The 121896-nt window shown below is 42.8% G+C and overlaps 2 protein-coding genes across 3 annotated transcripts; both read right to left on the bottom strand.

Moving 5' to 3' along the window:
• Positions 1-18334: 18334 nt before the first annotated feature.
• Positions 18335-58488, bottom strand: SMC3 (structural maintenance of chromosomes 3). 2 transcript variants are annotated; one of them, XM_055300109.1, is made up of 29 exons: positions 58350-58488; positions 57167-57242; positions 50801-50839; positions 48181-48248; positions 46190-46261; positions 45753-45832; positions 45410-45488; positions 41782-41899; positions 40153-40328; positions 39293-39373; positions 38900-39064; positions 38475-38596; positions 36925-37138; positions 34465-34568; positions 33710-33809; positions 33142-33302; positions 32636-32777; positions 29343-29493; positions 27191-27343; positions 25064-25215; positions 24456-24614; positions 23574-23681; positions 22629-22737; positions 21806-22053; positions 21511-21723; positions 20818-21009; positions 20481-20658; positions 19322-19428; positions 18335-18742 (listed from the first exon to the last, which is right to left on the bottom strand). In XM_055300109.1, exons 1-29 carry the CDS (start codon positions 58362-58364, stop codon positions 18671-18673), a joined length of 3654 nt encoding a protein of 1217 aa, XP_055156084.1. In that variant the 5' UTR covers positions 58365-58488; the 3' UTR covers positions 18335-18670. The 2 variants fall into 2 exon arrangements, with proteins under 2 accessions (XP_055156084.1, XP_055156085.1); XM_055300110.1 differs by lacking the exons at positions 48181-48248; positions 50801-50839; positions 58350-58488 and having other exon boundaries at positions 57167-57190.
• Positions 58489-100030: 41542 nt separating this feature from the next.
• Positions 100031-112767, bottom strand: DUSP5 (dual specificity phosphatase 5). Its single transcript, XM_055299884.1, has 4 exons — positions 112183-112767; positions 107692-107840; positions 104244-104463; positions 100031-101526 (listed from the first exon to the last, which is right to left on the bottom strand). Exons 1-4 carry the CDS (start codon positions 112559-112561, stop codon positions 101126-101128), a joined length of 1149 nt encoding a protein of 382 aa, XP_055155859.1. The 5' UTR covers positions 112562-112767; the 3' UTR covers positions 100031-101125.
• Positions 112768-121896: the final 9129 nt, after the last annotated feature.

Genomic DNA, 121896 nt, shown 5'->3' with positions numbered 1-121896 from the left:
TTGGCACCACTGAAATCCACTGGCCATAGATGTACGGGCCTATTTCATCACTTAACAGTAGCTCTTGAAATCTAGCGTGCTGGTCCTCCAAATGTGTTCCTTTGCCAGAATTGTTTTTGTCTATTTTGTCTCAAGATACCAAGACTCCGGGGAGGAGGAGTAGGGTCTGGTTTAGAAAAGGCCAGAAAGGCATGTTCTCTAATAGGAATGATAAGCCAAGTGGTTCTGCACCACCACCATCACCCCATTGGCCAAAGTACAGAGAGAGGAGGGGGGGGCGTGGAAAGACCCTCCAGGCAGAGACAGACACCCCAGGAAGCACCAGATCAGATAAACACAGGAGCGACCTGGTCTGGCGTTGAAACCGAGGACCTCGCATTCAGTTAAGTCCCTGACAGTGCCCCAGCTCTGGACTTGACTGTCCCAATTGTAGGGACAGCACATGGTTTCCAGAGCTTGGTAACCCCGGGCCAGGCCTGAGCATGGCATATTCTGTGTGCTGCAAAATTAGGAAGCCACAAAGGATCCCAGGAGCCCCCGCCTGGAAGGCAACAGAGCAGGTTTCCTAAAACCTCTGGCACCTTGGCAGGGTAGTGGCAGATTCCCGGCCCCTGGCGCCCGGGCCAGGCCCGGAGGACTCCGGGGCACAGAGCATGCATTCTGGAAGCCAGGAAAGGCACAGCGTCCTGGGATCCGGAATGTCGGGGTTCCGAGAGCCGGGCCAGAGGGGCTGGAGTGCATGGGAGCGGGCGGGGCTGCGGCCCCAGGAGGGGTTAGGAACCGCACCGCGCCGCGCGGGAGTGAGGCGCCCGGGACTCAGCTGCGCCCCTCGGCCAGGGCGCTGGCGGGGCTGAGGGCCGAGCTGGGAGCCCTGAGCGAGCCGAGGGCGCGTGTGCACGAGCCTCCTCGTCCTCACTCCGTGCGGGCTCCAGTGGCGCGACAGCGAGGGCGAGGGTCGCGTCCGCCCCGTGGGGCTCATAGGTGAAGTGTTCTGGAAAGGCCTTGGCCAGCGCCATGTGGTGTGCAGACATATAGTCTATATATGAAAATTAAAGGACTCACGCCTGGGTGGCTCAGCGGTTGAGCATCTGCCTTCAGTTTAGAGCGTGATCCCGGGGTCCCAGGATCGAGTCCCGCATCAGGCTCCCTGCAGGGAGCCTGCTTCTCCCTCTGCCTGTGTCTCTGCCTGTCCCTCTGTGTCTCTCATGAATAAATAAATAAAATCTTAAAAAAAAAAAATAAAAGGACTCAGAATAGACAAAAACAATTTTTGACAAAGGAACACATTTGGAGGACCAGCACGCTAGATTTCAAGAGCTACTGTTAAGTGATGAAATAGGCCCGTACATCTATGGCCAGTGGATTTCAGTGGTGCCAAGATAATTCAATGCATGGAAAATACAGTATTTTTAAGATTTTTTTTTAATTTATTTATGATAGTCACACAGGGAGAGAGAGAGAGAGGCAGAGACATAGGCAGAGGGAGAAGCAGGCTCCATGCACCGGGAGCCCGATGTGGGATTCGATCCCGGGTCTCCAGGATCGCGCCCTGGGCCAAAGGCAGGCGCCAAACCACTGCGCCACCCAGGGATCCCGAAAATACAGTATTTTTAGCAAATGGTTCTGGATCAACTGGATGGCTGTATGAAAATAATAAACCTTGAATTACACTCCATACTGTATGCAAAGATTAACTCAAAATCAGTCCCATACTCAAATGTGACTGCTGACAACAAAACTTCAAATGGAAAACACAGAAAGGCACCTGGGTGGCTTAGTCGGTCAAGGGTCCAACCCTTGGTTTTGGGTCAGGTCATGATCTCAGGGCTATGAGACTAAGCCCTGCCCCAGGATCTGTGCTGAGCTTGGAGCTTGCTTAAGATTCTCTCTCCCTTGGTCCCTGCCCCTCTCCCCACTCTCCCTTAAAAAAAAAAAAAAAAAAAGAACAGGAAAAGTCAGTACAAATTTTAAAAGCTGGTAAATTAGACTTCGTCAAAGTACCTGCTGAAGTCTTTTCCTATTTTAAAAATTAAAATTGGGTAGTCTTTTTACTGATTATATTGTATGATTTCTTTGTGTGTTGGAATTGGGTCAATTGTTATACAGAAATGTCAGTGTAGGGCAGCCCCGGTGGCGCAGCGGTTTAGCGCCGCCTGCAGACCAGGGCGTGATCCTGGAGACCCGGGATCGAGTCCCGCGTTGGGCTCTCTGCGTGGAGCCTGCTTCTCACTCTGCCTGTGCCCCTCTCTCTCTCTCTGTGTGTGTCTCTATGAATAAATAAATAAAATCTTGAAAAAAGAAATGTCAGTGTGTCTTAAGTTCATAGTATTCTTTCTATAAGTGAGGTTAAGCATCTTTTCATATGCCTAGGATCCATTTGTATTTCTTTTTTCTTTTTTAAATAATATTTTATTTATTTATTCATGAGAATACACAGAGAGGAGAGAGAGGGGCATAGACACAGGCAGAGGGAGAAGCAGGCTCTATGCAGGGAGCCTGAGTGGGACTCGATCCTGGGTCTCCAGGATCACACCTGGGCTGCAGGCAGTGCTAAATCGCTGAGCCACTGGGGTTGCCCTGTATTTCTTTTTTCTGAGAATAACCTTTATTATTAGCCCATTTTAAAATTAGGTTTTGGGGGCACCTGGGTGGTACAGTTGGTTAAGCATCTGACTCAGTTTTGGCTCAGGTAATGATCTCAAAGTAGTGAGATTAAGTCCCAAGTTAGGCTCCAGCTCAGTGTAGAGTCTTCTTGAGAGTCTCTCTCCCTCTCCCTCTGCCCGCCCTGCTCATGCACTCACTCTCTCACTCTCAAATAAATAAATAAATCTTTAAAAAAAAAAAGACTTTGAGGGCAGCCCAGGTGGCTCAGCAGTTCAGCGCTGCCTTCAGCCCAGGGCCTGATCCTGGAGACCTGGATCAAGTCCCATGTCGGGCTCCCTGCATGGAGCCTACTTCTCCCTCTGCCTGTGTCTCTGCCTCTCTCTCTCTGAAAAATATTTTGATAAATGACTCAGAAATTTTTACATTATGGAGATTAGCCTTTTGCCTTAATATCAATAGCAATGGTTCCCATAGCTCGCCATTTTCTTTGGCTTCGTCTATGGTGTATTTTTTGACTATGCAGGCTTTTATTATTATTTTTAATGCAATTGAATTTATCAGTCTTGTTGTGATGTAGAGTCATTTTTCAGTCCAATTTCCCCATTAGATACCAGAAAAAGATGATTTCCAACAAGGTCTAGCCACGTAGGACTGAGCGTGGGAAGGGCCTGAGCTAGTGGTGAGGAGACAGGGGGAAGCCGTTTGCTGCTGAGTAGCTGTGGATCCTGAGGCCAGTTATCTTACTCACCCTGGCTCAGTCAATTCCCTTGGCTGCAAACTGGGGATAATGAGGTTCCATTTAAAGAGTTGTCAGGATTTTGTGAGATAGTATAGGAAAAGCACCTGGTACATGCCCAGCACAAGCCTTCTATACAAGGTACTTCTTCTGTCTCTCCAAATGATGTGTACAGGTGTGTGTGTGTGTGTATATATATGCATGTGGAACAGGTGTAAATGCGTGTGTGTTTGTGAGTGGGAAGAGGCAGGGCCGGCTGTGGGATACCGCACAGTTGGCTCAATTACTCATGGTCTCAAAATAAAAAAGCTGCTCCAAGGCCCCAGGATGACTGTAAATCCCACAGCCCTGGCCCTGGGCCAGAACACTCCTTGCCCACCCTCCCTGACTGCCTCCATGGATGAGCAGAGCCCTGTTGCCTGACTCTTTCCCCAGGATGGCCAGGCCCGTGGACGCCACAGAGCATCCAGGGCTCCAGAATGGTCCTGAAGGGTCCGGGGCAGAGGCTGAGCTCTGCTTTCTGCTGGCCTTTTGGAGACCACCCCCTTCTGGCCTGCTTGGCCACTCTGGGGATCTTCTAGGTAAGGAGACTGGTTTAGAACAGTAAGTGGAGGGATTCGCAGCCGGGCTCTCAGTCAGGGATGCATATCTCAGGTCCCTGCCCCTCTGGAGCTCACAGAGCAGGTGAGTACACTTCAGGCCTCAGCTTTCCTGAGGAGAGTCCGGGAATCCCAATCCCCGTGTTTGTACACCCATTCCTGTTCTTATGCCTTGGGAATCCATCTTTATGAATCCATTTTTAAATAGACCAGCCACGTCCTTCCTGTTGAACTGTGTAAAGCCGGTTTTCTATGGCTTGGCTAAAGGTGAGAGGCACACAGACCCCTCTGGAAGCCAGCATGAAGCCAGGCTGCTCCCAGTTTCCCCAGCAGCGCCAGCTAGCCCCTCAGGGGTTTGATCCCTGGGAAAGATTCCATGGCACCAAGTGCAACCTCTTTCTCACTCCACTGACCAGGAAGTGGGATTCTGGGAAGGGAGAGGACTTGCCTGATGTCACCAGCATGAGAAGCAGGTCAGGCTGAAGTCCAAAACCCAGAAATACTCTCTTCCTCTCTCTAGTTTCCTGGCATCAGATCTAAGGCCTTGAGAGGAACAGGGACTCAAAGGATGGTGGGCTCAACTGAAACCCAGGCTTCCTGGTGGCTGGCCATGGACTCTCCCCACTCCCCCAACACGCCACTGAAAGAGTTCTAAATAAACACTTTGTAAGGGCCTATATGAGGGTGTCTGTGGTAGATTAAAGATCTGCAAAATCATGGCCAGTTCCCCTCACCCTGGACCTGTGCTGGGCTTCTGACTTGCTCGACAAATTGAATAATGCGGAAGTCCTGTCCACTCATGGCTGGTTCCCCTAGCATCACACAGATCCAGGAGCGAAGCCACCTCGTGCCCTCCAGGTCAGCCCATCCGCCAGGCAAATCTCACTCGGGTGACTGCCAGTGATACCACGTGGAGCAGAGTCACCTCGCTGAGTCCTGCCCGAATTCCTGACCCATAAAACCATGACATAGAATAAAATGGCAATGGTTTCAATCTACTGAGTTTGGGTGGCACTTGTTACACAGTAATAGACACCTGTGCACTGATGTTCCATCTTCAATGCACCAGAAACTATTGCAGCTGGCTATCGAGTCCTTGCTAAAGTGAGTCCACACCCCTCTTTTTTTTTTAATTTTTTAATTTTTTTTAATTTTTATTTATTTATGATAGTCACACACAGAGAGAGAGAGACGCAGAGACACAGGCAGAGGGAGAAGCAGGCTCCATGCACCGGGAGCCCGACGTGGGATTCGATCCTGGGTCTCCGGGATCGCGCCCTGGGCCAAAGGCAGGCGCCAAACCACTGCGCCACCCAGGGATCCCGACACCCCTCTTTTTAAGATGGTCCCGCAGTGTTTCCATTTGGCAGAGAGGAAGTAGAGGCAGGAGGTAACCTTGGCCCTGACCACACAACCAGCGAACGGCGGGGCTGGGATTCACAAACCCTGCTTTTTTCCAGAACCTACAAGTACTGCCTCCTTCATGGATCGAGCTTCCCTGGGACCCTTCCCATGTAGGAGACAACATGCCTGGACAGGCGGCATTGGTGGCACTGGGTGCTGGGGACGCGATGCTGAGTGAGGGTCCCGGCGGCCTGGAGAGCTGCCTCCAGGATGATGGATGAGCACAAACCCCGCGCCCAGCTTTCCCCATCTGCCCAAGAGCCCCTTCCTCAGGCCCCTGGCGCCGCAGCTGTCACCGTCACAGCCTCCGATCCGATTACAGACCCCAGAGCCCCCCGGCTGCCCCCTCCTCCTGCCACTGCGTGCAATGGCAGAAACCCTTCCTGCCTGGGAACAGCGCTGAAGTCAGAAGACGAATCTGTCAAAGGCCATGCCAGCTGCAGTCACCCCGGTGCCCCCGCCCTCTGAGCTCATTCCCAGAGGTCTTAGGAGGCAGTGCTCGAGAGGGACAGGAACGAGGGCCCTGCAGCGGGGCCGGGCGGATTCCTGCACTTGGCTTTGTTTAGACGTGTATGGCCGCACCAGGCCTGGGCTCCGCACCTGCAGCTAAAGGAAGTCACCTCCTCCCCGCCACCCCGCAGGCACACATGTGCACACGCACATGCACACACACAGAGGAGGTCACCTCCTCTCTCCCACCCAGCAGGCACACGTGTGCATGTGCACAAGTCACTTCTACCTCCCACACGCTTATGGCTCAGGAGACCCAGGCACGGATTAACTCTGGGCTTCACCAGTTACTAACCTGGTACCTTGGGGCCATTCCCAACCTGAGCTTCAGTTTCCTCATCTGTGAAATGTTTCTTCACAGCACCCAGGGTTTTTATGTACCAGGCCCTTACCCAATGCTGGTTGTGTAACGCTGTCATCCACCGAATCCATCCACTCATTCCCACTGGTGCAAGCCCTGACTCTTGCTCTCCTCCACGCTTCCTTTCCTCCCCACCTCCCCAGCAGAGACATAGCAGGGCTTGCCCACAGCTACCTTCTGTTACTCCTCTGGTAACCCTGAGACCCTGTGAGCTACCTTCCTCAAGGTCATGCTTTTGAGGACTGGAGTGGGTATTCAGAGATGCTTCAGGTGTTTAGAAAATGCTTCTGATACTGGGAAAGAAGACAACAAACCTATTGGATGCTCTTGCAGAGCCACACTAGAGCAGTGTCCAACAGACCCCCCGGGGTCCTCTGACTCTCTAGGGGAAGGTCACCCACTCTTTTCTACTGATTAGGGCCCAGACTTCATCAAATTAGGTGTTAGCTTACAAAAAAAATCAAGGATTGGGAAATTGGAAATGATCCTGTGGGCTAGAAAGGTACCCCAAAGATTATGGTTTACTTGACCTATAACCTTGTCCGGTTGTCCTGCTGTTTCCCTCATTAATGAGACAAATCAATCTCCAGGGATCCCCGGGTGGTGCAGCAGTTTGGCGCCTGCCTTTGGCCCAGGGCGCGATCCTGGAGACCCAGGATCGAATCCCACGTCAGGCTCCCGGTGCATGGAGACTGCTTCTCCCTCTGCCTGTGTCTCTGCCTCTCTCTCTCTCTCTCTGTGTGACTATCATAAATAAATAAAAATTAAAAACAAAAAAACAAATCAATCTCCAATACATCCTTCTATACTGTGCATGAGAATCTTGTTCTAACTTTTCAAAATGTATGCTTCCACGCAGATCTCATGTGTTAGGGATGACGCCAGAGGTGGGAGGGAGGACCCCTGAGGGTGGACACTGGGAAGGAGGGGAGAGTCCCTGTGGATGATGACAGTTCATAGAATGGAGAGGAAGGCTGAGCTAAAGGCAATGTGCACCGTGTCTTGAGTACGAGGAGTGATTTTGCTGAACAACAGTGGGGAGGCCAGGAGTTCAGTGGTTCCTCTTCCTAAGCCCGAGAGAAGCAGTAGGTGAGAAGATGTGGTCTTCATCAAAAAGAGTGTCAAGGATGAGAGATCTCAGAGGAAATCAGGGGGCAAAAGGAAGTTTCCGGTGTTTTAATTGAAGCCAAAGTTTCTGGAAGGCTTAGTGATAGAAGAGGTTTTTGGAAGAGGTGGGGCAAGCATGGAAGATGGGTGCAGGAGTGAGAGCAGCAGGGAGAGCAGGAGATGGGAAGCCCTCTGGACAGGACATTGAGTTGGAATGAAGTCTGTGACAGACTGGCCTACCTACCAGAACAGGGCCTGGTGTGGATTCAGAGTCAGGGAGGCTCAGGTCTGGATTCTGGCTGCCAGATATGAGCCATGCGGGTGTGTGGGGGGGGTGGTGGGCAGGAGGCTTCTTGGTGGCCAGACTCACACTGGCTGGGCAAGAGACAACCACCAAGCTGGTCCTTGCCCGCTCATCCTAGGTCCTGGCTCTCAGCTTCCAACAATGCTCCCTCAGAACTACTGGTGTAGGGGCGCCTGGGTGACTCAGTCAGCTAACTGTCTGCGTTCAGCTCAGGTCATGATCCTGGGTCCTGGGATCAAGCCCCAAGTCAGGTTCCCTCCTCAGTGGGGAGTCTGCTTCCCCCTTTGCCTCTGCTATTCCCCCTCCTTGTCCTTGCTCTCTCTCTTTCTCTCTCAAATAAATAATTAAAAAAAGAACAACCCACTGGTGAACAGGGTGGCGGGGAGCTGTAAGGTCCTCCAGCTACACCTGGGCTGCCATTATCCCCCAAATCCCACCTCAAACTGCTAGCAGGCCTGGACTCTCAGCTGGGAGCTTCCAGGTCCCTTCTATTAAGGAGGCTTATGAGTCAAGCTGCTAAGTTTAAACCAAAATCTCCCCTCAAGATAGGAATTCGCTTAAGCCCCCAAGTGAAATGGGGCAGGTGGCACACACCACGGGGGGCCAGGGTGGAGGCGACTCTGGTTGATTGTCTCTGTTGCCTCCCGCTCTAGCTTGGAGGCCTTTGTTAAGCCAGTTTCAGGGACCCCAAGCTCCCACAACCAGAGGCTGCATACTGTTTACCTTAGTACAGATGTGAGTTTCATTTCCCGATTCAGATAAAAATAAAACAAACAAAAAAATCTGGCACTTTCCTTTGCGTAGATGCCTCAGGCAGGACAGCTCCCAGATTCACAGACCACCCTTTGTCCCAGAGGTCAGAGCTCTCAAAGGGCCTGACCTTGAGGCCGGTTGAGTTCCCTGGTTAACAGGCATAGCCTGTGGCCCTCCTGGGCCTGGCCCCAGATCTGGGGTTCAGAATCTCCTCCGGGGCGGTGGGGGGAAGGAGTAAAAGCTGGAGAAGCTGCCTCTGGCACCCCAAGGGAAACTGAGGTAACTTAGATTAGCTCAGATTAGATGAGAACTGTTCCAGTGTGCTAATGAGCTGGTATATAGGGTCCCACATACATGTCTAGACAAAGCTCTAGTGAAATTATTCTAGATTCTTCCCTAGTCATCAGGTTTATCTCTAGGATGGGGCGATGCAGACCCCACAGAGCACAGCTTCTCTGGAACACCCACTCCTTCTCTATGGGGAGAAGCTCATCAGAGAGAACCATGATGAAGATAGAAATAGAGTCTGTGGGAGAAGTCACTGAGAGGCAGTGTGGGGGTGACAGGAAACGGCCCACTGGCAGGTGGAAGGCTTACTGACCATGACGCAGGGGACCTGAGAGGAGGACAGGCCTGCTGGGCCCGGCGGCCACCACTCAGAGCTGCATGGCTGTGGGTGGGGAAATAGCCTCTTTGAGTGGCTTTCTTTGGAAAACAAGAACAACAGTTTCTCTGTCAAGGTTATAAGGCTCAGCTGCCATAATTAAGCTAAATCACTCAGCGCAGAGCCCGGCATATAGTCCGTGCTCAGCAAGTGCCAGCTGCGCTATCAATCATTCATTCGACAAATGCTCACTGGATAAAAATGACAAAAAACAAACAATAAAACAAGAAACAGATGGATGTGGTCTCAAGCCTCATGGCGCTTGTAGGTAAAGGCTTTATTTATTCATGAGAGACACACAGAGAGAGGCAGAGACACAGGCAGAGGGAGAAGCAGGCTCCCTACAGGGAGCCTGATGCAGGATTTGATCCCAGGACACCGGGATCATGCCCTGAGCCAAAGGCAGACGCTCACCCACTGAACCACCCAGGTGCTTGCAGGATAAAGGGTCTTAAAGAGATTTTATTTTAACGAAGGTGAATAAAAGAAGATGAAGGTTTTTGCTTTTAAAGCGGCAGGGTGGGGATTATGGGGCAAGAATAACGGTTTGATTCAGGAAATCAGAGTTCTGTCCTTGCCCCTGCTTTACATTCAGTCTGTTGGAGCGAGAATAGACTCGGGAGGTCCCAAAAAGGGGATATGACTTGTGGAGACCCCAGAGCCTCAGAACAAATCACCCCCCCCCACCATCTGCCTCTGCACTACTGCATTTAATAGCTTGGTGACCTGGAACTATTCTTAGTTTTATCAACTTCCATATCCTTCTCTACCTCAAATGTCTCAACTCTCTGCTTATAAACCTTCTGACATCTGCAAACTACAAAGCGAGGAATAATTAAATGGATTTGAGGACCAAAAGAGAAAGGGAACGGTGTGGCAAGGGGAGGGGGGACCAATATCACAGGCCTGCTCTTCTGACCTGGAAGATAAATGAGAGATGAACCCAGGCTCCCCTCCAGGAAAGCTGCCCTCCAAGCAGCGTGGTCAGAGAAGAGGGGTGGGGTCACAGCAGGGCTCAATGTGCAGTCTTGTCCTTTTTAAAATTGGGGGCAGTGGATAGGGTTGGTGGAGGTGAGAAAAGCTGAAGGTTACCTCTAGAGAATTCCAGAATCAAAGCCCTCAACTGGCCCTCTCCTCTGCAAAGGTGTATGTGAGTTGCGCAGTGTGAGAAGAAGGGCCCCTGGTTTAGGATGGGCAGCCCCTTCTTGGGCACCATCTGGGAGAGCCCGCATAGCCCAGGATCTCGTTATGACGAAGCCTTCTGCTTCTGCAGCCTGGCATCTCTGGGGGGCAGAGTGGGACGAAGCGGGGAGGCTGCAGGAGAGAATAGAGCTCCACAAATACTCCCCAGATTTGTCGACAGCTCTGAAAGCATCTGCTTCAGAGGTGCCTCTCACTCTATATTATGGCTGGCTGAGCTGCAAATATTGGCACCAACTTAATTCGGAGTTTTTTTTTTTTTTAAGTAGGCTCCACGCCCAACGTGGGGTTTGAATTCACGACACCCCGAGGTCAAGAGCCATATGCTCTACTGACTGAACCAGCTAGACACCCGCCCCCCCCCCCCATTTTGAGTTTTATAAAGGAAGCCAGAGAGGTCTGGTCGGCTCTGGAGAGACTAAGATTCTATTCTCAGCTCCACCACTTTCTAATGGGAATTTTTAGGCAAGTTACTTCACCCTCGTGGAAGCTCAATTTCATCTTCTGGAGGTTGGGGTTAAATCTACTCACCTCTGTCCTTAAGTGAGATGATAAAAGGGCCTGTCTGGGACTTAGTAGGTAATTAATGACTATTAAGTCACATACACCAGGTTAGCCTGTATAAATCAATACACAGCAAAGGCACAGTTTCTAAAGGCTAATCCTCATGCCTCTGCCCCAAGGGATGAAGATAACCACCTGAGATCAAACATCTCTTTCTACTACTCAGCTAAAGGCAGAGGTTAGACACCCCAGGGGCATGTCCACAGGAAAAAGAAAACAAAGGGGTCCTAGAAAAGACCTCTTTGGCAACCACTTCAGTAGTCTCACTTTCTAGGAGGTTCCTCAGAGCTTTAATCTCACAAGTGAGATGAAAGATAGAAGCTCTCCTTCTCAGAATTGAAACACCATGTTGTGTATTTATCTACTTGTACCTTTTTTTTTTTTTTAATTTATGATAGTCACAGAGAGAGAGAGAGAGGCAGAGACAGAAGCAGGCTCCATGCATCGGGAGCCCGACGTAGGATTCGATCCCGGGTTTCCAGGATCACGCCCTGGGCCAAAGGCAGGCGCCAAACCGCTGTGCCACCCAGGGATCCCTATCTACTTGTACCTTAAACTCCTGTCCATCATGAGACCATCCATGCTCCGTGCCAGCATTCACAGCAGGGTCATAAAGTTAGCATCGTGAAGGATAAAACTTAGGCCTGCGCGCAACCACACCTGGGGAACAGAAAGCAGGGCTATATGCACACATGCTCCTACACACCTGCTCACCAACGGAGATGAACACGGTTCCTAAGTAGTATAGAAACTAGACTGGGATCCCTGGGTGGCTCAGCGGTTAAGCGTCTGCCTTCGGCCCAGGTGTGATCCTGGAGTCCCGGGATCGTGTCCCACATCCGGCTCCCTGCATGGAGCCTGCTTCTCCCTCTGCCTATATCTCTGCCTCTCTCTCTGTGGGTCTCTCATGAATGAATAAATTAAATCTTTTTTAAAAAGAAAAAAAAAGAATCTGGACTTCTGGAACAATCCTAAAGATAGGATTTTCTCCAAGGCTACAGGGGTTCTAATATGCTTCCTAATAAGAAAACAAATCAGCAAGTATTCCCGTCATTCTGAGACCAAATTAACAGATCCTAATTCGGACTCAGTCTTGTGGGGAAGATGACCTAGAAATGGTCAAATGAAAAGCAACAAAATGGGTGAAGTTGTTTCAGTTAAGGGATGCTGGGTTAGGGTCAGAAATAGTATGTAAGAAATACTAAGGCAATCTCTCTGGGTGTGTATGAGACTCAGAAGGCACAGGCAGAGAAAAGTACTGCTCTGAGAAACAAGTAGGACTTCGGAAAAAAGGGCTGCCATTTTGTTAACAAGGTCTCATTAAAGGGCTGCTGCACAGCTTTCTAAATAGCAATACACCTGCTGCAAGCACTAGGTAGCTTGGCTGAAACATCCACTTATGACTGAGCTGCAAGCAGTTATCACTTAGCTCATAAACTCCTGTAACAGATAAATCTCAAGAATATCACACCTCGACCTTCTCATCGCTCCTGGAACTCAACTAATGAGGAATCAGAGAGGAAAGGAGTTTGTAAAATGGACTGAGAAAGGCCAAGGAGGGATTGGCATGTGTCAAGGGCCCCCTCTAGCGGTCCTGGAATTAAATGCAGGAATTTAGGATTTAGAGAAAAATTAGCAATAGCAATTCATAAAGTAGACCAAAGCCTCAATCTTACCAACATTTGAGACATCATTCTGAGGTGGTATGATAGATTCCTGTTGGAAAAAAGCTCTCCTAGCCAAGGCTTCTGCCTTAGAAGTGGCATTGGTTTTTTTACTATATGTTACGTATGGTCTCTGACCTTAGTTCCAAATGATTTGGTCTTAAGGTTTTTCAAATTCAATTTTCTTTCTTCTCTTTCACCTGTATGTACATGTCTATGTTACCAGTTTTTAAAACCATCATTTTTGATGGCTGAACAATTTCAGACTTAAATTATGAAGCTCATGGCTGGACTTGGTATATCACTCCACACTTGAAAGCTTGTGTGTTATGTAATCAACATACCACGCGCCGGTCTGAAACCACAGGGAATCCATAAAAGAGAACACTCAAATGCTAATGTTCTCTTTGCAATAGACTTCAACCAGCCAATGCGATGACTTAAGAGAGTAAATATATCCATGTTCTCTTTGCAAATCTAATCTCTGTGCTGCCTCATATCCCTGCGCAGCTACTGGCTGCCACAAGGGCTCTTACACCCAGGAGACTCTTCGTCTCTAGGAAGGGGAGATGGAGTGCCACGCGGTGGCAGATTTATGGAGCAACACTGGCATCTTCCACACAGAAGACTGGCAGCCAGGAGTAATCCAGTCCCCCTAGGATATTGAGACAAGCAATCAGACTCCACCTAAATAGGTGAAGTCTAAAGAAAAAGGGAGGGAAAGGATGAAGAAAACAAAAAGAAGGTGGTAACTCACCCTTAAAATCTGTTACTCTGTGTAACAGCATCAATCAGGACAGTATAAATAGGATAGATCTTCATTTTCACGGTTAAGTAACAGGAACAAAGTACTCAGGTATTGGAAAGTAGGCTCTACTTAGGGACGTCAGCTGTGTGTGCTCATTAACCTGGGCGTTAACCTGGGCTTCAAATTTCCTCATCTATAAAAAGTATTAGACTAAAAAAAAACTTGTATCTTTAGATCTAAATATATCCTATGTGCAAGGTCCTGGTATTTTTAGCTTAGAGAAAGTGTTGAACAAAAAAAGCTGTATTTAAGAGCAAATGCTTTACAAAATCTTGAGCTCCTGCCATATTTAATATTCCTCCTAGAGATATAACTAAATCAATCTACTTTGTTGAAAATTAGTTACTGTGACCAAAACAAAGGCTATATAACATACTTCTAGAAACTTCTGGAAATAGATTCCATCATTTTTCCCAGAAGTGAAGGAAAAGAGCTACTTGTTTCTCCCAAAAAAGTATGAAGCCTAGGGATCAACGTTTTCACTATTGCTGAATCTTCACACAAAAGTAGAGGATAATTTCTACCTAATTCCATACAGAAAAATCCTCAAGCAGGAAAAACCTATTTTCTAGGTATTTCTAGGATTAACACTGTGCTGTCACCAATTTTAACTGCATTAATATGTATGTTTTCTACTTACTCTTCCCCTGTTTAACATAGCAGACTCAGCATAAATATGCAAACTTGGGTTAGTTTTCCAGGATAAGGATTTAACCCTGAGTAAAAGGTAAAGAGGAAGAATGAATACTATTTCTAAAATTGTAAAGATCCTTAAGACAGAACATACTTTCTGCACCTCTGTGGCAAGCATCCCAGCAACGCAATGCTGCTCCTTATTTAAGGAGACCATCTGCTGGATGACGACAGAATCCTAATACGGTTCTCTTTTCTTCAACACTGGTATTCTCCCTTTGTGGGAAGCCAAATGAAAGGGATAGTCCTCTATCCAGAGCTAGGAGGGAAATTCTTTTTAAGAACTAAATGTTTTCTGTTACTGTTTTTTGTTTCAAGTTTTTACTTAAATTCCAGTTAACATATAGTGTAATATTAGGATAATTAACCAAATGTTTTTAAAAAGGGTTATCTCTTGTTTAAAAAAAAAATCTTCCAAAATTCATCTTTCATCTTTTCTATACTTCTATTATAAAACACTATTCAGAGTAAACTCAAGTTTCTAAAAATTGCATCATTTTTTCAAAAGTTGGTATTTCTCCACATTTTTCTATTCGTAGAATAATTTCTATTCATTAGAATTAATAACCTTATGTCATCACTAGGATATAGCAAAGAATATGGGTTTTATTGTCTTTTAAGTAGGCTCCATGCCCAGCATGGAGCTCAATGTGGGGCTTTGAATCACAACCCTGAAATCAAGACCTGAGCTGAAATGAAGAGTCAGGTGGTTTACCAATTGAGCCACCGGATGCCCCAAGAATATGGGTTTTATTTTATTCTTTTAAAGATTTTATTTACTTATTCATAAGAGAGAGAGGCAGAGACACAGGCAGAGGGAGAGCCAGGGTCCTTGGGGAGTCTGATGCAGGACTCAATCCCAGGACTCCGAGATCATGCCGAGCCAAAGGCAGACGCTCAACCGCTGAGCCACCCAGGCGTCCCAGAATATGGGTTTTAAAAACATTTGCGGGCAGCCCCGAATGGACTATACACAGTGACTCATAAGGACTATTTATAGGGAGACACCTAAGAATCATTTTAGGAATATTAGAAAGATACTCTGCTTATATAACCCTTTGAATGGGGACTACTTAGAATATATCTTACACTAAATTCTATCAGGGAAGATTAATCATAAACACACACACACACACACACACACACACACACAAAGATATGAGAGACAGAATGTAGGGGTGAATCTGACTCTCCACTGAACGTGGAGCAAGATGCAGGACTCCATCTCATAGCCCTGAGATCATAACCTGAGCCAAAATCAAGTCAGACTCTTAACCAACTGAGCCACCCAGGTGCCCCTGGGAAGATCAATCATATTCTAGCAAATTACAATATAAGCAATATACTAAACATTTAAATTCTATCAATTCAGCAAGTCAAAATGGAAGTGAATGTACATTTTTAAAAAGATTTATTTATTTATGATAGAGAGAGAGGCAGAGAGACACAGGAGGAGGGACAAGCAGGCTCCATGCCAGGAGCCTGACGTGGGACTCGATCCCAGGACTCCAGGATCATGCCCTGGGCCAAAGGTAGGGGCTAAACCGCTGAGCCACCCAGGGATCCCCCTGAATGTACATTTTTAATTTACACAAAACTACTTCCTTTTAAAAATGCCTCAGTAGGGATTTCTGGCTTTCACTAATAGAGTAGCTAACAAACCAACTCTCCTGTTACCTAAGCAACTATAAACTCTAGGGAGAGAAATCAGGGGAAAAAAAAAGATATTGAAAAGGAAGAAAATAAACAGTCTCTATGAAGCACCTGGGTGGCTCAGTCAATTAAGCATCTGCCTTCAGCTCAGTTCGATACCAGATCTTGGGATTGAGCCCCACATCCAGTCCCCTGCTCAGTGGGGAGTCTGCTATCTCTGCTTCCACCCCCATTGCCCCTGCCTGTGCACGAGCTCTGAATAATTTATTAAAATTAATAAAATAGTCTCTATTTATGGAGACATGATTTGTCAATGTAGAAAACCCTAAAGAATCTACAAAACCTACTAGAATAAAGATTTCCAAGGTCATAGGAGTATCCCAATGTGGCCTGCACTTAATCACTTGCTTCCAAAGAATGGAGTTAAAAAAAAAGTTAATTTTACAGGGAAGAAACTGGCAAATGATCTTAGGCAGGTGATTAAGGTAAGACATGTTAATAACCGGTTCCACTGATATGTGATGGGAACATTTCATCGCTGTGGTATTATTTAACACCAGTCTATGGAAAAAAATCAGGGAAACCCAAAATGAGAGATACTCTACAAAACACTCCTATCAAAACAAAATACTCTACAAAGTACTCCTCAAAACTGCAAGATAGGAAAAAACAGACTGAGAAACTATCACAGACCAGAGGAGCTATGACAACCAAATATAATGTACTAGAAATCCCCTTGTGGGATCTGAGAAAAAAGTTTTCCACTATATTAGTGGAAAAACTGCAATCTGAATATAATCTGGAGTTTAGCTGATAAACTAAATGTACCCATGTTGAGTGACAAATATACCATGGCAATTGTTATGGGCTGGTCTCCTCCCACCCTCCCCCAAATCCGTGTGTTCAAGTCTCAACTCCCAGTACTGCTCTATGACAGTACTTGGAGAACAGGCCTTTAAAGAGATGATTAATTGAATCTGATTAGTGTCCTTATTTGAAGAACTAGGACTGTATAAGTTTTGTTTTTTTAAGATTTTATTTATTTATTCATGAGAAACAGAGAGAGGCAGAGACAAAGGCAGAGGGAGAAGCAGGCTCCATGCAGGGAGCCCGATGTGGGACTCGATCTCGGGTCTCTAGGATCACGCTCTGGGCTGAAGGCGGCACTAAATCCCCTGAGCCACCCAGGCTGCCCAGTTTATTATTATTTTTTAAATGTTACCTTTCAAAAGACACCATTTGGAAAGCAAAGAGATAATTCACAGGCTGGGAGAAAGTATTAGCAAGTTATACCTGACAAGGACTTGTATCCAGAATATTAAGAACTCTTAATAGAACTCTTTAGGGCAGTCCTGGTAGCTCAGCAGTTTAGCGTCGCTTTCACCTGGGGTGTGATCTTTGAGACCTGGGATCGAGTCCCACGTTGGGCTCCCTGCATGGAGCCTGCTTCTCTCTCTGCCTCTCATGAATAAATAAAATAAAATCTTTAAAAATAAATAAATAAAACTCTTTATGTTCTATAGTAATTCTAAAATGTGCAAAAAATATGAATAAGTATCTCACCAAAGAAGATACACAGATGACCAATAAGTACATGAAAAGATGCTTAACATTAGTTAACAGGAAAATACAAACTAAGATCATGAGATACCAATCCAAATCACAATGGCTGGCTATCATAACAAGTGTTGGTGACAATGTGGAAAACCCATAACCCTCATACATTATTGGTGGAGATGTAAAATGGTACAACTGCTATGGAAAAGTTTTAGCAGTTCCTGAGGTGCCTGCCTAACTCAGTTGCAAGAGTCTGAGAAACTCTTGTTCTTGTAGTCATGAGTTTGAGAGCCCCATGTTGGGTGTAGAAATTAAGTTAACTTTTTAAAAAAATTAAAAATCTGGCAGTTCCTGAAAATGTGAAAAAGTTACTGAATGACCAATTCCAATCCAAGAAAAATGAAAACACATATCCACACAAAAACTTGTTCATGAATGTTCATAGCAGTGTTATTTATAATAGCCAAAATGAGAACAAGCCAAGTGTCTAATTAATGGATGGATAAACAATGGTATATATTCCTACAATGGGATATCACTCAGAAATAATGAATTTTGGGTATGTGCTGCAATATGGATGAACCTTAAAAACATGCTGAGATAAGTCGGTCACAAAAGGCCCCGACCTCATCTGAGGGAGGGAAAAAAGTTTCAATAAAATTTTCCAAATTTTTACTTAATCAGAAAAAGAAGGTAATTTTATGACTCCGTTTTTTGGCTTAAGTGTTCTTAGCTACTCTTACCTATCTTCCCAAATTCTAATAAATATACTGCCCTCTTAAATTAAAAATTATTCTAAAAAAAACAACAGTGAGTTAAAGCAAGGGTTCTAATCCTCACCAAGGGTCATAATCCCCTGACAGAACTTTAGAACTAGTAGGAACCAGGACCTATTCTATAAAGACTGACTCACTCAGTCTAGGGAAATAGGCCAGCAGTGTTACTCCAGTAGTTTAAAGCTACCCCCATGGGGATTTAAGCATACAGCCAGGACTGGGAATTGATGATGTATTTCAACAGAATATAAACATTAAAAAAAAAATTCTTCTTTTAGGTGAAGGCAGATCTTTTCTTAGGCAAAACAAAAAGCAGGCAGATATTTAAGAAAAAATTGTTTCTAATCATACAACTATAAATAAAAAGCCACATAAAATAAGTTAGTCATAAAACATTTAATTGAAGCTATAAAAAACGAGGCAATTGATAAAATAATTAGGAAAGAATATTTAGCACATTTCAAAAAATTTAAAACAGGAGCTGGACACTTTACAAAAAGTTGTGTGAAATAAAACTCTTAAACTATAAGTAGAAATGTAACATTACAGAGTATCTTATAAAATACAATGACAGAAATATAAAAGGACTATGTATGCTTTAAGTCTGAAAACTTTTAGTAGTGACTGGATATTTAGCTTTAAATGTACAATTCCTGGGTATGAGAATCATATTACTATACACATCTTCCAAATCAGTGGACAATTTTTTCCAATTAACCATGAGTGGTATCATCTTCTACAAAGTCTTTAGCCATCTCTGCTGTGATCACGTCAATATGACTAACCTGAAGAAAAAATGTAAAAACAGTGTTAAATCTAAAAAAAAAATCAAGTGTTCTCACTGTATAGAATAGTATTTAAAACATAAGGCTTATCACCTATAAGTTTTGCCTATCAAGTCAAAGGAATCTAAAACACTAAGACCTTTCTAATGGTGTTTGCTGAAAGCCTGAGTTTAAAAAATATTCATTTTAGAACTCTGAAGATCCGGGTAAGTACTAACATCTAAATTTCAAATGTTTTTTTCAATTTTTATTATGTTGCTATTTCAAAGAATCTTACGGCTGAAAACATCAGGAAGAGCTGTGTGGCCCAGCCAAATATAAATGACTGTATGTAGCTGTTAAGGACTGTGCACTGAACAGGCAAGACAAGAAGATAATGTCTCTTAATACCAATGAAAATAAAATCAATGCAATGAATGCCACAAAAAAAATTACTAAACTTCACAGGCATTTGAAAGAAAGTTCTTTCTCTACAAACTCATCAACATAAGCAACAAATTTCTAGGTTTTCCTTAATGGTTTAAGTAACATAAAATAAAAATTTGACAAATACAAACTCAAATGTGAAAAAAAATTTACCTTGTTTCTAAACTTCACACCATAGAATTTGTCAGCTGACTCAAGCAGTTCAGGCCTAAAAGTAGTTGTAATAAATTGTGCATGTACAGCAAGTTCCATAATCATATCTATAAAAAGAAATAATTTAATAAAACCTTTTTTAAGTAGATATGAACATTTAAAAAGCATCTATTTTTACTCTTACCTAAAATTCAAAACAGCTTGTAATTTTATTTTTCATGCATACATCTCTAAAAATTACCCACTCTCTTACATATTAGGGATAGATTTTTTACCTAGTGTTTTAAAGTTACATAATATGAAGCAGTAGCTACTTATAACACAGGATTAAAATTGTCAAAGTTTTCTCACACATAAAAAACTAGAATCACCTTCCCTTGCTACCCATGTCCCCAAAGATCTTTTGAATTTACTGAAGATCAAATATAGGTTCTTTAAATACAGAATCAACATTTTAGGTCCAAAGCTATCCAAACAAGGTGAGAAAAACAAGGTTTAAAATGACAGACCTGTGTAAAAGTTTAACTGAAGTAGGATTTTTTTTTTAAAGATTTTATTTATTTATTCATGATGGGGGGGGGGTGTGCAGAGACACAGGCAGAGGGAGAAGCAGGCTCCATCGCTGGAGCCCAACGCGGGACTCGATCCCGGGACTACAGGATCACACCCTGGGTCAAAGGCAGGTACTAAACTGCTGTGCCACCCAGGGATCTCCGAAGTAGGATTTCTTTCTTTTTCTTTTCTTTTTTTTTTTTTTAAGATTGTATTTATTTATTCATGAAAGACACAGAGAGAAAGAGGCTGAGACACAGGTAGAGGGAGAAGCAGGCTCCATGCAGAGAGCCCGACGCGGGACTCGATCTCGGGACTCCAGGATCATGCCCGGGGCCGAAAGCAGGCGCTAAACCGCTGAGCCACCCTGGGATTCCCCGAAGTAGGATTTTCAATTGACAAACACATCAATTGTACTCACAGAACTAAGATTTGTAGTCCACTAATTTTGAAAAACGTACTAGAAGAAATTTTACTTACAGAATATATACCCTCTCTAGCCCCCCCTCCCCGCCCCAATATCTTAGGCAATAAGAAATCTCTCGTAAAGAGGCAAGCTATCATTTTTTTAAGTAAGTTCTCATTGTTAAGTACAAACCCAAACTACCTGACACAGCTTTTCTGTGCTGGGCATCCAGAGCCTGGTCAATCTCATCAAATAGGTAAAAAGGAGCTGGATCACATTTCTGAATAGCAAAAATCAGAGCAAGAGCTACCAAGGACTTCTGTCCACCAGAAAGCTGTTGCATTTCTCTCATTTCACCTTGTTTCCCTGTAAATGACACCTAAGAAAACATTTAAATGACTCAATACCCAAAAGGGGTAGAATCAACATCATCTCAAAATTAAATTACATGCAATGCAACAATTTAATTTGTAAAATATTCCACAAATCTCATTATACGGTAATACTGGGAAAAACTGGATATTAAAATGTATTTTACCCTAATTCCAACTCCAGTGAACTGGTCAACTGATGGGACACTGCTTTGTGACCCAGAACCCCTTTCACTTTCACCACTTCCTTCTCCTTCATCCTGAGACTGACTGCCCTCCACATCTCCTTTCTTCATCACCAAAGTAGCTTTGCCACCAGGTACCAACTTCTGGAATACTTCACTGAAGTTCTTGGATACCTTAAAATGAATGAATGAACAAATGAGTAAGTCAGGTGTCACTTCAAATAGAAATTTTAATTAGGTGGCACTGCATGTATTTTTTAAAGCAAAGAAATACTTAAAACAACCACAAATATTTTTTTTTAAGACTTTATTTATCCATTTGAGAGAGAGACAGAGGGCAAGGGCAGAGGGAGAGGAAAAAGCAGACTCCCCACTGAGCAGGAAACCTGACACAGAGCTCAATAACAGGACCATTACCTGAGCCGCAGATGCTTAAGCAACTGAGCTGCCCAGGCACCCCACTAATCACAGATAAATACTTTAACAAGAGTAACAGATTGAATCCTTTTAAGAGCTGTGTAGCATATTCTAATTACTATATGCTGGATTTTTTTTACTTGTATTAGATCGAACTATCAGTAGGGAAAAAGCTTTATAAACGCTTACCAACTGAGTAATAAACTGAATTATAGCCTAAGCTTTTGTCCAGTGTATTAACTACAAATAGATACATACCTGTTTGAAAGTTAACTGAATAGCTTCGTATTTTCGAAGTTCAAGTACATTCATCAGTTCCATGATTGATTTGTATCCCCTATCCAACTCTTCTTGTCTTTTTATTAACTTTTCTTTCTGCTCAGAGAAATTTACAAACTGATCTAAAGCTTTTTTGTTAACATGGCTGTACTTCTTCAATTCTGTGTTGCACTGTTCAAGTTTTCGAAACAACTACAAAGAGAAAAAAGATGTATAAATTCACATGCAGAGAAAATCTGCAACATCGTTTCAAATTTAAAACTACAGGATCTACCTGTTTGAGGCTCAGTGTCTGGTACTTTTCAAATGCTTCCTGGGGAAGTGATCCAAGTTCTCGAATTTTTTTCATACACTCTTCTTTTTTCTTTAGTAGCATGCCTTGTCGATTTGTCATCTTTTCTAGTTCTTTAGTATCATGATTTATAGCATCCATATGTTCTTTTTCCATATTTTTCCATCGTTCCATACTTTTCTGAAGCTCCTTAATTCCAGCTTCTGTTTTATCAATGGAATTGTCCAAATCTAAAAATGGGGGGGGGAATCAAATTAAACCATTAATACCCATTTTAAAGCTAGAGTGCTATCTGACCAGATTTTAATGGCCAAATCTATAAAAATAAATAGGTTTTTGGTTTTGATAATGTTTGTTTAAACTTTACTGTGTAAACCCATGAAATAATTCAGGACAAAATTAGGAGTGTACATTAGTCACTCAGGTATATATTTCTCATTAGTGAATGTTTATAAAAGATTAAAATAATTTTCTTCTCACAGCAACTAGGTGATAAGAAACTTAATTCAGCAAAAAAAAAAAAAAAAAACAAAAGAAACTTAATTCAGCGATTTCACACTTTTGGCAACAAAATTAGTGATTAAATTTGTCACAAATATTTCAACAAAACAAAGGTTACTATTTATAATCAACCCACTAAACTCCATTCACTATAAATTATTTATGTAATAGAAACCACACAAAATCATTAGTGCATACTTTTGCTTATTTGGGAGTTTCATTTTGTAGCAAACAATTTTTTCAAACAAATAAGCTAACTTTTAAGAAAATACCAATTTTTTTTTTTTACTAAATCAAAATTCACCTTCTGATCGTGCCATAGTATCTTTTACTCTTTTATTGATTGCTTCAAGTTCTGAGGTTGTAGCAGTGAGAACAGTACCCCCTTCTGTCTCTCGCAGTTCATTAAGTTCCTGCAAGATAAAGATCATTAAATCACAAAATCTGAGTTTTGCAACCTTCAAAACATTAAGACTTCAATGGTTTCCAATAGCTATTACCTTTCTATGCATTAATATATAAAAATTTGTCTAATCATTGAATTGTTGATATACATTTGTGTTTTTAGTTTCTACTATAAAAAAATGCTATGAACATTGTTTTTTAATCAAAGCTTAATTTACACCCAATAAAATGAGCCAATTTTAAGTGCAGAGCTCAGTGAGTTATGACAATGTACATACCCATGTACTACCACAATGAAGATACAGATTTTTTCATTAAACCAAGAAGTTCCCTTGTGACTCTCTGTAATCAGTTCCCTCTACTCATGCCTCCAGAAAACTATCATTCTGCTTCCTATTGCTATAGATTAGTTTCCCCAACAGCTGTTATTTTGATAAGCATTCAAAAGAGTAGAAAGTACACTTTGTATAATTACAAATATTTAAAGTATCCACTAAAGGGGGAAAAAAGTAATGATACAGTAACTAGAAAATTTCTCAGCGTGACTACTGAGAAAACATTAATAACCAACTTAATAAACTTACAGAGTACCTAGAATATGCCAGGATAATCATACGAAACAGGTATTACTGTTATGCTCCCTTTTCATAAGAGGAAACTGAGGCTTGGGAATATTAAATTATTTGCACAGGATCGTACACTAGATGACAGTGCTAGAACTCCAACCCACGGTAGTAAGGTGCTTTCTGTCCCCAAAGCCCAAGCTCTCAATCAAAGCCACTCATGTATAAGTTCTTTCAAAAGGTTATAAGGTCATCAACAAATCCACAAAAAAAGAACACACCTGTTCTACTTGGTCCAAGCGTTTCCTCAAATTTTCATTTAGGTATGTCTCCACTCGAGTAATAATACCTTCTAATTTAATTCTTTCATTCAGCAACTGTCTGTTTTCCTAGAAAAAAAGAAAATTATTTGTCTACATAGGCATGCACATTCTACACACAGGAATGCTGTTAATCTATCCATCTTCTCTACTACTTGTGTTCAAACGAGCTGCAATGGGAACTTTATATTCTTCCAAAAAGCCCTATATTTTCTTCATTTTCTGTCTTAACTATTCAGAATGCTAAGTTTGTGCACTTGATTCTTTTTATAAGACACAATGCCAAATATATTTTTTAATCCACTTTTCATTTCTTGGACTTAGTGTTTGCATCTCTATATTCAAAAATCAAAAGTTATATGAAGGGGTGCCTGGGTGGCTCAGTCTGTTAAGCATCCTACTCTTGATTTCGGCTCGTGTCATGATCTCAGGGTCCTGGGATCAAGCCCGAGGTTGAGCTCTGTGCTCAGCACGGAGTCTGTCTGTCCCTCTCCCTCTGCTCCTCCCCACGCTTGTGCTCTAATAAGCAAATAAAGAAAATCTTTAACAAAAATGTTTAATCAAAATATTAATTATGTAAAGTTAGATCAATAGATCCAGCAAAGCTAACAAGCTCAATCTTACTAATGATAAATGTGCATTAAATAAGATGAAAAAATGAAGACTTCTTGTATAATCCTCACATACCCAGAATGGTTTAGAAAAATTTTACTCTTAACGGGTATTAGAATTCCGAGTTTCATTCTTCTATTTTCTCACAGTTCCCTTCTTTTGCATTCCCTTAGTAGCGAGAAAACTTCACAAAAGCTAATTACCAATAAAAATTTTGTCAATTGTACTTGCCTGCTGAAGTTGACGAATTTCATCATTTAGTGCATCTACTCTCTTCTGATCTTCCAGACTAAGTTGTGAAAGCAAATCAGTTCCCAGTTCTGCTTTCAATGATTCTCTGGTGGACTCCATAGCATGCAAACTTGCCTCCAAACTTTGTAAGCTACGTTGCTATGTGACAGATCATCCATTTATTAATAAAAGGTATTAGTCACTGTATTATTTGTAATATTAAAAAATTGAGAACGATCTATATTTGATATTAAAGCAAACTAAATCATATCAACTCAAGTAACTATTAGGTATCTGTTTAATTTGATAATTAGAAGTAAATAAAAAGATAGAGAGAGAACTAAGTAGCAGTAAGAAAAATATTTACAATACAATACTATCAGGGTATGTGGGACCGGTCATATTCCATGACCAAATCATATAAAAATCCTCTTGCATAATAAAAGAACACAAAGAAAAGACTGCTAGCATGTGTTAGGGTGGTACTGTTAGACAATTAAGAGTCTACAAAAAAAGGAACATATGAACTCCAAAGGGTAACATATAAAATATGGTCCATCCCAATTCTAAATAATTAAATCCATAACAAAAGGGACATACTTACGAACCTTTGGCATAAAAGTTTTTTCTGACTGCTGTCTCTTCTCTTTTAGCATCTTCATTTCTGATAATATGCTATCTCGAGAAGCTTTAAATTTCCTTTGCTGGGTCTCTATCTGCTGCATTTGGTTCATCAACTGATCAATTTCATTATTAATCCATATACAAGGCTAAGGAAAACGGTCTTTAGTTTTAAAAAGTGTGTATCTCCTTCCTTTTCTTTACCTCCAAATAAAAGTTATTTCATTAAATTTATGGACCATAATAATGCTAAATTAAATACTACTCCACATGTGTTCAATCATAAGCTAAGACATTTTACTCCTACCATTTCTTTCTCAAAATAACATATATTTTACTTAAAGCTATATAAAAACAAAATTCTTGGGAAACCCTAAGAGGATCTAAATGAAGTGTGTGTGTGTGTGTGTGTATTTTTTAAGATTTTATTTATTCATGAGAGACACAGAGAGACAAGAGAAAGAGACAGGCAGAGGGAGAAGCAGGCTCCATGCAGGGAGCCCAACGTGGGACTCGATCCCAGGTCTCCAGGATCATGCTCTGGGCTGAAGGCAGTGCTCAACTGCTAAGCCAAACCGCTAAGCCACCTAGGCTGCCCTGAAGTATATATTTTATGTATCTTTTCACTCAAGCAATATTTACTATGTAATCTATTATGCTTAAAGTACCATATAAGGTAAATACTTAGGAAGAGGAGGCCTTGCCCAACAGAGAAAAATACCACCTAGCTGGATTATCAAATACAAGAAGGTAGTTGATGTATGCCATCACCATTCTCCTCTCTTTTGGTGTCTCCCCACATTTTCTTTGCACCAACATCTTGCCAAATTTGGGCAGTTCTAAATATGCTCTATGGCTCCCTCCAAATTCAAAACTAACATGCTTATTTATCTTTTGCTCTGTGCTGTTGCTTGCACTGATGGCACAGAAGCTAATTTTTAATTGTCAGTTTAAATTAAGAATATCTCAATGATGCAGTAAAAATGATTGTTCTTGATGCCTGAGTACCTATATATGTATTTTTAAGTAATCTATGCACCCAATGTGGGGCTTAAACTCATGACCCAGAGATCAAGAATTGGATGCTCTACTGACTAATCAAGCCAGGTGCCCTGAAAGTACTTGTATTTTTTAAATTGTATGACATATTGTGAAGTACACTTAAAGCACTTTTGCCTTATACCAAAGTACTGTAGTTATTTTAAGAAAATGCATAGTACAACATTTCTGCTGTGAGTTAAACTAGACACTCTTCATGGAACACCAGTTTTATTTGTAAGAATTGAGAGTACTATTAAGACTTGATTTTGACAGCAATTTCCTCCATTAATACTATATCTGTACCAAATGACCTTGAAATAAAAATCTAATGTACATTTTTCATTAGGAATGTGCAGGAAAGGCAGGTGGTTTTAAGAGTATCTCAGGTGCCAGAGACAGCTCAAGGAAAGGATGTGTGCCCCCGTGATGGTGGAGCTGGAGGGGGAGACAGATCCCTTGGCTCATCGCCATGAAAGAGCTCAAGGCTTGAAAGATCCCCATTATCATTCACCGCTACCTGCCAGATAGGAGCTATGAAGACTGGGGAGTAGATGAGCTCATCATCACCGACTGAGATGGAATCATCTTCCTGACTCTGCCTCATCCTAGTTTCTATGTTCAATTCTTTATACATGTAAAATAATAAACTGTTCAACCTTTCAAAAAAAAAAAAAAACCCTATGTTTAATTTCTATGCAGTATGTGGCATCACAGAGGCCCTCCTCAACCCTTCTTTGAAACACTAACCTCTTTTTCTTTCTACAATTCTGACCAATCCTCCTCAGTTCCCTAATATTAAATTTTAGTGCACCTCAGGTTCTTTGCTCTCTGAAATAGACTGACTCACTGCTATTGGCTATTTAACAGCTAAGGAAAGAATCAATACTACAAGAGTTTTTTTCCCCTGTCTTCAGAAGTTAAGCTTTGACATATATAAGTTCCCATGCTTAAATTAAAGTCAAATGTCGATTTCCCCCCCCAATGTATATATAAGAAAACATACCTTACATGCAAAAGATTACATATTTCTACCCAAACACAGTTCTCCACTGTTGCACAAGACAAAAGGATATTTTCAATATTTCTGCGCAGGTTTTCATTGAGCTTTGCTTCAAGCTCACCTAGTTCTTCTTCTGCTTTTCTAACATCTTTCTGCAATTCAAGTCTAGACTTTCTTGTGTCATAATAACCTCCAGTTAGAGCACCGCGATGACTAACTTGGTCACCTATAAAAACAAAGCACAAGGAAGATAGAAATTCTGGGTAACAATTTCTTTATTCAATGATAAACGGACTTACAATCAAACTAATCTAAAGGCTTTACCTATCTAGCGAGAATTTAGAAGATTTAAGCTACTCTGAAAAACTTTTGCTTTCCAACTGTTAAAATTTGCATTTAGGAAATATCCCTTCTAGGTGAGCCTGAACATCTGCCAGAGAAAGAGAAAGTGCTAAAGACCAATGGAGAAAGGTCAAGAAAACACAGGACTTGGGAGTTTGGAATTCCACTAGCCATATTTGGGAAAATGTGAACATCAAAGATAATAATAATGGCAATGCTGTAACACAATCAATTAAAAAAAAAAGTGAAAAAAAAAAGTGGTAACTCACAATGATACTTAAAAAAAAAAAGGAGGGGGCTCTTTTTACAGAGGAGTGACAGCTAATAAATACAGAATCTATGGGGCACCTGGGTGGCTCAGTTGATTAAGCATCTGACTCTTGATTTCAGCTCAGGGTTGGTAAGATTGAGTCCCGTATCAGGCTCTGCACTGAGCCTGAAATCAGCTTCAGATTCTCTTCCCGCACCCCAGTGAATGCACCTACCCTTTCTCTTTCTCTCTTAAAAGAGAGAGAGAGAGAGAGAGAGAGAGAGAGAGAGAGAGAGAAGCCTTGATAGAATTTAAGAAATACCATCTGGAAACCCCCAGGGTATTAACTGAGTCAAACCATTAGTAAAAATGTTGTCGGGGAATCTGATATTTATGTTTTCTTAATGGATAGTTCCATTAATTACAAAGAGAAAGGGCACTTTTACACTGTGCCATCATTAGCATCACCGACAGTGTGACACATTGTGTGATGCAGTTAAGTACACAGCACTCGTGTCAAGAATGTTTAAACTAATCTAATATTATGGTGAGGAAGTAGTTAAGACAAATCCAGAAAATGACACATTCTATGAAAAAGTAAACTTCCTAAGGGTGGGAAGGAAAAGGAGCTGTCTTATATTGAAAGAATCCGGAGAGGACACTGCATGTGCATCCTTGATTGGATCCTGAATAGAAAATATTTTGGGACAATGTAGATACTTTTTAGATGACATTATTCAGTTATGTTAAATTTCATAGGTGTTTACATTGATACCTATGGTTAAGGAGTGTCCTTACTCTTTTATGAGATATACATGCTCAACTTTTAGAAATAATGTATCACAATTTTTATAACTCATTGAAAGGCAGTTCAACAACAAAAAAAAATTATCTATAGAGATAAACCTAGGCTGGGTGTTACCTTCTGTCATCAGCAAATAAAATATAAACAAAATGAAAAAATGAAAAAAATGAGGGCAGATGAACTTATATTACCAAAGGTTCTTAACCTAGACTCCATGGATAAAATTCAGGAGATCCATGACTTAGGTAGGAAAAAAAATTCACATCTTTATTTTTATACGAACTTCAAAATGAAACCGCAAAATTCCTTCTAACAAGTAAGAACCCAGTGGTATTATCAGTACTTGTAACTGTTACCATGAAAAATAACAGCTATTTTCTATCAGATTATACTTGCTCCAAATCTCAAAATATTGTTTACCTATATCAGTACTTCAAAATTATATTAGACCCACTGCTAAATCTTGTTTTTGAATATCTTAAAGAATTACTGTCATATTTAAAAAATACTGTGATTACAATGTCAATCTAATTGGTTTCTTTTGTGATCCAAAGTATTTTATCTTATGCACTTAAAAACATTTTGAAAAAGGGTTCATAGGCTTTACCAAAGAGCCAAAGGAGTCCACAGTGCAAAAAAGGCTAAGAACCCCTACTATACAGACCAGATGATTATACTTAAGAGACATCAACTAAATACAAAGTGTGGATGCCGTCTGTACTCAAACAAACCAACTGCTTAAAAATGACAAATAACTGGACATGAATTTTGAAATACTCTTAAACCCAAAACAGAATTTGTTCAAAGCTAAGAATTACTATTACAAACCTTCCAGGGTAATGCAGTCCATAGTGAAAGCACGGGCTAGCTGGGTTGAAACTTCCATGCTACGACAAATAAGTGTTTTCCCAAACACATGTTTGAAAGCCTTGTCAAATCTGGGATTGTACCTCAACTTACTTATCATAGGAATTGCATCCTAAAAATGAATATTTTGTCAACAAAGAGATGACAACAGTTAATGAAAACATGTTAGAATTATGAATTACATCTTTATGAAAATAAAGACAAATAAACACAAATGCCTTCACATTTCAAAACTACTATCTTTTTATTCTTAAGAAGCCAGAAAAATCACTCTACTCAATTATCCTTGAACTTGTGTTCATGTAATCATCTAGGTTTCCAAGAGCAGAGCAAAGTGACAAAGAGTTTAGTGGCTCTGGAGTCAGACAGCTCAGGCTCAAATCCAAGTTTTTTTTTTTTTTTTCAAATCCAAGTTTGAACATGCATCAGATGTATGCTCGGGGGATGCCCAGGTGGCTCAGCAGTTGAGCGTCTGTCACCTTTCTTTGGCTCAGGGCGTGATCCTGGAGCCCTGGGATTGAGTCCCGTATCAGGCTCTCTGCATGGAGCCTGCTTCTCCTCCCTCTTCCTATGTCTCTGCCTCTCTCTCTGTGTGTCTCTCATGAATAAATAACTAAAATCTTTTATATAAACACACACACACACGCATGCTCTGGACAAATTGCTTAACTTCTCCATTTAATAGTTACTTCATCCACAAAACTATAACAGTACCTTCCTGAGAAAGCTGTTAAGATTAAATAAACCAATAATATGCGAAACACATAGGATAGCATCTGTCACACAGAAGGGCTACACAGGGGGACCTATATGGTTCAGTTAGTTAAGCATCTGACTATTGGTTTTGGCTCAGGTCATGATCTCAAGGTTAGGAGATCAAGCTCTGTGTAAGACCGCATGCTGGGCATGGAGCCTACTTAAGGTTTGTAGATTGGTTCTTCCCACCCCTCCCACTCCTTGCTGGCTTTCACATGCATGCCTTTTCTCTTAAAAAAAAAAAAAAGGCTAAACAAACATTAACTAATAGTATTTCCTCAAATGTTTTCATTTTATTGTATGCATGTCTTAGATATTCAAGAAAATATTTTTCCTAGGGCAGCCCGGGTGGCTCAGCAGTTTAGCACGGCCTTCAGCTCAGGGTATGATCCTGGAGACCCAGGATGAAGTCCTGCGTCAGGCTCCCGACATGTAGCCTGCTTCTCCCTCTGCCTGTGTCTCTGCCTCTCTCTGTCCGTGCCTCTCTCTGTCTCTCATGAATGAATAAAATCTTAAAAAAAAAGAAAGAAAATATTTTTCCTATAAAATTTTCTTTTTACATTCTTCTAAACTGTTAGGAATTTTTCTAATTCAAATTTTCAAATTAGGAAATACAACCCACATACAAAACAATGCAACAAATATGTTAAGCTTAAATCAATTACAAAGAGAACACCAATGTAACTGCCATGGAGAATATGAAATAACACTGCTTACACTGAGAAGTCGTGTGTGTCCCTTTCCTAATTATATAGCAGTTAGCTGTTGGAGATGACCAATATTATAACTTTTGTGACAACCATTTCCTTGTACTTCTAATCTATCATCTTTTTAATACTTTATTATTTGACACAGAGAGAGAGAACCCAAGCAGGGAGAGCAGTGGACAGGAGAGGGAGAAGTAGGCTTCTCACAAGAGCAGGAAGCCCAATGCAGAGCTCAATCCCAGGACCCTGGGATCATGACCTGAGCTGAAGGCAGAGGCTTAACCGACTAAGCCACCCAGGTGACCCCTAATTCTATAATCTAAATTTAGTTTTATGTGTTTATTTGTAAGATTTTATTTATTTTGAGAAAGAGGTTAAGAGGCAGAGGGAGAGAGAGAATCTCAAACAGACTCTGCTGAGCATGGAGCCTGACGTGGGGCTAAATCTGAGCTGAAATCAACAGTTGGACACTTAACTGACTGAGCCACCCAAGCACACACACCTATTTGTGTTTTTGTTTTTTTTCAAAGATTTTATTTATTTATGACACACACACATACACACAGAGGCAGAGACACAGGCAGAGAAAGAAGCAGGCTCCATTCAGGGAGCCCCATGTGGGACTCAATCCCAGGACTCCAGGATCACACCCTGGGCAAAAGGCAGACACTCAACCGCTAAGCCACCCAGGCACCCCAACACCTGTTTGTGTTTAAAGGGAGCCATACTACATGCATTCTTAAGTCTTGCTTTTTCACAGTATCACATTTGTAACTAAATTTTTCTTCCCCAAAACTTCAAAGATAATTTATAGATTTTTTTTTTTTTTAAGATTTCATTTATTTTTTTTTGGAGAGAGAGAGAAGAGAGAGAGAGAGAGAGAGACATAGGCAGAGGGAGAAGCAGGCTCTATGCAGGGTGCCTGATGCGGGACTCGATCCTGGGACTCTGGGATCACGCCCTGACCTGAAGGCAGATGCTCAACCACTGAGCAACCCAGGTGTCCCAAAAACTTATAGATTTAAAAGAAAAGGCTAGACTTGAAGTAACTTAAGATTCTCACTGTTCCAGGGGCACTTGGGTGGCTGAGTTGGTTAAGCATCTATCTTCCACTCAGGTCATGATCCTAGAGTCCTGTGATCAAGCCTACCTCCAGCTCCCTGCTCAAGCCATGAATTTGTTTCTCCTCTTCCCTCTATCCCTCCTCCCTCTCATATTCTCTTTAGATAAAATAAAGATTCTCACTGTTCCACTTAAGTTATCATTATAGATTTCCAGCTTTAACCATGGAGGATAGTAAAATAGTTACTATCAACATTCTGAAATCAAACACCTCAAAGAAATTAGTTTTCTCAAGAATAGTGTCTGAGGACCATTTTAATCTATTTAAATATATACCAGCAAATAACAAAAACATTATGTTTTCAGGGTCTATCATCTTTGCTAGACATTTTAATTTATAAGCCATTTAAAACGTATATTCAGAAAACTTAAAAATATTCACAAATTCTCAGGGATTTCTCCTCCTTAATTTTGAGACCCTGGAATAATCTCCCAAAGTATCCCATACTTTTGGATTTTAACACTTTACACATTTGCAACGATTTCATGTCTTGTCTGTGACCTGTCTTCTTTTCCATCCCTACCCAGTATCGACTATGCTGTAAAGGAAGAAAGCAAGTTTATCTCACAGACCAGTGAATCCTAATACACAGTGCCTGTGCACTAGCATGTGTTAACCACGAGAAAAATTAACTTTTGAAAGACAGATATTCACACACACTGACTCACATTGGTTTCAGGATAGGCAGTATCCCTGACATCTAACTTGTTAAGAGGTAGAAAAGTGACCTCTCCAGGAAGATTCATTTTATTAAACTCCATCAAAATCTTTGTGCTGACTTCATCTGAATCAACAATATGATAAAATAACCTGCATGTAAACAAAACAAGACACATCTTTATTGCTTGACTTTAAAGTGCTATATGAAAAAAAAAAGTGCTATGAATATATAGGCAAATAACTCACTTTTTTTTCTATGCAACCCAATTTGTACTGGGATAGGGTAGGAGGGAAACTACTTAGAAAATTCCAATGGAGGGAGGAAAAGGAAGCCCCAAAAGGGATAGTTCTAGCTTCTACAATTAGAAATACTTGATATGACATGTGTATCTTTATAAAATTAAAAAGGCAAGTTGTATAAAAGAAGGTAATGAAAGATATACTGTATTAAAACTCCAAAAAACTGCTTATTCCTTTCCTTTAAAAATTCAAAAAAAAAAATAAAAAACTTCACCTGTTACCAGCAGTAACCTCCACGCACGTGTAGAAAGCAGGCTCACATTCGAAGTTATTCATCACGATGCCGTGATAGCCGTTTTGAACATGCTGGTTTATTCCTTTCCTACGGAAGTGGTCCAGTACTTTGTTTATGCTGTCTATTCCATTTAAAATAGCCTGTTAAATTGTGAGGAGTGAAAAATATTAAAATGGTATTTCCAAATGGCACTTTCTGCTGGCAAGAAACAAACCCATTACTCTATACATTAAAAAAATATTTCAGAGATTAAACACCTTCCCCAACAACAAACACATCACCCCCTTCAAAAATGCCAACTACATGAAACTATTTTTATTGGTTCTCTTCTGACAATAGCATTAAAAATTGACTCCATCTAAAAATCAGAAGCGCTATCATTAATACGTCATTTCAAATTTATAGGACAGGTGATTTGCTCTTGTCACCTGGAACCAAGGACTTACAGCTTGGAAACAATTTCTTTTTCTTTTTTTTTTTTGGAAACAATTTCTTGTGTAATAATTGTCTCAATGGTAAACTGAAGTAATGAAAAGAATCTGCCCACCTTTCCTGTTGCTGCTCTAAGAAGTTGCTGTTTCTTTTCAAGATCTTCTCTTTTAGCAGCAAGTGCTTGTTGTTCTGCATTCTCCTCTCTCCACAAGTAACTAATCAATAAAAATTAGACTGTCTTTAATTTAAAAGCATTAAGATGCACCAATAGTATGTAATTTGGGATAAAATACTGAAAAAAATTAAACTTGAACAGTTCATTTACAATTTTAAGGATTTTTTTGAATGATTTGAGAGACCAAGTGAGGGAGCGAGAGCACGCACAAGCAGGGAGAGGGAGAAGTAGACTCCCTGCCGAGCAGGGAACCTGATTCAGGGCTCAGTCCCAGGACCTGAACCAAAGGCCGACGCTTAACAGAGCCATGCGGGCACCTCAAGATTTTTAAGTAGTTACTCTCTATATTCAAAGTGGGTCTCAAATTCAAAGCCCCTAAGATTGAGTCACACATGCTCTACCAACTGAGCCAGTCAGGCACCCCTAGTTCATTTATAATTTTTTTTAAGATTTTATTTATTTATGAGAGACACAGAGAGAGAGGCAGAGACATAGGCAGAGGGAGAAGCAGGCTCCATGCAGGGAGCCTGATGTGGGACTCGATCCTAGGACTCCAGGATCATGCCCTGAGCTGAGAGGCGGACGCTTACCTACTGAGCCACCCAGGAGTCCCTCATTTATAACTTAAAGACCATTTAACAGTCAGTAAGCAGTGCTACTCAAAAAAATTATGGCATATTTTAGTCTATACTAACTTTCTTTCACTTTGTAATTCATCTTTCTTATTTTTTACTTCGTAGTATTTTCTGTCCAGTTCTTCTACTCGAGCTTTGACTTCATTAAGGTCTTGATCCAGTTTCTATGGAGATAAAAATAATTCAAACTTAAAATCCAATTTCATGCAAACTAATCCATAGTGACAGCAAAATTAGTAGTTGCTAGGGGACAGCAAGGGAAGGAGGAATTGGAAATGTTTTAGGGTGATGAATGGGTTTGTTATGTTAACTGTAGTGATGATTTCACAGAGGTATTCATATGTCAAAACTTATCAAATGATGCATTTTAAATACAGGCAATGTACTGTATGTCAATTGTACCTTAATGAAACTGTTAAAAAAAAATCCAATTCTAACTTTTAAAAAATGCCTGTAGGCAAAGAGCACATCAAGAAAAACCAACCATAAAATCAATTACTCTACAAAATATTGCTAAAATAAAATTAATTTGCTCATTAATGATCTAAACCTTACTAGAATTCTAGGAGAAAAAATACATTCACAAATGCTCAAAATACTGTAGTCACACTTTTCACACTACACACATACAACTGAACATAAGAGATTGAGGATTACACTAAGCAAAAACCTACTCTACATAATGCAATCAACACCAGAAAATCATCTCTATCCAGAATAAAAGACTTCACCAGTGAAAGGTTAGCTGAAATACTGCAAAATATAATGAAGTTCAAGCCTAAGAAAGAATGAATAAAAACTCTATTGAAAAATCTTGGTTCATCACTTGGCTGTTTCAAAAAGAGTATTTGTTGAGGTTGTCTCCATGAACTCAAGACAAACACATTTTCTTTATTTCAGGAAAGGACATGCAGCCATCACAGCTGAAACTAGATGAATCAATTTCCAAGTAACTAAACTATCTGGATCAACCTGTTTTTTCCATTCCCTCCATAAAACATCCTGACCAAAGCACACTGGACTCTTGAAGCTAGAAGACTATTGTCTATTACTCCTGGTCACTCTTCTACCAGTTATTTACGATTACAGAGCAAATTGTGTTTGCTCACCATTGTTTTTGTTTTTTGTTTATGATGTGATTGTGTTAAATATTAAACAGACTATGAAGACAAAGCAAAGAGCGGTTTCTCTAAAAACTTGATTTAGTTTTGCACACGCAAAGGTGACTCACTAAAAACTGAATAGGGAAATCAACTCTAAAAGACTCGAGAGAAATAACATAATACATAAAAACACGTATTAATATGTAATATGTACTTTATTAACAAAATACAGTAATTCAAAATGTCAAATCACAAAGTTAGACTAGGGAACTGATCCAGATTACAAAAGATAACAGAAATATGACAACTAAATGCAATATATGACCCTAGATTGAATCTTGGAAGTTTCATTCAGCTCTAAGGAGAACTATACTTACATGCGTGGCTCATAACAAAAAAGTCCCCTGGAAACTACTCATACTCAAAAGAAACATCTTGGGCTCTACATGAAAAGACTGGTGTGAATTCTGGTGGGGGTTACTGATAACGGGGGAAGCTATGCATTTGTGGGAGTACAAGATATATAGGAAACTTCTGTATCTTCCTCCCAATTTTGCTGTGAACCCAAAACTGCTCTTAAAAAATGAAAAGCCCAGTCCATGAGCATACCTTTATCTTTGTAAGCAAAATAAGATATGTTTACATGTATATAAATAATATTTACTATTATACGTAAAATTTTAATATACATCCTACATATGTCAAGATTTTATGCATTTAGTGGCTTTTTGATAAACCAATAACCCAACTGGTACAGATCTCATAAGTTAACAGGGTTCCTCTGTGTAGATACATATAGAACATCCTCACCCTACACTTGTCCTACACACTCCCTTTCTCATCATTTCTATAGGCCTTCAATCACCTATATACAGCCACACATAACACTTACCATTTTCCCTCTTCCTCATTTTAAATAATGTGAGATCTTTCTTATTCTGGATGGGATTTTATCTTCTACTTCAATTTTTTAGAAAATGCTACCAAACATGCATAGTAGCTAATGTTTAATTCATTTAGAAAATCTTATAAAATCACCACTGCCTTAACAAAAAATATATTCTGCATAAGTTATTGACAGAGAACTGTGAAAGATTGTAAAAATGGAAAAAAATTTAAGTTACTCTGAAGTTATATTTTAGATTTATCATGTTAAAATTAAAGGTACTTCAGGAACATTCCACCAATTTATAAAAATATATTTTAAGATATACTCAATGTATACGAACTCTTATAGAGCTGGAAAAAAACTACCATATAGATATTAAATTGGGCTAATCTTTTCTAAGTACCTGTTTTCTGTATATTAAGAGTAGTAATGTAACTGTTCAACAAAGTAAAACTTAATGAAATAGATAACATGTACATGTTTATGTCTTCTGAAAGGTTTTCACAAAGTAGCTATAAAAGCTCTTACATTATACTGCTCCAGGTTTTTCTCTTTATTTGCCTCAGTGTCCTCCAAATCCTTGTGGATAGCCGCAATCTGTCTTTTCTTGTCATTAATAGCCTGATCTAAAGACTTCAGTTCCTTTTTAATCCACTTATCTCTTTCTTCTTTTGATGTAAACTGGCTTCCTCGACCCTGCTTTGCATAAAGATCTGTTCTTTCCTGGGTAGCTTGGGCCAATCTATACAAGACAGAAGAAAAGAATGATTAAAAAAGAGACGAGAAAGTAATTTTTTTTTTTTGAGAAAATAAGTTTAAACTGCAATTGATATGTCAAGAGCACACAGAAAAACAATAGTTATTTTTAAAATTCCATTAAAAAAAAAACAAAAGCAACTGGTATCTAATAGAGCTCCTTGGACTAGTACTATATAATATAAATTTCATTTTATTTTTAAAAAATATTTTATTTATTCACAAGAGACAGAAAGAGAGGCAGAGACACAGGCAGAGGGAGAAGCAGGCTCCATGCAGGGAGCCCAATGCAGGACTCGATCCCGGAACTCTGGGATCATGCCCTGAGCCAAAGGCTCAACCGCTGAGCCACCCAGGCGTCCCTATAAATTTTATTTTGAAAAGTCACATTTAAAGTCATGTAAAATAGCCCATATCCTAAGGATTTCAGGCACATAATGTCTTTATTTCTACTCCAGGTCTGGGTTAGTCAGTAAAGCTACAGACAGTTCTAATATCCTACTCTCAGGAATTTTCAAAATGCATTTAACTATATAGACATTTCTAACTCCTTACAATAAATGATACTACCAAGATTAAAAGCCAAGAGAAAGGGCAGCCCAGGTGGCACAGCGGTTTAAGCACTGCCTTTGACCCAGGGCGTGATCCTGGAGACCCGGGACTGAGTCCCGCATTGGGCTTCTCCCTCTGTGTCTCTGCCTCTCTCTCTCTCTCATGAATAAATAAAGTCTTTAAAAAAAAAAAAAGGCAAGAGAAAGACAAAACATTTACAATATATAGAATACTAGAATATAGATTACAAACAACCCTATCAAACAATAGGAAAAGTATCAGAAAAAAATGGGCAAAGGAAATAATTTACTAAAACAGATACTGGTAGCATAAAAACATAATGCACTAAACCATGAAATCAGCAAAGTTGACATGTTGAATTTACAGACACTAAAATGTCCAGATGTTGAAACAACAATGAAAAAAGGAAAAAGGGTGAAACAGAGCAAGATGTTATGTTGGTTAAAAAAAAAAAAAAAAAAGGAACAACAAATCCATGTTTTTAAAAGCCCAACATCTAGGCAAGTTATTTAACGTACCAGAGCCTTGAGTTTGTTGAACTTACACTGAGGATGTGAATCTCAGGGCTTGAGTGAAAAAAATGTATATGATGTATATATAGTAATGCTTGGCTCAGAGTAGCTGTTTAACATAGACTATTACTTTGAAACTGGATTTAACTTTTGCCCTGTGTCTTCTTAATTCATAACTATTTAGCTTTCACAGAGAAACTACGTAGAAAGTTAGAAATGGTGAAAGAAATCCCAGACCTAGCAATTCCTCGCTCTTCTTTTTCTTTCACACTGTTGAATTTAGGTTCTGTTTCTGCCAGTTCTTTCTGCTTCTCTTCTATTTTTTCAAGTAGCTTCTGCCTCTCTTTTAATAAGCGTTTCTGTAAATAAAGCAGGGTAAGTAAAAATGCAATCTTAAAAATTTCTGCTTAAGTCTAGCATAAAATATTTTCTCATGAAAAAAAGTTGATGAGAAAACTGATATTGCAACACAAAACTAACTTTTAAATGAAAGAAACAAGGACACAGTACTGAGCTGCTACATGAGTAAAAATTATTTTAATGTGCCAGATCTTTTTCAAAAGTTTAAAATCATGTACCCCCATGACAGAAAGCATGGTCTTTTGCAATTCCTATTCAGCTTGAACATTTATAAGTCTTTCATTTTTAGCATTTTAACTTACCCTTTGTTCACTATTGCCTGCCAGTTCATCTTGTAAATCTTTGGCTTTAAGCTCCAACTTAGTCCTCTGTTTAATTTGTTCTTGCCTTTCAGCGCTGAGCTGCTCCTTTTCTTCTTTCATAGCTGAAATTTTTGTTTTCAATTCTCTAACTTGGCGCTCAATATCCTAGTGAAGTATCAAACAGAAATGAATCAAACAATTAGAAGTGGAACAGCAGAGTTTCTATTAGTTCTGTCCTTTTTTCCCTTCATTTACAAGTTCAGTACTATTCTGTCTTTCTAATACTCAATCCCAGTAACACCTGTTTGAAGTTTCCACTCCCTAATTCTGGTACAAAAGGATTTACTGTGGTCAAAAAATATAAGTCAACATAAGCCTCGTTTATAATCTTACCTCCATCTTATCTCTTGCATCCTGCTGGGCATCTCTTAATTGTCTGGATTTTTCTCCACTAGTCTCTCGCTTAGCAGAAAGCTGAGGGGGACAAAAAGCTGTAAGTTCTAACTCACTTTGTATTTAATATGTCATAACGTAGTAGAATTTTAAAATATCTGCTAAAATAAAATAATTCACTTGAAGATGCTTCTTTTTTTTTTTAAGAAGTTTTAAATGGAAAGCTCCTTTAGTTTTAAATATTACCTAAAACAAATTAACAAATTTTTGGACAAAAGGTCGGCAATACCAAAAAAAAAAAAAAAAAAAAAAAAAAAAATCAGCAATACAAATACAAAATGTACAAAATACATTTTTTTAAAGATTTTATTTATTCATGAGAGACACAGAGAGGCATAGGCAGAGGGAGAAACAACAAAAATACATATTAAAAAGCCAAAAAAAAAATCATGACGCTTTTTTTTTTTAATAAAGTAAACTCCACCCCCAACATGGGGCTTAAACTCATGACCCTAGTATCAAGAGTCCTATATTCCACTGACTGAGCCAGCCAGGCACCCCTTCATGAAGCTTTTATTTTTTTTCCATGAAGCTTTTAAAGGTGGCTTCCCTCATCTTGGTTTGCAGTGCACCACAACCTGATTATATTTCAGACACAACTATAGCAAGGACCATACAGGTCTAAGGATTTTCCTTGGAATAAACTGAATGAACAATTTTACCGACCAATGATTTCACTAAGAGGTTTAAAATTCTTTAAGTTTCTATTTAAAAATCATTGAAAAATAGAAATATAAAATGAGCTTAACATATAAAACAAACTAAAATCACTCTGAATTTAAGTGACAAAGTTCTTTTACCTCATCAAGTTTAGCACGAGTCTCGTTAAGTTCCTGGTTGTAAATGGTATATTCCAAGGCTCGTCTCATTTTGTCCCACTTCTGATACTGAGCTAGTTCTTCCTTTTCTTCCTCTAAGGTATGTAATCTCTCTTCAATGTATTTTAACAACTCATTGATTTTTTCCCGTTTACCCTCTTAAAAAGAAATGAGAGAGGGGCAAAGAAGTTGAATAAAACTTTTATGTAAATAATAACTTTCTTCAAATATGCTAGTAGTTAAAATTAATCTTAAGAACTACAGCTTATATGATAGTATGTGACAACCAAATCTAAGATACTAAAATGACAAGATCCACCACCCTGACAACCACCAGTTTGTTCTCTATATTTTTTTTTTAAAGATTTTACTTATTCATAGAGACAGAGAGAGAGAGGCAGAGACACAGGCAGAGGGAGAAGCAGGCACCATACAGAGAGCCTGACATGGGACTTGATCCAGGGTCTCCAGGATCATGCCCTGGGCTGCAGGCGGCGCTAAACCGCTGCGCTACTGGGGCTGCCCTGTTCTCTGTATTTATGAGTCCGTTTCTGTTTTGTTTGTTTGCTTGGTTTTTTTAAGATTCCAAATATAAGTGGAATCCTGTATTTGCCGTTCTCTGATTTATTTTACTCAGCACAATACCCCTCTAGATTCATCCAGGTTGTCACAAATGGCAGTATCTCATTTTTTAAAAAGTGAGTAATATTCCACTGTATACATATACCATATCTTCTTTATCCATTCATCTGTTGATGGAAACTTAAGTTGCGTCTACCTCTTGGCTATTGTTAAGTAATACTACAAGGAACATATGGTCCCATATGTATCTTTTCGAATCAGTACTTACTAGCTCTTATAATGCTACATTTGCTTAAGGGCCTCAGTTTAAACTTCCTTTAAAGGCAACTGTGCCTTCCCACATCATTAAAAAAAACCTCCAAAAACCCTACTAACATCATTAATGTCATGGATTTTTCAACTTTTATAGTTAACAGCATTATCTGTAACTGCCATATACTGAACAAACACCCCCTATATTCCAATCATGAAGCTACTTTGCTCCTCTACTCACCACCATGAACTATGAAAAAGAATTTTACATATGGAGAGGTTTTAGATCAGAAAGATCAAGTCTAAGGTCACAATATCAGTTAATTATTATTAGTCAGATTTTTGAACTCAGGACTGACTCTAAAATGTGACAGAACACAGCACTTGAACAACAAAGTAGGGTTTTTATAATACATGTACTAAAGGAAAATTCTAAGTTCAAAGTGTTCCATTTACTTGCTCCTAAACAACTTAAAACCTAATGCCAACTGATACTCCCAGCAATTTTTCTTGAGGATTGCATCCAAATCTGTTACCTTACTAACAATGAGGATGGTAAAAAAATAGTTGACCTACAAAGGCATTACTAACAGCAATTCTTTATTTAAAGAGAGAAATTACTGGAAATCTCAAACCTTAAAGTGTAACAAACTAATTATCTCTCCATTCAGTGCAAAGGCAAATTATCAAACTGTATACTCCTGAGAATAGAACTCCTTTCAATATAATAACACAACAAAGTAATTTATAATAAAGAGCAGAATCACATTTCTTTACCTGTTTCTTTCATTAGAGATATGCTTTCTTCTTTTCGTTCATCATATACTCTAGTACCAGCTACTTCTCTTAATAGTTTTAGTCTCTGAGAATCCGGTGCTGTGGCCATCTGGTTGATCTAAAAATTTTAGAAAAATAATTATGATGTAGCTACACACTGTTCTTTAAGAATGCTACCTTTATTTTTTTTAGAACACTACCTTTAAAGAGTATCCACATGCTGAGTTTTAAGTACCACTTCAAGAATTTAATTTGTACAGTGCTTATACCCACATACCTACATCCTTTATTAAACGAAATTTATCAAATGAAAATCCAAATAGAATTGATCCATTCATAAGTCGAATTTATGAATAAAACTATAAATTAAAAATGAAGAACATTCCATTACCATATTTTTTCTCAGTCAACATGATAAGGTATAAAAGATGAACTCCACTCTAAAAGAACAAAGTATTTTTACAAGCGGGAAGCTATTATGCTACATTAAAAAACTATAATGGTATTATCAAAAAATAACAGGGACATCTCGGTAGCTCAGTTGGTTGAGCATCCAACCCTTGGTTTTAGCTCAAGTCATGATCTCAGGGTTGTGAAATCAAACCCTGCATCTGTCTCCCCACTCAGTGTCGAGCTGGCTTAAGATTCTCTTTCTTGGGGATCCCTGGGTGGTGCAGCGGTTTGGCGCCTGCCTTTGGCCCAGGGCGCGATCCTGGAGACCCGGGATCGAATCCCACGTCGGGCTCCCGGTGCATGGAGCCTGCTTCTCCCTCTGCCTATGTCTCTGCCTCTCTCTCTCTCTCTCATGTGACTATCATAAATAAATAAATAAAATTAAAAAAAAAAAAAAAAGATTCTCTTTCTTGGGGCAGCCCTGGTGGCTCAGCGGTTTAGCGCCACCTTCAGCCCAGGGCCTGATCCTGGAGACCCGGGATCGAGTCCCACATCAGGCTCCCTGCATGGAGCCTGCTTCTCCCTCTGCCTGTGTCTCCGCCTTTCTCTGTCTCTCATGAATAAATAAATAAAATCTTTAAAAAAAAAAAAAAAAAAGATTCTCTCCTTCCCCCTCTGCTCCTGCCCCCACTTGTGTGCACTCACTCTTTATAAATAAAATAAAATCTTTTAAAATATATATTATCAAAAATGGTATGATTGTTATTTTTTAAGTCAAGTCTACATCTGACAGGGGTTTTAAACTCAAAACCCTAAGAGTCATATGCTCTACTAACTGAACTAGCCAGGCACCTAAAAATGGTATGTTTTAAACAAATAATTGTGACGGGGGTAGTGACTCTTAAGTAAAATAAGCAAAAGCATCTTTAAAATCGTATTTAAAAATATATGGCAGGGCATTTGGGTGTCTCAGTCAGTTGAGTGTCCAACTCTTGGTTTTGGCTCTAGTATTGGTCTCAAGATCGTGAGACTGAACCTCACATTGGCCTCCACACTTGGCATAGTCTGTTTGAGATTCTCTCTCTGCTCCTTCCCCTGCTCACCCACACCAGCAGTATCTCTAAAACAAATAAATACAATCTTAAGATATATAAGTTAAAACAAACAAAAAAACCCAGAAAGTGGTACAAAATAAGTGCCATGCCACTTTAAACAAGCAGGAGTTTACCATATTCATAAAAATACAGCTAACCACTAAAGGCAAAAAAATGCTCACTGCATTAAAAAGGGAAGTGGAAAAAAAAAGTTATTCTAACACTTTTATATAAAAAGAGAATCAGCTGAGCCAAGAAAATATGATCAGAAGTATATACAAAGAATCCCCCTTCAGATCTTTTTTTTTTTTTTAAAGATTCATTCATTTGAGAGCAAGTGAGTGCACTCAAGCAGGGGGAGGGGCCAGGGAAGAGGGAGAAAATCCCCAGACTCCCCAGCAGAACAGAGCTAAGATCTGAAGATCAAGACCCAATCTGAAATCAAGAGTCAGCCACTCAACTGAGCTATCCATGCATCCCCCTCTTCAGATCCTTATCACTCATTACCCCAATTATGCTTGTTCAAATTATTCACTTAAAAAATATTTAGTAAATGCTTACAACACATATGCCACTCTGCTGGACATTGGGAAAAGAGCAATGAACAAAACAGAAAAGGTCTTTCCTTCATGAAACTTACATTCTATCTAGTGGAAGAAGACAGGAAACAGTATAACTGTTATGAAAAAAACCAAAACAGAATAAAGCAAGTATGTAGGGCTGGGGCGAAGGCAATGCTTTTTTGGATGAGGAAAACTCACAGACGGCTTATATGAAATGACATATAAGCAGAAACTGAAATGAAGTATAGGGGCCTATGTTGTTTGTGAGTAGAGAAGACTCAGACTGGGGATCCCTGGGTGGCTTAGCAATTTAGCACCTGCCTTTGGCCCAGGGTCTGATCCTGGAGTCACGGGATCAAGTCCCACATCAGGTTCCCTGCATGGTGCCTGCTTCTCCCTCTGCCCGTGTCTCTGCCTCTCTCTCTCTGTGTCTCTCATGAATAAATAAATAAAATCTTAAAGAGAAGACTCAGATAAATGATCTTTCACAATCAGCCTTTTGTAGAAATTTCTTGCTTATAAAGATGGTCTTTTCAAAAACTTGTTCTGCATTTCCCAAATGTGAAACACCACACTCTTCCTAATCACTTCTCCTGAATTCTACCTTTCCAACACATATCTTAAAAATCCTTCAATATGAAATAAGTGGACATTTAAAAAGAACTTTCCTGGGACACCTGGGTGGCTCTGGTTCAGCAGCTGAGTATCTGCCTTTGGCTGAGGGTGTGATCCCGGGTCAGGGGATCGAGTCCCACATCGGGCTCCTTCTGAAGAGCCTGCTTCTCCCTCTGCCTGTGTCTCTGCCTCTCTCTCTCATGAATAAATAAAATCTTAAAAAATAAAATAAAAATAAAAAGAACTTTCCTTTAGTCCAAAAAACTACTATAACAAACTATGAGAACACTGCAGGGTATGTTTTTAAAAAAGAAATCAGCTACAGTTTAAAGTATGTGAGGAGACAGTAGAAAGTATATTACTAAAAACTATAAAAAATATAACTCTACAAGAAAAAATAATATGTGGCATTATGGTAGATTTCTGGAAATGGAAGCTTTTTACCATTTCAGTTCTGTGATATGTTAAGCAACAGAGTTATTAATTTTAGGAAGTAATTTTTTAATGTTATTTTTAAAGGATTTCTATAGTATATATTTTTTAAAGCAGGCTCCATGCCCAGCATGCAGAGCTTGTATTCACAATCCTGAGATCAAGACCTGACCTAACATCAAGAGTCAGATGCTTAGCCAACTGATCTACCCAGGTGCTCCTCTATAATATTCTTAAAAATGATCATTTTGACTTTCACAAATCAAAAATGCCTTCCAGTACAACTTATTAAGAGATATAGGCAAAGAAAACAAGATCCAACTGCTGAAATGATTCTATCCTACTACACAACAGATGTACTTTGCAGTCACATAAAAGGTAATACATCAATATAAAATAAATCAATGAAAACAAGACAGTAAGGTCCATTTTTCATTCAACTTAATCCCTAAAAATAAGCCAAGTTCATCATTCAAGTGAATACACTCAAGAGAACAAATTCTATAAAACAAGGACATACAATTTTTTTACCTTTCCTTGTTTTACAATATAATAAGGATTGCTTCGAGAAAAACCAGCACTTTCCAGGAGATTCATCACATCATTTTTCCTATAATAAACATTGAAAAAAAAATTCAGATAAATAACCCAACAATAAGCAAAAACATAAAGGCAGACTCTTGAGTTAAGGGGCATGAGGGAGTATAGTCATTAAATAAATCATCTATTCTATCAAGCCTCAGATAATCCTGATTCTTAAGTTAATGCTCTAAATACTGCTTTGTTGAACATGAGGCATATAACCCATATAACGCGGCAAATAAAATACTTTTACTCCTGTGAAAGGCATTAAAACAGAAAAAAAAATGCTTACGTGACCATTTTCTTGTCTAGGAAATACTGATCCTTTTTGGCACCAATAACTCTTCTAAGTGAAACTTCTTCTTTATCGATCTAAGAAAAAATGTAAAAGCCTGAAGTTAATCTCACAGTAAAACTGGAGAACTTTTTATTTAATAAGGTCATTTTAGAGTCCCTAGTAATTATTTTGAAACTTATTTCTCAGTAAAGATATGCTATGAATATCAATTCTATGACAGACATTTTCTCACAATAGCTTACACACTCCCATCAGTTTACTAGAATGTTCATTATAATTTTAAGACAAAATTAGTATGTAAACTGTATAGCTATTTTAGCATAAACTATAAGAGTTTAAGTACAGTTATAAATGTTTCAAAGCTTGTAAGAAAATTAGTTGCATCAATAAAATTCTCAACATTATTACTGGGGGAAAAAGCCATTACTCACAGGCAACCGGTTGTCTGAATTATCAAAAATAATCTCCACAAAAGCAGAAATGACACGAGGACCAGTACCCTCCTAAAACATGCAAAAAATTTTTTGTCATTTATGTGATATTTTCACAACCTTTATCTTTTTCTTCTCTAAATACTTTTTAAAGTTTAGCGCATGATAACAAGCCTAATTCAATAGAGAAAAATTTCTAACAGACAGGTATTTATCCTTCTTGTCAAAAGAGCAAAGATACTGGATTAGGATAACACCACTTTTCAACCAAATGGTTAGATTCTAACTAAAAACATGAGAACTATGCAAGAGATATCAAAGTCAGATATATTTAGGTCTTGTTTTTTTTTTTTAGGTCTTGTTCTGAAGACCACTTTATTAGAACATACATGCCCATGTAATTCCACTTATTTGCTAGTATCTACAACACTTTGAGGTTTTTCTCTTACAGACTCAATGCTGGAAAGGAACCCTAATAAAGTATATAATTATTAGAACTCGGCTTTCTTAAACACTTAATTTGCAATACACTGCATAATTTTAAATCTGCCATGAAGAGACACACATTTAACATGTGTCACATATAGATCAATTTATGACCCAGGCACTTCGATACCAAGTCCAGATAATTTCCAGATTTTATTAAAATTCTTTTAAAGATTTTTTTAAAGATTTTATTTATTCATAGAGACACAGCCAGAGAGAGAGGCAGAGACACAAGCAGAGGGAGAAGCAGGCTCCATGCAGAGAGCCTGACGTGGGACTCGATCCAGGGTCTCTAGGATCACGCCCTGGGCTGCAGGCATCGGGGCTGCCCCCTTTTTAAAGATTTTATTCATTTATTCATGGGAGACACACAGAGAGAGGCAGAGACATAAGCAGAGGGAGAAGCAGGCTCCATGCAGGGAGCCTGATGCAGGACTTAATCTTGGGACTCCAGGATCATGCCCTAAGCCACCCAGGCATCCCAATTTCCAGATTTTAGAAACTGTTACTATGCAGTGACTAAACACACTAAAGAATGATACTTAAAGAGGTTACTCTTTCAATGTCAATCTTAGAAACCTAAATATATATCTATCTACAAGGTAACCAACTCTGGTTACTAGGCTAAAAATTCAAATTTAAGAGGGAAAATAAAAGATAATGGTTAAAAAACAAACACCTTCCTGTGAGAGACTCTGTTGAGGTATATTAAGGAATTTCACTTTCTGCTCTTATAACTAATTATAAACCATATTAAAACCAAAAAGAGGGATCCCTGGGTGGCGCAGCGGTTTGGCGCCTGCCTTTGGCCCAGGGCGCGATCCTGGAGACCCGGGATCGAATCCCACATCAGGCTCCCGGTGCATGGAGCCTGCTTCTCCCTCTGCCTGTGTCTCTGCCTCTCTCTCTCTGTGACTATCATAAATAAAATAAAAAAAATTTAAAAAAAAAAAAAACCAAAAAGAAATTTTATCATTAGTATAGCTTTTGTAATTTTTTAATCCTGAAATTTTAGTTCTTATTCATAATTATCCAATGAAAAATTCTAACAATTTTCTTTACTATAATTATGCTTAACTTCCATATTGGAAAATCCTCTTACCATTTAACTTAAAAATATGGCCCAAAATAAAACAAGTATGTTGCTTAGTTTGCAATGGTCGTTTCTCTAATGTTCCCAATTCTGGTTCTAAGTCTCAAAGTTCTTAATTCCCAATCTCAAACTCTTTTCTCCTCAGCAAACCTGCTTCTCAGCATTACCAGACCATACTCCCTAATATAGGGAAGACATACCCATCTATAGAAAATTTCCTATTATAAAAAAAAAATTAGACCTTTATCATGCACTAACATAGCAAATTCCACAGAATACATACCCTTAAGAGACACTGTATCATATTTACAAAGGATCTGAAAGCTTGAACAAATGATTTTATTTACCAGAATTGATAATATAGTTTAAAAAATACATACTATCAATAACATCTCAAAGCAATTTCACTCACATGCAACAAAGCCAATCGCTGTTCTGGACGAAGATGACTGAACTCATCACTAAGAACAAACTGAATTGCTACAAATAGAAAAACATAACTATTAGTACAGTCTAAAAGAAAGATTTATGCCTTATTTATAACTCCCCATAACTTCTATCATGTAATGAACAGGGCAGATAAAGCAGATTATCTCTTCTATATATGCAGAAAATTTGCCTGTACTTCAGACTAATTAGCTTGGAAATGACAAAATACTAAGGAGTTCCCACTGAACACTAAAGAAAGAAAAAGGGAACACTGAGATAACAAAAAGAGAGAAGCAAACCAGAGTCTCTTAAAGTATACACTGAGTGGTTTTAAAACTGTTTTTAACCCACCAGATATAAATAATATACGTCAAAATATTTTTTCTTCTTTTTCGTCAAAATATTTATTAACAAGACAGGATATATTCCTACAATATCCTTAACCGTATACTTTTTTTTGTCAAAAGAAATAGAACTAAGTGGGAAATACGGGGAAATATTTCAGATTCCCACCTTCTACTGCACTGCTTGCACTGCCCTTATCTTCTGTATGAAGAAGCCATTCCTGCCTCTATACAGAGTACCTAACTGGACCACCCTGCCCTAGAAATGAAACTCTACTCAGCTGTCCTATTTCCAGTCCACCCAGGAGACCTTTGACATTCTCTAAGAGTTGAGTATACATTTATGAATGTGTATACTGAGGGTGGAGGTGGACTGGTTATCTTTTATAACCACCTCGGGAGGATACATTCAAATTGCCTTCACTCCCCTAGATATTACAAAATACTTCTACTCCAATCCCACTCTCTTACCATCACTAAATTACAACAACTGAAGGGCTATTGATTTGTGAGCACAGAAAGGATAGAACCTTTGTTCTTAAGCTCCCCACTTTTCCTCAAGGACTACTCAACTAAGAGGTTCAAGTTCAAATTTTTCAACTTACTTCTTCTATAATCCAAAACTGTTAAAATGTTTTTTTTCTCTCTCTGAAAGATTTGCTAACAGAGGCACTATGATACTTAAATTCAGTTTTTTAAAGATTTGAGAGAGAGAGAAACAGAGAAAGCATGGGTGGGGAAGGGCAGACAGAGTCTCAAGTGGACTCCCCACTGAGTGTAGAGGCTGACACAGGGTTTGATCCCATGACCTGACCTGAAACCAAGAGTTGGATAATTAACCAACTGAGCCACCCAAGTGCCCCACTTAAATGTATTTTATCTTTAGAATTTTCAAAGCTATTTAACTATCATCAAATTAGCAATCCTTGTTGAGTCTGTAATTTTTTATACCCCATCATTCGTAAGAATGATTTAGAGAACATTTTTTTAGAAGATGAAACTTGACTGGCTCAGTCAATAGAGCATGTGACTCTTCATCCTGGAAAATGAGTTCAAGCCCTATAATGGGTATAAAGCTTCCTTACTTAGTAAATAAATAAATGAAACAGAAAAATGAAACATTTTCTAAATCAATATTAACTATTCTACTGTATTTTATTTATTTATTTATATGTGCTTTGCAACATTTAGTGAACTCATGTTTTTTTTTTAATTTTTTTTATTTATGATAGTCACACACACACACACACACACACAGAGAGAGAGAGAGAGAGAGAGAGAGAGAGAGAGAGGCAGAGACATAGGCAGAGGGAGAAGCAGGCTCCATGCACCAGGAGCCTGACGTGGGATTTGATCCCAGGTCTCTAGGATCACGCCCTGGGCCAAAGGCAGGCACCAAACCACTGCACTACCCAGGGATCCCTGAACTCAAGTTTAAAAAGTACTTCCATTGGTATTATTTCAGGACTCTCACAACCCATCAAAGTAGGCAGGTCTAACACCTGTTGGATTTTTTTTTAATTATTTATTTATTTATTCATGAGAAACAGAGAGAAGCAGAGACACAGACAGAGGGAGAAGCAGGCTCCATGTGTAGGGAGCCCGATGCAGGATTTGATCCCGGCGCCCTGGGCTGAAGGCGGTGCTAAACCGCTGAGCCACCCAGGCTGCCTTCTAACACCTGTTTTTTTTTTTGTTTTCTTTTTTAAATTTTATTTATTTATTCATAGAGACAGAGAGAGAGAAAGAGAGGCAGAGACACAGGCAGAGGGAGAAGCAGGCTCCATGCAGGGAACCCAACATGAGACTCGATCTCGGGTCTCCAGGATCACACCCCAGGCTGCAGGTGGCGCTAAACCGCTGCGCCACGGGGGCTGCCCTAACACTTGTTTTTAAAGTGCAAAGAGTACCTTAGATTGTTTTGCCCAGTCTCTCAGCTAATTAATCAGTGGTTATAGAGTAGAACTCAGATCATTATATTCACCCTATACACTAAGCTACTACTCTATATGAAGCATTTCTTGAGTTTCATGCAGACATAACCTCAGAAAATCAATTTTTCCAAGTACCACACTCAGCATGGAGCCCAATGAGGAGCTTGAACTGATGACCCTGAGCTCAAGACCTGAGCTAAGATCAAGAACTGGATGCTTAACTAACTGGGCCACCCAGACGACCCTCAGAAAACCAATTTTTAAAATAAACTACCTGAAGATGCCCAGGTCTTAACATATTCAGAATTTAAAAAACAATACCTACCATAAAAAAAGTTACTCTTTCCAGATCCATTTCTGCCCACTATAAAATGTCAAAAAATACATGTTACATTGCATATAAACCAGTAAAATTAAAATTGTACTAAAGTTTTAAAGTATTAAGAGATTTATATTCAATTTTCTAACTTAACATCTTAATATATGAAATTAAAAACAAGAGTGAACAAAAGAAATCAATAAATAAAACAGCTTTAATCAACAAATGAGTACAAGTTTTATATAGACATCAGATGTTTTTTTCCCTTAAATTTATTTCATTGACTCTTTTGCTCTTTCTAATAGTTTAAAATTAAAAGGAATAACCAAAGACATTACCAGGTTTTCACAACTTACATAGACATGTAATTCTATTTTAATTACATATAATGGAGGGTTTTTTTTTAATATTGTATTTATTTATTCATGAGAAAGAGAGAGAGAGAAGAGAGAGAGAGAGAGAGAGAGAGAGAGAGGCAGAGACACAGGCAGAGGGAGAAGCAGGCTCCATGCAGGGAGCCTGACGTGAGACTCAATCCTGGGTCTCCAGGATCAGGCCCTGGGCTGAAGGCGGCGCTAAACCGCTGAGCCACCCGGGGTGCCCTATAATGGAGTATTTTTAACATTCTAAAGATTCACATGTTGCTGAAATTTTTTAATACCTAAATAATTTCAAATTCTCAAACTATATGCATATTTACGTACTTATGACCAGCCCTGTATATCATGTATAATCTCAGAATCATAAAACTACAAAAGTATAAGGCATTTAACTACCTGAATTCAGAATTAAACAATTCTATACCTAAAAAGATACCAAATGTTTCAGATTTAATGAATTCACTTGAATTTTGCTGTTCAGTAAAATTCTCATTGAGTCAAACTATCCCAATCTCTCTCATCTTGACCAAAATACCCTACAACAAATTAGCCCTTACAGTTACCACCTTTAACGCAAAATAAAGTCTTAAAAAATCATTTCTGTTATGCAAGAAAGTAATGAACTGCTTTTAAAAAAAGACATGACAGAGAGGCCAGCTTAAAAAAGATTTCCACTGGCTTAATCTAGGACCATTTCAGCATCAAAATAATTAGATGAATTATAATAAATTTGTACTGGAGGGAAATCATCCATGATTCGATGCTGATAATAAAATGACAAATAGCCAAGAAAGGAGAACTGCTCACAGAACACCACACAGTAAATGTGAAAGGAGTGCTAGAAATGGAAAATCATTTTGTAACCATCAGAATAAAGGCAATTATTATCAATGAATGCTATATCTAGGGAGAAATTTTGATAAGGAGCACAATATTTCCAAGTGTTTCTCATTCTTATACTATTTATTAGTTGCAAGGGAAAAAACACTATACAGTAGAAAAACTAGATAACTACCTAGACTGGGTGATCAAAAGTAACACAACTTAAAAAGAAGCAGAATGTCTTCACCTACAGATGTAAAATCCTCAGAACACATCATTTATGTAGTTTTTTTTTTTAAAAAGGTTTTATTTTTATTTATTCATGAGAGACACAGAGAGGCAGAGACATAGAGGGAGCCAGATGCGAGACTTGATCCCAGGATCACAATCTGAACCAAAGGCAGATGCTCAATCACTGAGACACCCAGGTGCCTTTATGTAGTAGTTTTTAAAAAACAATGTTATAAAAAACAGAGAAAGGCTGTGGATATGATCCAGATTAAAGGAGACTGAAGAGATATGACAACTGAATGCCATACCTGACCCTAAAGTAGATCTTGTACTGGAGGAGGAAAAAATATAAAGAACGTTTTTGGGTCAATCAGTATTACTGGAAAATGAAGAGATTATTTTATTAATGACAAATTTACTGAAGTTGATAACTGTACTGTGTTTATGCAAGAAAATATCCCTATTCTTATAAAGTATACATTGAAATCAAAGGTAAAGGACCTACGTAACTTTAAGAAAAAAAGAGTGTGAGAGGGAGTGCAAATGATAAAGTAAGGAAAATGTTAACAGGAAGATTTAGGGTAAAGGAGGCAGGGATATTATCTGTACTGTTCCTATTTATACAACTTTTCTGTAAATGTGAAATTCTCTAAATAGAAGTTTAAAGTTAATTTATCATTAAAAGAATTACATACAGTTCAAACCATAACCTACTCACAAATAACTTAAAATTTTTAAACTTCCCTTTAAGAATTACTCCTACCCAGGGATCCCTGGGTGGCGCAGCGGTTTGGCGCCTGCCTTTGGCCCAGGGCGTGATCCTGGAGACCCCGGATCAAATCCCACGTCGGGCTCCCGGTGCATGGAGCCTGCTTCTCCCTCTGCCTATGTCTCTGCCTCTCTCTCTCTCTCTCTGTGACTATCATAAATAAATAAAAAATTTAAAAAAATTAAAAAAAAAAAAGAATTACTCCTACCCAGAGTGGAAGACTAGGATGTTTAATATTCAGGACTCATTCTTAAAAGATATTCAAGACTTAAATAGAAAAAAATAGATGACTGACATATTACACCACAGGCTCATTTTTATTTAAAAAGATTTATGAAGACGTACACAAAGACTGAAGGGCTACTGAGATAGGTCTAGTTTATATATGCCCCAGATTCACCTGCCCCAATCCAAGTCTTGGCTGCCTGTCAATGGAGAGGCTCAGTATTCCACTACCTTAGGTTGTTTCAGCCTGCCCTGGGTACTTAGATCAGATTTGCGAAAACCCAAAGGAGGCTATAGTTCCCTGACTACTTCAGGGACATTAGTTCCCAGAGTAACACAACCCAAAAGCATGGGGGTTAAATGCCCTGTGTGGTAAACTTTGACGAATCAGAGACAAGAACTAGAAGACAAAACCCTCTCCATTATTTTCCCATATGATCTTTCCCACACACAGTAGGTTCACAAAGTCTATCTGGAAGTTACCTAATTTGACCACACACCAGCTGTGCCTTTTTTATAAAGCCGTAAACCAGCTTTGCCCCTCTCTCATGCCCTAAGACTGCATTCCTATTAAAGCCTTATTAATAGCTGAGTGGGCCTTGGACTGAGGACTACAGTTTATAGCTTTTTCCCATTTAGCTTTTAAGCTCTTCTGTAATATTCTATAATTAATATGTATTTCTTTTGTTAAAAAGCTACAGAAAAGGTAACTTTAAAAAGGTACATGCTTGATACATTCACACATTTATTCAAGGGATTCAAACATCAAACATCAACATAAGAGGTATCTGCCTTCCAATCTTTCTTAAGGTCAAAATCATTAATCAAAGTAGTAATGCTTTCACAGGATATTTTTCATGTTAATCTCAGTCTATACTACTTCAGGTCTTTCTTACATTATCAAGGTACTGGTTGTTCTAAATTTATTTATTTGTTTGTTTGTTTATTTATGACAAAGAAAGAGGCAGAGACACAGGCAGAAGGGACTCAATCCCAAGATCCTGCAATCAAGACCTGAGCTGAAGGCAGACGCTCAACCACTGAGCCACCCAGGTGTACCAAGATCCTTTTTTTTTTTTTAAGTTTTGTTTTGTTTTTTAAAGATTTTATATATTCATGAGAGACACAGAGAGAGAAGCAGAAACACAGGGAGAGGGAGCCTGATGTGGGACTCCATCCCAGGACTCCAGGAACATGCCCTGGGCTAAAGGCAGGCACTAAACCACAGACCCACCCAGGCATCCCTCAAGGTACTGTGTTTTTGTTTGCTTTTTTTTTTTAAGATTTTATTTATTTATTCATAGAGAGAGAGAGAGAGGCAGAGACACAGGCAGAGGGAGAAGCAGGCTCCATACAGGGAGCCTGACCTGGGACTCGATCCAGGGACTCCAGGATCACGCCCTGGGCCAAAGGCGGCGCTAAATCACTGAGCCCCCGGGGCTGCCCAAGGTATTGTTTTTTAAACACGTTTAAGGGGGATCCCTCGGTGGCTCAGCTGTTTAGCACCTGCCTTTGGCCCAGGTGTGATCCTGGAGTCCCGGGATCGAGTCCCACGTGAGGCTCCCTGCATGGAGCCTGCTTCTTCCTCTGCCTGGGTCTCTGCTTCTATGTCACATAAAATAAAAAATAAAAAAAAACTTTAAATTAAAAAACAAAACAAAAAGAAAAACACGTTTAAGCAGTAAAAGACTTGTTAAAATCAAAGAAATAAACTTAGACAATTTCCTCTGTAACTATTAGCAATCTAATAGCTAAAATAAAAATACTTGATAGGGATCCCTGGGTGGCGCAGCGGTTTGGCGCCTGCCTTTGGCCCAGGGCGCGATCCTGGAGACCCGGGATCGAATCCCACATCAGGCTCCCGGTGCATGGAGCCTGCTTCTCCCTCTGCCTGTGTCTCTGCCTCCCTCTCTCTCTCTCTGTATGACTATCATAAATAAATAAAAATTTAAAAAAAAAATACTTGATAGATCCTACAGATATAATCATAGGTAATAATGGTGATTTTATAGGACTATCTTAATAATAAAATTATACCATTTTTTTAAAATAAATTTTTATTTATTTATGATAGTCCCAGAGAAAGAGAGAGAGAGAGAGACAGACAGACAGACAGACGGGCAGAGACACAGGCAGAAGGAGAAGCAGGCTCCACGCACCGGGAGTCCGACGTGGGATTCGATCCTGGGTCTTCAGGATCGTGCCCTGGGCCAAAGGCAGGCGCCAAACCGCTGCACCACCCAGGGATCCCAAAATTATACCATTGATATAATTAAGATATTCATCTACTTTTAGCCTATAAGTTAAAGAAAAAACATTGACTTTTCCGTTTCTAAAGATTTTCTGATAAAATCAGAAGGCATTTGTAATCAAAATATAGTAAAGCACTGGATCGAGCTATCCTTATGGCACACCAATTAAATTAACTATTCAATAGGTACAAGGGGGGGGAATGTTTTCTTTATTCCCAACTATAAGCTACAAGTCATGTGCTGATGGTAGGTTTTTTCTTGCCCTCAATTTTTTTTAACTGAAGTATAGTTAACATTCTTGCCCTCAATTTTTAAGATTATTTCTAAATGATATTCTCCCTTTACTGATCTGTATATGAACCTCACTTATGTTATAGACTGAATTGTGTCACCTCCCTCTCCCCCCACTCCCATTCATATGCTGGAATCCTAATTCCAAATGTGACGGTATTTAGATAGGAGCCTTTGGGAGATAATGAGGTGTGAGGGTGGGGCCTTCATGATGGAATTAGTGTTCTAAAGAGGAAGAGGTAAAGAGAACCAAAGAGGTCATGTGAGCACAGATGATGAAGATGCTGACTCCCAGAATGTGACTATGCTGGCACCCTGATCTTGGGATTTGAGTTTCCAAAACAGAAAATAAAATACTGTTACTTAAGTCACCCAGTCTATATAAAATGGTAGGCCTAGCAATCTGATATACCAATATATATCCCACAAGGACAACGTATACAAGTCTGTTTATTCATCTAGCCTTTAAAAATTCAGGAGAACGTCAGAAAACACTTTTGCTGGCTGTATCAGCAAAAAATGGACACTACCATCCTTAGAGTCTTCTTTTTTTTTTTTTTTAAGATTTTATTTATTTATTCATGAGAGACAGAGGGGCAGAGACACAGGCAGAGGGAGAAGCAGGCTCCACGCAGGGAGCCCAAAATGGGAGTGGATCACAGGTCTCCAAGATCATGCCTCAGGCTGAAGGCGGTGCCAAACTGCTGAGCCACTCAGGCTGCCCTCATCCTTAGTCTTTAGACTAAATACTGTATTGTAGAACAATAATCATTTTAGCCCTTTACCCTCTTACATTTACTTCATTTAATTTTCCCAATACCCCTATAAGATGGGGTATCATTAGCTCCACTTTACAAATGAGAAAACTAAAGTCCCTCAGGGAGTCAAGAATGAAAAAGACTGCGCCAGAACTGGGATTTGAAACCTATTCTGTTATGCTCCAAAGTTTATCCTCTTCCCACCAAGCTGGATTGTGGGACCTTAACAATATGACAGAAAAAAAAAAAAAATCTGAGATCTGATTTGTGAATAAATAATGGGTATCTTTGAAATAAGGCAACAGTGGCCTAAATTTTAACTAGGAAATGACATATCAAGAACAGAAAACCTCAAAAGCTAAATTTAGTGTCATTTGCTATAAACAAAGCTCTAACACACACTTTCACACAACCTACAAGGCTACCCAAATAAGAATGAATAACTAGTGATTATCTTATGCAAATATTTTAATGTATAAAATAAGCAATTCATCAGTGCCGATAGACATGTCATACCATATACAAAAAACATGTATTCACTCATGTCATACTCCAAGCCAATTCCTCTTTTCTTAAACCTAAAAGGACAGAATTTAAATGGTTCTACACCTATAAATCTGATGTTGTAAGCCATGGATACTTACCAATGACATTATGTTTTGAGCTGAAGGGATCTACAATTGTTTGATCTCTGTAACTCCGAAAACCCTGGATGATAACCTGATAAATAAAAAAGGCACTTTTCAGGGAACATATACTAAAAGAAGTAACTCCTAAACTACCGTTTCTCCTCGGCACTTCTCTTTCTGGCTTCTCCTCTAATGCAAGATAGAAAACTTTCAATTTCATGTAAGAGAAACTCATTCTGGAAAGTGGGGATTAAAAATCTTACCAAAAAAAAAAAAAAAAAACCAAAAAAACAAAAACACCTGCCGGTTTACTAGTAACCACTGGCACTGTTGGTTTTTTAGTAGTTATAATTAAACCCTCAAAATCAAGTACGTTGTACTTAAGGTTCGCTGGAATGCTGAAGATCACGTTGCTGTAACAAAACTGTGTCAAGCAGGAGCGCTGGGCTGGCCCCACTTTTCTTACCCAAAGCGTTTCCCTCAGTCAGACCCACTAGCCAAGAAAAAAAAAGAAAAAAAGAAAAAAAGCAGACGTTCCAAGAAAGGGATGCTTGAGAGTCCAACACATCCCACAGAGAAACTTCTCCAAGAGCGTGAATGGGCTCGTCTCCGCGGTGGACTGCAGCGCGGGAAGACCACATCCTGACAGAAGTAAACGAGCGGACGAGGTGGCGCTACACCTTCCGCGAGGGGGGGCGTCCCTTTCGCGTCTCCCGCAATTCGAGGACAAAGACCCGCGGCTAGGCTGACGCCCCAACCTGAGCCGCCCCCGCCCCCCCCACCCCCACCCACCCCCGGCCGAGCAGCGCCGCCGGGCTGAGGAGCCCGCCGCTTCACGCACCCCACGCGAACGGCCCGCGCCCGCGCGCGCCCGCCCCCGCCGCGGCCCCCAGCCGGCTCGGCGCCCTCGCAGCCCGCCCCCGGCCCGCCCGGGAAGGCCCGCTCGCCCTCCAATCCTCTTGGAGCGCCTGCCTCCTCAGGGGAGCGCCCCGCGAGGCGGCCCGCGCTGCAGACCGGCGCCCCAGTTCTCAGGGCCCCGCGTCGCGGGGCGGGGCCTCTCCCCTCCCCCGCAGCCCGCGTTCAGCCCGGGGTCCGCCCTGCCGGGAGGCGGGAGGCCCCGGTCGCCCCGCGACACCCCCGCCTCACGGAGCGGCCCTCAGAGGCCCGTGGCGGGGCGGGCGGGACGCACGGGCCTCACCTGCTTTATGTACATGATTCCGCGCCCCTGGCCGGGGAGGACTCCTGCGGAGAAGCGACAGCGCGGTCGTGGGGGCCAGTGAGGCGCCTACGAGACCCCTCCCCCAAGGCGCCGCTCGCCCCGCTCCAGCCAAACAAAATGGCGGCGCCCGCGGAGGCGGAGTCCGCGCCTTGGGCGGAACCATTCTCTCGGCGCCGACAGAGCGTAGGGGCCGTCGGGGTCTGGTCTTCTCTTTCCTTTTGTCCAAAGGAGCCTTCCACGGCGTCCCTAAGTGGATCTCATTTGATTGTTGAGTCTGTAGCTGAACTTCTCCTGAGAATTAGTCGGTAGCTTCGTTCGGAAAAGCCTTGTGCGTGAGGTTGGCCCGTGTTCCCTCCGAGCGCGGAGCCAATGGTTGCGTCCACAAGGGGCGAAAGGTTCGGCGCCAAAGGCAAGAGTGAGAGCCCGAGAGCCAATCGCGGGGCTTGCCGGTGGCCACGTGACCTCGGGCTGTTTAAAAACGCGCACCCGGCGCGGCTCCTGCCACCTGCTGGGTCTGGTAGACCCGGGGCGAGGGGCGTGCGCGGTCCCTGTGGCTCCGTTAAGCTCGCCCCGCGCTCTCTGGGGGTTTGTGTGAACCTAGAATGGCCTCCCCGGCTCGGAGCGCGCTCGCAGCACAGCCCGGAAGGGACGTGACGCTCGAAAATGTGTTGTAATACTGTGAAAATTAATACCCTGGGACTTCTTCCTTTCGTCTGCTGAAAATCTAGGCAGATTTGGACAATTGCAACAAAAAGATTTAGATAAGAATAAAAGCTTTTTTATTTTCTTTAACAGCCTGAAAGATATTAGGTGCTAGCAGCGCCGTTTAGACGTATCTAATCTGATCACTTTTAGGAAGGAAAAAACTTTAGTTAGAAATTGGATCTCTGGGCCGCTGTAAAATTACCTGCCCCTCAAGTCAGCCGATCCTTGCTGCCCCTCCCGCTGCTGTGAGCTGTTCCAGCCCTAATTATTTCTAGATTGAACTGTTTTTAATGACCTGCTAACTTCATCCTTTTCACCCCTGGGGCTGGCAAGGTCAAATCCTTTGCAGCTCTTGGAGTTTAAAAAAAAAAAAAAAAATCCCTCAAACATTTCTCTAGGATTAGTGTCTCTACAGTGTCAATTTCTGTGGGATTGGAGGCATATTAATAATTAAAGTTGAAAGCCTCCATTTCCTATTCCATAACATAAGGATGATAAAAATCACTTCATCTTTAGAATTAAAAATGGGACATATAAAATAATTCTTATTTACTCAAATTATAGAGATGTATGCCCCTGAGACTTCTATGAAATTGCAGTCTGGCTGACACCTTGTAATGAGACCTGGGGAGAGGACCCAGTTATGCTGTACCCAGGCTTCTGACCCTGCTTCAAAATATTCTGAGGCTGTGGACCTTTCAGAAAAATTCAACCTGGTTTACAGTATCTGGAGCAATAAAGACTCCAAGGACAGTGAAGGTGAAGTATAGGGCAAGGACTAAGTACACATATGACAAAGACCCTGGAGGTCATAGTTTCTCATTCTCCTCCTGATACTCCTTCCATTGTTAAGACAGTCCAAAATAAAGCCCTATCTCTAAGCTATTTTCAGTTCACAATCTTTTATCATCCCTGGAAGGGATCACAAATGATTTTATCTCTAAGTTACTTCTCCCGACCTCTTAAAAAAGACTTTTTTAAAAATGTGTGCCCTGGGATCCCTGAGTGGCGCAGCGGTTTGGCGCCTGCCTTTGGCTCAGGGCGCGATCCTGGAGACCTGGGATCGAATCCCACGTCAGGCTCCCGGTGCATGGAGCCTGCTTCTCCCTCTGCCTGTGTCTCTGCTCTCCTCTCTCTCTCTCTCTCTCTGTGACTATCATAAATAAATAAATTTAAAAAAATTTAAAAAAAAATAAAAATGTGTACCCTATCTTCATTCTTAGGGTGGACAGATTTTCCATGGGTACCTCCTAGTCCAGTGATCAGGAAGGAGATATCTCATTATCACTCAGTTTATATTCAATTCTTATGGTCCCCAAGAGATAGAACTGGCACAGCAGACGTGATCCCAAAGTATAGTTTTCTCTTGGTGACTCCTGGTACCATCAGGTCCCAAATCACCTAAGAGAAAACCTAGAAAATTCTCATCCATGCAAGATAGAACTATACCATTTGTGGGAAGAGGAGACTCACAAAAGAAATACAAAAATTTTTATTACTTCCTTCATAGATATATAGGAGATATTGCAAACCTTTTTGGGGGAAGCTTAGGGGAACTTCGGAGGAAGCCTTTTCAGATACAAGTCCCAAAAACCAAGATTAAGCCCTTATACCTCATAGGAAGTAAGGATCTTCATCCCTCTACTGGATGATGTTGGGGAAATTGTCATTATTGGAAAAACTCATTCAAAAACAACTGCCTGAAAAATCGCCAATAACCTTTACTTTGCTTCCCTATGTGTGTATCTTTACGCCATGGTAATCTCCATGTTTTTATTTTTTAAAAACTCAATCTCACATAAGCATGTGTCAACATTCTACTTAATTCATTAATGAGAGACTCAGGAAGATGACAAATCTGGTTTAAATTTAGATAGTCATTGAGAGAAAAAAGAATGCTAAAATATTATTCCTAAATCAGTCACAAAACTGGTAAATGGACACCTCGGTGGCTCAGTGGTTGAGCATCTGCCTTTGGCTCAGAGCGTGATCCTGGAATCCCAGGATCAAGTTCCACATTGGGCTCCCCGCATAGAGCCTGCTTCTCCCTCTGCTGTGTCTCTGCCTCTCTCTCTCTCTCATGAATAAATAAATACATTCTTTAAAAAAAAATTCATGTTCAAGTTTTTGTGTGGAAATATGTTCCATTCTTCTGAGTATGTCCCCAGATGTGGAAAGGCTGGGTCACATGGTAACTGTCCATTTAATTTTTTGAAGAAATGTCAAACTAATACCCAAAGGGGCTGTGCCTTTTTATATTCACACCAGCAATGTGTGATGGTTCCAGTTCTCCTTTTCAAAATTTGTTATTGTCTTTTTGTTTAGCAATCCTAATGGATGTGAAGGATTTCACTGTGGTTTTGGTTTTCATTTCCCTAACGACCAATGATGTTGAGCATCTTTTCATGTCCTTCATGTTAAATTATATATTTGATTTGGAGAAATACTTGGTCCATTTTAGAATTTGCCTTATTTTTGCATTGTGAAAGTTCTTTGTATGTTCCAGACACTAGACCTTTAGATCAGATACAAAATTTCCAAATATTTTCTATTTGTTTGGGTTGTCTTTTCACTTTCTGGATAATCTCCTTTAAAGTACATAAGTTTTACATTTTAATGTCATCTGATTAATCTATTTTTTCTTTGGTTGCTTGTAGTATTGGTGTCATATGTAAGAAATCATTGCCTAACTTTTAGTCCAAAATTGATAACTAAAATCTGTGAAAGGAGTCACTTCACTACTTCATACTGCCTGGAAAACATTTCTACTAGAAATCTCCAACACTCACCCCTCACCTCATTTAGGCCTTCACTCAATTGTCAACTTTTCAGGAAGATCTCCTTTGACCATCTTATCTAAAGTAACACTTGGTCACTCACCATATTTGATACTGCTCATTTTCCCTAAAACGCTCTGTATGACATTCCCTCAGTCTCTGTCTCTCCTCTTTTTCATTTCCATTTATTATATACCCCACTCTCACACTGGAATGTATGCTCTTGGAAAGAAGGAATTTTTGTTTACTTTGTCAACTGAGTAACTGTTGGTTACTCAGGGTCCAGCATAGACTAATAAGAGGTGATCAATAATACTTTGTTAAGTAATGATTCTCCAAATCTCCAGTGCAGTGTTAACAAACTTTTTCATCTTTGCCAACCTGAAATGTGAAAAATGGTATTTTAACATCTTTCAAATCTGCAATTCTATTTCTGTGAGTGAGGTTTAGCACGTTCTCATATATTAAAAAATAATTGGGGCACCTGGCCAGCTCAGTGTGTAGAACATGTGACTCGATCTCATGGTCATGAGTTTAAGGCTCACATTGAGGGCAGAGATTACTTAAAAATAAATAAATAAAATGATTTTTTAAAATTAATCTTTATTTCGTTCTGTATAAATATCATTTTCAATAGATTCTATTGTAATAAATGAAGTAAATACATTTCTTGAAAAGGGTTATAGATGTTGTAGTAGAGTTTGGTCTTTCTGTCATTCATCAGAGTTTGAAATGGTGCTTGTTGAATGAATGAAAAATGACTATCAAAGAGACAAGAACGAGAAGGTAAACACAGGCTCCGTGAAACTTTTTGAGTCCTCCTAATTGAAGAGGATCCTCTAAGCTAAAATATGAAGAAGAAATGGTTAGCTTACTTGGCAGCTGCTCATGGACCTTATTTTAGTTTCCCCACTAGCAGAGCCTGAGAGTAGGATTTGGGGGCAGAGAGTGATCCCAGGGAGCAGAAGAGATAGAGTAGAAAGTGACAAAATAAGAAGGGAGAAAAGTAAGCCTGGGTGGCTCAGCGATTTAGCACCTGCCTTTGGCCCAGGGTGGGATCCTGGAGTCCCGGGATCCAGTCCCACATCGGGCTCCCTGCATGGAGCCTGCTTCTCCCTCTGCCTGTGTCTCTGCCTCTCTTTCTCTGTGTCTCTCATGAATAAATAAAATCTTTAAAAGAAAAAAAAAAAGAATGGAGGAAAGTGGATAATGTGTGCAACAGTGAAATTTTTGCTCATATAGGCACAATCAATCCCACTGGGAAACTCCTGAGGAAATATGTACAACATGCCTCAGGATTGTCACACCAAAGGACAGGGAGACTGAAGCATTCATCTGCCAGTTCCCATCTCCCATTGATTGAAAGTCACCCTTGGAAGCATAACTCCCCCATGCTTGGGAACTGTACTTAGCTGTGCAGGCTTTCCCAGCTTCCTAGATAGAATGAAGGCAGGAAACCAGATAACTGTACTGGCACACCATTGAGGAGGGAGTGTGTTAACTGGAATCTCTAGTCTCCTGCACTGAGAGCATGTGTATGGCCTTTGTGTTGTTATTCTTTAGTCTTCTATTGGCTTTGAGCATTTCCACATGCTTTTGTCTTATTTCATCATCTGTTTTTCACACTCTTTAAAGGCTAGACTATTGGCCACTCCAAGGTGTATCATAGAGTCCCTTGGAATTATATAATGATACATGCATTTGTTGATTGTTTTTTATTCATTCATTCATTTGTCACAAAATGTGATGATCGTGGTTCTGCAAAAAAGGAAGGAAAATACACACTTACGATTTTATACCTAGCTATCTTGCCTTTTGTTGTCCAGGGTCCTGGATTTGCCTTCATCCCTACATTTGTGCATCCCAGAGAAGGAAACTAGATAGTCATCAGCCCTAGACCAGATATCCAGGTAAACATTAGCTACAGGGTGTATTGAACCAAAGAATTAGAAGTCAGGAAATAAAATCTCTGCTGTCTACAGATAATGTCTGATATATGTTACCTTCTGAACTGATTTATTAAAAGGAGAAAGAGGGGATGCCTGGGTGGCTCAGTGGTTTAGCGCCTGCCTTCGGCCCAGGGCGTGATCCTGGAGTCCCGGGACCCTGGGACTGGACAAATTTATCAACCAGCTAATGACATGGCAGATTAATTCACAGAAGAAATACAGCTAGTAAAGTATTTTTCATTCCAAGTTGTTGAATGCACACATATGCTAACATGATAATTACTTTGGTATGTAGGCAATTTGAACATGATGGAGATATGAGGGAGAATTTTTTTTTTCAGCTTCATTGATGACAAACACAACTAGCAGTGAGTGGTATAAAATTATGAAGAATTACATTGTTAATGAATGTGGTTTGAGTTTAAGTTCAGTGTAGGAATATGCTGAACTGTAGGAATAATGGTGCAGCTGCAGTGACAGAAAAACATCCTGAAATTATTACCCAAATTAAATAGCTTACATGAGAATGTAAATCAAATGCTTCATTCATCAAGAAACTTTTGCAATAATGGGGGTGCCTGGGTGGCTCAGTGGTTGGGCGTCTGCCTTTGGCTTTGGTCATGATCCTGGGGCCCTGGGATTGAGTTCCTAGTTGGGCTCCCTGCGGGGAGCCTATTTCTCCCTCTGCCTGTGTCTCTGCCTCTCTTTCTCTGTGTCGCTCATGAATAAATAAATAAATAAATAAATAAATAAATAAATAAATAAAATATTTTTTAAAAGGGTTTTGCAATAAAAACAATTCAGTTGAATTAAACAGTATCTAGCTCATAGTAAAAAAGTATGAATACACAAAAGCTAATGTATTAAATTTGAGATTATTCTCTTTATTATGTGATAACATGGAAGCTGATCAACAATCGTTGTTGCATAGTGAGATATGGTGCTTTCTAAAGAGGAAAGTCCTATTAGGAATGTTTGAATATAAAAGAAACATTTGGTGTTTCTAGAAAGTAAAAAGCATCCACCTTTATAAGGGCCCAATCTTTTGGAAATGTGTTTTGAACAAAGACTTGTTTATTTATGTGATATTTTTGGCATCTTTGATGATGTTACTACCTCTAAGCAAGGAAAGACTACAATATGATTTTCAGTGGCAGATAAGATCAAAGAATAAAAATAAAAGCAGCTTGGAAGAATGGAGTTTCCACGGACTGTTACACCACTCTTCATCATGTAGCAGCAATTGCCAAAAATGTAGATGATGATCTTGATAATGCACATCTGTAAAATGATTAAGTCATAAGACTTACAGATTTGACAAAATTGTTTAAATTTTATTTCCACCAAACCATTGCTTTCATTGGCACTAATAACAATAGCCAAACTATGGAAAGAGCCCAAATCCCCATCAAATGATGACCGGATAAAGAAGATGTATGTATATTTACACACACACACACATATGTACACACATACCCACATACAATGGAATACTACTCAGCCATCAAAAAGAATGAAATTTTGCCACTTGCAATGATGTGGTTGGACCTAGAGTATATTATGCTAAGCAAAATAAGCCAGAGAAAGATACCATATGATTTAATTCAGATGTGGAATTTAAGAAACAAAACAGATGAACAGGGGATCCCTGGGTGGCTCAGCGGTTTAGCGCCTGCCTTTGGCCCAGGGTGTGATCCTGGAGGCCTGGGATCGAGTCCCACATCGGGCTCCCGGCATGGAGCCTGCTTCTCCCTCCTCCTGTGTCTCTGCCTCTCTCTCTCTCTCTCTCTCTCTCTCTCTCTCTCTCTCTCTGATAAATAAATAAATAAATCTTTTAAAAAAAAAACAGATGAACATTCGGGAGGTAGGATAAAAGGAGAGAGGGAAACAAATCACGAGAGATTTTTTTTAAAGATTTTATTTATTTATTCATGAGAGACACAGAGAGAGAGAGAAGAGGCAGAGACACAGGCAGAGGGAGAACCAAGCTCCATGCAGGGAGCCCGACGTGGAACTTGATCCCGGGTCTCCAGGATCAGGCCCTGGGCCAAAGGTGACGCTAAACTGCTGAGCCACTCAGGCTGCCCAGATTTTTTTTTTTAAGATTTATTTATTTTAGGGTATGGAAGGGCAGAGGGAGAGGGAAAGAGAATAGCTAGCAGACTCCTGGTGAGTACAGAGCCCAATGCAAGGCACCATCTCATGACCTGAGCCAAAAATCAAGATTTGGATGCTTAGGGACTCCTGGGTGGCTCAGCTGTTGACTGTCTGCCTTTGGCTCAGGGTGTGATCCCAGAGTTCCAGGATCTAGTCCCGCATTGGGCTCCCTGCATGGAGTCTGCTTAAAAAAAAATAAAATCTTAAAAATCTTTTAAAAAATCTTTTTAAAAATAACCTTAAAAAAAAAAGGATTGGATGCTTAATTGACTGAGCCACCCAGGTACACCAAGAGAGACTCTTAACTACAGAGAATAAACTGAGGGTTGATGGAGGGAAGTGTGTGGGAGAAAAGATAGATGGGTGATAGGTATTAAGGAGGGTACTTCTTATGATGAACACTTAGTGTTCCATGTAAATGATGAACCACTGAACTCTACTACTGAACCAATATTGAACTGTATGTCAACTAATCAATTTTTAAAAAGATTTTATTTATTTATTCATGAGAGACACAAAGAGAGAGGCAGAGACACAGGCAGAGGGAGAAGCAGGCTCCATGCAGGGAGCCCAATGTGGGACTCTATCCTGGGACTCCAGGATCATGCCCTGGGCAGAAGGCAGGCGCTAAACCGCTGAGCCACCCAGGTGTCCCCTAATCAGAATTTTTAAAAAAGATAAGTTAAGTGTCCAATTGACCCTTGAACAATAAAGGTTCGAACTGTGCAGGTCCACTTATATGCAGTTTTTTCAGTAAATACAGTACTGTCAATGTATTTTCTCTTCCTTATGATTTTCTTAACATTTTCTTTTCTCTAGCTTCCTTTATTGTAAAAACACGGTACATAATACATATACAAAATATATGTTAATTGACTGTTTATGCAATCAGTAAGCCTTCTGGTGGACAGTAAGCTATGATTAGTAGTTAAGTTTTTGGGAAAGTCAAAGTGATTTTCAACATCATGCAGTTCAGTGTCTCCAAACCCCATGTTGTTCAAGGGTCAGCTGTGTAACTTTACAGGATAAATTGATGGAACTGGCAATGGATGGAGAAGTGAAGATGGATTTTGAAAATCAGAATCATTTGCTTCATTTTGAATAATAGTAAAAGATGAAAATCCTGAGCTTCATGAAATTGCTTTAAAATTTCTTCTTCCAGGGATCCCTGGGTGGCTCAGTGGTTTAGCGCCGCCTTCAGCCCAGGGTGTGATCCTGGAGACCTGGGATCGAGTCCTACGTCAGGCTCCTTGCATGGAGCCTGCTTCTCCCTCTGCCTGTGTCTCTGCCTCTCTCTCTCTCTCTCTCTCTCTCTCTCTCTCTCTCTGTCTATCATGAATAAATAAATAAATAAATCTTAAAAAAAAGTTTCTTCTTCCAGAGGCACCCAGATGGTTCAGTTGGTTGAGCAACTGACTCCTGATTTCAGCTCAGGTCATGATCTCGAAGTTATGAGATAGAATTCCAAGTTGGGCTCTGTGCTCAGCAGGGAGTCTGCTTGAAATTCTCTCTCTCTCTCTCTCTCTCTCTCTCTCTCTTCTCCTCCTCCAGCATAATTAAGGGCTCTCTCTCTCCCTCTCTCCAAAATAAATAAATAATCTTTTTTTTTTTTTAAGATTTTGCTTATCCATTCATGAAAGACACACAGAGAGAAAGGCAGAGACACAGGCAGCAAGCAGCTCCATGCAGGGAGCCCGATGCGGAACTCAATCCCGGGACCCTAGGATCATGCCCTGGGCGGAAGGCAGACACTCAACCGCTGAGCCACCCAGGTGTCCCAATAAATAATCTTTAAAAAAATTTTCTTCTTCCTCCTATCAACAAAGCTCTGTGAGACTGGTTTCTCCACTAAAGGTCTTACTGAGACAAAACATAAAAGCAGTTTCAACAGCCATTATGCCTTGCGAGTAACATTATATTCCATTCTGTCTGGATTAAATAGGCTAACAAGGTATTAGCATGTGTACTTGTCCATTAAAAACCCATAATTATTGATATGCTATTTATTTATTTGAAGTAGGGAATCACTATATTTCACTTATAATTTTTTTGTTTAATTGATTGCAGAGCAACAAGTTATTAGGGCAATAGCAATTCTCTGTTAATCTGTAATATACATATTGAATGGACATATATAGATTTTGCATTTATTTTACTTTTTTCCTATGTTATGTTTTGATTATATTTATTGAAATGTAATTTTGTCTGTTGCATCTAATAATAAAAATTAGGTTTTTACAAATTTTGTATGTAATATATCTAGTAATCTATTCTTTTTTTAATTTTTATTTATTTATGATAGTCACAGAGAGAGAGAGAGGCAGAGACACAGGCAGAGGGAGAAGCAGGCTCCATGCACCGGGAGCCCAACGTGGGATTCGATTCCGGGTCTCCAGGATCGCGCCCTGGGCCAAAGGCAGGCGCCAAACCGCTGCGCCACCCAGGGATCCCTAATCTATTCTTTTGAATTTTACAAATGGATCGATTTGCAACAGATAATATTTTTAAACACTAATTTTTCACCATAGTTTGAGAAGCTCTACGTGTCACCTTTATCTGTAAGGTGAGGATAAACTTCCTACTTGGATCCATCACAATTTTGGATGGTGTAAAGTGCAATGAGTTAGGAAAAAAAAAAAAACCACTCTGTCTACAACCATACCTTCCTGAATGTGTCCGATCTCGTCTAATCTGGAAGCTAAGAGTATCAGGCCTGGTTAGTACTTGGATGATGGAACTCTGCCTGGGAATACTAGGTGACTTAGGCTTTTTTTTTTTTTTTTAAAGGAGCACTTCCTCTCTGCAGAAAAGATAAGCAGTTTGGAGTTTCACTTTTTCATTTTTCCCACTAGGGGGCAGTCAAGAAGTACTTATAATTGTCAGATCACCATAAGCCAAAATTGCTCTTAAATCAAGACACTGAAGCATGTAGGAAAGAATACAACAGACCAAGAGCAATTACCCAGTGACCATTCATTAAGTGTAGTTAGCCTTATTGAACTATGTAGTTAGCACTATTGAACTGGACTTTTAAAAATGCTTAAGATGGTAACATTTGTATTATGTGTATTTCACCACAGTTGAGAGAGAGAGAGAGAGAGAGAGAGAGAGAGATTGAGAGAGAGGAGCCTGGAGTAGGCAGGAGCCGTCCACACAGACAGTTCCAGCTCTCAAGATGTGGAGAGAAGTGGAGGGACACAGGCTGGCGCATCACAGGGGTTGTTGAGCATCTTCTCTGGGACACATACATACACACACACACACGTACTTTTATTCTGGTATTGCTCTACCGCAGTTTTCCAAACCCAACTACTTTAGCACCTCTCTTCCCATAATTAGTTCTTTCAACATTTGCTGACTACCGCCTTGTTCCAGCCACTTTGGAAGGGTCTGGAGTATAGCTGTGAAGGAGCTTCAGCTCTCAAGGGGTTTAGAGAAGATAGCTCGGCCTCAAAGGTCCTGCATCTCTTTCAATCATTGGGAAGTGGGCTACTTGGAGCTATTTCTCAAACATTCTCTTGAAAAGGTGAAAAGACAAGGAAGCAAGAGTAAGAAGAGTCAAAGAACTAGAGCGATCTAGAGTTGCCTTGACAACAGTATCAGAGGAAATGGCCAAGCCCTTGAGGTGCCAGGGCTGGACTTGGCCAACTCTCTGTGGAAGGATATCACCTTTTGACTCTAGCAGAACTTCACTGAAGTGAGTCTTTGAAATCCAAAGGAAGTGGGGCCCACGCTTTGAGGAACTCATCCCACATCTACTCCAGCCTTGTTCCGATTCTGTAGGAACACAGGATGTCCTCATTAAAGGCTGGCTGAGACCTTTGGAGGCAGTGTAGGGTACGGCTTATGAATCAAACAAGACTTAGTTAAACCTCAAGCTGTGCCTCATGGTAGCTCTGTAACTTGGCACAATATCTGTATCTCTGAGCCCCAGCATCTTCATTTTAAAAGTAGAAACAATAATATTAGTAGCACCTCAAAGGGCATTGTAAGGATGACATTATAAAATGTATGTGGGGATGCCTGGGTGGCTCAGCAGTTGAGTGTCTACCTTTTGCTCAGGGTGTGATCCTGGGGTTCGGGATCGAGTCTCGCATCGGGCTCCCTGTGAGGAGCCTGCTTCTCCCTCGGCTTATGTCTCTGCCTCTCTCTGTGTGTCTCTCATGAATATATAAATAAAATCTTTTTAAAAAATATATAAAATGTGTGTGAAGTTCTCAGCACAGTGCATGCAGTAAGCAAATGATAATGCTGTCTTAAAAAATAGAAGCTGAACTAAAGTTCAGAGTGCATTCTATCCAACTCCATTCTATGGATGGGAGAACCGAGGCCTGGTAGCCTAGTAATGGTGTGGAAAGATTATAGATTTTGGAGTTAGACTTGGTTTGAATCCTGGCTCTATCACTGGACTTTAGGAAGTTCCCTTAATCTCTCCTAAATCTTAGTTTCCTCATCTTTGCAAAGGGACAATCAGGTTGTTCTGAGAACTAAATTGGAGATATCCTGTAAAGTACCTGGTACTTGGGCCTGGCATATAGTACTTGCCCAATAAAATGTTCCTTTGTGTCCTTTCTTTGGTTGTCCAGCATCATATTTGGTCCTGACTTTTTCTTTCTTCCTTTCTCTCTCTTCTTTCTTTCTTTCTTTCTTTCTTTCTTTCTTTCTTTCTTTCTTTCTTCTTTCCTTTCTTTCTTTCTTCTTTCTTTCTCTTTCTTCATTTTAAGTAGAATCCAAGTCCAGGATGGAGCCCAACATGAGGCTTGAAGTCATGACTCCGAGATCAAGACACAAGCTGAGATCAAGAGCTGGATGCTCAACCAACTGAACTATCCAGGTGCTCTGGTTCAACTTTAAAAATGCAGGCCTTCAGGGAGTTCATGGTGACATTCATGATGCAAAAGTGAAAGTCAAGCATATCTCAACTCCGATCCAATTCCAGACCTTGGACAAGTTACTGATCCTTTTTCTGCTGTATTTAACTTATCTGTAAGATGAAGATAATTATAATACCTCGCTGCTGGTGCTGGTATGAGGATCAAGCTCTTTTGAAGTGTCCCATTAATGTTTATTATCATGTCCTACAACTATATCTCTGATCCATAAGACACTCTCAGATAGATAACTAGTAATGCCTATAGTCAATCATTCATTCATTCATCTTTTGATCATTGGTATGCCAGGCTATTATCAGATCTGGGATTCACATAATTAGACAAGATGCCCTGCTCTTGAGTTGCTCACAATCTACAAAACTGAAACAATGGCTACCTGATTGTGTGTCAAGAGCTCTGAGGAGATACCGGATCACAAACAGTTGAGAGTATAGACTCTATGGTCAGACTTCAGCCCTGCCACTCTGTGATCTTACCAGAGTTACTTAACCTCTCTTGTGCCTCTATAAAATAACATAAAATAAGAATTACCAGTCCATTTCATTCATGGGGTTGTTACGCATGTTGAATGATTCCGTGGCTGCAAAGAACTTGGAGCAGAGAGAACAAGTGAGAGATTGGCACACTGTGAGAACACGACGTGGGCTCTTCAATCAATAGAAGCATAAGCAGAAAAGACATCGGCAACATTCAGGGGAGAGGGTAGAGTCCTAGGGGAAGAAACAGGGAAACCCAGAAGAAATTCAGTGCACTTTCTACACTTCAGCTCCCCTTTATTTCATATCAAAATATTCTCACTAGCCAAAACTGGAAGGGACCCTGGAGAGTGTTTTGTCAGACTCACAGTTTACAGATGAGAAAACTCAGGTCAGGTGAGGTGAACAGAATAATGGACCCCCAAATATGTTCAAGTCCTAATCCCCAGAACCTATGATTATGTGACCTTACATGGCAAAAAGGAACTTTGCTTTTGTGATTAAATCAAGCATTTTGGGTTGGGGAGATTATCCTGGATTATCTGGGTGGGCCCAGCCTAATCACAAGGGTCCTTGTAAGAGAAAGAAGGAAACAGGAAAATCAGAGAACTCAATGTAATGACAGAAATAGAGATTGGATGATGTGGGGCCAATGAGTCAAGGAACCCATGCATATATGAACACGAACTTCTGCTTTCCCCAGGCTCCTTTCCCCCATGGGTGCCCTTCCATTGATCTGAGCCTTCATTCCTGGTGATATTTCCAGGAACCAAATTTGCTACTTTCAGGTTCGATAAAGTGCCCTCTCCCCATTCTTGCCTTTAGAGAAAAAACCAGAACTTTTACTCTCAGAAGTGGAAACTAGGAGTGCCGACAGGAAATGAGTGATATTAGCTATCTGGAAATCTTTTCAGGAAAGAAGTCACCGTAGATGAGATTTGTGAAGAAAGCGGAGGAGATTTGGGAAATGTAGCCAATAGCAGATAAACTATTGCCTAACTGTCATGGGTCCTTCGTGAGAAAGACGTGGTGGCTGAAATGGAAAATTGGTGGGAAACAGTAGTCAGAGCTTGTGCCTCCAGAACTAGACACAGCAGAGGAGGCCTTGAGAGACTGGGAAACCAAATTTATACCATTGGACAGGAATATCCCTGGAGCGGAGAAGAGAAAGTAGTCAGGCTACTGCTGCTGGTTCACCAGTGATCCAGAAAGCAGGTGCTACTGGATGTGGTAGGTGGGAACATAAATCGACATCAAGTTTTTCAAAGGCTCTTTGTTAGTATCCACCAACCCTCCTTTAGGAACCTCATCATAGGAGGCTAATAAAGACGTTCAGCTGCTAAGATGTTCATTTTAGCTTTGTTTATCGTGGTGAAAATGCTCAACAGTAAGGAACTGGTTAAATAAATGATGGTATGGCCATATATAGTAGGATACTATGCAAAACATTTTTAAAAAATGGTGGTGTCAAAGACTATTTCAAGACATGAGATGTTAATACACACTCATAATTGCAAAGAATGGGTTTGGGACCCCTGGATGGCTCAGCAGTTAAGCTCTGCTTTCAGCTCAGGGCATGATCCTGGAGTTCAGGGATCAAGTCCCACATCGGGCTCCCTAAGGGGAGTCTGCTTCTCCCTCTGCCTCTGTCTCTGCTTCTTGCCCTCTCTGTGTCTCTCATGAATAAATAAAATCTTAAAAAAAAAAAAAAAAGAAAAGAGTGGGTTATAAGATGGCATGGGAGTAGGATCCCATCTTTGTTTTGTTGTTGTTTCAAGCACGCAAAGCCTGGAAGGGCACATATTAAGATGTTACCAATAGTAACATTATGGGATGTTTTAGTGTTTTACCTTTTCTCTTATAGAATATTTTCGATATCCAGTAATTAACGTGAATTACCTTTGCAAATGAGTTATCTATAAAAAATAATTAACAGGAAGTGACCACTTGGTTATATTTACTTTGTGCCTGGGTCTTCCCATATGTTCTGTCACTTATACTTTATTTTATTATTTTTTAAAGATTTTATTTATTTATTTATTTATTTGAGAGAGCACAAGAGGGAAGAGGGTCAGAGGGAGAAGCAGACTCCCTGCTGATGTGGGGCTCTACCCCATGACACCAGGACCATGACCTGAGCAGATGTTTAATGGACTGAGCCACCCAGGTACCCCTCTCACTTACACTTTAACACAGTATGTTAGGTGTTATTGTACCCATTTTATTTACAGGGAAACTGACACAAAGATTTTAGGCAACTTGCTCAAGGTCGCACAGTTAAATAAGCGCCAGAGTCACATTTTCAAACCAGTTCCTTTGCGCGGTAAGGCCACCTTCTTTCTATGACACATGTCCATTTGCGTCCCTATAAAGAATTGCCAGGTCGCTCTGTGCTCTTTCTGTGTTCTGAGTTACCTTCTGCTTATGTGGTAGCCTTAGCTTGCCTTATCCTCAGGAGGGAGAACAATACTGCTGTTGTTGGGCAGCCCGGGTGGCTCAGCAGTTTAGCGCCACCTTCAGCCGAGGGCGTGATCCTGGAGACCCGGGATTGAGTCCCACATCAGGTCCCACTTCGGGATCCCTGCAAGGAGCCTGCTTCTCCCTCTGCCTGTGTGTCTCTGTCTCTCTCTCTCTCTCTCTCTCTGTGTGTGTGTGTGTCTCTCATGAATAAATAAATAAAAATCTAAAAAAACAAAAAACAAAAACAAAACCGCTGCTGTTGGACTCAAGGAATTGCCTTATATAAATGAATACCTTCATTTCCTATTTCATTATTCCCACTCTTGTTATGCTTTAGGGTAAATTAGTCCCTCCAGGCCTGATTAGGGCTGGGGGAATTGGTGGGTCAAGGCCCAGGGTCCATGCTAGCAGGATCTGCTACACTGACTGCTCTCTTCCTCAGTCTCCTTCACTCTAGCTCCTAATGGGTCATTTGAAATAAGCTATGGCTTCTCTAAGTACCAGAAGTTGGGTGACCCCCCCCCCCACATGTGTTAACCCAGGGCATTGAGATAAATGCTCAGTCTCCATTGTGCAAGTTGACCTGGGGAGGGATGTATCTGAATGGACTCAGTATCCACACCACTTAGCACAGCGCTTGGCATGGAGAAGACACTCTGTCACCATAAAATGTATCCATGGCTACGGGAAATCAGCCAGGTCACTCTCCTTGCCAGTAGCTGCCTCTTCTCTCTCCTTAGGTCAAACACTGTCCAAGTGGCAGAGAACTGAGCAAGACCTTAGTATTTTCTGAAGACCTCCAGTATGTCCTACTATCCAAAATGACTAAAGGGAGGGTGACAGAATTGAACTATCGAGTGTCTGCCTGGGACCAGCATACCGCTCTTTCCAGTATTCATTCATTCAACAAATATTCAACTTGTTGAATGTCTGTGAGCTAAGCCTTGTACTGAATGCCACAGAAAATAAACAGGGATATATAAGGAGCTTCTTACTTGAAGCATAGGATTTTTTTAAAAATTATTTTAAAATTATTATACACTAAAATTGACTTCTTTTCTTCCGATGTATGGTCCACGCATCACTTGGATTCATGTAACTGGCATCACAATCAGGATGCAGAACAATGTGTAGGAAGTTTAATTTCCATTTGGCTATTGAGGAAATTGAGGTCCAGAGAGCCTGAGCAACGCTCCAAGGACAAGCACCCTGGTGTTAACACAGATGACAGAAAGAAATAGCGATTTTGCTGTGGAGTCTGAGAGAGGCTAAGTAAGGGATCTGGTTCCAGTACTGGTCCTTGAAGTGGAAATTTACACTTTGTCAGGGATGATTGCAAACGTCAGTGAAGTCTATTCTCAAAACTTTGAGAAAGCCATCTGGGAATTTAGAATTTAGCTGGGTCCAGTGATTTCCTCTCTGATTACCTGCCTTAAGGTAATCAGAGCTTGTCTGGAATAGCTGATTTTAATTATGAAACATTTTGACTCATTTTCTTTAAAAAATATGGATACATAGAAATCTTTTGCCAATAACTCCTGGTCATGTCCTTAACTGTCACTTGATGTACCCAAAATGAAACAATTGTTTTTTTGACTCCTCTCTTGGCGAAAGTGTACTTACCTGCCCTCATCACAAGCCCACTTTTAACTTGATGTGTTTAATGAGTGCCATACTGGAAAATAAACATATCACTGTTGTGAAAATTGTAAATTAAAAGTCAATAAAGTTGATTAAAAGGTCGAGTCTCTTCTAAGGAGTGTCATGCACTCACAACATCTAATACTTCTATTCCACCTCTCAAATCACCCCCTATGGTTGCTGAAAGCACTTTGGAAGTTTTTTCACCCAGTGTCTTTTTTTTTTTCACCCAGGGTCTTAATTTTAGTTTATGTAATTAATAAATACACATGGTCACAAATGATATTAAGTGAAAAATAATCTCCCTCCCAGCGCCCGATCCTCATCCGTTGGCCTCCCTTTCCAGAGGCCAACATGATGACTGGTTAACTGTGTATCCTCTTGAAAAGTCACTAAGCAATCAAACGTATTTTATTTACTGTCTTTAGAATATGTATTTATATATTGCCTAAAAGAAATACACCATTCCATGTTTCTTGAGTGTATTCGTTCAAGTAATTCAAGAGTAGGTATCAGGGATTCAAGGACATATAAAGCAGCTGCGACTTTCAAAGAGCTCATAGTAAAGCCGAGGGGAGCTTATGTGCAACCAGGACTGAACACAGAGTTTTTGGATTTGCAGCCCACATGCCCCTTGGTCCTGCCCATTTGGTCCTGACCCACCCACCACTGCTGCCATCTTGTGGCAATGGCTGGTTTTCCAGGTGTATTTACAGGGCTTGTCTCTGGCTTCTAAGGCAGGGCTCAGCTCGCCTTCCCAGTGCAAAGGGAAATTTTTCTCCTCAAAGTCCCTAACAGGATCCAGGAGCTCCACTTCCACAGCTGGTGACCTCTTACCAGTAAGCGGTGGAATAAGCCTCGTGAAAAATTTCCTTCCAAATTGCTTGGAATTCCCACCGTAGCATGCTTGGGTTGAAAGGGACCTGAATGACCCTCCATTCCAGACTTTACCTCCTACACATCCTTCCCCCATCATGGGGTCTTCTGGACTCTGTAGGTGTGGGAACACTCCAGTGAACAAACACTCCATCCCTGGGGCAGCCCACTCAGTGGTCACCCAACACAAAGCGTTGGAAAGATCTTTCCTAGATTAGCTGACATATGTGGCCCACTGACAGCGGTCCACTGTTCCCAAAGCAGGGTTATCCAGCACACAGACCCAATATAGCTTATGGAATCAGCAAAGTGGAGGCCACTGAAAAGATTATTTATTTTTTCAAAGAACATTGATAATTGATAAAATAAAAAAGAAGAGAGAAAAAAGTTCTAAAATGGCCATCAATGGAAAAATCAGAACTTTACTGAACTTCCTTATATTTGTTTTTAGGATTTACGTTGTTTATTTTGTATTACTTATGAGGATGGGGGTGGGCAGGAAATATCATAATCTTTAGAGGTTTAAGGCTTCTAAAGATCCTAAACAGGCCCCATGGTCCTAGATTCCACATTTACCCAAAGGAAGTCACCTCCTCTGATAGCCTTTCAAATATTTGAGGACTTCCTCCACTCTTACACTCAACTTTGCTGCAGTTTGTCAGCCTCCAGGAAGCCCTTTCTGAGCAATTGAGAGAGAACTGGGGATTCCCCCAAGACATACAACCCCAACTGTATTTGTCTAACTCGGTGTCCTGACCCACGTACAAGGAGACAACAATACCCCTGAGTGGGTGCCCACACAGCGCCCACAGAGTCAGTGACTACTCCTTTACTTCATGGCTGAAGCTTGAACATCCGCCCACCTGTCCCCATCAGCCTTACATCACCAGTCTGGAGGGATGGGGATCATCTCTTCGCCTCCTTACACATCCCCAGGACAACCAGGCTCTCCCATTAGCCATAGCTGGACAGTGGAATGGGGCTGAAGTTGAGAGTTGGTGCCCTCAGCCTGGTAGGATGAGGGTATAGGAAGGGGTGACTAAGCCTCTCTAGCAGCCTGGGGGGTCATAAGTATCATGGCTCTTATTACTAAACAGGGCATGGCAGAGAGAAGGCTCTGGAGAACAGGGGACCCTGAATGGAACAGGAAGTGGTCACTGTGATTCAACCACAGAGCTTTTCCCTGAATGTCATCTGTTAAGAGTGACACAGCTTTTGGGGAAAGTCACTAGGCTGAGGTGGGGGTAGGGGTGGGTGGAGAGACGTCCAAGTTATGGGCTGGTGCTACCACAGAAACTGGGTAGCAAAATCAGGAAGGAGAGCAGCCTCCTGCAGCATTGGTATCTCCAGGGAGCCACTGCCAGCATGGATCCCAGCCCTGCGGGAAAATGCCTCTCTGTAGAGGGGGACAGCCCCCAGGATCTCTCTACCTTCCTGGGGTCAGAGACCCTACTTACCAGAGCTGCCATCTGGATGGGTTACTTTACTTCTCTGAGCCTCTATTTCCTTATCAATATAATGGGAATAATAATGGAGCCTATTACCAGGGCTGTTGTGAAGAATCAAATGAGATGTTATATGATTATCACTGAGAAGAGAGATTGACATAAGGTAGGTGGTAAGAAACAATAGCTGTTATTATTTTGTGTTTATTATAACCAGGGACTCCCAGAGGTGAAAGCTTAGCCTGAATAATACATTTTATTTTTTCTTTTGCTGCATTTTATTTTTTTAATTTAAATTCAATTAATTAACATACAGTGTGTTATTGGTTTCAGAGGTAGATGTTAGTGATTCTTCAGTCTTATATCATACCCAGTGCTCATCACATCATGTGCCCTCCTTAATGCCCATCACCCAGTTACCTCAACCCCTCACCCCTCTCCCCTCCAGGCACCCTCAGTTTGTTTCCTATGACTAAGAGTCTCTGATTTCATCTTGTTTTATTTTTCCCTCCCTTCCCCCATGATCCTCTTTTTTGTTTCCTAAATTCCACATATGAGTGAGATCATTATGATAATTCTTTCTCTGATTGACTTATTTCGTTTAGCATAATATCCTCCAGTTCCATTCATGTCATTGCAAATGGCAAGATTTCATTTTCATTTTCTGAATGGCTGAGTAGTATTTCATCAGGTATATATATATATATATGTGTGTGTGTATATATATATATATATCATAAATCATAATTTTAAAAAATTATTAAAAATACCTTTGTAATAAACATAAAGTAGTAATAACTGCCACCTGTTTTTTCGAGTGTTTATTTTATGCCAAGTTTTCTTCTGGGTGACTTACAGGGAATATTTGTATTTTAGTTTATTTTTATTTTTTAATTTTTAAAAAAGATTGTATTTATTTATTTGATAGAGAGAGACAGAGCATGAGCATGAGCACTATTCTCAGCATGTGAGGAGAAATCCTCAACAGCTTCCATTCTTCCAGGCTTCCAGGGTTTTCCCTGGCTGCTGGCAGCTTACGCAAGGCAGTAGCAGCTTGTGGGCAGCTTCTACTCTCAGGAGATGTGCAGTCTCAAATAAAGCCACAGAACACCAGGATGGGGGGCCAGGTACATCTGAAGACAACTAGTCAAACATATTCATTGTTGTTTTAAACACATTTCTGAGAGGATACCTACCCTTTCTGGTTTGGGTCTGATCCCCTCAGTTTCAGTGTGAGCCTGAAGGTAGTTGGCCAGGTCTGCGGTGTCAAGTCTAAAATCCTAAGGGGACATTCTCAGTCTGGGGGAAGAATTGCCCCCTCCTCTCTCTCTAATCTCTGAGACCTGGTCACTCATCTCTCCTTCCTCTGGCTCCTGACCCTGTCTCTCTTACACCAGCAAGCTTTGTTGCAATTTCCCCCAATAAACCTAGGCATGTCATACATCTGGACTTCACATTTTCTCCCCTGCCTTGAACACTCCTCCTGTACCCTCTACTTGCTGTCTGAGGACATTCCTAGGGAATTAAATACATACTCCATTTGGGTCTGTCTCCCTAGACAAACTGTGACTGGAATTTAGTCTTATTTATGAAAATAGGCTGCAAGCCTACGGGCTGTAGTTTGCTGATTTGATTTTTTTTAAATATTGCATTAAAATATTATTTATCTTGGTCACTGAGTTTTTCAGCACCCCCTTTCCTTAGGTTTTTGTACTCAAAGCAAGTGCCCCACTCTCCTCACACTATTCCCTGCCCTGTTTGTTTGCAACCCTAGAGCCCCAGCATACTACTTGATAAATGAATGAATGAATGAATGAATGAATGAATAATGAATGAAGTGGAAAGGACACCAGATTGGAAACTGAGAGCTCTGAGGTCCAGGCTCTGCCACTAATTATGTGATCTAGGCATATTCTTTAACTCTGCAGACCTCAGTTCTCTCGTCTGTAAAATGCACAGACTATATTAGATGATCTTGCAGGGTTTTTTTCTGCAAACACTCAAGAAACATTCATAGGTAAAATTATGGATCAAACATAAAAAGGCAGACAGCTCCTTGCCCTGGAGGTACTCACACTTGAATGAATTTAGTAAATCTCTGAGCTGTACATTTTTCCTCTGGATAATGGTGTGCTGCTTGCCTCAGGCTGCTGTGAGGCTCAAATGAGAAAAGGTGAGCATCCTGCATTGTATTACTCCACATTCTATCAAACCTTGAACCCCAGGACTTCCTTTCACACTTTTCTGTAAACCAATAGGCAAAAGCACTAACATCACACGCTTGTCCTGCATTGTGGGGAGTGGCTGAGTGCCATGATTTCAACCCCACCAGGTCACTTATCGGCCTTGTGTCTTTGGGCAAGTTACCAAACCTTTCAGAGCTGCCATTTCCTCACCTGATGAGTGGGAATGACCTTTGAGGAGTCTCCTATCTCACAGCCTTGCCATGAAAGTGAGTGGAGACTGGCACTGCTGGGGCATTGAAAATTGACAAATGCCAGAGCTGGGAAGCCACGCGGGGACCCCTCCTGCCACGATGAAGTTTTATGTCCTCCTTCCCTCCCTCCCTTGCACCTGCTCTCAGAAAAGCGAACAGAAACTGCTTCTTGCTAACATGGGAAGTGATCCCTGCCAGGGGAAACCTTATAGCAAAGGAAGTGAAGTGGCATTTCAGGTGCTGCGGGTCGGAGGCGGAGGATTTGGGGTTGGCAGAACTTTCCTGACTCATTGATCGCACATCCAATAAACAAGGCCCCAGACGGTGTTTCCGAAAAGCTCGGGCCGCTTTCCTCTTTGGGTCATTTCTTACAAGAATCTTGGGGTAGAGCAATTCACTTCTCCTCGGGCCTCACGATCCTCCGGAATGAAATCAAAGAGTTGGAAAAGCTGCCCTGTGAGCCCCCTGCGCCTTTAAGATTTTCATGGGGCTTTGGAAGGGAAGGAGGGGAAAGACTGAGTATTTCATTTCCCTTTGCCCAGGATGGATCCAGGAGCACGTGGGTGTCCGGGCCCAGGAGACTGGGGAGGTAAAGGTAAGCGCACTGGTCCCTCCGGGTTGGGGAGCCCGGGGAGGCTGGGGCGCACCCCCTGCCAGCCCCACCCTCGGAGCCGCCCTGGCAGGGCGCAGGTGCCTATTGCACAACTCCTGCCCAGGGAATGCAGCCCGGGCAGTTCCCACGGGACTCTCAGCTCAGGGTGGGACACCCCCCCCCTCCTTGGAAGGGTGATCAGAATCACATCTCTGCCAAATATTAATTATTGTTGCTTCCAAAGCCCCACCACTGGCGGTGCCGGGGCCCTGCCCAGGAAATACAAATAATCAACATCATTGGCATTTTAGTCACCCCCGGTGGGGGAGCCAGGCCACGTGACACACACACCCCCAGCTATTTTTTTGAGCCAGAGCCACTTCCTGGAACCCAGCTTGAAACCCACAAGTGCCAGGAGGTGGGGGCCGGGGTGGGTGGGAGTGAGTATGGGAGCAGTGGGGAATATGAAACTCTAGGGGATGAGAGAAGAAGAAAAACTTAACAAGATTCTCATTTTTGAGAAGAGGTTGAGAGATGTAAGAAAATTGCCCCAAGTCCCAAGCTGCGGCATTTTCAATGACACTAAAGGCAGGTGATTTCATAGGCAGGATTAACCACGCTGGTCTAATCAGGGGTTGAACATATTGGGAACGTGAGAAAGCAGTGGGCAGGCCAGCGGTGGCAAGGTGGCAGTGGGACCGTGGGACTCATACTCTTGGTGGCAGTGAAAATGTCCCCTCAAAACACAGTGAGGTGGTGTGCATCCAGGAGGGTCATGCCCCCCCATGACCTGCACCAGAATTGTGGGAATTTTAAGAGACAGACTCTTAAAACTTTCTTGAAACAGAGTGTTTCATTGGTGTCAGTTAAGCATCAGTTATTCCAAAGAAACATTCCAGAATCAGAAACAGTTTTTGAAAAAAACATTCATAATTTATAAATGCATACCACTCCGTGTCCTTTCCTGCTTCCCCAAATGATGGAAGTAACACTTGGGGAATAATTCTATGCACTCCACAGGATATTTTGCTGTTCTTAAGAATAATGATTATGAAAAGTGCTTATTTTTTTAAAGATTTTATTTATTTATTTATTTATTCATTCATTCATTCATGAGACACACACAGAGAGAGGCAGAGACATAGGCAGAGGGAGAAGCAGGCTCCCTGAGGGGAGCCTGATGTGGGACTCGATCCCAGGACTCCGGGATCATAACCTGAGTCAAAGTCAGACACTCAAACTCTGAGCCCCCCAGATGTCCCCCAAAGTGTTCAATAACATAAGGAAATACATATGCTGTAAGGTAGGAGGCACAACTGTACACACAGGACAATCATAGCTGTTTGAAAGGAGAGAAAGAACACAAACCAATACGTACAAAACAGACTAGCAGGAAACACCAAGATGTTGACAGCGGGTTTTCTGTGGGTGGCAGGTGATTTCTTTTCTTTCTTTCAACTTTCTAGTATTTTTCAACTTTACTGTCTATGGCATATATTACTTTATAGTAGAAACTAGCTATACTTTAAAAGAGAGAAAGTGGATGATAATAGTAATATAACAATAATTATAACAACAACGGTAAACCAGCATTTACTGAGCATGTACTGGGGGTCAGGCACTGTGCTAAGCATTTTACTTGCTTTTAAAAAAAATCCTCATAGCAGTACTGTGAGGTGGACATAATTAATGTCTCTTATTTTACAAAAGCTCTGAGATATTAGGGCATGCCCTGGATATCGAGTTTTTGGTTGTCCTGGATCCAAAGTCCCCTGGCTAGCATGAAAGACTTGCCCTTGTGTGCAGGCTTGAAGGAAGGAGACACCGCCCCCCCCCCCCCCGCCCCCTCGTATCCCTGAGGTCCAAGAGCAAATCCTCCCACCTCAAGCTGACAATGGGTATGGGGACCTGACCAGGATGCTCCTGCTTAAGGCCTGGACCTTGGACCCTTGAGTGCTGAAGGGTTAGAACTCTGTTTGCTGTGATATCTGGCTGCAGTGACATCAAGATCCTAATCAGACACTTCCTGGCCAAGGAATGATTTTGTGCCTTCTGCTGCTCTGAGCCTTGAAAGCTGCCTTCACCTCTGCTCCTTTCCTGAGACTAGTGCCTCTTGAACCCCTGCCAATTCCATTGCATTTGATTCTCTTCTTTGTTTAAAACATCAGGGTCTCTTTTTATGGCTTCTTATTCAAGAGCTCTGACTAATATCAGTGATTCTCCAGCAGGTCCAGAGCAAATGGTGGAAGCAAAACTCTAATCCAGATCTATCCATCTAGAGCCCAAGCATTTAACTAATCCTCTTGTACTACCCACTCTTCCCCTCTGAGGATGATAAATATTTCTTGAATTTCTAGAAAACAAACCAGAAACGTCATTTTGAAATTTTTCTCAAAAATGAGGGGCCTGCCAACTACCCTCCTGCCACTGGGGCCTGGCAGGCCAGTCCTGAAGGGCACTAAGCTCAAGGCAAAAGCCAGGTCAGGGAGGAGACAAGTCACGTCTCCAGTGACTGCCCTGCAAAGGGATCTGGGGAGGAGAGGAAGCAGAGGTGGGTCAGGCCTCATAGTGCCAGGGAACTGACTCAGCATAGGGTCTCCTCCTCCAGAAACCTTCTTTGACCTTCGGCGTCTGGGAGAAGAACCCCAGGTTTGTTCCCCCCATGGCACCCCCACCAAGTTATGATAGTTTGTTTACATATCCACCCCCATGAAACTGTAAAGCACTGGACCTTTCCCCCCAAATCTCTTCTCTATGCACATCAACGGTATTGGGATGAATGAGGGAATGAATGAATGAAGGGCTCTTCCCGTCCCCATGCCCAGCAGTGGGAAGCCTTATTAAACCCTGGAATTGGGATTCCCTGGATGGCTCAGTGGTTTGGCACCTGCCTTCAGCCCAGGGCATGATCCTGGAGACCCGGGATCGAGTCCCACATCGGGCTCCCTGCATGGAGCCTGCTTCTCCCTCTGCCTGTGTTTCTGCCCCCCTCTCTCTCTCTGTGTCTCTCATGAATAAATAAATAAATAAAATATATTTTTTAAAACCCTGAAATTTTTCCAAGGCATCTTGGTAAAGTAGAACCACCATGGGCTTTGGCATTGACAAATCTTGCTTCGAGCCATGGCTCCCTTACCTATAAGCACATTCTTCCTTGACGGACCTGGTCCTGTAATTCTTCATCTGCAGCAGGGGGATAGTACCTAAACTCTCACCCCAAGTGAGTGGGAAAACAGAAAAAGTGGTTGGCACACAGCAGAAGCCTTAGTCTATCCTAGCTCACTTCCTCCTTCCAATATCAATTTTGATTTGCTTCCCTCTTCCTGCCCTTCACCTGAGTAAATATCCAACAGTAGGGAAAAGGCTAAATAAACTGTGGCATACCAGTAAGAGAAAATGTTAAGCAGTCAATAAAAATGTTGTTTAACTAATAATTTTTAACGGAATAGAAGATGCTCATGTACTCATTTGAAGTGAAGAAAAGTCCAAATTATTTATACAGTATGACCTCAGCCATGTGAAATGAGTATGTATATACATGCTTGTACGTGCAATAGGCAATTTCTGGAAGGATAGGTAAGAACTTCTCTAGAGTGGTTTCTTCTGGGTGGGAATAGAAAGTTGGGTTGGACTGACTTTTTCTCTTTATAACCTTCTGTCCCATTTTATACATATACAAATAGAGAATATATAATCTTATAATATAAATAAAAAATTTACCATGATTATGTATTAATCTACCCCCCAAGATGCAGAAAACTTAGAGAGGAAATATTATAGGATTTCAACAGTGGTTATTTGGGGAGTGGTGGAATTATGGAATTAATAAAATATTTTCTCCTTGATATTTTTCTATATTTCCCAAGTGTTCTGTGATGAGCTTATAGCTCTTCTATAATCAGAATTAAGGCAAACATCATTTCAATAGCTTCTCTGGAATAGGAAGGAGGGGGAGGAGGAGCAGGTGACTGTGTCCAAAGGGCCAAGGGAGCCTGAGGTGGAACTGGGCAGAGGCAGTTGTATTTTTGGAGACCTGTGGTTCCTGCTGAGTCAAGTAACTAGTTGTTTGGCCCCAGCCTGCCAGTGGAAGCAGGAAATGCTCCCACTCCTGCCCTGGTTCACTCTTAGTCATCCTCTGGGAAAGCAGGGTAGAGGAGGTTGCAGGAGGGTAGTTAGGAGTCTCCATCTGCCCCTAAAGCCTCCTAGGCAGAGAAGTCCTGAAAAGGAATCTAAGACCTGGCATCTTATCCACCTGGCATTGTCACCTCGGGATGGGCAGCAGCTGGGAGTGAGTAGCAAGGGTTGGGGGAGGGGTGCTGGGGAACTGCCTTTCTGGCCTTTGACAGGCAGCGCTGCATCCCCCTGTGGAGCTGCTGTGAAAATTAATTAGCATTTGTCCAGGGCTTTGAGATTCCCCAGATGAAAGACGCAGCAGAGGAGTGTCATGATGAACACATATTTACTGTATGGACTTTCATCCCAAACACTCATCATGACAATCACGTGCTCCCCTCCTAATCTTCCCCTGCCCTGACATCCTGGCTTCAGAACACCAGACGTTGAACATCAATATCAAATACTGCTGAAAGGGAGGAGGGACGGGCAGGGGACCACTGATGCCCCACTGTCCTGTATTTCAGACAGGTAAGCTGAGGTGCCCCCTCCCCCTCCCCCACAGGCTGAAAGGAGGAGATTATGACAAAATTGAGAAAAGGGAGGTAAGAAGACTTGGAGAGAGGGGTTGTGGGTTACTCTATCCCAGAACCCAGGACTCTGCCCCCCTTGTGGCCTGGGGCTGAGGGATGGAAGGAATCGTAGAACTCTCTGGCTCAGGGCATGCTGTGCCAGGTAGGTTCATCCCCTGATGTGCAAGGTAGACAGACTGCACTCCGACCTCTAATTCCTTCAGCAAACTGAACGATTCTCTGTTGATTGCTTCCTAACACTTGACCACGGTGAATTCTGTCATCTGGCTCTGGGAATTTGGGTGGAAAACTCTTTGGTTTTCTGGATTCTTCCTATTCTTTCCTCCCAATTTTGTGCAAGATAATTGATTCCCAAAGCTGCTTAATGTGTTTCTGGGCAGGTGTACAGAGCAAATCCAATGGAGAAGGAACCAGGAAGGGGCCAGGCCCTCCCTCAAAGAGACTGCATTCTTATTGGAGAGTTGGACCTTCCCTTGCTTACGAGACATTTAAACAACGTGCGGGGTCAGACAGATGAAGAGAAGGCCTGAACTCCAAGAGGAGTAGGACAGTTGTGGACTAGAGAACTCTGGAGACTTTCCTAGGACCCACAAGTAGGGAAATACACTGTCTCCTCAGTGGAGACAGTGAGGAGGCCAATGAGGCCAGAATGGAAGGTGCAGAATGGACAGGCAGTTGGACGGGCTGGGTGAGACTGTGAAGGGCCCTTGAATGCCAAGCTAAGGAACTGGGATTTTTGTCCAGAGGATAATGAAAAGCCCCTGATGTTTCTGAGCCAGAGAATGAGATGATGCAGAGTTTGAGAAGAGGTTAAAATGTTTTCATCAGGAGGTGAATTTTCACATCTCTGAGTCAGCCGCCCTACCATGAAATTCACCATTTTCATGTTCAGTCCAGCCGCTGAATTCTATTTCAGCTAATGACACACGTAAGCACAAATGTCACCTCCCCCGGTTGCTCTCTGACACACTACCTGGTGTTATTTTCTTCATAGTACTTATCACCTTTGGAAATAATCTTGTTTAGACACTTGTTTACTTCCGTTTTCTCTTGTTGTCCTTAGAATGTAAGCAAAATGGAGTAGGCGGGGTACTGTTTCCTATTTTGTTTGCTGTTTCATCTCTAGCACCTAGGACAGCACTGGGCTGGTGGCAGATGCTCAATGTGTATTTGTGGAATGAATAAGTGGATTGATAAATGGTACTCCCGCTTTCTCAGCCATCTTGGCCCCAAACCCCATGGTGATTCCTGACTTATCCTTCTTCCTCCTCTGCAGAATTCGCTTGTTCTTTCCTATGTCTGTGGATAGTGTCTCTCCATCTTTTCCTCTCCTCATCCACCTCCTTTGCACTTTATGCCTCTATCCGCTCAAACAATTCTAGACTCCTTAAAGGCAGAAGCTCTTCATTATCATTTCCCCAGGGGACTCAGTATAGCACCTGGGCAGTAATTCCCACTGATCCGGTCTCTAAAGTTTTCCAAGTGCTTTTTACATGATCCTGCTATACCTAGGACTGGAACTTCAATTCTCATTTCTCAACTGCACTTATTCCATTATTATTCAGATTTATGCATAATCGTTGAATGAATGATTGAATGAATGAACTCTGGAAGTGCTCAAGATGAATTGTAGAGGGAGAAACTAGAAGCAGGAAGGCCTTTTGGGGGTAAAAAGTTGGTCCATATGGAGAAAAGGAGAATGAGTGAAGGAGGTGTGGTGAAGGGACAGCCAAAAGCTGGGGCTAGAGAAGGTTGGCTCCTCTATTACTCTATCCTATGTATTAAATACCCTCTCCCTCTTGTCTTGTTACTTAAGATGGAAAGACATGAAGCCAGAAGAAGACACTAGAAATGAAGCTAAAGGGACAGAGAGATTCTGAGTCCAAAGAAGACATTATTTATTGGTTTGTGAGCTATTGTGTTGATAAGCAATAAGTGTTAAATATATAAGCAATTCCACTGGACAGAAATTGCAGAGGACAGTGGTGCCTGGCTGGCTCACTTGGTAGAGCATGTGACTCTTGATCACAGGTGTTCTAGCCCTACATTGGGTGTACAGATTACTTAAAAATAAGAAAAATAGGAGCACCTGGGTTGCTCAGTGGTTGAGCATCTGCCTTCAGCTGGGGTTGTGATCCCAGGGTCCTGGGATCCAGCCCTGCATCAGGCTCTCCACAGGGAGCCTACTTCTCCTTCTGCCTATATCTCTGCCTTTGTCTGTGTGTCTCTCATGAATAAAGAAATAAAATCCTAAAAATGAAAAAAAATAACTAAAAAGTAATTTTAAAAAATTTTAAAGAGAAATTGCAAAGGACAAAATGTATAAAGAAAAAAGAAGATTAAAATCACCAGTTTTTCCACCATCCAGAAAAAGTCATTCTAACATTTGATGTACATCCTTTTAGACTACATAAATTTAAACATCAATATAAATATAAGTATATATACACTTATATTTATATAATTGCATTATATATGTTTATATATTTTGTTGTATATATTGTGTATACAGTAGATGTATTTTATATATGTAACTAGACACATTTGCTTTTTTAATAAAATGGAATACATACAGTTTTGTAACCTGCTTTTTGTTCACTTAATAATACATAGTGAACACAAAAGAAATTTTATAAGCCCAAAGGGCAGTTTGAAAAGATAACCTCTGGAATAAACAGGAAGCCAGAGAAGATATATGAGCATAAAGTGAGTGGCTAGGTTCCGTGGTTTTGACAAATATTATTAAAGCAAATAAATCTTAGATGTCCTGCCAGGTTAGGTAATTATTAGCTCTCTATCAGCAAGGTCACTAATTCATAGACTCACAGGATGTTGGTCTTAAAGAAGCCCTTGAGATGATCTAATTCCATCCCCTTGACTTAGGTATTGAGAAACTACAAACCCAGAGACATTAACTAATGTGCCTAAAGAGGCATGACCAGTGAGCCATGGAGCTGGAATGAGAACAGAGCCCTGACTCCCATTCCAGTGCTCTTACCACTAACCCCCATTGATCAACAGTGGTGCTCTTCAGCCACAGGCCCTGATGTGTTGAAAGGAACAGGGAGAGATGAGGCCCCAAACCCAGTGATTCTCCAGATCTATGATATCATTAGAACTGTGTGTTAGGAGGGTGGCAACATGTCCCCAAGCAGGTCACTGGGGAGTCATAGAACGTAGTACTTGAGAGTGCTTGGTTCTGATGTCAGACCAAGACACCAAACAAACCTTGGTTCCTTTATTGATCTTGCTGCGTGACTTTAGGCATTTTATTTAAACTTTCTTGCCTCCATTTTTCTCATCTGTAAAAAGGGAATAGTGGCAGTATCTACATCAGATTGCAGTGAGATTGCAGAGATAATGCACACCAAGAGCTCAGCCAGGTGTTTGTCCTATAGAAAGAGTCCAACAAATGTGAGCCATCATGATTATTAATGTTCTGGCATAGGAGGTCAACGCCCTCATAAATTTTAAAGAGCTTAAGGGCACATCACACTTGTCCTTGACTGTGGCATCTGTAGGGAAAAGGGACATAGAAGCCCACCTACAGAGCTGTGTGAGCCCTGGCCACTATGAAGGCAGTCACCAAGAGACACTGTCATCCAAAGGAGGCTATGTGGCTTGGAGTAGAGCTGTAGGCAGCTGGGGACTCAGGGGCTTTCTGGTATTCTCATTGAAGTCACCCCTGAGATATAACAGTGAGGCCATCCTCAATTGGGTGAGCCTATTATTATACAAATAGAGGATACAAACAAACAAACAAACAACAAAACAAATAGAGGATACATTTTTTCCCTTTATTTTTCAAACTATTTAAAAGATAAGCAATTTTTTTTCAAGCAGAAAAAATAACAAGTTATTATGAGGTTTATAACTTACAAAGAATTCAATTCACTATGAGAGTACAAAGACTAGGGAGGAGGACATGTAAATGTATTATAAGTTCTTTCACTATATGCAAAACAATAGTACTATTTGAAGGCAGTGATGCATTAAAGGTGTGTATTTTTTTTGTTTTTGTTAATTTTTATTTATTTATGATAGTCACACAGAGAGAGAGAGAGAGAGGGCAGAGACACAGGCAGAGGGAGAAGCAGGCAGAGGGAGAAGCAGGCTCCATGCACCAGGAGCCCGACGTGGGATTCGATCCCGGGTCTCCAGGATCGCACCCTGGGCCAAAGGCAGGCGCTAAACCGCTGCGCCACCCAGGGATCCCTAAAGGTGTGTATTTTAAGCCTTAGCACAACAACAACAAAATGAGTATAACCAGTAAGCCAGCAGCAGAGAAAATGTGAAACTATAGGAACTATTCAATTTGTCTAAAAGAAATCAGGAAAAGAGGAAAACAGGTATGGAGAACAGAGAGGGCAAGTAAAACACAAACAGAAAAATAATAGATTTAAGCTCAACATATTGGTAATTACATTAAAGGCAAGAAAAGGGGATCCCTGGGTGGCGCAGCGGTTTGGCGCTTGCCTTTGGCCCAGGGCGCGATCCTGGAGACCCGGGATCGAATCCCACGTCGGGCTCCCGGCGCATGGAGCCTGCTTCTCCCTCTGTGTCTCTGCCTCTCTGCCTCTCTGTCTCTCTCTCTGTGACTATCATGAATAAATAAATAAAATCTTTAAAAAAAATAAGAAAACACCTCTACATATAAATACACAGATAGGTTAAAAGTAAAATAAACAGATGCGCCATGCAAACAGTAACCCAAAGAAAGATAGAGTAGTGACATGATATTAATATCAGGCAATATAGACTACAGAACGAGGAATATGACCAGAGATAAGGACGGACATTTGACAATGATAAAGGGGCGAATTCATCAAGAGGACATGTCAGACCTAAGCATTGCTACACCTAACAGAGCTTCCGAATACATGCAGCAAAGACAGATGGAACTGAGGGGCATCTGGCTGGCTCAGTTGGTGAAGCGTCTGACTCGTGTGATCCTAGCTCAGGTCTTGATCTCAGAGTCAAGCCCTGCAATGGGCTTCATGCTGTGTGTGGAGCCTACGTAAACAAACAAATAAAACAAACCGAAGGGAGAACCGGGTAAATTCCAAGCGTAGTTGAAGACTTCAATACTCTTCTCTCGGTAATTGATAAAAGAGTAGACAGACTCAAGGAGGATAGAGAGGACTTGGATAACATTATTACTCAACTTGGCCTGACCTTTCATAACACTCCACCCCAAAACAGCAGAATACACATTTTTTTCCCCAAGGGCACATGAAATAGTCACCGAATCAGACCATATTTAGGGTCATAAAATTACTCTCAATAAATTTAAGTGATCAAAAATAAATAAATAAATAAATAAATAAATAAATAAACAAATAAATTTAAGGGATCAAAATCATACAAAGTATGTTCCATGACCACCACAGAATTAAACTTGAAATAAAAAACAATGATACATGATAAATAGATAAGAAAGGAAATCGGAATATGTTTTGAACTGAATGAGAATGGAAACACAACCTATCAAAATTTGTAAGGTGTTTACAGGAAAATTCATGGCTCTAAATGCTTACATGAGAAAAGAAAGCATAAATCAACGACAGATTTTCACCTTAAGGAATTAGAAAAGATGGGGAGCCCGAGTGGCTCAGCGGTTTAGCGCTGCCTTCAGACAGGGCCTGATCCTGGAGACCCGGGATCAAGTCCCATGTCAGGCTTCCTGCATGGAGCCTGCTTCTCCTCTGCCTGTGTCTGTGCCTCTCTCTCTGTGTGTGTGTCTCTCATGAATAAATAAATAAATAAATAAATAAATAAATAAATAAATAAAATATTTAAATAAAGAAAAAAGAAACTAGAAAAGCGGGACGCCTGGGTGGCTCGGTGGTTAAGCGTCTGCCTTTGGCTCAGGTCCCAGATTCCCGGGATGGAGTCCTGCATCAGGCTCCCCTCCGGGAGTTTGCTTTTCTGTTTGCCTGTGTCTCTGCCTCTTTCTGTGTCTCTCATGAATAAATAAATAAAATCTTTTAAAAAAAGAAAAGAAAAAGAAACTAGAAAAGGAAGAGCCAATTGAACCCAAAGTAAATGAGAAGAGGGAAAAATAAATATGTGTGGTCATCAGTGAAGCAGAAAACAGACATGTACAGAAAAATCAATAAAACCAAAGAACCTAGTTCTTTGGAAAATATATATAACATTGATAAATTTATAACCAAACTGATCAGGAAAAAACAAGGAAGGACAAAAGTTACTAGTATCAAGAATGGGAGGGAGAGGGAATACTACTCTAGATCCTAGGACCAATATGATCAAAAGGAAACATTATTGACAACTTTATGCTAAACAAATCAGCAACATTGATGAAAATGAACAAGTTGTTTGAAAGGTACAGACTAGCAAACCTCAGGTAAGAAGTAGGTGACTGGAATTAGCTCTATCTCTACTAAAAAAAAAAAAAAACCAAAACTGAATTTGTATAGCTAAAAAGCTTCACAAAAAGAAAACTTCAGGCCCCAGTGACTTCACTGGTAGATTCCACCAAATAGTTAAGGAAGAAATAATACCGGTTCTATTCACTCTCTTATAGAAGTTGTTTATATCCCTCATAAACACAGGTACAGAAATCTATAATAGAATATTAGCAAGTAGAACTCAGCAATACTTAAGAAAGATAGTATGTTACGGTAAAGTGGGGTTTATCCCAGAAACACAAGGTCTGATCAACACTCAAAAATTGATCCATGTATGGGCACCTGATTGGCTCGGTTGGCAGAGCCTGACTCTTGATCTCAGGGTTTGTGAGTTCAAGCCCCACAGTGGGTTTAGATATATTACTTAAGTAAATAAAATCTTAAAAAAAAAAATCAATCCTTGTAATGAAATTAAGAAAAGAACTCCATTTACAATGGCATAAAACATACTTAAGAATACATTTCATGAAAAAAAAAAGAATACATTTCATGACAGAAGTGCAAGATGTATATACTGAAAACTATAAACTCTTGAAGTAAGGAAGGTCTAAATAAATGGAAAGATGCCCCATGTTCGTGGACCAGAAGACTTAACATCATGATGGTAGTACTCCCCAAATTGACCGACAGATTCGACACACACCTTAAGAAAACCCCAGCGATTTTTTGGCAGAAATTGACAAATTGCTGCTAAAACTCAAAAGATCCAGGATAGCCAAAACAATCTTGAAAAAGGAGAACAAAGAATTGAAAGACTCATACTTCCCAATTTCAAAAATTATTACAAAGTTAAAGTAATCAATATTGTCTGGTACAGGGGTGCCTGGGTGACTCAGTGATTAAGTGTTTGCCTTTGGCTCAGGTCATGATCCCAGGGTCCTGGGATCGAGTCCCACATCAGCCTCCCCACAGGGTGTCTACTTCTCTCTCTGCCTATTTCTCTGCCTCTATTGCTTCTCGGCCTTTTGGCTAAGATCAAGTGTACTGTTTCTCTGCCTCTCTCTGTGTGTCTTTCATGAATAAATAAATAAATTTTTAAAAAAGTTGTGTGGTACTGATATCAGGATAGAAATATAGATCAATGGAATATATAACTAACTTTTAAATCTCAATAAAACATAAAACTCATTTATTTTTTTTAAATATTTTATTTATTTATTCATGAGAGACACAGAGAGGCAGAGACACACAGGCAGAGGGAGAAGCAGGCTCCATGCAGGGAGCCCATGTGGGGCTTGATCCCTGGTCTCCAGGATCACGCCCTGGGCCAAAGGCAGACACTCAACCGCTGAGCCACCCAGGTGCCCCCATAAAACTCATTTAAAGAAAATTTTCAGTAGATACTTTACTAAAGAAGACCTATGAATGGCCAGTAAGTATTTAAAGTAATTGTCAACATCATGAGTAATTATAGAAATAGAAACTAAAAAATCCAGTGGGTTACCACTACACACTACCAGAATTGCTAAACTCAAAAAAACTAACAATACCAAGCATAAACTAGAATATAGAGCAACTGGTACTTTCATCATTAATGGCAGGAATGCAACTTACCATTTGACCAGAAATATGTCCACAATTGTCCATAGCAGCTTTATCCATAAAGCCAAAAGCTGGAAACAACCCAGCGAATGCAGAAGCACGAAGAAATTTTGGATATCAACAAAGTAACTCACACCTTGATTGTGGTGATATATGTGCATACATTTGTCAAAACTCATTTAGCTTTAAAATTTAAATGAATTTCATGCTATGTAAATTATACCTTAATAATGTAATGATATGGGCAGCCCCGGTGGCTCGGCGGTTTAGCGCTGCCTTTGGCCCAGGGTGTGATCCCGGAGAACCGGGATCAAGTCCCATGCCAGGCTCCCTGCATGGAGCCTGCTTCTCCCTCTGCCTGTGTCTCTGCTTCTCTCTCTCTGTCAAATAAATAAATAAATAAATAAATAAATAAATAAATAAATAAAATCTTTAAAAATAATAATATAATGATATTAATAATATATAATGATTTTTTAAAATAATAAACATCATTATTTAATCGTTCTGAAGCAAAGGCATAGGTACCAGGGGAACATTTAGTATGGAATCCTGAAATCTGAGAAGATTTCCCTGAAGAAGTGAAATCCTGAGTGAGGTACTAAGGAGATCCATAAACGAGCAAGTGGGAAAGGGAAAGAAGAAAGCAGAGGAAGGAATGTATGCAAAGGTCCTGAGGTTTGAATCCTCTCCACAGTAGCCTTTCCAATAGAAATCCACTCTGTTGCCCAACCCTCACACGAGTGGGTAGTTCACTGCTGCAATTATTGTAATTAATAACCATGACCACTGTTCATTGAAGACTTATTGTGTCTTTGACTTCATACCAGGCAATTATTCTTCATCATGTTTAGTCTTCAAAATTGTACCCATGAGGTAGATTCAATTAGTATACCCTTTTATGGATAAGAACTTCAAGGCTGGTAGACATGAGGTAATTTGTCCATTTCCACACATCTAGCAAATGCCAGAGCCAGAATTCACACTCAGGCTTGTGAAACTCCAACCCCTGAGTTCCTAGCCACCACCCTATATACCTTCAGTCAGACAATTCACTGGCTCTCCTCTGCAGGCTGCACATCTCTACCTCTCTACTAGCTCTACTTCTTAAAATCTAGTTTCCAATCCCTTCATTGTCCATTATCTGTAAACACACCAGGTTGTCCACATCCTTCTTGAAATTCAGTCTCCAAACGTAACAACTCAGTAATAATGTTGGAAGAGAGGGCTGTGGCTGTCAAGTTAATGAACTATTGCAGTAAGATCTCTTGAAACCCCATTCGAAAGAATAAATAGATTCCATAACCGCATTTACAGGACATGGAGACACACAATTGAGATGCTTTTTAATTTCGTTTTCTGGAAAAGTGTAGTACAGAGGAAAGAGTATGGCTTTGGGAGTACGATGCAAGTTAGGTACCTTGGCTCTGACATCTGTAAGCTCTAGCTATGTAGCCTTAGGCTGGGTATGTAACCTCTCAGTTTTCTTACCCATAAACAGAGCTAACAGTGTCCATTCTACTGGGTTTTTGTGGCCATTAAGTGGGAGAACATATGCAAAATATCCCACATCCAGCCTACCCATTGTAAGTGCTTTTTTAAAGATCTTTTAAAAGATTCTAAGTAGTTAGTTTCCCTGAATCTGGCAGCTATGCTTCCTTATTCTAAGTCTACTGCTCTTTGACTTGAAGGCTGGAAATAAATACTTTTCGTCTTCCTACCATAGAGATATATTTGAGGCTTCACTATCTGAGAGGTTGTTCCTCTCAAGCAGCACATTTTCTCCTGGCTGCTAGAGAAGCCCGGAATGAAAACTGTACAGATGCTTCAAGGGTCTATTTTAAGCTCCCACCTAGTGGCTTCTTGGTTTCTGCAAACTTTATAAGTTAATGGTGGTGGGTGTGTGGGTGTGAAGCAGTTTGCTCTACTGCTATAAATAAATACTACCAGAATATTAAATTTAGGTACCATAATTCATCACCTTAGGGTGCTCACTGGCAGTAGGACAAGACGAGTAGGGTTGAATTTCATTGTGCCCAGGCTATATAGCCGTCTCCTGGGCCTTCTTATCTAATACTTAGTCGGCTGGCTTTGAGTCCTTTACATGGCATGTTAGTCCTTCTAGCTGAAACTGCCCTGTCTATAGCCCTGCTCAGGGAGTCTGATCTAGGCAGGTCTCTGACTTTAGTGGAAACTGATTGGTCCCAAAATGGACGCCTGACCTATGGGCGGTGTGGTGACATGAACTCTGACCAACGGGGTAGCAGTCATTATACCCAGGAAATTGTTTCCTTGAGGATTGGGAGGGAACTGGCAAATGGCATGGGGTAAAGGAGCTTGTGTGTAGAGGATGGCACAGGGTTTGAGGGAGATGGAGAGCCCAGCTTCTGGTTCTAACAGTTTCTCATTCCCAGTTTTCTGTTTATTCATTCCTTTACTCAAGCGACGCTTAACTAAAAACCCACTGTAAGTCAGGCTCATGGTGGGTCCCTCTCTCTCACTTTCTTTCTCTCTCTATTTTCAGAAAAGATTTATTTATTTATTTAATTTTTGAGAGAAAGAGAGAGAGAGAGTGCTGGGGGAGAGAAGTGGAGGGAGAGGGGAAAGAGTCTCAAGCAGATGCCCTGCTGAACATGGAGCCTGATGGCGGCTTGATCTCACGACCCTGAGATCATGACCTGAACCAAAATCAAGAGTCTGATGTTCAACCAACTGAGCCACCCAGGGACCCCCTGGGTCCCTCTTGAAATGTAATGTAATCTTTGTTCTCCTGGTGCTTCTAGTCTGGAGGAGAAATATGTTAATAAAATGATCACAGACAAATGAATACTCTTTAAACTTTGGCAAAATATGAAGAAAAACTATAGATAGGGAGCTATGAGAGATGAACAGACATCTGACCTGATCTGGGACTCTGGGAGGGCTTCCCTGCAGAGGGAAAGTCTGAGTTCAGACTTGAAGACCAGTGGGAGTTATTTAGTTAAAATTTAAAAGTTGAATTTAGGGGAGAAACATGTTCCAGGCAGAGGGGGGAGCATGGATAAAGGTCCTGAGGCAGGAAGGAATGTGGTGTGTGTAGTGGCTGTCAGAACGCCAGTGTGTGGAGAGCAAATAGACATTATTTCCCTTAATGTGGTCTGAGAAGACTGGGCAAATACAAGCCCAGTGGACAAAAGCATTGAGTATACATCTCAGGTAGGTGCTCAGAGGGGTACGAGATCAGTGACATAACTTCATCTTCACTCTACTGGCCGTGTGACCTACCTTGGGCAACTTACTCAATACCCTGACGCTGTTTGTACATCTGGAAATGAAGATAATAAAAAAATGTTAGTACAGTTGTGGTGAGGATTAAATCTGACAATGCCTCTGTGCCTGCCTAACTTGGTTTGTGGGGCATGGTAGGTGCTTACTACACACCTTTGGTTGGCCAAATGACTGAGAAAGGACTGGGCTCAATAAAAACACTTTTTAAAAAAAATATTTTATTTATTTATTAATGAGAAGCACACAAACACACACACACAGAGAGAGAGAGAGAGAGAGAGAGGGAGGAAGGGAGGCAGAGACACAGGCAGAGGAAGAAGCAGGCTCCTTGCAGGGAGCTGGACGTTGGACTCTATCCTAGGTCTCCAGGATCACGCCCTGGGCCGAAGGTGGCGCTAAACCGCTGAGCCACCCGGGCTGCCCAATAAAAACACTTATTTTTTTGTATTCCAGTGAAGGTGGAGGTGGGGGTGGGGGCGGGGGCCAAGGCTAATACAGCATTCAAAACAAGTTAGGAAACAATACAAGAGAAACTACGGGATGCACCACACCAGAGCTCAGCTCTTCGCACAGGTGAACATGGCCACGTGTACAGGCTGCTATATGCAGGGAGCTTGCATGAAGTATGCTGGAGCCAGAGGGGAGAGGTTGAAGCTGGAGTCTAGGAGAAGGGAGTGGGGAAGGGGATTGTGTGGGGCCTCAAAGACCAGCTCCAGTCTGGTGCTGAAAGTCACTAATACTTATGAAGTCCTTAAGTGTAGGGCCACTTGGCTCTCATCCTGCCCTACTGAATCCCAGGTGCTGGCAGGTGCTCAGTGCTAAATGGATGGAGCAGTGCTGGTTATCTAAGCACAGATCACATCCCCTCACATCGGGTGTGTAGACATCAGGAGGGACTGTGTTGTGGCTTGGAGCAATCTGTCCATCTGTTCGTGGTTTCTCCCTATCAGAGCTTACTGGCGGCAGAATGCCAGGCTGAAGTGGAGGGCAGTCCCAGAAATTGAGAGACAAGGACTGAGGGCCCGAGCCATGGGCCTTGGAGTCTGTACAGAATTTATTCCAGAAAGAATAGACCTTGGCAGAGTTACTGAGAAGGCAAAGGAACCTAGTTGGGTGGATGAATCCTCCAGAATGAGATGGAGTAGCAGCACTGAACATAAACAGGCTTCTCTCCACATGTATTCATACACCACTTCATTCCATAAATGCGTATGATATGTCTCAACTTTACTACCCAAGGGCTGATTTGTATTTTTTTTTTTTTTTTGTAAGTCACTGTGGAAATAGAAGTAAAAGAAAGTTGGGAAGTTTTAACGGAGACAAATGCCATAATGTCATTGCAGACAATCGTATAATTGTCACAGGAAGGTGAAAACTTTCATTCTGGGCTGCCTACTGGGCTGAGCAAGGAAGGAAACAGGGCAGGCATGAGCTTTATGGTGTTCAGAAGATAAACCACCAGCAATCCAGAGATTGCTTAGGGTTTTGAGGCCTGGACAGTATTTTTCCAGGTCCTCGCACAAAGGAGACCAGCAGGTACACAGGGCTTCTGCTAGCACGCTGGTATGGGGCTGCTCGTACATTTCCTGCCCCATCAGGCCCAGCTCAGGAGCAAGGATGGACCTCAAGGTGCTCACCACAGACCCAACTGGGAAACAATCGGGGGAGAGCTACTATCTCTATTCTCCCAGAACTGTTGCTAGAGACTAACAAGTGTTTCATCAAAATCTGGGGATGAAGGAGCCAGACAGCACCAGCTTCAATTCCCCACCTGGCACTGGAAGCCAGTGTGAAGTTGGTCTTGACACAGATGGAGGTGTAATTAATGAGATTATTAAGGGAGTGAGAGTCAAAAGCCATCCCCAGCTGTGGGGCTTCACTTGGCTTACCCCTCAGTGACTCATGGGCTTATGAGCAATCCTCATACGCCTGATTTAGAGGACTTACTCACCCTTCAGAGAAAGACTTTAATGCAATAAAGCAAATGTCAGCAAGTGAGACGCAGCTTAGCACATCACTCCAGCCTGCACCCAGCTTCCCACCCCCTTGCTCTCCCTGCCCCAGGTCCCTGTGGCCACTGCACACCTGGATAGGCTTCCGGGCCACATTCCAAGGCCCGAGCAGAGGCTCAGGGATTTGAAACCCCGGAAGGAACTACCCCAAGCCCTGGAGCATTTCAGTCCAGCAGGGCTGAGATTAGCTCCAAAGGTGTTAGGGTTAGGGGTATAGGGCAAGGGCTAGAAGCCAGGACTTCACGCTTCGCGGCCAATGTTCTTCACTTTGTGAAATCCCCACTTGGATTATGCAGACGAGGCGCACAAGGTGAAGGAAATGCAGCCTCTCTAGTGCGAGTGGAATTCTTTCCAAGGCGTCTGTGGAGGGAGAGTGGTGAAAACGAAAGGCTTGCAGAGAGCAAGGCCTCAAGCCAGGCCTTGGAGGTGACATGTTTAGAAAGAGCTGGGCTCCCCTGGGCTAGGCTGCCATCTTGCTATTTGTGGACATGGTGCCTGAGAGGGGAGCTGGCCAGCTCTTTGGGCCCCCCAGAATTGAGGGGTATATTTAGAATTCCCACATCAGGTCCTGATTAGGAAAACAGGCCCCAAGAGTTAGGCTGGGAGAGAGGCCTCAGCAGGTGTGGAAAGAAGTCAGTATTGCTACCTTCCTCCAACAGAGGAAAACTGAGTAGGCAAGTCGATCCAGCCTTGGACTTAAACCCACTCACTCACTGAGGGAATTCCCTGGCAGAATTAGTTCCAAGGGTAAAAAAGAAGTGGGAGAGACAGGCCTGTATGGTGACCTAGTCACCTAGTTCACTTCTCTGTCCCTCGGGCATTTTTCCAAAATTTTCTGAGTGTTTCTGCCATGTGCCAGGCACTAGAAGGAGGCTGACCACAAGCTTGGCACTCGGGTTTGCTACAATCAAAGCCTTGAGCTTTAAGGGACCTTCGGGATCCTCTAGCTCATTTCACTGATGAGGCATCTGAGGTTCAAGGAGACCACCTTGCCCGGGTTTGTGGGGGTGAAGAGCTGTGAGTGTGTGGATGCTCTGACCACCTGTCATGTGGCCGGCGCCTAAGGACTCCTCCTGCAAGGGAGCTTAGGGAAGCCTTCTCAGTTGGAAAGCAATATTCTGTATCCCTAAGATCACCAGCTCTCAAGCAGACACGCAGACTCACGCCTACAGTAGCATGTCCACCATCACCCTAGTGCTCACCTGGAAAGAGTGTTTAGATCCAGTGAAAGAGGCTGGGTCCTCACCTAAATGTACTCCTACCTTATTACCCCAACTTACCAGCATGAAGAAGTGTTTTCTTTTAATCTTTTTATTTTGCACTATAAAAAAACAACACCCAGTAACATACTGCTGTTCTTCACATTCATATGGATTTTAGGAAATTATTGCCTTTTCCCCTGGAGAGAGAAACTACAGACAAAAAAAGAAGTACCACATTACAAAATCTGCAAACCCTAGAAGTCCACAGCCTGAAGACAACCCCCAGGGGTAGGGAAGAAAACATGTGTCACAAGAGACAAGACGAGCACACATTAAGGACAGCAAGCTGGGGAAACGACCAGTTCAATGCCAGTGACCCGGACGCAGCGGGTCCCTTTTACTCTTGGCACCCACAGCCACCCCCTCAAAGGGGTGATTTTTGGTCTAAGGTCTGAAGAGCTCTTTTCGAATGACACAAGAGATGCTTTGAGGAGGGGGTGACGAGAAAAGTTCAAGTATGAATAAGAATCATGCGAAGTCCAAAGTTAGGGAAGAACCCCCAGTGGAAAGGACACCCAGACAGGTCAATGTCTTGCTACTTCAACCACCTGCCTTCACACGGGACCCAATAGGGAGTCTCAAAACCATGTGAGGGTTCATATAAGCATCTCGATCTTGTCCCTCCACACCCTGGAGGGGTTACTTTCCTGACTGGGTGGTGATCAGCTTATGCCCTGAAGCAAGAGACAGATGCAGAGACTGCCAAAGTTAAAAAAGTAAGGTGGAAATTGTGCTTCCTTCAGAACTTGGCTTCGTAACTGCCTTTTCTCTTGGTCTAGCAACTGCTCTCTCCCACGTTGCTGTGGGTATTTATTGCCTTGCGCTTGAAATGAAAAGGCGAGCTTGGAGGTGCAGGGCCTGGGCGGTCCTGAGAGGGCAGGGGGTCTGGAAGTACAGTAGTCGGCACGTGCTGTGCTCTCATAATGGCTTGGCCTTCCTTCGGTCCCCAAAACCTATCCCCGCTGTACATGTGAAGTTCGTTTGCAAGCCTGGTGACCACTCACTGTCCCACTGGGGCGGCGGGCCAGTGAGGTGTTCAGTATTGCACAGGTATGAAATGTCCACGAGTTTAAAAAAAAGCAGAATCACAGTTGTTCTTGGGGCTCGGCTGGTTCCCCCATCCTGGTTTTAGCAGGATGTGGCCGTGGCCATGGGGCTCCTGCCGAACTCTGAGACTGTCGAGTGGGTGGGCATGGGTGCCAGCACCGAGGTAGGGAACGTGCAGTAGGAACCCTGCATGTCAGGGCTCAGTGTCTGCAAATGGGCGAGGAACGAAGAGCCGGCTGCCTCCCCTTGGCAGGAAGGAGCCTGAGGCGTGGAAGGTAGGATCTCAGACTCATACTGCAGGAGCTGGCCCATGAAGCCAAAGTTGGGCGAGACCACACTCCTCCGCTGCTTGATGTAATCGAAGGCATCCTTCAGGCGGAACTGCTTGGCCTTCATGAGGTAAGCCATACAGATGGTGGGCGAGCGGGAGATCCCAGCCTCGCAGTGGACCAGGACCTTGCCTCCCTTTTCCCTGACACAATCTAGAAGGAAGAAAAGACAGTGAGGAGGTGTTGGGACTGAAACCCAAAGGCAATGCCAAAGATACAAGAATTAAACACAAAAGTGACCTAGTTATCAAAACATCACATCTGCCCAAAGGCGGAGGTTCCCACATAGTCTAATGCTCATTGGCAGGGACAGAGCTTTTGGGGTCCCAGGAGAGTCTATCCCCGTGTGGGACCTCTCTAATCTTTAGAGGTGCTTCCCTGTTCTCCAGGATACTTGCAGAGATTCTGCCCCTGAAGGTGCTAGACTGGAGTAATAATCCCTTCCTGGAGATGCCATCCTAACTTGGGTTCCTGAAATGGGTTTCAAGAGGCCACTAGAAAATCCTTGACATTGCATGCAAATCTACTGGGTATGTATATTTTCCTGAGAGGGTCGCAGGTTTAAAGACTGGCTAAGAAAAGCAATTCCTGCCTCTTGGGATCTGATTCTCATGGGAAGGACCTAGCCCCGCCCCTCCTGCTAGAGGCCTACCAGCCTCCCTGGGCACCCTATCTGGCTGTGCCAGGGCGAGATGTTTGGCTCAGCTCCCAGAGTTCCCACCACCGAACGTCCAGTGAATAGTGCACAGCCACTAATTACAGCCCTGGCTAAGTGACGCTTACTAGACCAGGGGATAGAGATGGCTTTCGCAAACTCCATCTTGCACAACAATGGGAGACACTGCTGTAAATCTACCACCACGAGTTAGCATTCTTTAGCTCAATATGTCAAGGGGGTGGCCTCCTTTTCTGTTCCACTCCTCCCCCCACCCCGGAAGAATTACAACAGTTAAAAAGGAGGGGCAAAAGGTTACACATATATGTACACATCAATTAAAAACCACAAAAAAACAGTCTTTCCAATTCCCTGTCTTGCTAGTGAGGAAACTATTACAACATCACAACACAGGAAGTCTGATGTACCTGGCACTGTGAAAGGCCACAGTACACAAAAACATGTAAGATTCTGAAGGGCAAATCAAGTCAGCTCCCTTACCTCCCTCCCTCCCCAAGTTCACAAGTTCGAAAAGATCAACTTGGATCAAGTTAGGGAGGAACCCTGGAGCTTCCCCAACAGAACCCAAGTCCCAAAGGCCATACTCAGTGGAGCTCATTAGAGGTACCCCCAATTTAGTCTGACTCAAAAAAACTTCCTGTAAATTTGTTCGACCCTCAACCCTTAGGATTGTAGGGTCAGGACTCCCGATTTCCCTTTGCTCCTTGTAGACTAGCTTTTCATTGCCCAGTGACATGTTCAAGAAAGCAAAGGGCCTAGAGTTGCTTCTGTTCTACCCCTCAGGACCGGTCTTCCACGTGGCCTTCCCAGGCGGGCCCTGGGAAGGTGCCAGTGCATGGTATGGGCTCAGTTCCCCCTTTCACCAGCAGGGCAAGGAGTCTGGGGAAAAGCATCCTGTGCTTTCAAAAGGCTGTGGGTTTGTGTGGTTGTGTACATAAGACACAGGATGGGGAGGGAGGCTTCTGAGAAATGGATGGGGGCGGGTTTCATGACCTCACGCAGTAGCTATCTAGGTAATTAAATAACAGGCAGAGAAGGGCAAGGCATTCCCAGGGTCAGGGAGACAACGTCAAGGGTTTCCCATTCTGAACCTATCATTTGGGCTGCCTCTCAGAGATCCAAAGGAAACCTCTCAGCCCAGAAGCTCAGAGCACCAGGACAGGCTTAGCCCTCTGCCTCTGGTGACTTTCCCAATGGGTTTCCTGTAGAGGAGAAACCACGTGTGATGAGCACAGGGCTCACCATGTGGCTGAAGGGCTCTCCTTAATTGCTACCTGCCCTAAATAGTTATTGCTGTGTCCAACACCTGCATTTCTGCGTTTCCCCCTCTAAAAGCCCTCAAGTCAAGGTAAGGAAAATCACGTCTCAGCTTCAACCTCCACGCATGTTAAATGGAAAGGGGAGGACAGGCCACAAGGTTGGGGAGTGGTGCTTGCAAATCAGAAATGGAAAAAAGTCAGCCTAGCCACCGAGGTGGGAGGAATTGGGGGTGTGGGGGAAGCTGTCAAATAAGGGAACAATCCAGGCTAGGCTGAAGAGATAGAAACCCAAAGCCCTTTCCAGGCAGAGACCAGAGGTTTCCAGGCCTGCACAGGGGAGCGAATGATAACTGCCTAACACAAGGTATAAGAGATGCCAACTTCTCTGTGCACAGAGCATGGAGCTTGATCAAATGCTATCCTTAATCCAAAATTAGCTGAAAATGCAAAACAAATTGCCCCCTAAAGCAGTCTGCCAAAAACTGTGAAAAGCTGCCAGGGCCCTCAGGGCTCAGTGTGTAACTGGTGCTCTCTCAATCCTTCTGTTTGCTTTTTAAAAATACCCCAACCTACGTAGAAGCACAGTTAGGATGGTTCTTTCCCTCCCTTGCTTCCCTGGCGTGGAGCATTACGCACGGACACACTCTGCTTCCCGCCCAGCTAGGGAAAATAACAAGAACAAGCAGCAGTGAGTGTTGCCATAAAATTATATTAATTCATTTATCTTGCAAATTAAAGCTCCTATTAATAGCAACTTGAATCCTCCCCTCTGCCTCTTTGGTGGCTGCATCTCTTCCTGGCCCCAACGCCTGGTGGTTGCAGATACAAGACACTTTTCTTCTTGGCAAAGGGAGCCTCCATCAGTACCTCAAAACCAAGAACAGGTGCCCCTTTGGGACACCCCCAAATGACTGAGGGCGAATGACTGAACCTACCAATGAAGTCAATTGCTTCTTGAAAGTGGGAGCTAATGTCGGCTGTGTGGCTGTCTTCCACAGGGATCCATTTGTAGTGTAGGTGGGTCGTGCAGGACTCGGAAATCCGCCGTGAGACATTCAGCAGGGCCGTGATGTGCAGGTTGGCGAGGAACTCGCACTTGGATGCATGGTAGGCACTTCCAAGGTAGAGGAATGGAAGGATTTCGACGGGGCCGCCCTGGAAAGAAGGGCGAAGGAAACATTGGATTAACTCACTCCTTTAGGAGAGGAAACAAAACAACCCTGACCTACTTGTCGGTAAGGTGGGAGGTTCCCTTTCTGGTTTCCAGGTAGAGAGTTCAGAGCCAGGGTAGTTGAACCAGGAGTGTGGGTGGAGCCTCCATCCTGGCCGACTTTCTACCTGACATTGCTGCCTTGTGACTCAGTGATGGCAAAGCCCACACAGCAAAGATTTTCATTTTCTTATACATATTGAGGCGAGAGGACATGCTAACAGCCTTCCTGTGCTGATAAGGATGAGAAGATGTGCGTGACGGGAAGAACTGAGAAGCTTACATTCAAGTTCTAGCTGCTCCGACAGCACCAGGGCAAGCCTTCTAACTGTGGGGCAGCCTCGGTTTCTTTCTAGATGAAACAGATGTCAACAAGACGAGTACCTCCACTTTATAGCCCCGATGTTCCTACAGTGTTATTTCATCAAGCCTAGAGTACGGATGATTGGTCCTAAGATACACGTGGGTTTCAGAGATGTTAAAATGTGCCCCAAAGGGGTGCTTGGGTGGCTCAGTGGTTGAGCATCTGCCTTTGGTTCAGGTCATGATCCTGGAGTCCTGTGATTGAGTCCCACATCAGGCTCCCCATGGGGAGCCTGCTTCTCCCTCTATGTCTGTGTGTCTCATGAATAAATAAAATCTTAAAAATAAATAAATAAAATGTGCCCCCAAGAAAGGATGCTTCTTGGAAGTGGAAATGACCACTGTTTTACCTAGAACCCTTAAAGAAAAGCTATTAAGCCAAGGGGAGAGGGGTTTCTCCTACCCCTGATCTTCCTCACGTGGGGCTGAGCATTTGTGAGAGATGCTGACATCACCACCCTTTTGGAAGGCCACCCACACACCAGGTTTCCAGTGAAGGAGGATCCCAATTAGAAGCAGAGACCATCTACCCTGAGGCAAAGTTAAAAAGAACAACAGCTTGCCGGTCAGACTCTGGCAGTCTTAGCACCTCCAGGGTGGCAAGAAAAACCCAAGTTAACTGCAACAATGGGAGAGTCTAGAGATTTAGAAACACTGGGGTTGGGGGGACAGTGGCTGTGTCTTTGGGAGCCTTTCTCCCCTCATCCACCCGCTTCCTGTATTTCCATTTCCTGTCCTGGAATAAAAGCAGAATGGAAACTGCCAGACCCGTAACAGGGAAAGGGGCATAGGACAAGGGGTAGGTAGAAGAAGGTACCCCCTTCTTCTCCTGCCAGCAAAACGCAATTTTCAAATTACCTGGCATGCCGTGTGTGCTTTTTCTTTCCTGAGAAAAAGTGTTTAAGCAAAGGCCGGTTTGGCCACTTGGGGGAAGTTATAGAGGAGTTTACAAACTCCTCTGTAACTCTAGTTTACAAAAGATAGAGTAACAAACAGTATATGCATATATTTTTTTAAGTAGACTCTGCACCCAGTGAGGGGCTCAAACCCATGACCTTGAGATTAAGACCTGGGGGCTGAGATCAAGAGTCTGATGCTTAACCGGCTGAGCCCCTCCAGGTGCCCCACCTGGACTTAACACTTCAGATGTACCTACATGGATGTCTCCCTCTCTTTACTGCCTGGAAAACACTGACACACCAGGCCTGGGATCTTATCCAATTACTTCTAAAGCCTAAAACAACAACCCCCCAAAACCATATAGCTTTCTTTTTCCGATCCCTCTGTTTAGACTCCAGAGGAAGAAACCAACGGCCTTCAGAAACCCCAAAGGTTAACGCAAGCTTGCCTGGCTTCTCTCAATGCAGACGCGCTTCTAAGAAATAGCACTCGGGGGTTCCCCAGATGAACCCTAGAGACACATCAGGGCCTCCCCAGTCCTCTCTTGGCCAAACGTCTGCTGTGCCTTTACAACATCCTGACAATTCTTGTTTCTCTTTCACTTTCTGCGAAGCGAGGGTAAACCACCCAAACAAACAAAAAATAGAAATCCAGTGAAGCCACATGCCCATAACTTGAATGTTAAGGGTTCAAAAATTAAAAAAAATAAAAAAATACACTGTATTTTTTAATAAAGGAAAACAAACAAAATAATAACCCTGGCACCTTGCCAAGCTAACAGACTTCCTAACCAAGGATCCCATTCAAGGAAAGCCACTTGGCTTTACTGGGAAGTTTATTCCCAGGGGCAGAGCTCTGCTCATGACAGGCAGTCATTTTAGACAGCATCCAGGCATCTTCCTTCTTTAGGATTGTGATATGCAATTATTTTGGGGAGAAAACCTGAAAAGATCCTCCTGCCAAGTCAGGTGCCCAGATTGGCCCCTTTCCAAAAGGAATTCTGCTTCTGTGGAAAACAGAACAAGGTCCTGAAAAGAATCAGAGTTAAGAGAAGGGAGGAGTTCTGGGCCTACTGTTACCAGGAGCCCAGCTACAGGATTCTTTGCAAAGAGATCATCTCCGCTGTGAGATACATTTTTTCCTCCCCCTCTGTAAAATAGGAAGGTGGGCTTCGCGCTCTGGTTTCTGCTAGATTTAGATCCTTGCCCGCCTTTCCCTCATCCTCCAGCACTGGAGGGAACCCCTGATTGAGTCTTCCACATTTTCAGCCTTTAAAGAGTTGCTGGAAAGTAGAATACTTTGAAGGAAAAAACCCCACATATTTGTAGGAGCTTGAAATTCTCTACGGTGTCTCTTGATCTTCTCTGGGCTTCAGAATTTATGGAATTGTAAGCACCAGAAACCCTTGGGGCCTGCTTAGCCATCCAAATAGCCATCCATTCCCCCAGCCCTGTTTCGGTTAAAAATAACAATAAGACACATCTTGACAGGTCCTAGGTTGTTGTGCAGAAATTGCAGAGCACGAACAATTACAAAGATTAACACAGGAAGCCTGAAAGTCAGCTCTGAAACATCTTCAGGGAAACCTAAACTAGTATTTTGAAGCCTCTCTGCACTTCCGAGGCCAGCTAATCATAATGTATCTTTCACTTCCCCTTTTCTCCAGAAGCTGTCAAGCATCCTGTGGCTCGGTTTGCTCTTGTCAGCTTGTTTGCTGGAAAGAAGCCCATTTACTCTTGGATGGAAACTCAAGTTGGCAAGCCATAGCTCTCTGAAGCTAGAGGGCTCTGCCAACACTCTGATCCACAAAAGAACGAACCAGTGCCACCGAGCGAGTGGGGAGAGGAAGAGCCAGGGGGCCGAGGGAGGAACAGAGTCAGCAGCCAAGACAGCACTTCCACACCACTTACCTGGTCGTAGGCTGGCCTGTAGCTGATGCTGAGCACTGGTTTCCCACACTGGCTCATGAGGGCTTTCTCAGTGTCAACCTTCTCTTGTGAAATGGGTTGTACATCCACACAACACTCAGGATATTCAGAGTAGAAAGTCTCATATCCCCCTGCAAGGGGTTAAAAAAAAAAAAAAAAGGAAGATAGATGTTAAGCATTGATTTCTCAGGCTTTCAGAAAATGTCCAGAATTAATCAATACCCTCAGTGTGGAAGTCAAGAATATTAAGCTAACATAGATTCTGGTCTTATAAAATAAAAATTGAGCCCAACCAATGAATAGCTTTAAAACAGAAATGGGTCACACACACACACACTCGCTCTTCTAAGAAGTTATAGTTCAGAGAGGCAATCATTAACTTTTTGTGTCTATCAGAAGCAGCTGAAAGGAAATCTGACATCTGGCAAGTATTAACCAAATCCCTCCAGAAAACAAAAGCCATTTTCACTCGTTTGTCTAAAATGCAGGTGTGATTATGCAGAATTTCATTCATTTGCAAGAGATGCCTAAATTGGTCAGTTTTATCCCTGGCCCATTAGCTCTGAACTGGATTATGGATGGAACCCCCTCTATTCATAAGGGAATGGGGGCTAATATGAGGTTTAAACTAAGAGCAATTAAACAGCCCTGCCCTTTCTCACTCCCAAGGTGCTAAAGAACACTGCTGATAATCCTCTTTATAGGTCCAATTTTGAGTAATCAATCTAATTACCCTCCAAACCAAACTAGAGGCACGAGGCCCTTAGAACTCAATTCTCAGTCCCAATAAGTAAAAACTCTCTCCCCCTCAAGACTACCTACCCTCCCTTTCTACCTTATTAACTTTCCCTTCTGATCTTCCCCACAGCATGTCCTCAGATAACAACTACCAGCAGGTAGGACTCTGTAAAAATCCTTTAGATTACATTTAAACTTCTCCAGATGGGAAACTTCAGGTAAAAGCTACTGTGACCAAGGCACAGAAACTTGGGTATATTAAAGCAATCTCAGGCCCAGCACTCAGTAGGAAAGAACCAAATGAAAAACATGCCAAGTGCTACCAGGTGAATAGGCCAGCCGTCACTTGGGGAAACCCTCACTCCCAATCCAAAAGGACCTAAGGGGCTTCTGAGAGCCCCCAAAAAACCCTTCTATATTTTTCTGACCCGAATAATTCACTTAGGGTCAAATCATTGATTAAATATGCATCCTGAGACTGTGTATTTTCCACAAAGTCCCCTCTTTCTTCTGTCTCTGGGTGTTGTGATCGCCCCACAGTGGAGCGCTCGGTGGTTTTAAACCCCTGCAGTAGACAAATGGTTAATGGATAGCATGGCGGTCTCCAGCTCCCTCCCAGAAGCTGCAGCCAATTCCTAGAATGAGTCATCTTGCCATTACTGCTTCCTCCCAGCTTGCTGGAACTGCCCCCGCCCCCATGAGTACACTCCAATCTCCTCTGTGGTCACTTCAACAAAAAGCCCAATGGGCCTCCCCAGATCAGCTTCTGGTCCTCCCAGTCATGACAGGAGCCCACATGTCAGAGAATGACTGAGGTGGGAGGCAGTGGTGTTTGTGGCTTAGCTTCCCCCTCCCCTCACTGTAGCCCCTCGGCCCTTTCCCTCCTGGGCGGCCCTTTCCCTCCTAGGAGGCAGAGAGAATGTTCGAATTAGTGACCCACAGCTTTGTTGAAAGAGGTGACCCTCGTTAGTAAATCACTTCCTGTGCTTGGGCCTCCAATGTTTTGGGTTCCAGGAGACAGGGTGATACGGGATGGGAATCGGGAGTAAGAGTGGCCCAGGCCCTCCCCAACTTTCCCAAGAATGAGGCTTGGGAAAGAGAAGCCTTCAGGCCACCACATCTCGTCTTTAAATAGCACACTTAAGAGATGGCTGTCAGGACAGACAGGAGGTGCGGTGTGGGCTGGGTTCCGCCTGCCTGTTGACAAAATAAGGCAGGCAGGCCAAGAGTCTCAGTGTCATTGAGGGACAGATAAACAGGATCCTGTCTCTTCAAGCTGGGGTCAGGAGTCCTTCAGATTAGGTGGTGGTCTCTTTTACCCAGTCCCCTCAGAAGCATGAACAGACAGATCATTCTTCCTTGGTGCCTCACTCTTGAGTTGCCAGAGCTGTGGCAATTCTTTTGGCTGCTTCAACCCTCTTCAGAGTGATTCCGCTTTTGATCACTGCTGCATGACCAGGGGAACAGAGAAGGTGTATGGACACTGTATATAAATACACAGTGACAATGTCATTCAGTCATCTCATTTTAGTGTTATTTGGGGACGGGGGGTGCGGGGGTGTGCGGAGGCTAAAAGAAAGGATGAAAGGCATTGCCCCCAAGACCTGAAATGCCACTAGACTAAAACCTGAATTCATATCTGGACATGATGTAGATAAGTAAATAAATTTTTTCTTGGGCAACAACTTAAGTTTTGTACTGTTGTAACAGTAGGTATCCCGCAATTTCTACTGAAATTTAAAAGGCACACAACGATCAACCTGGCAATTCTCAGAATTTTACTGAAAGATAGTACACACACCAAGCATTTGGACAAAAATATGCTCTACCACACTGCCTCGAATAGTGAGGTTGAAAGAAACCTACTGGCTACCAGTAGAGGACTGGTTTAAAAGGTAAAATGGACATGTATGCTTGGATATGGACAAGTCTCCCAAGATCTAGGTAAGTGAAAGAAGCAGGAACTGGAAATATACAAAACCATCCTCTTTTTTAAAGATACTCATGGAAAATTAGCTTGTCTAAAGATGAACAAAAAAAAGTTGGTGGCTGTCTCTGGAGAGTGCAACCGGGCTCAATGGTGTGCAGAAGACACTTTTTTCATTGTACAGCCTTTGTGCTTTTATAATTTTACTTGTATATGTTACTCTCAAAAAAAATTTTTTAGACATGAATTTTCCCAAGATGTGAGTCTATAGAACTCCTTCTTTCCTGTGGCAGTAACTTCTGCTAAACAGTCAGCATGCCCCCCCCCAACCCCCCAGAGGGGTAGGGAGCAGAGGCAGGACCCGGAGGGGTTTCCTGGAACATTTCTTTCATGCTACAGGGGAGGCAGTAGCTTTTCCTGTACCCATTACTAAGAACAGGACACAAAACCACATCAGGAAGAGAAAGAAATCCCAGGCTAAGTGCGAAAACTTCTGCAGAGCTGGGAGGGCATCTCTCCATCCCCTGCAAGCAGAGAAGATGACCATCTTCTGCTTGTCATCTCCCTAACAGGAATAAACAGGGGACAGTCTGTAAGAGGTGCTAATGGAGGTGGGGGCTGCACGGGTGATCTCCTGGCCTAGAGTGTGTGAAATTCCCCAAACTGCATGGTTTTAAAACAGGGCCCTAATCCTCAGCTCACTGCATCCGAGTTCTGAACCACATCCCTGCTGTAGCTCAAGGAGTCGGCAACAGGGTTGGCAGGGCCTCGGGGCACAGCTCGGCTGAACTCTCATCTCTGCACTGTGGACTAGGTCTTCTACACATGGGAGATTACAAAGGGCTCAAGACAAGGCGCGAGAAGTCATAGGAAGGGATCCAGAAATCAAAGCTCTGTAGTCTGAAACTAAGTCACCTGCTCACTACAAGGCTCAGAAGTCAAAGTCCTCTCTCCAGCAGGTGTAATGGGCGGACTGGTGGGGCACCTTCTGGGCAGACTCAGACCAAAGGCGACGGGGTCCCTTTGGCCACCAGCCCGCTACGCCTCTCCCAAATCCTGGCTCACCCGCCGGCCGCCCCCCACCCCTGGCAGCCGTCAGGGAGCCAGCCCCGGGGATGACCTGGGGGCCAGGGGGCGGGGGGCAGTTAAGGGAAGGGGTAGGAAGAGTGGGAAGGCTGTCGGTTCCAAATGGAGCTAGAGAAAGACCTGGGAGGGGAGACGGGGAGGCCGGAGGAAAACAATAAAAAGCAGTAAAATGCAGTGGAAAGGAAGGGGAGGGGCTGGCCAGGGTCAAAAAGGCAAGAGGGGTCGGCGAAGACTGCCTAGCACACGTTAACTGTCCAGGCGGGAGGGAGGGGGACGCCGCGGCGCCACGCTCGGGGGGGGGGGGGGGGGTTGGGGGCGCGACCCGCTGATGCCGCCAGATCCGTCCCGGAGCAAGGCTCGGAGCCCCGGGGCCCGCGAGGGCGGCTACGCCGGCGAAGCTGGGCGCGCGCGGCACGAGCCGACGGCCCCCGCCGCGGGACTCCCCCCGCCCCCCGCGGCCCGGGCCGACCGGCTGCCCGGAGCTTTCGAGGAACGCGGGTGGGAGGGCGAGGCTGCGAGGTGGCACGGGCAGCGGCCTCCCGGGCGCACGTCAGCCCTGGGTGCAGACTTCGGGAGGCGGCGACGCCCGGGGCGGGGGGCGGCGGGCGTGGGGGGGCGCCCCGCACGAGGAGCGCACCGGAGCCCCCCCCCCCCCGGCGGGCCGGCAGGGCGGGGAGGGCGGGGAGGGCGGGGGCGGGGGCCGGGCGCCCCGACGCGCTCACCTTTGAGGAAGTAGACCCGCGGGCCGGCGGGCAGGCAGGCGAGCAGCGAGGTGAGCACGACGCGCGCGGCGCTCTCCTCGCGCAGCTTCTGCCAGTGGCGGCTGCCCTGGTCCAGCACGACCACGGCCGCCACGCCGCCGCCGCCCTCCTGCAGCAGCCGCGCGCGCGCCGCCTCGTCGGGCAGCACGTAGCGCGCCGGCACCGCGCCGCCGCGGGCCCGCCGCAGCACCACCGAGTTGAGGTTGACGTTGAGCGAGCCGCGCACGCTCGAGGCGGCGAAGGCCAGGTAGGGCCGGCAGTCGAGCACCACGCAGCGCGCCGCCGCCTCCTTGCGGAGCATCTTGCGCAGCTGGCGCCCGTCGAGCGACGTGACCTTCATGCCGCGCGCCCCGTAGGTGCCCCCGGCAGGGGCCCGCGGCGAGGCACGGGACGGCGGCCCGCGAGGCTGCGGCCGCGCCCCCGACCGCCCGAGCCCGGCGCCGGAGCCGGAGCCGGAGCCGGAGCCGGAGCCGGAGCCGGAGCGGCCGCGCAGCTCCTCCTTCCCGCCCCGCACGCTCGGCAGCCGGCCCGGCCACTCGCCGCCCCAGAAGCCGGGGATTCCGCCGGCAGCGCCGCGTTTTATGTGAATGAGTGTGCGCCCCGTGACGTGGCTGCCCATATAAGGCCGGATGGGCCTCGCCCCGCCCCCTGGCGTCTGGCCCCGCCCCGGGGAGCGAGCCGGAGGCGTGGGGCGGGCGCGCGGCCTTAGTCAGCCGGCGAGAGAGGAAGTGGCGGGCGCCTCCCTCGGCTCTGCGGCCGGCGCGGGCACACTCACTCGCGCATCACCGGGGGCCGCCGGCGGGTGTCAGGAGCGCCGTGAGGCCGAGGTGACCCACGCTGTGCGGGAAGAGGGGGCGGCGGGGGAGGCAGGGCCTGGCGCCGCGCGATCCGCCTCGGAGGCTCCTAGACGTCGGCGCCGAGGCTGCTGGGGGCCGAGGGCAGCCCCCCGCCCCCCGCCCGTGCCCCCGCCCGTGCCCCGCCCGTGCCCCCGCCCGTGCCCCCGGGGCAGCCGGTGCGGGAGCCTGGGCTTCCCCGAGGCCTGACGCGGGAACGACGGGCTACGCGCCTCGCCTCTAGCGATGAGTTCTGGAAGACTCCAGATTGGGTTTGTGTTGGTGACCGTTGGCGTGCAGGCACGGCCACCTGCGGCGGGGTTCCTTATACTGTTTTCTCCACGTTTCTGTGTGCTTGACGTTTTCTGTAATAAAGGTGACCTCGGGCATCCCCGGGTGGCTCAGCGGTTCAGCGCCTGGGTTCAGCGCCTGCCTTCGGCCGGGGGCCTGATCCTGGGGTCCCGGGTTCGAGTCCCGCGTCGGGCTCGCTGCGTGGAGCCTGCTTCTCCCTCCTGTCTCTGCCTCTCTGTCTCTCTCTCTCTGTGTCTCTCATGAATAAATAAAATCTTAAAAAAGAATGAAATAAAGGCAAACTCAAAGTCAAAATGCAGAGAAGAGCCAGTAGTTTATCTCCACAAATGGATTCTGCCCTCAAAGGATGGGCAGTCCTTTTTTCTCTGTAACACTTAACAATAATGAGAATAATTGTTTTTTTTTTTTTTATTTTTTATTTTTGAGGAGCCGTCTTCTGGCCCCTGGAAAATCTATCACGGAATCGGCTGCAGCGTCAACGTGCATCCGTTGACGGAGCTCAGTCCAGGCAACTGTCCAGGTGGCTTCTGGATTTGGGGGATTATCTGTGGATCAAGCCTAATCCCAGGCTGTCTGCTCCCCAGCAGTCCCCAGCAGCTTCAGGCTTCCCATCCCTTCCAATCTTGGTGAACTGGGCACGTTCACCCATTCAGCAGGCATTCGTTGAGGGCCAGCTTCGTGCCAGGGCTCCGCTGGCTGCAGGAACAGGTGTGAGGGAACCTGCCTCTACTCTCCAGCTTGGTGACCCACCATTTTCGTTTTATTAGCTGGAGCAGGGAGGGAGCTGCTCAGTACAAAACAGCCTGCCTCCACGAGAAAGGTGCTTGTTTACTACAGACACAGGAGAATGAGGTTTCTAGAAGGAAGCAGAGATCAAATTCTGAAATCAAATGCAATCAAACCGGACGCTAGATAGTTGTTATTGGGTCACAGCTGCATTCAATCTGAGCACTGTCCTGGCCCTGCCCCTGGAGCCCTAAGGAAGATGTGATGTCTGGGGGGGGTTCTCTCTCTTTGGGGTTATTCCTGCCAGCCTTCCCTGCAGTTTGCACCCACCTCCAGTGTCACCAGCAACATCCACCACCAGATGTTTCAGCCCAGAGCCACACATGTATGGAGCACCCACATGGCCCAGCTCCATGTTGGGTGCTGGACACCAGAGTGAGCAAGACTGGTTGCTCCCAGCCCAGAGAGGAGGCTTGGCACAGCCACAGGCCTCTTTAAGGTCCTGCAGTCAGTATGGAATAGCATCCAGGGTGTGGGGAGTGGGGGGACCTGAGAGGGCCTCCCAGAGCAGGAGAGGAGAGCTGAGGGAAACTTCAAGGAATGAATTGAAGTTAGCCAGGCCACTGAAAGGGGAGGAGGAGGAAGGAAGGCATTCCAGGCAGAGGAAACTGCTAGAGGTAAAGAAAAAACAAAATGCTGGCTTGATGTGTGCTGGAGGTTTGTGAGAGACTAAGACACTCTGGCATTTATTAGAAAATTAAGCAGGGTCAGGTGACAGAGGGCCTTGTGTGTCATTTAAGGCATTTGGATCTTACCCTCTGGCAGGGGCAGCCCTGGATGAGGTGTCCTGGTGGGGGGGGGGTACATTTATTTGGGAACCTCTGTGAGGCAGCACTGTGGAGGACGGATGTTTTATTTGAGAGTGGGGGTAGGGGTCCAGACTGGAGTCAGGGAGCCAGATAGGAGGCTTTTGTGGGTAATCCAGGCCTGAGCTGATAAGGGCCTGCCGGAACTTGGCAGTGATAGCAGCGATTGGAGAGGCCACACAGATGGGAGAAACATTTAGGAAGTAAATTGCCGGAAGGGTCGGGATGGGGAGACAGAGGGTGACGCCAAGGTTTTCAACTGGGGTAATTGGGTGAATGGTGACACCTTTAGATTAGGGAACCTACAGGAACAGATCTGGGTGAGTAGCAGCAGGAGGAGAAGGGGCTGAAATTCAGGCATGTTAAGTTAGAGGTGATCAAGGACCACCCAAGGGGGTGCCCAGTAAGCAGCGGGGTGACCTGGCAACCAGTGCAGAAAAGTCATCTGTCAGCCTCTCCACGTCCAGCATGATCACCAGATTCCAGGACTCTGCCTTCCAGATTTCTCTTCTGACTTGCCCTTTCCAGTCCTGGGGAAGGACTTGCTTCGTGGGTGTCTGACCTGCGCAGCTACACAGGGCCCCTGCTTACTTTAATGCTCTGCTGTCCCTCTTTTGAAATTCTTAACAATTTTTGGACGAGAAACCTTGCATTTTCTTTTTTGTACCAGCCCCCATAAATTATGTAGCTGGTCCCACCCCTGGCTGTAGTTAAAGGGCCCCATTATCTCCCATGCTGGGCTGTATAGTCGTGTCCTGTTTCCCAATCTCCAAGCTCTCTCCTTGCTCTCCCATCCTCTACAATGTGATCTTTTTAGCCATAGATCTGAGCATAGAGCCCACCTGCTTTGCTCTAAAACCCTCAATGACACCTACGCACTGTCTGATAAAATCCAGATTCCTTAGTGGAACACCAAGGTCCTTCTCGTTCTGGCCAGTTGGCCATAACCCACTTCTAACCTTGTTTCTCTCCTTCCTTTCTGCCCCTCCTCCCCCCCACAACCCAGGCTCTAGTTGCTGCCTGTTTCCCAAACTTGCCCAGCATTTTACTGCCTCTGCCCTTCCTACAGTACTACAAGGCCTCCCCCATTCCTTCGCAGAGGGATCCTTCCCCTTCATACACAGCTCCAGAGCTACTGTTGCACCTCCAAGAAGCTACCCCCTCAATCCCTAGCCGCAATCACCAATCAGTTGCCCTCCTAGACAGGGGGTGGTGGGGTGGTGTCTCACCTTTGTGCAGTTTCTCCCTCCCCCAACCTGACAGGTGAGTGTTATCTGTCCTGCCATTAACCTGCAGTCTCTCAGGCCACACTGAGAATTTATTCCACCAACTGTGACTGCGTCATAACACCTAGCACATGGTAGGAGCTGGATCAGTGTGGTAGAATGGAATTCAGTGCTTGCTGAGACTTGCAGCTGGCTTTTTAGGAAGCACCTGGGAAGAAAGTTGGCCACAGTATGGAAATCAGAGGCTTAGTCCCTGGGTAAGGAGACCAGATAAGAAGCTGTGGACACACTGCCCCCAGGATCAGAAACTGTACTTTATCAACTACAGGCCAGGCAGAAAGAGGAGGGTGTCTGAGATTGGAGCTGTAAATAATTATGCCTGTCCACCCTACTGCCTTGAATGGGGGAAAGGATCGACTCAGGGGGAAGAAAAGCAGAATTCAAATTAATGTTGTGAGATGTACATGAGGCAGGACCTTGTTCTATTCATACTTCTCTTACCCTTGCCAGGTACTCTCAGAGGGAGACAAGATTTTTTAGGTTTCTTGGTGCTTGTTTGAGCAGTCATCCCCACCTTGAAGCTCTGGTTCATCATTGTGATCTGGGATTCTTACCCTTTGGAGGGTCATGGGTGCCCCTTCTAAAAAAGATGTGGGGGCAGCCCTGGTGGCTCAGCGGTTTAGCGCCGCTTCAGCCCAGAGTGTGATCCTGGAGACCAGGGATTGAGTCCCGTGTTGGGCTCCCTGCATGGAGTCTGCTTCCCCCTCTGCCTGTGTCTGTGCCCCCCAACCCCCTGTCTCTCATGAGTAAATAAATAAAATCTTAAAAAAATTTTTTTAAAAAAAAGATGTGGGCCTACAGCATTCAGCTTCCAATGTCAGGGCGTTTCACGGACCTGGGAACTCCTGTGTCTGTGTCTGCTCACTTCAGTCTCAGTAGGAACTTCTAGAATTCTTCCCCAGCCCTGCTTCCCATCCCCCTGCCCATAAGATGGACCCAGATGGCCTGTGGTGATGGATCAGAGAGTACCCAAAAATGTCAGGGAGGAGCCCAGAGCAACCCCAGGGCCAACCTAAGGGTCCTTTCAGAAGGGTGACTTTGCCTCCCCGCTCTTTGTTTCTGATGATACAGGTAGCACGTGCTTATTGTGGATAAGGGAAGTGCAGGGAAGTGAAAATGCTGCTTCCCCCCCACACCCCCCTTCTTTTTCTTAATAAAAGCACTGCTGTCTCTCAGGCTTATGATCCCAAACCAAGGCTGCCAGACACGTCTGGATCCTAGACTTGCTTCCCACCATCTTGCATAAAGGAAAAAGCACTGGACTAGGAGTCAAAGATCTGGATTCTTATCCAATCTCTGCTGTAACCAGCTTTTATTCTTTTTTTTTTAATTTTTATTTATTATTATTTATGATAGTCACAGAGAGAGAAAGAGAGAGAGGCAGAGACACAGGCAGAGGGAGAAGCAGGCTCCATGCACCGGGAGCCCGATGTGGGATTCGATCCCGGGTCTCCAGGATCGCGCCCTGGGCCAAAGGCAGGTGCCAAACCGCTGCGCCACCCAGGGATCCCCCAGCTTTTATTCTTGAGTTAATATTTGTAAAATGCTTTTTGTGTAGGGTGGCTGTTTTTCTCCCCATGGACCTCTTTCTCCCTTGCCCCCAGGTTTCTTGGAATCAATACAGTGCTTCCTCATAAGTCCAAACAGCACTTGCTGTGTGACTGTTGAGAATCACTCATCCTCTTAGAGCCATGGTTTCCTCTTCTATAAAATAGGGACATTAGTGTCTATTTGCTAATGGTGACTGATGATGACAGAATGTACATAAAGCCGTATTACATGATGCAAGCGAAAGATATTTGTATAGCTGTTGTTGCTAATACTATCCATCAGCAAAGCATTTACTTGGTCAAATCCTGATGCACTGGGTACATTCGGTTTCCTCTTCTGTAAAATGGGAGTGAAAAGACTTTTCTAATGGCACAGGAAAAAAAGATGGGGGTAGGGTATGGCAGGGAAGAGGTGCCTAATTCAGCTGGCAATCAAAGAATTATAAGATGCCTACAGACTTGTTCTTCTGAAAGTCTGCTGAGTACAGGGAAATATTTAAGAGTAAAAATCCCCAGGGCAGCCCCGGTGGTGCAGCGGCTTAGCGCTGCCTGCAGCCCGCGTGTGATCCTGGAGACCCTGGATCGAGTCCCACATCAGGTTCCCTGCATGGGGCCTGCTTCTCCCTCCGCCATTCTCTCTCTTGCTCACTCTGTGTCTCTCATAAATAAATAAAAAATAAAATCTTAAAAAAAAAAGAAAAAGAAAAAGGAGCAGCGAGGAATCCAGCTCCCTGATAAAAAAAAAAAAAAAAAAAAAAGAGTAAAAATCCCCAGACCCAGTTATAGTAAGGTAGGAGAGAAAAGAAGCAGTTCACATAATAATTGCAAAATTGGGTGATTTTGAAAATGCTGAGAAATGAAGACATTTTACGAAAAGAGATGGCTAAAGCCTGGAGTATTAGAGCAGGTGAGCCTGGAAGAGGAGTTGAGATCTGACAAATAACCTTGCCAATTCTAAGAGCAAGGACTTGGGAGTGTAACATCCTGAAGTTCAAGTCCCTGGTCTGCATCTTACTGTTGTGTGAACTTGAGCAACTTATATCACCTTTCTAAGCCACAATTCTCTTATTTAGAGAAAAGAAAAAAAAGTGGGGGGAGGGTTATAATAGTACCTACCTAGAAGGGCTGATGAAAGGATTAAATAAAGTGCCTACAAAAAGCTCTCCTCTGTGTGCCTGGAGCGCGGTGAGGGCCCTATGCGAGCTATTATTTTTCTTTGTGATAAGTGATGAGTAGCACCAAAGCACAGAACCTTGGTAGTAAGGAATTTTAATTCTACCTTGAAATTTTCCAGAAAGGAACTTACTGTCTCAGGAGACATTTTTGAATGAGGCCAAAAAAGGAAACAAGCATGTTCTGAGATATTCTGAGATGCCAGGGATGTCCTGAGCATTTCACTTATTCTTAACAACCACCCTATGATGTAAGTACTGTTGCCTCCACTTTACAGTTGGCCCAGATCACACAGCTGGAGCTGACTTCCCTGTATCTTCCATCCTTTGCTTCTAGGTCAGAGAAGTACACAGTATAAATCTATACCTTGTTTGAAATATTTGAATAGTCATCTTGTCCCTACCCTGCTATCTCTTTTCTAAGACAGTAGTCCTCATTCCTCACAGTAATAGTTTTCCAGACTCCTGGAAGACTTGTTTATTTGCCAGAACTCTTTACTTGTGATCCCTGAATGAAACCTGGGTGCAACAGAGAATGTCCATTCATTCAAAGTTCTGGGTTCTACCAAAAACAAAAAAAAATCCCTGGATATGATTAGAGAAAGGAAGAGATGATGTGGGAGAGAAAGTACCAAAGCAAAGAAATGCAATTCTTCCCCTTCCACTGAGGAGCCACAGACTATCTATCTCTGAAGGATAGGAGCAGGGTTTGATCCTCCTATCCAGCCTCAGCTCATTTCTTATTCTGCTGTTCAAATTTGGTCTTGATAATGTGGGGGCATTTTTGAATGCTATAGGAAGTGGGCTGGGGCGGGAGGAAGTTAGAAGGAGCAAGTGTGTGGTCTCCCCAGCTTCAACCTAGAGATTCTAGATTCCAGGCAGAAAGATAAATGGCTGTGGCAACTTGTGTGTGTGTGTATGTGTGTGTATTTACTGGTGAGTGTGTGCCCTTGAGTGAGCCTAATATTAACTACACAGTAAGATACCCTGGGGACAAGAAGGATGGGAGAAACCACCCAGACTTGAAATGTCAACAGACTCTGGGTAGAGCTCTTTTGGCTGCCTCTTCCCTTCTCCCTCTCTCCCTCCCTCTCTCTTTTCCCCTCTCCCTGTGTGTCTTGTGGTGTTTGAAGATGTTTCCCAGACTCCAGTCTTTTCCCACCTTCATGGATTTTGCAATATCTGAATACTACCTCCTCTATCATTCCCAAAATTAACTTTACAGAGACCCATTTAAACAAATAAACAAACAAAAAAATCCCTTATTCTGTCTTAAAAGGATCTGGGGTTTAATAATCTAATCCTATTTTCGGTAGTAAAGATTAAAATATATGACAATTCAAATGGGAGATTTTCATCTGTGTGCTACCTACAGTCACCTCTCTTGCCATCAGGATGCCACTTCGTCCTTGGGGAAACAGGAAACATTTCCATGCTCTGGAAATGGCCCCCGTGTAGCCTTGAACACATGGTGGAAACTCTCCTGAGCTAGCTACTTGAGTCAAGTTGGGATAGTTAGTAAGTTGTAAAGTAGAAACCAAACAATAGGCGTTAAAGTACCTTATAAAGTGCTTGGGAAATTATTTTCTATCAGTAATTTCCTTGCTCTTAGAAAAGGTGGGGTCTGGAATCCTATCTCTCCTGGCCCAGAGCTAGTGGAAAACATTCTTTGAGCAAGGTCTTTGACCAAGAGGACTCCCGAGCTTTGCCACCTGACCTGCTGTGGGGACCCTGCGGGCAGGAGCGACTTCCCTTCTCTGTGTTGCAGTCTCTTGGCCTCCAAAGTAATGTCAGTTATGGCAGCACTTCTCAAACTTGATGTGCATGAAATCAGAGGAACCTGCTGAAACATGCAGATCATCATTGTGTGGCCTGAGAGCCTGCATTTCCAACCAGCTCCCAGGGGTTGCCGATACTGTTGGTCCACAGACCGCACTTTGAGTAGCAAGGAGTTATAGTATTTAATGTCTAGAAGTGTTGAATGGCTTAGATAATACATTCTAAACATTTGGCCTGGTGCTTACGTCAGAACTTATCCAATAAATAGTAGCTCTATTGTCAATATTAGAGTGATTATTGTATGTGGGGAGAGCCAGGGTGGGTTGAGAGGTAACCCCAGATAGAACAGAAAATGATGAAACTTACTGCATCTGCGTGGTTTGGAAAGAGCAAGGTACCAGGAGTCAGGAGACCCAGGGTCAAGTCTTAGCTTAGAACTCGTGCTATAGCTGTCTTAACCTTTTTTTTTTTTTTTAAAGATTTTATTTACTCATGAGAGACACAGAGAGAGAGGCAGAGACATAGGCAGAGGGAGAAGCAGGCTTCATGCAGGGAGCCCGAAATGGGACTCGATCCTGTGACTCCAGGATCACACCCTGGGCCGAAGGCAGGCACTCAACTGCTGAGCCACCCAGGCGTCTTAACCTTTCTGAGCCCGGTTTTCCCCTCCACAAAAGGGAAGGGGGATCGAATTGGATGGTGTCTAAGGATTCTCTCAACTTTAAATCTAAGCTTGAGGCCAGTAATCCCTGCTCCCCCCACCACCACCAAAAGACACTGCTAACAGGCCTGACCTTGGCCATAACCTTGAGCTGCATCTGTTACAGAGATGGGCCTACACCGAGCTTGCCTAGACTACAGGGAAGATGAATAGCTAGAGAACTTCGCCTGGTGCCCTTGGTATTCCTGGAGCCCCGGGTGACATCACCCCTGGAAGCCTCCATGCCTCAGCCAGCTTGTCCAAAGTCCTCCCTATTAGGGCAGGATGATTTGCAGTGTAAGTGGGAGCAGGTTTGCTGCGTGCCCAGAAAAAGGATGTAAAAGGATGCATTTTCAACATTCTATCCCACTGCTTCACCACACTGGAAGCAAAGATGATTCACGACCAAACTCCTTGTATGTATATATCATGCCTAGCAGATGCCAGCCCC

Source organism: Nyctereutes procyonoides, unplaced genomic scaffold, assembly GCF_905146905.1.
Source record: "Nyctereutes procyonoides isolate TBG_1078 unplaced genomic scaffold, NYPRO_anot_genome, whole genome shotgun sequence".
NCBI classification, from domain to species: Eukaryota; Metazoa; Chordata; class Mammalia; order Carnivora; family Canidae; genus Nyctereutes; species Nyctereutes procyonoides.
The sequence above is the reverse complement of the archived record's forward strand: the minus strand, read 5'-3'. Positions and strand labels throughout refer to the sequence as shown.

Bases quoted from the DNA above. Each gene is read 5' to 3' on its own strand.
- SMC3 (XM_055300109.1), bottom strand. The intron at 21,724-21,805 runs GTAGATCCTGTA...TTCTCTTTGTAG, and splicing joins AGACACTGAGCCTCAAACAG to TTGTTTCGAAAACTTGAACA. The intron at 18,743-19,321 runs GTAAATTTTTTT...TTTTTTCTTCAG, and splicing joins GTGTGAAGTTTAGAAACAAG to GTTAGTCATATTGACGTGAT.
- DUSP5 (XM_055299884.1), bottom strand. From the start codon at position 112,561: ATGAAGGTCACGTCGCTCGACGGGCGCCAGCTGCGCAAGATGCTCCGC. The intron at 107,841-112,182 runs GTGAGCGCGTCG...AACCCCTTGCAG, and splicing joins GCGGGTCTACTTCCTCAAAG to GGGGATATGAGACTTTCTAC. The intron at 101,527-104,243 runs GTAGGTTCAGTC...TCTTCCTTCTAG, and splicing joins AGAAGCAATTGACTTCATTG to ATTGTGTCAGGGAAAAGGGA.